This window comes from Cetorhinus maximus, chromosome 23 (assembly GCF_964194155.1).
Source record: "Cetorhinus maximus chromosome 23, sCetMax3.hap1.1, whole genome shotgun sequence".
Lineage (NCBI taxonomy): Eukaryota > Metazoa > Chordata > Chondrichthyes > Lamniformes > Cetorhinidae > Cetorhinus > Cetorhinus maximus.
In genome coordinates this window covers 31638546-31782724 of record NC_135901.1, presented here as the reverse complement: position 1 = coordinate 31782724, position 144179 = coordinate 31638546, and the positions used below count along the sequence as shown (strand labels likewise).

General features: G+C 48.1%; 4 protein-coding genes across 4 annotated transcripts; 3 read left to right on the top strand and 1 right to left on the bottom strand.

The window, feature by feature from the left end:
* The first annotated feature begins 54458 nt into the window (after positions 1-54458).
* On the top strand, positions 54459-119466 carry LOC144697969 (uncharacterized). Its single transcript, XM_078569921.1, has 4 exons — positions 54459-55460; positions 107371-107659; positions 108124-108447; positions 118122-119466. Exons 1-4 carry the CDS (start codon positions 54535-54537, stop codon positions 119235-119237), a joined length of 2655 nt encoding a protein of 884 aa, XP_078426047.1. The 5' UTR covers positions 54459-54534; the 3' UTR covers positions 119238-119466.
* LOC144698242 (uncharacterized) lies at positions 67589-69844 on the bottom strand. The gene has a single exon (XM_078570226.1). The coding sequence runs from the start codon at positions 69487-69489 to the stop codon at positions 68509-68511; it is 981 nt and encodes a 326-aa protein (XP_078426352.1). The 5' UTR covers positions 69490-69844; the 3' UTR covers positions 67589-68508.
* A 13509-nt stretch (positions 119467-132975) lies between the features above and the next one.
* LOC144697631 (uncharacterized) lies at positions 132976-135224 on the top strand. The gene has a single exon (XM_078569665.1). The coding sequence runs from the start codon at positions 133175-133177 to the stop codon at positions 133781-133783; it is 609 nt and encodes a 202-aa protein (XP_078425791.1). The 5' UTR covers positions 132976-133174; the 3' UTR covers positions 133784-135224.
* A 5472-nt stretch (positions 135225-140696) lies between these two features.
* Positions 140697-141835, top strand: LOC144697968 (uncharacterized). Its single transcript, XM_078569920.1, has one exon. It carries the CDS (start codon positions 140697-140699, stop codon positions 141180-141182), a length of 486 nt encoding a protein of 161 aa, XP_078426046.1. The 3' UTR covers positions 141183-141835.
* Positions 141836-144179: the final 2344 nt, after the last annotated feature.

Sequence of the window (144179 nt, the reverse complement as noted above, 5' to 3'; positions counted from 1 at the left end):
GCGAGAATAAGAACTGTGTAGATCTCAGCCTTAGCCATAATCAGCGACGAATCATTCACAACACTCTGCTTTAGGGAATTGCAAATATTCAAAACCCATTGAATGAAGCCATTTCTCATCCCAGTTCTAAATGGCCATCTCCTTATCCACCTTATTCTAGATTCTGCAACTAGTGCAAACAACCTCACAGTTTCTGCCCTGTCGAGCCCATTTGGAATCACCTACGTTTCAATGAAAGCACCTCTCATCCTTCTGAGCTCAGGGAAATATTGGGCTAATTTATTCAGTCTGTCATTACAGGGCAACCCTCTCATACCAGAGACTATCCAAGTGAACATTTGCTGTCCTGTGCCCAATGTAAATATATCTTTCTGCAACGATGGAGACTGAAACGTCACAAAGTATTCCAGGCGTGTTCTGCAATTCGTTTCTACTCCCCACTCTTCCATGACACCCTACCAAGACCAGCTCGTCATCAACAATGCCAACTTATCTAGTTCAGTTGCAATTTCAGACTGGCGAAGACCTTTGTTTCACCTTTCATTTTCATCTCCTGAAGGTGCTGCTGACTCTGGCTGAGTTCAGTTTAGCAAGCATTTGTACACTTCCTTCTCTCCTTTCGAAATGTGCTGCTGACGCTAAACATGACTGGAGAGCTTTGCTTGAAAGTAAGCTAAAAAAAACTGCTTTCTGGACTCGCGTACAAGCAATGAGCTGCCACATGATATATATGACATGGTTCATCCTTACGTCTCGCAGCATCTGCATATACGTGGGCTGCCCAAGACACACAAAAGCGGTTCCCCATTACGAGCTATCTTATCTATGACTGATTCTGCACAGCAAGGGTTAGCTAAATGGTTGGGCGAATGCTTACAACGAGTTTTAATCACGTTTTCCACGTGCAAGATGAAGGACCCCTACTTCTTTGCCAAGGCTATACAGGGCTTGCATATCTATAGCAATGCTGTGTTCATGCGCTCGTTTCACACCTTGCTTGCCTACTCACCAATGTACCACTTAAGGAAGCCATAGATATTTGCACTGAAGCAATAAACCATGGAGACCTGGACCCCACACCATTGGGTGAATCAGTATTCACTGAACTTATGAAGTCGGTAACTCACGCAGATGAGTTCAGTTTTAACGGCAGCATGTGCACCTAAGTAGATGGTAATGCCATGGGATCCCCTCTAGCTCCTGCTCTTGCAAACATTTTTCTTGGGTTCCATGAGAAACGTGTCTTCGATAGAATGGCACCTAACCTCCTACTCCTGTCATGTTTCCGACAGGTGGATGATATGTTTGCCACATTTAAATCACCAGCTGCATCTAATAATTTCCTTACATGTCTTAATGGGCTCCGTCCTGCGCTCAAATTCACCTTTCAAATGGAGCAGTCAAATGAACTCCCCTTCCTTGATGTGCTAGTTGAGAGATCTGCCAAGGGATCCTCTCCCATGGTCCACTGCAAGCCTACCTTCACTGGTCAATATATCTTCACCGATCCACGCGCTATTAGATTGGTCTTATCGGTAACATTGTAAATAAGGCCTGAGCCATCTGCTCACGATGCAAACTTAATGCTGAAATAGGGCACTTCAAAGGCATCCTGTGGGATAATGGGTATGCTGATCACGCAAATTCATGAACGAGCGTAAGTCCTTCGCTTTCGACCCTGCAAAGTGTCCAGTCTACCTCAGGTTACCCTGGAATGGTAACATATCTCAAAAAATTTGGGAAACAGGTGAAGCTAGTCGTTTTACACTCCTATCATGCAGTCGCAACACAAATGGTATTCACCACTGACAGGATGCTGCAGCTCAGTCAAAACAGATGTTCTGTCTGTCACCCAAATGAGTAATGTGCTATATGAATTTTAGCACAAGTATGATGATATGTATGTAGGCCACAAGTCCCAAAGATTTGATGTCAAGAGCAGTCATTCTCACTTCACCTCTTTAAGTCAGCTCCTTGTCGATGTTTAGACCATTGATAGCACTGTTGATGAGACCTTCCATCACTTTGCTGATGATCGAGAATTGATTGATTGGATAGGAATTGCCCATGTTCGATTTTTCCTTCATTTCGAGGACAGAACATACCCAGACATCTTTCCACCTTGTGTTGTACAGTTCACTATTGTGAACGCACTTTTTAGGAATTAGGGGTAGTTTTAAGTAATACATATTTGCATTTTGTAGGTGTTTTGGAAGAAGATACAGCTTTAAATTTAAAGTATTCTTTTTTACTTGTGTGTTAAAATGATAAAACGTGGGTCTAGATGCATTTAGAGTGTTTCAATGTGAGATGGAAGCAACAAGCCTCATGACTGTTTGTTTGCCTGCATTTTAATGAGGTTTTACGTCTCTTCAAGTGATGAACTGTGTTACCAAGGGGGTTGTTAGTTCAGGGAAGTTAAAAAACATACACATACACAAACGAGAACAACTGTGCTGTTGCCTAGCAACGGGAGACCTATCACAGTGAAAACCGGAAAGCAGTTTTAGTTCAATTGGTATGTAGCTAGTGCAGCGAGAAGACATAAAATTCTCAGAACAAAGAAGAATGGTCCATACACCAGTTAGTAAGACAGAAAGGGGTCCGAAAAAGGGCTTCTAGCCAAAGGAAAAAGACAGGAATCTGGACGGAAGTATTGTTCAGTGACGTTAAGAGTGAGAAGCAGAGGGGAAGCCTCCAAGTTAAAGACACAGCGCTGCATGGAGCAGATGTGGAGCAAAGTGGGCTTGTCAGAAGCAAGAAGACCTGAAGAGACAGACAATGGTTGGTGTCTCCATACCACAGGCCTATGAAGCAATGGTGTTTGCCCTGGAAGACTGTCTGAGAGACTGCGTGGGAGGGGAATTTTAAAGGCATGTGGCGATCAGGGGAGAGGAACCTCGGGTGAGGGATCAAAACCCTGGAGGTGGATCCTTATTGACGCCATCCTACAGGAAGTACCGTTTGGGAGAAGATTCCAAGGCGAGTTCTTCAGGAGTGGAGATTGGAAACCGTCGTTTGTGAAAGACAGAATTTCCGTGAGACCAGTTGGCTCAGAGTGTGACGAGCATCTGGGGGAGTTGCTGTGGGATCCATAACATCTGTTTCGGGTGGCATCTGTCACTTGACCTTGGAGTCTGCTGTTTCCCACCACAGTTCACCTATTGGTTTACAGGGATTGTATACTTACTGTGAATGCTGGAACATGAAATATATTTTGCAACTTATGTTACGAATCCTTATATATCTGTAAAGGTATGGTTGTGGGTAAAGTTTAATAAAGTTACTTTTTTTTCATAAATGCTCTCTGTTCAGTTTCTAAACAAAGAAAGAATGGGATTTATCAAGCCAGTTTTCACCCCTTGTTCTGACTTGTCCAGTAATAAGATGGGGCTGAACAATATGGTCCTCGCCAATGGCGGGTCCTGCACCCAGGAGTCGGTGGCATCTTGACTTCTGGGCCCACCATCACTGTGCACCCGACAATTCGCTAATTACCCCGAATTAGTGGCAAAGACGGTTTACAGACCGTCATCTCGACCAAAGGGTGGAAATTTACATCCGCAAGACATTACAGTCCTGCCAAAGTCAAGGGAGTTTGAAATGACGAGACAAATTTCATTCCCAAAGTGTGCCGGTGGGCGGGATGTCCAGCTTTGGAAGGGGCAGGCACCTGGAACAAGGCAATGGCCAGCATTCTATAGGGCCAGATGGCACTTGACAGTGTCAGTTGACAGATCAGATGATCAATTGAATTCATCTATCAAACATCGTGAAGATTTGTGCATCTTCCAATCTGGTCAAGTAAGTCAATTTAAATTTTAGCAAAAATAAAATGGAAATAACAAACTGGGGGAAGAGCACCTCGTCTTCCAATTAGGCACTTTACACTTTACAGCCTTCTGCATTTAACAACGAATGCAGCACATTCAGACCATGGACTCTGTCCTTAATGGTTGAATTTGTTTACCAACACACTCCCCCCACAAAGCCAATCTCTCAGTTGTTCTTATGTTTAGCTTTCAGAGAGCGCTGACCCTTGTTCTGCTGTCAACATGTTGTGCTATCTGATCTTTAAAAAACTTGCCTTAATCTTTAACACTATCATTACCACACCCTTTGCCTTTTGCCCGTGACGTTTTGTCAAATCTTTCCCACCTATCACTGACCTGCTACTTTGCCCCAATTGCTCCATTCTCTCTCTTCAACAGTGTAAAACCCATTGTATTTTTCCCTCTCCTCAGCTCTGGAGAAGAGGCATGTGGAATCAAAACGTTAACTCTGTTTCTCTCTTCACAGATGTTACCAGGCCTGCTGGGTATCTTCCAGCATGTTCGGTTTTTGATTTAAAACTTTAACTAATCTCCACTAACCATGTCAAACTGAATTGATGGCAGAAATTTTAAAACTCTGCAAGTCTCCCATCTTTTGGCATTGAGGAAATGTATAGTTATTACATGTTGCCCCCATGAAGAGATGTCTGCAACATCAGAGCGAGGGGTGAGGTGCTGTATACGATGCTGTCTCCAGATGCAGTGAGGCCGCCCTTGGTGCCCTTTTCTGCATGAACTACATGATAGGCATCATCAACCCATGCCGAGCACTGGGAAGAGAAGGAAGTCCAGGCAGACTCATGCTACCTTCGACGAGGTGACCGACGAGGTCATCAGTGTTGATGTGGTGAGAGGAACTAGGCCCTAATGTTACCAAAGGCTCAATGGCCTCATGGGTTCAGGCTCAGGCGGTTGGATCTCTGCCTGTGTGCACTTGGGAGGGTATAAATTCACCTTCGCCACCGCTGAAGGTCGCTGGGATCCTCCTGACCCTATGCTGCCCCTTTCCTGTGGAACCTCAGCATTCTGGGCCTCCCTGTCTCAGCTTCTTCCTCTCACCCTCCTCCTCGTCCTAATCTTTCCCTCCTCCTCGTTGGAGGTTGTGTCTCCATCTAAGGCAACAAACACCATCTGTCTCAGTCATTTTCCATCCTGTCCCCTGAGTAATGGACAGGAAAAGAGTCCAACAATTTGGCCCTCTGAACCAGAGCAGCGCTCTGCTCGTTAGAAATGTCCAGAGTGTGACTGTGCACACTCAAGTGAGCAGACCATGCGGCCAATGGAGTTTGAACTGCAAAGCTGAATCTCTGGTCTCAGCGGCAGTTTTAAAACACGTGGACTTAAAGGAGAAGTGAACCAATTTAAGAGCAAGTTCAAATAGGTGAAGGATGCCGGGATGGATAGAGACAGATTGGAACTGTTTTTTCAAAAAAGGGTGACCGAGATCTCTGGTGGGGTTTGGGGCGGGTGTTGGGGGGGTGGTGGGGGGCGGGGAGCGGGTGGAGGGGTGGTGAACGGGTATAGAAATTAGATGTCTGCGCTCATAAGAAGACAGCTATGGCCAGGAAACCAGAGACTGTCAAGAAAACTTGGAAGGAATCAGTAGGGTCACGTGTGGAGGTGGGAAAAGATGGAGTGCGGTGATTCTGAAATAGATGAAAGGAGGCCGAACAAGACGTGTGCACACAGAAAGGATTAAAGGAAAATGTTTGTGTGAACTCAATAGAATCGTGCTCATATCGTCATGTATCCATTGCCTGTGGACCCACTGAACTTGGCTCGCTTCATTTCAAATCATAAAGCAGAAAATAAGGAGTGTGTTAACTTTGAAGAAATAAAAACACAGGGAATCCTCGAATTACTCAGCAGATGCAGCAGCACTCGAGTAACAGATAATGCCAGGCCTGCTGTGATTTTGCAGCAGTTTATGTTGAAATTCCAGCCCAGTATAAGCTCCGAGAAAGTGACCAGCCCACTCTGGCAGTATCTGCGCAGAGCTGGGCATATTCACGCTGAAAGCAAGAATGCCCAATATATCCACGTAAACTCAGAATTTAATTGTGCAGAAACGGGACCTGTTCAAGATGAACGTAAGCATTTTTTGATGGACCTGTCAGCATTAAATATGACAGTGCCATATTGGAGTTAACTGCACTGCATTTAACCTTGCTGAAGTTGACCTGTCTCGGACATGTTGGAAGTTGCTAAGGTGGATTACATCCATACTGAACGGCAGCATGCAACTCTGAACCGGCGCGTGCGGAGTTGTAGCTCTGCTTCAGCAGAATGTTTACACTGAATTTGCAGATGCTGAACAGGACATGTCGACGCCGAATGTGCCTGTGTCAAACCGGACTTGGCCACACTCAGCGGAACTGTGCTTCACAGGACCTGTTCACGGTGAGCTCGAACTATGCATCAGTAACATGAGAACTATCACCTGAACAAGTCCACACTGAATGTTGTTGTAGAGTATTTTAAACCAACACTCAACACAGGGTCTTTCGTTCAAACGTCAATCAGCCTTCATTTTTACACCGGTGGAGAGACAATCTCTACTGGTAACTCCGGAGGCTTCTCTAACAATGCAGAGTTTCAAGCACATTGTATACTATTCTAATTGCGTTACAATCACAGTATTTTTTGCAACAGAACTGAGACCATTAAGAAAGAATGGAATTTCGGACATCACAACAATGAGACAGGATAACTACCATCATTTAACCCAATTAAGAAATTGAGGAGTCCATTGCCACAGCCAAATGGCCCCAGGCAACGTCCATTCACGCCTGTCACCGGAAGGAGAGAAATCTTTCACTTAAAGATCAACTTTGGAGCCAGGGACAGCTCATCTTGGTAGGATACATTGTTTTCGGTTGGTGAAATAACATCAGCACTGACCAGGTCTGCTCAGGGCAGACTTGCTGGATCAAAATGGGTGCTAAGCACCAATCATCCAGCAAGATGTTCTCAGGGGATGTGTTTGTGATACTCTATAGCTTTGCATCCGGGAACCATTTTAACTCCATAATTGATGTAGAGCTTGAAAGCCCCACTTCAGTGTAACCATGAGGAAATGGGGCTGTGAACTCCCGCTGTAACCGTGCTGAACCCGACCTGTCCAGGTTAAATGCACAGACAGTTGTGCTAAAGCGGGTGTCCAGTCTCAGGGAGATCTGCCACCACGTGGCGCCTGACTAGCGATCGCACTGACTGCATAATGATCAGGGGTGAGCAGTTGGTTGCGTTTGCCGAGGGCATTTTTCATTTCTCAGTGTGGTGAACAGTGACCAGCGCACTGCAAAGCACTTTTGGACTAACACCAATATCCAGGCATTAATGGGTGGTCATTGGGCTAATCCTGCAGTCTCTGGGTATTTCAATTCAGCGGGGTGTCAGATCAAAAAGTTGTATTCCATCAAAACACAAGAATTAGGCGGGCAGCAGCTGCGCTAACCTGTTTGTTCCAATTAAAGTAAATAATGTAAAAAAAGTGAAGCCATCTAATTGATTCCCTCGAGCCCCTCACATCACCTATAAATGTTACAATATTCAGTGCGATGCAGATCTGCGCAGAGCTTCTGATAGAAATGCATGTACCACCAAAAGGCCTGTTGTTTGCCATCTACTACCCCGTTATTGCAGCTATCGGGGTCCCAGGTAAAGTCTCGTAGTTTCTTATTATCTCATGACTAGTTTATCTAGCTGCATTGCTTCTCCCATTTTACTAATAGCGCATCTCCACCATGCGGGAATCCATTCGACGATTTTAAGTGATATATTTTCACCTTAAACCGCATCCGTTCTTCCATTGCAGGTTCATTTTCCCCCTTAGCAATATTGCTTCTGAATTGTAAAGGTATAATTTCTTCCATCTGTTAACACAATTTATCGGAATTAATGGCGAACTTTCTCTCCATTACCAATGTAATTTCTCCCCTGTACCAGCGGGGTTTATTCAATTTCTAATGTCTCCGCTTTAAATGCACACTGCCTCTCTGTGACCCGTAACTTTAGGTCAGTTTGATTATGTTTTTTCTCCAATTTGCCTCCTGCATTTTACGCGCTGCTGGTGTGGGTCAATTCCCAGGAAGTTATTCCGGTGTAGAAGCCGTTCTCTGACGGCATCCCCACAGCAATGATGGATGAATTCGCACTCGGATACCAGAGCAAAGATGCAATTCCGTTAAGTTACTGGAGCTGTTATTGCGGGTGAAGAATTCTCGACTGAATTTAATGAAATAATGTATTGTAGAGATACCAAAAGGCACCGTTTTTTCTGCAGATATGCAAGAAATGCAACCGTGGCACCGCAAGTGAATGTTTGGCGTTTACCCCCAGCTCACAACGCACAGCTTTTTTGCCCCCAGTCTCGGACCCTCACTACAAAAGTCGGTTCTCCACATTTTATGATTAACTGCTGCTGATGATTCTGCATCGGCGGCACATGAATCCAGGACTTCATTCCACTCCTGTCACCCGTCAACATCGCGCACCGAACCAATATTGACATTTCTCTCCATATTGCCGGAGGCCGGTAGCTGGTGACATCTCTCGGATCTAAGACGCAAAGGCTTGAGTTCAAATATCAAACACAGGGCAAAATTGGTAATTTCTGCTGGCAATGCAGTGCAGCGCTGAGCAAGTGCTGCCTTGTCGGAGGACCTTTCTCCGATTGAGAACTCATCAGCTACCATTTCCCATTCTTCTGTTAGACACCGAATGTCACAGGACATTATCAGCTAAAGAGATTGGATTTACCACAGTGTCCGAATCAACATTCCTTCTGCAAATTCAGGAAAAAAAATCATGATTATTTCTGTCCTCTCTTCTCTGTTTGTAGGTGCTTTTCATCCACTTAACTGCAGGTGTTTCCAATAGTGAATAATTTAACAGTAATTTATTACATGTGGCCACGTTTTAACCTCCGCAAAAATATAAGTAGCTTCCTTGTCATATTTCACACTTACCGTTGTTTTGCTTTCATGTGTCCCATAGCTGTTTATTAACGTGTTTTTTTCCAGGCTATTCCAGTAATTATTTTGAAATCTCTTGGATGTCTCCTTCTACGGTGTTATGTTTCCTTATATTATCGAACAATCATATTTCACTGAAATAATTTTAAATCGGGTGATTAGTTCTCAAAAACGAGAGAAACGTGCACCCAAAGCATAAGGGATAGTTTCCGACGCAGGATCTAGTGTCAAATGTTTACATTTCATGCATCATTCTGCAAAAATAATGATTTTACTGGGAGGACAAGTAACCATCTCGCACAAATATTCTCTGTCTTTCTCTTTATTTTTGCCTCTATTACAGCAAACTTGGCAGTGATCGTGATCCTATCTCGAAGAAGCTGTGGCCTCTCCAGATCTATCATCTACTACGTGGTTTCCATGGCATTGATGGATCTCCTGGTCATTATCACCAGCGTGATGTTAAGCCGGATTGCTGGTATTTATTTCCCAAACAGCTTCCTGTCAATCACACCGATATGCAGTCTCCATGTTGTCATAATCTATACAACCATTGACAGTTCTGCCTGGTTAACGGTCGCTTTCACCTTTGACCGATTTGTGGCCATTTGTTGCCAGAAGCTAAAAATAAAATACTGTACAGAGAAGACAGCGTCTTGGATCATCGGGATTGTCTGCGCACTGAGCTGTCTAAAAACGTCTTTTTTGTATTTTATTTTTGAACCAATGTACGTAATTAATAACATACCGTGGTTCTGCGTCATAAAATTATCATTTTATACATCTTCCGCATGGGACGGCTATGATTTGTTTCGTTCCATTTCAATGCCCTGTATCCCATTCATCCTGATTGTCTTGCTAAATGCTGTGACCGTCAGACACATTCTGGCTGCGATTGCAGCGCGCAGGAGACTCAGGGCCCACAGCAACGGAGAGAATCAGAGTGACCCGGAGATGGAGAAGCGGAGAAAGTCCATTGTTTTACTCTTTGCCATCTCGGGCAGCTTTATCCTGCTCTATTCGTTATTTTTTGTAACCATCCTCTATGTCCGAGTTGCAAAAGTTCCTTATTTCTCAGTTCCTGACATCAGTGACTCGTCGTTTATCCTGGAGGAAAGCGGATACATGCTCCAGTTTTTGAGTTCCTGCATCAACCCATTTATTTATGCTGGGGTCCAGAGTAAATTCAGAGCCGAGTTAAAGAGTGGCATTAAATATCCACTGGCCTTATTTGTTAAATTGTTTCAATTTTGAGAAAACGCCAGAGTGCACACTCAGCCAGCATTTATTGCCTATCCCTAACTGCTCTCTTTCAGGGGGCATTTAAGTGTCAACCACATTGCTGGTGGCCTTGAGCCACATGTAGGCCAGACCAGGTAAAAACTACAGATTTCCTAAAGGGCATAAATGAACCAGAGTGGCTTGACGACAATCAGCAATGCTTTCTTGGACTCTTAATTCCAGATTTTTCCATGGTAGGATTCGAACCCGGGTGCCCCGAGGATTGCCCTGGGTCTCTGGAATAATAGCCCAGTGACAATGGCATATTATGCCACCGCCTCCCCTTGAATTCGAATGTTATAACCTTTAGAGGGAAACTGCATCACCGAACAACTCCGTCTTGCAAACTGGATCAGAAGGTTTCCATGTCGACTCAGGTCTGCGGAGTTCCCATGAGCCTCGAGGCTGTTTGGGGTTAGGGTCAGCATGTGCTGAGTCCCGGAGGAACCATTGCGCATCGTTGGCTCGTCACACTCGAGCAGCGACAGCGTCACAAGCTGGTGAGCACAGGACAGATGGCAACCCAACAACTGATAGTGAGACGTGACGGTTGTGGCCATTTAAAGTCGGATGGCCGTGTGAGGTTCCAGCTGTGCTAGCCTTCGGGTTGATGACATGGCCCTGTTATCATCAGTAAGGTGTCAAATGCTGCAACTGCAGCGGGGCGTTTGTGAACACCTCAAGAAGCTATGCAACCTCAAGCATGGCAGCATGCTTTACTCTCCTTATCAGCGTAGCTATCACATTTTTTCCATCCACAGTTGTCGTCCGGAAGACAGGGCCCTGGGTGAATTACTAGGCTAGCAATTCCTCGATCCTCAATTCTCCCTTAGCCTAAATTCAAATTAAGTTACATAACTTCATTTTTAGAGTTTTCAAATAGTTTTATATCTCTATTATTTGACAATTGGAACAATCTATTTGATGCTGAAATGTACTTGTGTTGACCAATAGGCTCCCACCACAATAAAATCAAGCAGCAACCCCTGGGGGGAAGAAAACGTTCTGCGTTTAGCATTGATTTTACTTTGGGAAATCTCGACAGGACACCATTGTTTTCACCAGTTGCTCAAACTGTTTGAGACACTTTACTCTTCCAGGTGAATTTAAGGTGGACTGGGCACTTTTCCTCACTGAAAGTGGTGGCCTTAGGCCCAGGTATGAGTTCACGACATTTACAACTAGGGCAGCCATTATCCAGCAGGATGGCTTCGGTGCACCGGATATCAGCATGAATGTTGCACGGTGAGCAAATGACTCGGCCCCGTTATTCGGCGGTGCTGATAAGGCCAATCTTATATGCGCAGTGGTACAAAAGGGTATTGTCGCTGGACTAGTATGCCAGGGACCCACAGTAATGCTCTGGCAACCCGGGTTCAAATGCAACTATGGCGGATGGTGGAATTTGAATACAATAAAAACCTGGATATAAAAGTCTGATGATGACCATGAAACCATTGTCACAGAATCACAGAGTGCAGAAGAGGCCCTTCGGCCCATCCACTGTGCACCAACACGTGAGAAAGAGCTGACCTACATACCTAATCCCATTTACCAGCACTTGACCCATAGCCTTGAATGTTATGACAAGCCAAGTGTTCATCCATGTACTTTTTAAAGAATGTGAGGCAACACGCCTCCACCACCCTCCCAGGCAGTGCATTCCAGACCATCACCACCCTCTGGGTAAAAAGGTTTTTCCTCACATACCCCCTAAACCTCCTGCCCTAACCTTGAAATTGTATCCCCTCGTGACTGACCCTTCAACTAAGGGGAACAGCTGCTCCCTATCCACCCTGCCCATGCACCTCATAATCTTGTACACCTCGATCAGGTCCTCAGTCTTCTCTGCTCCAGCGAAAACAACCCAAGTCTATCCAACCTCTCTTCATAACTTAAATGTTTCATCCCAGGCAATATCGTGGTGAATCTACTCTGCACCCTCTCCAGTGCAATCACATCTTTCCTATATTGTGGTGACCAGAACTGCACACAGTACTCCAACTGTGACCTCACCATGATTCTAAACAACTCCAACATGACCTTCCTACTTTTGTAATCTATGCCTCGAATGATATAGGAAAGTGTCCCATATGCCTTTTTCACCACCCCACTAACATGCCCCTCCATCCTCAGACATCTATGGACACACAAGCCGAGGTCCCTTTGTTCCTCAGAACCTCCTAGTGTCATGCTGTTCATTGAATACGTCCATGTCAAATTACTCCTTCCAAAGTGTATCACCTCACACTTTTCACGGTTAAATTTCATCTGTCACTTATCTGCCCATTTGACCATCCCGACTATATCTTTCTGTAGGCCAAGGCACTCAACCTCACTATTAACCACCCGGCCAATCTATGCGTCATCCGCAAACTTACTAATCCTACCCCCCACATAGTCATCTATATTGTTTACATAAGTGACGAAAAATAGGGGACCCAGCACAGATCCCTGTGGTAGGCCACTGGGCACTGGCTTCCAGTCACGAAAGCAACCTTCTGCCATTACCCTCTGTCTCCTACAACTCAGTCAATTTTGAATCCAACTTATCAAATTACCCTGTATCCCATGTGCATTTGCCTCCTTTATAAGTCTCCCAGGTGGCAACTTAACAAACGCTTTGCTGAAATCCATATGAACTACATCAACTGCAGTGCCCTCATCTACACACCTGGTCACCCCATCAAATATATTCCATCAAATTTGTTAGGCATGACCTCCCTCTGCCAAAGCCATGCTGACTAACCCTGATCAAACCTTGCCTCCCAAATTGGTGATAGATTATCTGTTTCATAATTTTCTCCAATATTTCCCCTACCACTGACGTGAGAGTCACTGGACTGCTGTTCCCTGGCTTATCCTTACAGCCCTTCCTAAATAGCGGAACCACGTTAGCTGTTCTCCAGTCCTCCCCCGTGGCCAGAGAGGGATTAAAAATTTGGTTCAGAGACCTTGTGTTCTCCTCCCTTGCCTCCTCCAGCAGTCCGGGACACAAATAGTGAAAGGGAGATACAAGAACAAATATGTAGGCAAATTTCTGTTTGTAAGAACAAGAGCGCAATAATTGAAGGTGACTTCGACTATCCTAATATGAACTGGGAATCAAACAATATAAGGGGCACTGAGGGAGAAATATTCATGCAATGTGTCCAGGAAATTTTTTTCAACAAATTAGTGACAAACACAACGAGAGGAGATGCAATTCTAGACCTAGTCTTGGGGAACGAAGACGGGCAAGTGGGCGAAGTGACAGTTGATGAACATATCGGGGATAGTGATCACAATTCAGTTAGATTTAGCATTATCATGGAAAGGACAGATATAAGGCAGGAGTTAAAAGCATTTGACAAGGTCCCGCATGACAGATTGGTAAGGAAAGTAAAAGCCCATGGGATTTACGGTAATGTGGCAAACTGGATAAAAGGTTTGCTTTGTAACAGGAAACAAAGGGTAATGGTCGATGGATGCCCTTGCGAATGGAAAGTTGTCTTAAGTGGTGTTCCACAGGGCTGGGTGTTGGGACCCTTGCTGTTTGTGTTATATATTAATGATTTGGACGTGAACGTGGGGGGCACGATTGGGGAATTTGCAGATGACACAAAGATTGGCTGAGTAGTGGATAGTGTAGAGGGTAGCCATAATCTCCAAAATGGAGCAGCTGTTCCCCTTAGTTGAAGGGCCAGACACGAGGGGAGACAAGTTTAAGGTGAGGGGCAGGAGGTTTAGGGGGGATGTGAGGAAAAACATTTTTACCCAGAGGGTGGTAACGATCTGGAATGCGCTTTCCGTGAGGATGGTGGAGGCGGGTTGCCTCACATCCTTTAGGAAGTACCTGGACGAGCACTTGGCACGTCATAACATTCAAAGCTATGGACCAAGTGCTGGTAAATTGGGTTAGGTAGGTAGGTCAGGTGTTGCTCACGTGTCGGTGCAGATTCGATGGGCCGAAGGGCCTCTTCTGTACAGCGATTCTGTGATTATGTGATTCTGTGATCTAGGCAATGATTTGTTTTAATAACCCTGGAATCAGGCCATCTGGTTCAGGACACATGTCATTTTTTCAGCCCTATGATTTTTCCCCATATTTTTCTCCAGTAATTATGATTGTTTTACGTTGTTCTTTCCTTTTGAGCAAATTTTTTCATTTTCAATTACTTTTATATTTCTTACCACTTTCTTCTCACGTTCTACCTGCACTCTCTTTATTACTTAAGTCACCTTCGCTGGTTTCCAATTTTTTTACAATATTCTGCCTTACCGCTCATCTTTGAGATGTTCAAATATTTATTTTAATATCATTATGGTTTCGTGACAGCAAACCATAGACTTCTCTGCTCATTATGTCTCAAAGCAGTGGAGAAGTTTGCCTCTGATTCCTACTGATGTCAGTTTTGCCAGGGCTCCTTCATTCCACACTCGGTCAAATCCTGCCTTGATTCAAGGGCAGTCAGTTCCACCCTTGAATTCAGCTCTTTGTCCATGCCTGGGCCACGGCTGTTGTGCGGCCACGAGCTGAGTGGCCATGACAAAATCAAGGCTGAGCCTCAGTGAGCACGTTATTGCTGAGTCAGTTCTGCTTGATTCTCACCGTCAATGAGAACTCACATCACTTTGCTGATTATCGAGAGGACACTGCTTTGCCGGGAACTGCCCGTGTTTCATTTTCTTTTATTCTTTCGTGGGCAAGACTTATCTGGATAATTTTCCACATTTTCTGGTTGATACCAGTATTGTAACTCTTTTGAGTCAAAACAAATAAACTAAATTAACAAATCAAGGCACAAATGAAAAGGCAGCCCCTTAAAGGGAAACTGCAAACACAAAAGACAAAAATTGAAAAGAAACTTACAAACATTCGACAAAAAATGTTATTAAGAAGGTCAATAAAAAACCCCAGTCTCGGAGGTGCCCACCGAGAATGTAAGGGATACCAGTATTGTAGATGTACTGGGAAGTAACTCGTTCAGGAAACAGCTCTGCTGAGATATCGTCAGGGCGAATAGACTTTGCTGCATCAAGCGCCCTTAATTGTTTCTCAATATCATGTGGGCTGAATCAATTGGCTGAATATTGGCATTTGATATAAGAGGGGCCTGCAATAGGAGGCCAAGCTGAATCATTTAGGAGGAAAGGCATCCAGAGCAGCAGCAGCGAATACATTGCAATGAATTGAAAGAAGTGCGAATAAATCACCATTTCTCCTGGAATAGGTGCAGGGAGTCTAGGCACATGAGAAGTGAGGAGGCAAAATGGCTTGTGTCACATTTCCTCCCCATGCATAAAATCATGTTCATAAGAGCATAAGAACATAAGAACTAGGAACAGGAGTAGGCAATTCAGCCCCTCGAGCCTGCCCCGCCATTCAATACGATCATGGCTGATCTCATTTCGGCCTCAACTACAATTTCCCGCCCTCTCCCCATAATCTTTCAACCCATTACTAATTAAAAATCTGTCAGCCTATCTCCTCCTTAAATGCATTCAGCGCCCCGGCATCCACTGCACTCTGAGGTAATGAATTCCACAGATTTATGATCCTTTGAGAAAAGTAATTCCTCCTCATCTCTTCTTTAAATCTACCACCCCTTAGCCTAAAACTACGGCCTCTCATTCTAGAATGCCCCAGAAGGTGAAACATGCACTCCACGTCTACTTTGTCCATCCTCTTTAGCATCTTATATACCTCAATTAGATCTCCTCTCATCCTTCTAAACTCTAGCGAGTATAGGCCTAAACTGCTCAATCTCTCCTCATAAGACAAGCCCAGCATCTCTGGAATCAATCTGGTGAACCTCCTCTGAACTATGTCCAGTGCAACGACATCCTTCCTCAAGTAAGGATGTTCTCAGGAGGTTAGTTTGTTTGGGGTGATTCATCACTAGGCCAGGGTTGAGGACTAAATCTTCGCTTCTGAAACCTGAAACGGGAGGGAGGGGAAGAAATGTTTGGTGGTTGTATCACTCTGGAAAAGGTATAAATGACAGTATATGATCCGTTGATTGTGGAGGCTTGTGGTATGATCAGTGATGGAGGTAGAGCATGTGATGACACAGAAAGGGTGAAGATTTGAAACAAAATCTAACTACCTTTCCCAGTTCTACGTGAGAGCAGGAAAGGGCATTGTTTGAGTCATCAACACACGTAGAAGAGAGGTGAGGCAAAGGACGTGAGTGGAATAAGGTACATAACACATATACCGGAAAAGCGCAGACATTTCACGACCCAATGCACGTAAACATGGTTTTATTTTTAAAAATTTATTTGAAGGGACTGAGTGGAATTAAAGAAGCAGTCATCCAATTTGACAGCAAGTTCAAATCGGTGGAGGATCCTCGATGCATTGAGGCCGGCCAGAAAATCATTCAGAAAAGGAAATGGAGGTGTCTCCTCAGGACATTCTTGTGAGGGATGGTGGGAGAACGGAACTTCGATGCTGCACTGATAAGTGAGGTTCATGGCCAGGGAACCGGATGCAGCCAATAGCGCTGGACAGAATTAGAAGATCAAGGACGGAGATGGGAAGAGAATGAATGAGACGTCTGAAAAATTCATGTTAGCACGCTGAACAAGACCTGTACGCAGAAGATGAAGGATTACGGAAAGCTCCTGTGCAAACTCAATAAAAGCGTTTGCATATGCTCTTGGACTGGAAAATCACTAATGTAACCCCCGTGTTTAAGAAGGGAGTGAGGCAAAAGACGGGAAATTACAGGCTGATTAGCCTGACCTCGGTCGTTGGTAAGACTTTAGAGTCCATTATTAAGGATGAGATTTCAGAATACTTGGAAGTACATGGTAAATTAGGGCAAAGTCAGCATTGTTTCATCAAGGGGAGGTCATGCCTGACAAATCTGTTAGAATTCTTGAGGAGGTAATGAGTAGTTTAGACAAAGGAGAGCCAATGGATGTTATCTACTTGGACTTCCAGAAGGCCTTTGACAAGGTGCCGCACAGGAGGCTGCTCAGTAAGATAAGAGCCCATGGTGTTAGAGGCAAGGTGCTAGCATGGATAGAAGATTGGCTGTCTGGCAAGAGGCAGAAAGTGGGGATAAGGGGGTCCTTCTCAGGATGGCGGCCAGTGACTAGTGCAGTTCCGCAGGGGTCAGTGTTGGGACCACAACTTTTCACTTTATACATTATTGATCTAGATGAAGGAACTGAGGGCATCATGGCTGAGTTTGCAGATGATACAAAGGTAGGTGGAGGGACAGGTAGTATCGAGGAGGCAGGGAGGCTACAGAAGGATTTGGACAGACTAGGAGAATGGGCAAAGAAGTGGCAGATGGAATACAACGTTGGGAAGTGTGAGGTCATGCACTTTGGTAGGAAGAATAGAGGCATAGACTATTTTCTAAATGGGGAAAGAATTCAGAAATCTGGAGTGCAAAGGGACTTGGGAGTCCTAGTCCAGGATTCTCTTAAGGTTAACTTGCAGGTTGAGTCGGTAGTTAGGTAGGCAAATGCAATGTTGGCATTTATTTCGAGAGGGCTAGAATATAAAAGTAGGGATGTGCTGCTGAGGCTTTATAAGGCTCTGGTTAGACCACATTTCGAATATTGTGAGCAATTTTGGGCCCCGTATCTCAGGAAGGATGTTCTGGCCCTGGAGAGGGTCCAGAGGAGGTTCACGAGAATGATCCCAGGAATGAAAGGCTTAACATATGAGGAACGTTTGAGGACTCTGTGGTCTATACTCAATGGAGTTTAGAAGGATGAGGGGGGATCTGATTGAAACTTACAGAATACTGAAAGGCCTGGATAGAGTGGAAGTGGGGAAGATGTTTCCATTAGTAGGAGAGACTAGGACCCGAGGGCACAGCCTCAGAGTAAAGGGAAGACCTTTTAGAACAGAGATGAGGAGAAACTTCTTTAGCCAGAGAGTGGTGAACCTATGGAATTCATTGCCACAGAAGGCTGTGGAGGCCAGGTCATTGAGTGTATTTAAGGCCGAGATAGATAGGTTCTTGATTGGTAAGGAGATCAAAAGTTACGGGAAGAAGGCAGGAGAATGGGGTTGAGAAACGTATCAGCCATGATTGAATGGCAGAGCAGGCTCGATGGGCCGAATGGCCTAATTTCTGCTCCTATGTGTTATGGTCTTATGGTCTTATATGGCTAGTTCCTGGAGACTACCAGACTTTGACACTTGCAGGCCAAATGAAAAAGCAGCGGATGTGGTAAACTTGAAGGAAGAACGGAACATTCTGGAAGTTCTCCGCCAATCCAGCAGCACCCGAGTAGCAGGCACTGCTAGACCTGTTGAAAATTTTCAGCATTTTATGTTTTATTTGAAACAATACATTAATTCGGCTCTGGAGAATTGTCAAATGGAGCTGAAACGTTAACTGTTCCTTTCTCCGCAGATGTTGTTGGACCTCCTAAGTTTTTCCAGCATTTTATGTTTTCGCTTCAGATTCCCAGCATCCGCAGTATTTTGCTTTTATCTTAATTCCGCAAAGTTACCCAGCCATTATGACAGTGGCTGTGATGCTGGGCCTTTTTACACTAGAAACAATCGTGCTGAATCGGATCGCAGCAACTCAAAATATAAGTGTGCTTGCTGAATGTAAGTGACTTGTGATGGTCTTGACAGCACTGAATATAACTGCACTAAATTGGAACACACTGAATTTAACCTTGCAAAAGTCGAAGTGCCTCGGGCAGAAGGGGATTTGCTGGGATGGATCTGATCCTCGCCAATTTAGACCTGCGCACACGGATTGTAGCTGAAGTGGACTAAATCAGTGTACGCTGAATTTGCAGATGCTGAACAGTACATGCTGACACCAAATGTACCTACATCAGCCCTGAAAGTAAATGCGATGGACTGGACCCGTTTATGGTCAACTGGACCGATGCATAATGAATATAATGGTAATGGCCTTGGCAAACCCACACTGAAGGTAATCATGAAGTAGTGGGCCTGAGCACTACCACTGGACCTGTCCACATTGAATACACAGACAGATGGGGTAAAGTGGGTGTCGAGTCTCAGAGACATTCGGAACCAGTTGCGCTTGATCAGTTAATGGGGGGTTAGAACTTCTTTGGCTTGTGTTTTCCCAGGAGTGTTTGCATTTCCCTGCGCGGTCAGAAGTGAAGAGCGGTGCATTGTCTTGACACCAATATCCAGGCAGCCACGTTTGATAACTCGGATAATTCTGCCGTCTCTCTGGGTATTTCACATTCGAAGGACGTGAGATCCCATCAAAATAACATGGTATTAAACCACAGCACAGACAGCACCCGGGCAGCAGCTGCGCTAATTTGATTGTCGCAATAAATGTGAATAATGAAAACGAAAAACAAGCCACCTAATTATTCCCCTGGTGCCTCACACCATGAATAAATGCTGCAAGTTTCAGCGTAATAGCGAACGCGCTCAGAGCTTCTGATAGAAATGCACGTACCGCTAAAAGGCCTGGCGTTCGCTATTTACTATCCTTTCCTTTCAGTAATCGGGGTTCCAGGTAAATTGGTATGGTTAGTTACAATCGCGTGACTTGTTTTCTCAGCTGCAGTATTTCTCTGTTTTACCAGCAGCGCATCTCCGCTTAACGGATTTCCTTCCTAGGATTTAAACTGATATTTTTTCCCTTTAAACTGTATAATTCCTTCCATTTATCTGATACAATGTCTCTTCTTTAAGGGATATTTTTCTCTCACTTTAACAATGTTGATTCTTCATTTAATCCGTATACTTTCTTCCAGCTGTTCATACAATTCTCGGAAATAATGGTGAATATTCTCCCCTACAGCAGAGTCATTTAGCCCATGTTCCAGAAGACAATTCAAAATGCCCCGCCTTTAACTGAGTTCCGTGTGCCTCTGATCTTTGCCATTATTTCGCATTAACTCCATATTTCCCCCTATTTACCGCACCATCCCACGATGCAAATGTGTTTTTTTTTTATTGGCAATGCTGTTGTGCCAGAATTACCGCAACCCTATTATGGTGTAAATATAGTCCCATTACAGCATTGCCACAGTAACTGTGGGTGAATTCTCACTCGGGATATCGCAGCAGACATACAATCCTGTTGGGTTATCGGCAATTTTATTGACGGTGAATTATCACACTGCTATTCCGGTGTAAATGTAGACGTTTTGAGTTATTGGCACGATTATTGTGCATGATTCATTACATTGTCATCTCAGTGTAAATGCAGATATATTGTTTTCTCCTCGCTGTTTCTGTGGGTGAATTATCGCATTGTTCCCGCGATGTGACTCGAGATATTTTGTGTTATCGACATTGGCAGTGACGGAGAGATTCGCGCGAATGATTCATTGTTTGAATGGATTGAATCGTTGATAAATCCCGACTCAACTCAAAGACAGGTGTTATTGAAGAGACATTATAAGGCACTGATTTTTGGAGAGACACGTGGGCAATGCAACAGTGGCCCTTTGGTGAATGATTGGCATTTGCCCCTAATTCACAAAGCACAGTGCTTTTGCACCCAGCCCCAAAGCCTCACTGAACCTCTGCTCTGTTCCCCACACTTTTTACCCGATTCTCCATATTGACTGAGGCCCCATAACAGGTGGCACTATTACAACTAAACCACAAAGTTTTGAGTTCAAATGTCCAATACAGGTCAAATTTGATCATTGACCCCGACAATGAGAGCAGCATTCTCTCCGACTGTGACGTCGGCGTCTGTCAGTTCCCGTGTTTCACACCAGCACTGATGGTTACTGAACTCAGATATCCTGCCTTATCCAAATCAACATTTCCCCTGAAATTTCAGAGAAACGCTAATTGTCCTTTCTCTCTCCCCTGCCTGAAGATGCTTTGCTGGTGAACCTTGCTGCAGGGGTTTCCAACAATGAATAATTTAACAATAATTCATTGGACGAGGCAACTTTTGAAACTCAGCAAGAGAAAAGATGCTTCCCTGTTGAATTTTACAATTAATGTCTTTTCATCCTACACTATTCAATATGTTCCATAATTATTTGCTGACGTGTTATGTTTCCAGTCTACTCCTAAAGTTGTTTTGATGTGTTTTCGATGCCTTCTTCTTCTCCGTTATGTTTCCTTATATTTCCTTACAATCCTGTTTCACTGACCTATCTTACTTTTAATTCATGTGATTATTTTAACGAAACAGAAATATTTATCCCAAGCTTAAGGGGTAGCTTGCGACGCAGGATCGCATCGGAAAACTTGAAATTTCACGCATAATCTTGTAAAAAGTATCACGGTGTTGGGAGTCAGAGAATTAACTTCTCTGCTCTCGTGCCCTCTCACGCAAACATTCTCCCTGCCTTTCTCTCTCTTCTTACCTCTATTACAGCTAACTTGGCAGTGATTGTGATTCTATATCGAAGAAGCTGTGGCCTCTCCAGATGTATCGCTTACTACGTGGTTTCCATGGCGGTGACGGATCTCCTGGTCATTATGACCAGTGTGGTATTAGGCCGGATTGCTGGTATTTATTTCCCACTCAGTTTCCTCTCAATTACACCAATATGCCGTGTCCATATTGCCATAATCTATGCAACCATTGACAGTTCTGCCTGGTTAACGGTCGCTTTCACCTTTGATCGATTTGTGGCCATTTGTTGCCAGAAGCTGAAAATAACATACTGTACGGAGAAGACAGCGTTATGGGTGATAGGGGCTGTCTGCATACTAAGCTCTCTAAAAGGTGTCTTCCAGTATTTCATATTTGAACCAATGTACGTAATTAATGACGTACCCTGGTTCTGCGTCACAAAAGCCGCCTTTTATACATCACCCGCATGGAACATCTATGATTTGCTTCGTTCTATTTCAATGCCCTGTGTCCCATTCATTCTGATTTTACTGTTCAACGCTCTGACCGTCAGACACATTCTAGCGGCAAATAGTTCCCGCCGGAGAGTCAGGGCCCAGAACAATGGAGACAATCAGAGCGACCCGGAGATAGAGAAGCGGAGGAGGTCCATTGTTTTACTCTTCGCCATCTGGGGCAGCTTCATCCTGCTCTACTCGTTATTCTTTGTAACCATCCTCTATGTCCGAATTGCAAAAGTTCCTTATTTCTCAGTTCCTGATATCAGTGACTCATCATTTATCCTGGAGGAAAGCGGATACATGCTCCAGCTTTTGAGTTCCTGCATCAACCCATTTATTTACGCTGGGACCCAGAGCAAATTCAGGGCTGAGTTAAAAAATGGGCTAAGCGACTTTGTTAAATTGTTTACGTTTTCAAAAGGGGAGAATAGAACATTAATTCTCCGTTAAACTCCGACATTTTCTCTGCTTGAGCATGACTCACACGGCCTCCATTTCCCAGGTGCGCTCACATACCAAGTGTATGGATATAAGAATGAAAATGGACCTGCTCGGAATTCTGTGCAAGGGACCGGAAATACCGAACTTCAGATTAATCAAATAGCTCTGCGGCCATCGCTAAGGTGGTAGACGCTGCAGATCATGGGGAAAGGTGGCAAAGCTTGAGGAGGCTATGCGGACTCGTGCGCGTAGTTTTACTTCCCCTTCATAAATTGTAAGCTTAGCTGGCAAGGCCAGCACTCTTTCACCATCCACAACTGTCCCCCTGAAGCCAGAGTCCTGAGTGCCCCATAGCTTGTTAATTCCTCCATCCCCCGCGCTTCCGTACCGAACGTTCAAACTTATGTCACATGATTTTCATTTTTAGAGTTATGATTGTGAGTTGTATTTGTCAAAATCGATTTGCTTCTGAAATGAACCTGCACTGACCTGAAGGCTGCACCCATACCCCGCCCCCACTTAATAAATTAAAGGAGCAAGTATCTGGAAGCACTGATATAGTCTGCTTTGTATTGTGATTACTCAGTAAATTTCAACTTGACACTATTCGTGACACGCTTTTAGTGACTTGAGTAGAGTGCTATAAAAATGCCTGGCCTGTATACCGACTCTCCTGTTGTGCAAGAATTTATGAACGGTGTCATCTGAGAATTGTCCTTGCCGTTTGCTGCCTGTGGCTCTGTAGCTTTGTCATCGTTTTAAGCAAGCAAACCAGCAGCCAGTGCAGCTAAATAGGAATCCAGAAATTGCTTCAACCCTGAACAGTCGATTAAACAAAAAGTAATAGGTGCAGTCACTGAGCATCTGATGTTCATATTCACAATTATTTGACGCACAAACACCTGATGTTGATATTCAAAATCACGAGGGGTATGCAGGCTGCACTTTTGTGTGCTTGATGTACAAAATATTAAACCGAAAATCAGGATATGAATGTCTTTTTTTTTAGTCATGCTGGATGGTTTACTGTCTTGGTCATTATTTGGCGCCACATGTTTGTTCTTTTAATATGAGCCAGAATTTCTTTAGTAAATGGCTAGGGAGACATCACTAAACTCTCCTGTGAGTTATTCCATCCCCATCCTCCCGAGTCCCTGACAATGGTAGAAGGTTACCAAGTTTGGTAGCCTCCTCTTCTCCAAAAGCAGCCAAATAAGCTGCAGTATTTCTCTCAGCGTGTCCACCTCTCTTCATAGCTAAATTATATTGAAATAAAGATAGATACAAACCTGCATATTTCTATATATGTATGCAGAAATAATGTTAAATGTATGTATATATATATATATATGTTTGTATGTTCATGTGTGTCTGCGTCTTTGTCTGTGCAGCTCATCTGTTCGACAGTTTTCTGACTTGACCTCTGCTTCTCACTTGCTTACCACCCCTCTCAGTAACTGAAAGCAATTAAGTATCCTTATATAATTGTTCGCATCTCTGTCAATCACATTCGATCTTAAGGTACAACGCTTCCTCCAGCGGCAAAGGTTTTTGATCGTTAAAATGTTTTTGTTTAATTTGTACAGATTGTTAAAGTTCACATTGGATTCGTAAAAATAAAATCAATTAACTTTGTGGCTTTTATTAGTCAGAGACGGTTACAGGCCTGATTCTAGTTGCCGGTCTATCGGAGAGTGCAGGCTGAGTAATTATATTTTGCCTTCTCTCCTGGGGCGTGCGCATTGCTGGCAAGACCAGCATTTGTTGCCCATCCCTTATTGCCCGTGTAATGAGTGTGCTTATCTGTGTGTATAGATATTCTACAATTTGATGACTGGACCTGACTTTCTTTCTTACAATTGCTGCCTGTGAGAAAGTGAGAGCTATTAAGTATCGTTATTCATCGAATCGTGAGAATCTCTGTCTATAATTTTGGAAGTTAGGATCCAATCCCACTTACCGCCCCCACCTCAGCACCACCCCCCCCCCCACCCCTCCCCCCCCCACCCTCCCCCCCCACCCCCCACCCCCCCCCACCACCTCCCCCGACCCACACACCACCAACGCCCCGTCTCTCCCGCCCCCTGATGCCTGGAAGAGGATAGTTAAAAACAATGCTTTTTATTTACATTTGTACAACTTGTTAAAACCCTCCCTGGATATGTAAAATGACCAAGAGATAACAAAAAAAAACAACTTTTAGATTGCTTGTGATCAGACACGGCTCAGTGGCATGATTCTTTGCCAGTCTAATGCAGAGGGCTAGAACAGTGAAATTTTAATTGATGAACATCTTAAAATTCAATCATTACTTGCACCGGATGTGCATCAGGCAAAGGGAAAACATGGAAAGAAAGACTCCATCTCTCGTTATATTTACCATGCCATTTAGGCATCTTCTGAATCTGCACTTTCCTCTAACTCTATCATTACCTTGCAACTGTGACTACACTTCAGCAAGCACTTACCTGGCTGTATGGCATCCTGAGGCGGGGAACGGCTCGACACAAGTACAAGTCTTGTTTTCTGTCTGCCACAATTGCATCAAATTGGATTTTTAAGAAATGATACCTTTCAGAATAAGTATAGAACCCTTGTGCAATTGGCAAGCGTAGCCTGAGGTAACCATTGGCAGAGAAACTGGCTTCTCCCTCTGAGGGAATCGCATAACCAGTCCTCAGAAATGTCGAGGTCTCCTTATTCAAGCTTAACTGTTGACATTCCTAAGCTAATAGGTCTTGCGTACATTGATTTTTTTTTAATCTGAATACCTGGTATAGGCAAGTTAATGAATTTGAGCATGAACTAAACTAAAAGCTGACCTTGGTGCAACCAAGGGACACCCTGGTCGTGATGTCCTTACAGTGCAGTGTGACGTCATTCTACCCATAGTGTCGTACCTTCCAGTCAGCCTCTTTCTCCCTCTCGGGCCTCTTGCCCTGCAAAGCATATTTCCCCTATTTGCATTTTGTTCGCTGCCCCCACAATGCAGGTTGATCTCCACCTCCTCTTGTCAGTCACCTCTTCTTTCCTCCACAATGTTACTTTCATGTTTCTTACCTCAGATCCCTCCCATCTTTCCATGTGGTGCCAAGATCGCCCAATTCTCCTTCTTCTTAGCAGGCCAGTCTCCATCAGCCTGCTCACTACATGTCCACTCTCATTCCGGAACGGATGCCTGCGGGATTCCAATTACTTCTGAGCTCCGTTCCTTGATGCCTCCACAATCTTCATTTACCAATTTATATGCTGTCTCCTGAGTTTATCCTTTCCTGCCACACCACATGTCCATTTCGGCAGCCACGTCACGTTAGTATTAAGTCATTGGTCCTCTTTTCTTGATCTTGCCCCGATTTCTGCATTAGAGAACACGGCTGGTACCCCAAATGTCTTAAAATGTATCCTTTCTTCCCTCATGTGCACACCCAATTCCTTTTGATAACATTAATTGCCTCCACCTCCATCATCGTCGTAGGTAACGAAGCTGACTGGATTGATCACGAGAATGAAAGGTTTGTCCTGTTATGAACCACCCACCCGCCGGGATTCTGAACAATTCCTGAAGGCAACTTTAGGAGAGTGACATTTTTTAAGCCACATGTTGCTGATGAGTGCTTAAGGAGATGTACTCAACCAATCACTGGCGTTTACCCACCCAAGTCTGAATCTTGCTCTTTATGGCCTTCGTCATTTCCAAATCGAAAGAGCTCGATACAGACCTTATTATCACGAGAACTTCTGAAAAAAGATACATGTGGGAACTTTTAGCCTTGGACCCATCAGATGTAAAGGGAACAACAATGTATAGTTTATGAGGAGAGAGTGCCCATTGGTTGGCAAGTGGACTGATGGAGACTGGCCTGCTAAGAGGGCTGGTTAAGGCTTTGCTATGGAAAATGCAAAAGCTAACTGATGACTGATAGTTAACTGCCAAGCTTTGTTTAAAATCAAGCCAGCCAGGCTGACTCCGATTTATCAAGGCGTCGCCCTGGGGAATGAACCAGTGAATGTTTGTCACCCATTTTGATCGGCTGAAGAAGAGCAATGTTTGCATATGTTCTTTCTGCCTGAAAAGAACAGGGCCCTGTGTATTAATGAATGCAGCTTCTAACCCGAGCCTGTGCCCCACTCTGCGACCCTGAGTGATAATCGTAAATTGGTTGTCAGTATAATTTTTGGCACACTCTGCTTCTTCTGCAAACATCGTCCAATTGAAGAATCGCATCTGATATTGGATACTATGTTTTCAGGCCTGCAAGCACAGGTTGGCATTGCACATTCTTCAACATGTGTCTGTTTTCAGCAATACTCAAGTTCTGTCCCACCAAACAACTATTCGTACACCTTCTTATTAGTTACCGAAAAATTAATCCCGTTGCTTTCAACCTTTTCTCTAATTTTCATTCGTCTGCAATCGTTCAGGAAATTTAGGATGGCAAATGGAGCAAACATCAGCCGGTTTCGTGACACTCTTCCTTTCTATCTGCCTGTCTCTCTTTAGGCCTCTGTCACTCTTGCTGTAAAAGATTGCATATTTCAAACAGTGCATGTCAAAGTAGCTCTATTCCCCGAGGGCCTAAGCACATTTTTTAAACATCTGAAATATTATTCATGTTGGAATTGTAGCTTCATCTCAAATATTACAAAAAAAGAAAAAAATAGCAGTGGCATAAAAAGGTGAAAGCCGAGATTTTCTCTTGTATTTCTTACGTGGAGACTGTTTACTGAATAAGTGCCCGTATGCTACAAACAGACGGAAGCTGAAATGTTTAATGGGCAACTTTTAAACAGTCAAAACCAAAGTAGTCACTACAAGTGGTTAACGTGATAACCATTATTGAGGAAATAACTTTGTAAATAAAATAGAACCATTTTTTCCACCTTGAACCGTTTGTGCTGCTGTCAGGTCTTGAACGGAAGAGAAAAATAAAAATAAAACATTACTCTCAAAATTTACCAGACCTTATAACAAGAAGGAACGGTTGAATAGGGCGATTCCTTTCCAGTCCGTCTATCTCTTGACTCCAAAAGGCTAAACATCTGCTTATCGTGGACTGAAGCGTAATCACTAATGTAACAATTTCAGCAAAGCCTTTGACAAGGTCCCAAATGGGAATCTTATAAAGAAGGCAAAGGCACATGGGATACAGGGTAATTTGATAAGGTGGATTCAAAATTGGCTTAGGTGTAGGAGGCAGAGTGTGATGACAGAAGGATGCTTTAGTGACTGGAAGCCAGTGTCCAGTGGCGTACCACAGGGATCTCTGCTCGGTCCCCTATTATTTGTCAATTAAATAAACAGGGAGGGGGGGGGGGGGTAGGATTTGTAAGTTTGCGGATGACTCAAAGGTTGGCCGGTTGGTTAACAGTGAGGTTGAGTGTCTTGGGCTACAGGAAAATATAGACGGGATGGTCAAATGGGCAGATAAGTGCCAGATGGAAATTAACCCTGAAAAGTGTGAGGTGATGCATTTTGGAAGGAGTAATTTGGCAAGGAAGTATTCAATGAATGGCATGGCACTAGGAAGTTCTAAGGAACAAAGGGACCTTGGCGTGTATGTCCATAGATCTCTGAAGGCAGAAGGGCATGCTAGTGGGGGTGGTGAAAAAGGCATATGGGACTGTTGCCTTTAACAATCGAGGCATAGATTACAAAAGTAGGGAGGTCACGTTGGAGTTGTACAGAACCTTGGTGAGGCCACAGCTGGAGTACTGTGTGCAGTTCTGGTCGCCACATTATAGGAAGGATGTGATTGCACTGGAGGGGGTGCAGAGGAGATTCACCAGGGTGTTGCCTGGGATGAAACATTTAAGTTATGAAGAGAGGTTGCATAGACTTGGGTTGTTTTCCTTGGAGCAGAGAAGACTGAGCGGCGACCTGATCGAGGTGTACAAGATTATGAGGGGCATGGACAGGGTGTATAGGGAGCAGCTGTTCCCCTTAGTTGAAGGGTCAGTCACAAGGGGGCATAAGTTCAAGGTGAGGGGCAGGAGGTTTAGGGGGGATGTGAGGAAAAACGTCTTTGCCCAGAGGGTGATAACGGTCTGGAATGCACTGCCTGGGAGGGTGGTGGATGCGGGTTGCCTCACATCCTTTAAAAAGTGTCTGAATGAGCACTTGGCATGTCATAACATTCAAGGCTATGGGCCAAGTGCTGGTAAATGGGATGAGGTAGATAAGTCGAGTGTTTCTCACGTGTCAGTGAGACTCGATGGGCCGAATGGCCTCTTCTGCACTGCGATTCTGTGATTCTGTGAACATCCACAACTCTCTGTTTGAGAAAATTGCAGAGATTCATAACCCCTTGAGTGAAGAAATATTCCCTCATCTCATTCCCAAATGGTCATCCCTTTAGCGTGAGACGGTGCCCCTGTGTGCTGGGTTCCTTTACCAGCGGGAACAAACCCTTAATCCATAAACTGTCAATCCCATTAGAAATCGTCCGTGTTTCATTCGGATTGCCTTTCATTTATCTTCTACCAGGAAAATGGAGGCCCAGCTGCCTGAGCCTGTTATCACAGGGCTAACCTCTCATGCCAGAGACTATACCAATGAAGTTCGGCTATATCCCCTTCAAAGCAAGTATACCCTTCAATAAACATGGAGACCAACACGTCACACAGCATTCGATAAGAGTTCCAAAGCCCTGGAAAACTGGAATGATAATTATATATCCCCATACCCCAGTTCAATTGCAATAAAGACCCACATGCCATTCGGCTTCCGAATTGCTTGTTATACTTTGTTTAGGGGGTGGGGGGCTGCGTGTCCTTCTGTCTCCTAAGATGATGGTTGTGTCGCTCTGACCAACTCTGTGCTAAAAATCACCCTTTGAGGCTCAGAAGTCCCAATCTGGCATGACAGGATCTGTCGCATTTGCTGAAGAGGAAGACAGTTGGCTGAGAACACGGAAGAATTGCAGGGTCCTGGCTTTTCTGGGCCACCTTTTCAAAAGTGGGCATTGAACTGAATGAAATCTGAGTCAACACCTTCAGAGAGGAGAGGATGAGGAACCAGTGAGGGAAGAACTGAACACAATCAGAGTCTGCATCTTCAGCAGAGAGAGAGAGGGAGAGAGAGCGAGAGAGAGGAACCAGTGGGTATAGAGATGAACCCAACAGAGTCAGCGCCTTAAGGGGTGAGAGACAGAGAGAGAGAGAGGGAGAGAGAGAGAGAGAAAGAGAGAGAGAGAGAGAGAGAGAAAAGACAGTGAGTGTAGAACTGAACGCAGTCAGAGTCAGCACCTTCATAGGAGAGAAGGAGAGAGAGGAACCAATGAGTATAGAACTGCACCCAGTCGGAGTCAGCACCTACAGGGCAGAGTGAGTGAGAGTGAGAGGGAGAGAGCGAGAGAGGGAGAGACAGAGAGAGAGAGAGAGAGAGAGATAGAGAGGAACCAGTGAGTGCAGAAATGAACCCAGGCAGAGTCTGCACCTGCGGGGGACAGAGATGCAGAGAGAGAGAAAGAGAAAGAGAGAGAGGGGGGAGAGAGAGAGAGAGGGAGATAAATCAGTGAGGGTAGAACTGAACCCAGTCAGAGTCAGCACCTTTGATGCAGATTGGAGCGATTGGAAACAGTGAGGGTAGAACTGAACCCATCCGGAGCCTGCATCTTCAGGGGAATATAGAGCAACAGGAACCAGCAAGGAGAGAATCGAACGCAGTGAAAATCAACACCATCTGGAAGCAGAGGGAGGGGATCTCGTGATTGTAGAACTCAGCCAATTTAGAGTCAGGACCTTGGAGAAAGCAGAGAGGGAGAGAGAGAGAAATAAGTGAGAGTGGAACATAACCTATCCAGAACCAACCCCTTCTAATGAAACAACGGTCTGGTCTACTACAGCCTGAAATTGTAAGTGAAGTAAATTAATTTTCATCGATGACATTGGGCCATTGTCAGTACTGACTTTGTTGGGAAATGGGAAATGGGACTTGGAATGAAGAAAACGATGTTCAAGGGAACGTGATGGGTTCGGATTTCAGTTTAAAAAATGATGAACAATGTAAGAGTGGGGGTTTAAAGATTTTGGGAAAGCAGAGAAGAAATGAAATGCAATATAAACTACAGTTGTCCATTTGGAAATGCTGGTCTACCCTGACAGTGATGGCTTCTGTAAAAACCCGTTATAGGGTATGAGAAGGGGAGGAATTTGCGAACGGAATCTCAACCATACCGCCACATCAATATCTGACAGAGCAACTCGGTTCATCAAGGATTGCATGTCATCAGCCATTAAATGTGAAAGTAGAAAGTGCAGCAGGAAACACATGCATGCGCTTGGTGTGTCAACGAAGCTCCAGTCAATGAACAAAAAAAAAACATCCTGGAAGTACAATAAATAATTACAATGGGAAATAAAATGTTGGCCTTTATAGAAAGGGGGCTGAAATAGTAAGGGGGTGATTCTCGAATTGGCCAGAGTATTGTTCAGACCACGGCAATGAACAGTTTTGGTGTCCTTATTGAAGAAGGGATATGCTAGCACTGGTAAGAGCTCAGAGAAGGTGAACTAGGCAGATTCCTGGGATGAATATGTTGCCTTAAGAGGAAAAAGAGATAAGCACGTTGTTTTTACACTCAATGTGTTCTTAAAGAATGAAAGTATATGTTATCGAAAAATAAAATAATTCTGAGGAGCGTTGATAAAGTAAGTGTTAGCTGGATGTCATTAATCATGGAGGGATCTATAGCTGGGGGACACAGTTTAAAAATAAGGGGCCTCCTAATTAAGCCGGAGGTGAGGAGGAATTTCTTCTCTCAGAGGATTGTTAGTCGTTGGAATTCCCTTCCTCACAGAGCAGTGGATATTGGCCATTGAATATAGCCAAGGCTTATTTAGACAGATTGTTGATCACAAAGGAGACAGGAGAATTGGGAGTCGAGCAGGGCAATGGAGTTAGGTCCATAACCAGAGCACCCATCATCTTATTTAATTGTGTAGCTTGTTTGATGGGCCAAATTGCCGACTGCTTCACCTATTTCTTTGTGATTGCGACTTTAATTTAAATAAACTGATTAGAGAAGACGATCACGAGACTTGTTCTGAATCATGCATTGCAACAGGCCTGGGTGGCTTAAATTCTGGTAAGCTGGTGCACTTTTTCTCACCTGTGGGCCCTGTCCAGAACATTTGTGTGACTTGTTAGTAGATGCTTGGTCGCCAAGTCGCAGGAACGCCTTAGGAATGTTAAGCCTTTCAAATTGTTATGCTTTAAACTTCCTTTTTAATCCCCAGATACAATGGAGTTCAAAGTTTGAAATATGTCACTTGTTGCTAAACTAATTAAGCGTTGATGAAAAAAGTGACATGCTGCCAAAACTTTTCAGTTTTGCACTCATCAGGGCAGATGCAAAAAAATTCAAAGAGATTAGCAATTTGTACTGCTTGAGAAATGGGTGTTCATTGGCTGGCAAGTGCACTCTCATTTGTTGAGGCGTTGCCGTGGAGAATGCACCAGGGAAGAATTATCCCCCAATATTTAAGGATTAATCCCCAATTTTTGCTTAAGTTAAAAGGAAAACAATTCGACTTGGATTGGTCGACGTGTTGCCATGAGCAACGCACGAGGGAACAACTGTCACTCATGGGCAATGCTTAATTGAAATTGGTGTAATGCCTAAACATATTCTTTCTGTTTGAAAAGTGAAGAGTCGTGCGAATAAATTCATGTAGCTCCTAGTAAATGTAAGTGAGTCACCTTGCGATTTTGAATTATGATCTCAAATCGGCTGTTAGTCTAATTCTTAGCAACAATCGAGATAGTTCAGTAAGTGCTGTCTAATCGCGGAGCTCTGAGTTTAGGAAGCACAGTTTGCTTGAGTACAGTCGGTACTCCACCTGTTGTGAACAGCCAAAGTGTTGTAGTTCTTGCTACAGTCCACCAGTTGTTCAGATGTATGGCTTCCATACTTGGCGCTAGACGGTTACTGAAATTCCAATGCCACGTTTCTCATTTGTGTAGTAGGCCGGACGCATTTATGTCATGCTGTCAGCATCCTGCTGGCGGAGGTTGACACCCGTGTTCATGTCGCATCGTAGCAGCGTGAAAGGGCTAGCTTCAGTTTTTTTCTGAAATTTTTGAGACAACTTGCACCCGTAGTATTACTTGATGCAGACTTAGTGTTTCTCACGACTGATAATGATGGCCTTGGGCATATTCCTGATTCTTGGTGGTCAGGGTAGCCATTGTCTCACACGATAGGTTTGGTACGCTCTGCAAGCTGGAACATTGACCAAATGGCTGGGCCCATAATTACAAGGTTGGTAATAAGGCCAATCTAGCAGTGCACGGTGCTGTAGGAATCCAACTGCACATATTGCCCAGTGAAGGTCGGTTTGTTGTACACATTCGTGGAGAACCCATGATTGGATTGTTCCACTTTGCTCCGTCAAGGAAAGGGAGCTCGTTAGACTCTTCCATTCCAAACCTACGTAGCATTATGATGAGGAAATACAACCTAATTAGCATTTCAACCTATGTACGTGTTGCCATGGAGATGCGTCATGAGCAGCAAACAGACCAGAGAGAGACGTAGTAGTCTCGCTTTGCAGGTTACCTAAGATGTCACTAACTTTCACAGACCAAATAGATTTTATGCATAAATATGTTATTGGGGGGCGGGGGGGCGCTGTGTGCGGGGAGCGGCGGAGAGACAGAGAGAGAGAGAGAGAGAGAGGGAGAGACAGAGAGGGGTCAGAGAGAGAGAGTTAGGGGCCGCCAGTCTCTAGTGTTCATCAAGCAGAATATGGGCGGCAGATAACGCTGGAAGATTTGCCTGGCTCTGGCAAGATGTAATCATTTCCAACGAAGCCTTCACAGGGAATCAATCTCGGAATCTAAGAATACATTTGGACTGCTCATTTGAGAATAAACTACCCCCTTTGGGACTGTGTAAAGTAAAAACGTGACGTGGGATTTTCGTTTGTGTTAAAAGATAAAGATAGTACGCTATTTGTCTGTAAATTAATTTATACATTGTATATAGTGAGCGTCACTTTAATCTTGTTTGTTACAGCAAACGACTTAAAATTGAAATCTTGTGTGTTTCTTCCAAAGAGTTATCGAAAATTAAAATGTAATTTTAAATGTCATTGGTCTCTGCGTCGTTTCTTTTAATTGATACCTTCCTTAACTTTCCTAGCTAGATACGGATGATGCATCTTTTTCAGAGGCTCTTTCTTTCTCAATGGGCTGTGTGGTTGTTTAGACTTATATGGTATCTCCGTAAATGTCTCCCAATTCTTCTCGAACTTTTAACTTTTGTTTACAGATTTTTCTGTCCACTGCGGCCAATTCTATTGTCACAGTCTTGGAGTTGTCTTTGTTTCATTTTAAGAGCTTAGTTCCATACTCAGGCTTGTCACGCTAAATCTGAATATGATATTCCATCCTGTTATGATCACTCTTGCCGATAGCACCCTTTGTTTAGCTATGAGGTCATAGTATCATTTCATAGCATTAACCAAACACATTCTGTAAGTCAGAACACTCAACGTGTGTTACTATTGGATGCAAATCTTCGAATTATAATGATTGAAGACGCACTATAAAGAAACATATAAAAGATATTTCCATCTAGATTGAACCTTAAACGCAATAAAACGTCCTAGAGGAGCGTTATCAAGTGCCCGTGACTGGACTTCTTTTCTGAAAAAATAGAAACAGAACTTAGAAATTAAGGCGGTCGAAACTTCGCTAACAATGTGAAAATCCAATTTACAGACTTAATTTATCTATTGCAGAGTTGCTTTCAATTCAAATTAAATCAGAGATGTTGCAATCAAACTAAATCTGAGCCTGTGAGCAGAAATCGGATACCGAGCTTTCCACTGACTTGATTTAAACGTCAGGAGTTGAGCAATATTCACGTGCAAAGCAAACAATTTTTCGTGAAAGACAACATTGGTGAATGATATCTGGGGAGGCGAAGGTGTAGTGGTATTTTCGCTGGACTAGTCATCCAGAGACCCAGAGCAATGCTCTGGGCACCCGGGTTCGAATCAGATGGTTGAATTTGAATTCAATAAAAATCTGGAATTGAAAATATAATGACGACCATGAAACCACTGTCGATTGTTGTAAAAACCCATCTGGTTCACTCATCTGTTCTCCTTATCTTACCTGGCCTGGACTACATATGACTCCAGACCTACAGCAATATGCTTAAATCTTAAATGCCCTCTGAAATGGCCGAACAAGCCGCTCAGTTGTAACAAACCGCTATAAAATCACAAAATAAGTAATGAAACCGCACCATCCGGCATGGATCTAGGCACCGGAACCCACAATTGTAGACCCAGCCCTGTCGACCCTGACAAGTCCTCATAGCTAACATTTGGGGGGAAGTGTCACGATTAGGAGAGCTGTCTCACAGATCAGTCAAGCAACAGCCTGACATAGTCATACTCACGGAATCATACTTTATAGATAATGTCCCAGACTCTACCATCACAATCCCTGGGTATGTCCTGTCCCACTGGCAGAGCAGAGGCAGCATGGGTGGCTGCACAGTTGTATGCAGTCGGGGGGGAGTTGCCCTTGGAGTCCTCAACATCGACTCCAGACCCCATGAAGTCTCAAAGCATCATGTCCAATATGGGCAAGGAAACCTCCTGCTGATTACCACGTATCGCCCTCCCTCAGCTGATGAATCAGTGCTCCTCCATGTTGAACATCACTTGGAGGAAGCACAGGATATACTCTGGGTGGGGGACTTCGAGGTAGCACCAGCACTGACCGAACTGGCTGAGTCCTAAATGACACAGCTTCTAGTCTGGGTCTGCAGCAGGTTGTGAGGGAACCAACAAGAGGGAAAACATGCTTGACCTCATCCTCACCAACCTGCCTTGCGCAGATGCATCTGTCCATGACAGTGTAGATAGGAGTGACCACCGCACACTCCTTGTGGAGACGAAGTCCCATCTTCACATTGACATACCCTCCATCATGTTGTGTGGCATTACCACGGCGCGAAATGCAATAGATTTCAAACAGATCTAGCAACTCAAGACTGGGCACCCATGAGGCGCTGTGGGCCATCAGCAGTAGAATTGTACTCGAAAAAAATCTGTAACCACATGACCCAGCAGATCCCCCACTCTACCATTGCCATCAAGCCAGGGGGTCAATCTTGGTTCAATGAAGAGTGCAGGAGGGCAAGCCAGGAGCAGCACCAGGCATACCTAAAAATGACGTGTCAACCTGGTGAAGCTAAAACACAGGACTAGTTACACGCCAAACAGTATAAGCAGCAAGCAATAGCCAGAGCTCAGAAATTCCACAACCAACGGATCAGATCTAATTCTGCAGTTCCGCCACATCCAGCCTTGAATGGAGGTGGATAATTGAACAACTCACTGGAGGAGAAGGCTCCACAAATATAACAACATCAATGCATTCCTGTTGCTTCATTGGCGCTTTTATTGAGGGTGAAATGTCACACTGTTATGAATAAACAACTATTTTGTTATTAGCATTTTTAGCGTGCGTGAATGATTGCATTGTTGCCTGGAGCAAATGTCGATATATTACTTTATTCCCATTGTTGCTGTGGGTGAATTAACGCATTTCTATCACCGTGGAAATCTAGATATTGTGCGTCATTGACAGTGAAGGGGTAGATTACACAAATGATTCATTGTTTGAATGGATTGGACTATTGAACGATGCCCGACGCAATTTAATGAAAGAGTTAATTGAAGGGGCATTATAAGGCACCGAGTTGTGAACAGATGGGTAAGGAATGTAACAGTGGCCCTTTGGTCTTACGAAGCAAAGTGTTTTTGCCCCCAGGCCCAAAGGCTCACTGCATAAGCCCGGCTGGCCTCTTTCCGATTGAGTACTGCTGTTTAATTCGGGATTTCTTTCCGCTCCTATCACCTATTAATATCGCGCAATGTTCCCATCGTCACTATTTTTTTTTCCGATATTGACAGAGGCCAAGCAACTGGTGACGTCTACCGCATCTGAAGCACCACGTTTTGAATTCCAATGCCCACTGCTGGTCAAAGTTGATCATTTACCCCGACAGTGCAGTTCAGCACCGAGGAAGTGCCGCGTGATATGACGTCATTCTCCGAGGGAAACGTCATCGTCTCGCGCTTCAAATCGACCCGGAAGAGCCCAGACAACTATCAGGTGAAAAGATTGGACTTCTCGCCGTGTCCTCGTCAAAGAATCCTCTGAAAGTTCAGAGACACGCTCCTTGTACATTCGCCCTTCTCGCCTTGAAGCTCTGTCTGATCAAGTTGACTTCACGTACTTTCAACAATAATTTTCCGGCGATTCATTAGATTAGGCCAGGTTAGGGCGTTAGCGAGGTAGCTGAGTTTCCTCATTAGATTTCACACTTCCTGATGCTTGTTCGGCTTTTTTCTTCTACCCCATTCGATGCTTTCTATAATTATTTGCCGACGTGTTATTTTTGCAGCCTATCCCCGTGCGTGCTCTTACATGTTTCCAAAGCCTCATTTTATTTGTTGTATTGCATTGTATTGTTGTACAATCCTATGCGAATGATCTAACCTACTTCCCAATCTTTTTTTTTTACGTCTATCACAGCTAACCTGGGAGTGATTGCGATCTTGTCTCAAGGAAGATGTGGCCTCCCCCGATGTATCACTTACTACGTGGTACCGATGGCGGTTACGGACTTGCTGGTCATCATCACTACTGTGATATTAAACCGGATTGCTGGCATTTATTTCCCAATCAGTTTCCCGTCCATCACACCAATATGCAGTCTCCGTATTGTTGTAATCTACGCCGCAATAGACAGTTCTGCCTGGTTAACGGTCCCTTTCACCTTCGATCGATTTGTGGCCATTTTTTGCCAGAAGCTTAAAATAAAATACTGTGCGGAGAAGACAGCGTCATGGGTTATAGGGGTTATCTCCGCACTGAGCTGCCTAAAAAATGCCTTCTTGTATTTTGCATTTGAACCATTGCACGTAATTAATTATATACACTGGTTCTGTGTCGTAAAATCAATATATTATACATCAGCCGCATGGGCCGCATATGAATGGATTCGCTCCATTTTAATACCCTGTATTCCATTCTTTCTGATTTTACTGCTCAATGCTCTGACTGTCAGACACACTCTAGAGGCCAATAGAGCCCGCAGGAGACTCAGGGCCCAGAGCAATGGGGAAAATCAGAGTGACCCAGAGGTGGAGAAGCGGAGAAAGTCCATGATTTTACTCTTTGCCATCTCGGGAAGTTTTATCCTGTTATATTCGCTATTTTTTGTAGCGATCGTCTACGTCCAAATTGCAAAAGTTCCTTATTCCTCAGTCCCTGATATCAGTGATTCATCATTTATCCTGGAGGAAAGCGGATATATGCTCCAGTTTTTGAGTTCCTGTACCAACCCATTTATTTATGCTGGGGTCCAGAGTAAATTCCGAGACGAGTTAAAGAAAGGGGTGAAATATCCATTGGCCTTATTTGTTAAATTGTTTAAGTTTTGCAAAGGTGAAAATGGGACATGAATTCTATATAAATCGCCAACATTTTGTCTCCTTGTCCATGTCACACATGGCCCTCCCTCCCAAGGTGCAGTCGCTTTTAAAACGTCAGCAAATATGTGAATGCAATGATATACAAGGAACGCTACATCAACGAACAAATATACATTGCAAACTCGAACAGCAGTTTCCCAATCTCTTGTCTGTGCAGACTCAGGCGTGCTGACCTCCGGTTAGCTACAAGGGCATTTGGAGTTGGAATCAGCACGTGATGAGTCCTGGAGGTTGCATCCCATTTGTTGGGTAGTCGCATTTGTGTAGTGATAGGGGGCACAACCTGCTGAGCACGGCAGAAGTGCCGCCAAGCAGGTGACAGAGACGTTGTCTGTTGCAGTCACTGATACTCTGAGGGCTGTGGGAGGGAGCAGCGATACTCAGCTTCAGAGTGATGATATAACTCTGGTATCATCTTTAGGGTGGCAGGTGGTGCAGCTGCAGATGGACGTGTGTGAACATCTGGCAAAGATGCAAGAGATTATGCAACTCTCATGTGTGGAGCTTCAGTTACCCTTCATGGGATGCTAGTGCAATTGGCAAGGTCCATCGACAATTGTACTCCTTAATCAAGAGCCCTTGGTCCACTCGTCCACCATACTTCCATGCTGCGAATTCAAAGAAATGTCACATAATTTCGTGGACTTCATCTATATGATTTGAATGTTGGTAAAATTCCATGTCATGACCCAACCGTTGGTAGGGTTGAGGTAATTAAAGATCTCAGGGGGAAACTTGAAACAACTGTCTCATAACCTATATTTTTAAGCGGTATATTTGAGATGCAACTCTAAATTCAAGAATCAGACGACCAGTTCTCAAGAGGTTTTATATTCAACTAAATGAAACATTTTATTAAGTTACAACACATTAAAAACATACACATGGCTACAAATTACTACTGTCATAACTTATAACAAATTCCCAAACTAATCTCCATTAAGGCAACAGAAACCCATAGACTTTCCACCTTACAAATTCAAAATGAGGTTCCTTTCACTTTGGTTCCTGTGGTGACAGTTGGAGGCTTACAGCTGCTTTGATCTTACATTGCCTCTGCCCTGCACACACAAAACTGCTTTCTGTTATATCCAACACAGCTCATTGAATGCACATTCTCGTTGTATCAACGGACCCTTTGAACTCCACCTCTTCTAACGATAAAATCCCTTTCATAGTATCAACTTTATTAATAATATAAACATATTGCTTGGTCTCTGTTGTGGTGTCTTTAATGAACGGACCATGGGAGACTCTGGTACAGGTTACGATCGTTTATTCGAGCAATTGCAAGGAGGGCACTATCTCAATGCATCTTAAGACAGTATTCTGCTAAACTACAAGCGTTTATCATATTTATACATTATTGGTACAAGAACAGTTTCCAGATTTCGATCTTGTCAACATATAGGTTTACGTTAAGCAGACAAATCTCTGGTCACAAAGGTTACACCATCTGTGCCTGCCTTCACCCCGGCAGAGAGACCCTCCCTCCTATCTTCACTAGGACCATCTGTTCTTTCCCTATCTACTATAAACAAGCCCAATCTTGGTTGTTTTTCAACCTAAGACTTCAGACTGACTCCCAAAATACTCCATCTCTCATATTTGCATCCAGTCTGGCCTTGCTGATACTCAAGCCCTGAGAATGTGCAAGGTTCAGCATTCTCTCGGTCCCAGCCTGACCGTTAACTGTTAACTACTTAGCAATTGTGGTTTTGCATGCTGGGATATTTTAAGTCAAGTCCCTTGATCATTACTGTATTCCTTTATTTCTCCCCTAACACCCCCTTTTTGGCCCTTGGCTTAGCCCAAGGTAGCCAACTACATTGGTGTTGTCCATTCCCCCCACTTCTTTACGTATCGCCGCCCATTGATACTGGCCAGGTATCCAGTTTTGGTGCGTAAAGCGGTATGGGTGATGCTGGTCAGACCATCTGTATCATCTGGTCCTTTAATCCGAACCTCTGGCTTACCAAATTCCTACTCTATCTACTAAAACTCCCCCAACGCCACCTTTTCTGTGACTTCCGGGTGTGATGAATCAAGTATGTTAGATACATAATCAATATTAGCTGAAGAATGACTAGGGCATGGGAGATAATCCGAATCCAGGGGTGTATCTGTACGTTCGAGCCCCAATTCCACAGATCCTCCCACCATGTGGAAGAATCTATTTGTTCAATATCCTCCTTTAAGGCTCTAACCTGTTGCTGCAATGTGTAGTAAGTTCTGTATAGCCTGTTGCTGCAATGTGTAGTAAGTTCTGTGTATCTGCTGAGCCTGTTCCCGAATCGCTGTGAGATGCTCTGGTAATAGGGGAATTTCATAGGCGAACTGGTTCAAATAATATGTCCGGTTATCCTTAAGGCTTTCCTTAACCTGAATAGTAGTCATTCCTCTCTTATATATTTCAACCAGTTCTACCTTCCCCACCCTTGCTGGCACCTGTGGGTGTAGGCACACCGAATGATTGTGGATGGGGCATATCTGGTTACCCCTATACTGGATTATTTCCTGCCACGTGGTGATACAATATCTCCCATTCCCGGTATATGCAACATGGGTCGGTTCTTTTGCAGCCCATATAGTTTCCATTGTACAATGTATTTTTTTTTTGCAAAAATATACTTTATTCATAAAATATCTTCAATCACATTCCAAACCATTTCAAAAACAACATTACAAGGGTACAATCCAGGTTAAACTTTTACAAAATGTATCACCAGGTGCATCAGTACAAACAATATTACAATCATTTACAGCCTTTCATTTTGAGCTGTACAGCCCGAGGGGCTCTAAACAGTTCCCAGTCTCTCGGTGCGCTGTGGTAGAAAGGTCTTAGACAGCGACCCTTCCCCATTGCGCCTTTGCGGCAGCTGCCCCAAGCTTTAGTGCGTCCCTCAGCACGTAGTCCTGGACTTTGGATTGTGCCAGTCCGCAACAATCGGTCGGGGACAACTCTTTGCGCTGGAAGACCAACAAGTTTCGGGCAGACCAAAGCGCGTCTTTCACCGAGTTGATGATCCTCCAGCTGCAGTTGATGTTTGTCTCGGTGTGTGTCCCTGGGAACAGCCCGTAGAGCACAGAGTCCTGTGTCACAGAACAGCTCGGGATGAACCTCGACAGCAACCACTGCATCTCTCTCCAGACTTTCTTTGCAAAGGCACAATCCACAAGGAGGTGAACAACGGTCTCTTCCCCACCACAGCCACCTCGAGGGCAACGTGCAGAGGGGGTGAGACTCCTGGCGTGTAGGAAGGATCTGACGGGGAGGGCCTTTCTCACCACCAGCCAAGCCACGTCTTGGTGCTTGTTGGAAAGTTCTGGCGATGAGGCATTCTGCCAAATGACTTTGACAGTCTGCTCGGGGAACCATCCCACAGGGTCCACCCTCTCCTTTTCCCTCAGGGCCTCTAGGACGTTACGTGCTGACCACTGCCTGATGGACTTGTGGTCAAAGGTGTTTTTCTGCATAAATTTTTCCACCAGGGACAGGTGGTACGGCACGGTCCAACTACTTGGAGCGTTCCGCGGCAGCGTGGCCAGACCCATCCTTCGCAACACCGGGGACAGGTAGAACGTCAGCACGTAGTAACACTTGGTGTTTGCATACTGAGGGTCTACGCACCGCTTGATGCAGCCACACACAAAGGTGGCCATCAGTATGAGGGCGATGTTGGGCACGTTTTTTCCCCCTTTATCTAGAGGCTTGTACATCGCGTCCCTGCGGACACGATCCATTTTCGACCTCCAGATAAAGCGGAAGATGGCTCGAGTGATCGCCATCGCGCAGGAGTCTGGAATGGGCCAGACCTGCGCCACGTACAGCAACAGCGAGAGTGCCTCACACCTGATGACCAGGTTCTTACCCGCAATGGAGAGGGAGCGTCGCTCCCACATGCCCAGTTTCCTTTTCACCATAGACACTCGCTCCTTCCAGTTTCTAACGCATGCCCCGGTCCCTCCGAACCATATCCCCAGCACCTTCAGGCCGTCAGCCCTGACAGTGAAAGGGACAAAGGATCGGTCAGCCCAGTTCCCAAAGAACATGGCCTCGCTCTTCCCACGATTTACCTTGGCTCCCGAGGCCAGTTCGAACTGGTCGCAGATGTGCATCAGTCTGCGCACCGACAGCGGATCCGAGCAGAAGACGGCGACGTCGTCCATGTACAGGGAGGCTTTTACCTGAGTGCCTCCACTGCCTGGGATCGTCACTCCTCTTATGCCCGGATCCTTCCTGATGGACTCGGCAAAGGGTTCTATGCAACACACGAAAAGAACAGGCGAGAGAGGACAGCCCTGCCTGACTCCAGATTTAATCGGAAAGCTATCTGTTTCCCACCCATTGATTGAGACTGCGCTACTGATGTTAGTGTAGAGCAGTTGGATCCAATTTCGAATTCCCTCCCCAAACCCCATTTTGGAGAGCACATCCCCCATGTAGGTGTGCGATATTCTGTCAAAGGCCTTCTCCTGATCCAAGCTGATGAGGCAGGTATCCACACCCCTGTCCTGTACATAGGCAATCATATCCCTGAGCAGCGCGAGGCTGTCAGAGATCTTCCTGCCTGGCACAGAGCAGGTCTGGTCAGGGTGAATCACCAATTCCAGAGCGGATTTGACCCGATTGGCGATGACCTTGGACAGAATCTTATAGTCCACATTCAACAGTGAAATGGGTCGCCAATTTCTAATTTCCTCCCTTTCCCCCTTGTGCTTGTAGATGAGGGTGATGATGCCTTTCCTCATGGATTCTGACATACTACCGGCCAGGAGCATACTCTCGTACACTCCTAGCAGGTCTGGGCCGATCAAGTCCCACAGAGCCGAATACAACTCCGCCGGCAAGCCGTCGCTTCCGGGAGTTTTACTCTTCTTGAAGGACTCAAGGGCCTTAGTCAGTTCGTCAGGAGTTAGCGGTTTGTCCAGGCTCTCCCGCGTACTGTGGTCTAAGACCTCCGTGATAGAGGACAGGAAGGACTGGGAGGCCGTGCTGTCCGTGGGCTTCACGTCATACAATCCGGCATAAAAGGATTTGCTGATCCTCAAAATGTCGGACCGTGATGACTTTACTGAGCCGTCTTCTTCCTTCAGGCTGCTGATCACAGAGCTCTCTCTGTGTACCTTTTGGAAGAAGAAACGTGAGCACGTCTCATCCTGCTCCACGGAGCGGACTCTGGAACGGAAGATGATCTTGGAGGCCTCCGAGGCAAAGTGCGAGGCTTGCTGGCTCTTCACCTCTTGGAGATCCTCCTTGACATCGACCCCCATCGACTGCAGCCGGAGCAGATTCTGCATCTTTTTCTGGAGTCGGGACATTTCCCTCTGTTCCTTTCTAGCTTTCTGGGTGCCTTTGAGGATGAAAAACCTCTTGATGCTTCCCTTGATGGCTTCCCACCAGTGTGTCAGGGACTCAAAGAGGGGTTTCACGGTTCTCCAACCTTTGTAATCCCTCTTGAGCTCCTCAATGTTCTCTGGGGTCAGCAGTTGCACATTTAGCTTCCATGCCCCCCTGCCCACCCTCAGGTCCTTCTCCAAGTGGCAGTCCGCCAGTAGGAGGCAGTGGTCAGAGAAGAACACCGGCTTGACCTCGGTGGATCTGACTGTGAATGCACGGGACACAAACAGGAAGTCTATCCTGGAACGAATAGACCCGTCTGGCCGCGACCAGGTGTACCTACGCTGCGCTCCGTCTGCAGGGTTACTGAAGACGTCGTGCAGCTTGGCATCCTTAACTGTTTCCATCAGGGATCTGGACGTAGCGTCCAATCTGCTGCCGGCCCTGCTGGATCGTCCAGCCGCATCGATGATGCAGTTGAAGTCACCGCCCAGAATGACCGGCCTGGAGGTCGCCAGCAGCAGTGGGAGCTGCTGAAAAACCTCCAGCCGCTCAGCCCCTTGTGCCGGGCCATACACGTTAATTAACCGGAGTGGAGCGTTCTTGTACATTACGTCTGCTACGAGGAGTCGCCCGCCCACCACCTCCTTAACCTCGGAGACGGTGAAGTTGCCTCCCCGCAGCAGAATACCCAGGCCGGAGGAACGAGAGTCATTTCCGCCCGACCAGATCGATGGCCCATGGGACCACCATCGTGACCATTGCCTGTAGGAGCTGAGGTGCAGTATCGCACACTCCTGCAGAAACAACAGGTCAGCTTTGACCTTGGCTAGGTAGTCCAAGGTCGCAACACATCGCGTAGTAGATTTAATGCTACGCACATTTATGGATACAATCTTTAAACCCATTTTAAAGCATTTATTCTCCTACCAAACCCACTGTCTCTGAGAGTCCCAGACCTTTAGTCTGCTCCTTCATACCCGTAGTGAGCTCAAATTCCTTCACTTTGGATGGGCTGAGGTAGATCTCCTTGGCAGTGTTCTGCTCAGGTGGCATCTGGAGGTTCACGTAGAGAGCGGGTTTTGAGATGACCTTTGCTGGAGAAGCTTCTCCAAAACTCACCCCCTCTGGGGTGTTGCTGTTCCCGGCTTCCTGGAGCTGGGGTGCGATGATTGCCTCACTGCTCCCAGATTCCAGGGGCTGTGGTGCACTGGCCTCCTCAGGTTGCAGGCAAAGTTGGGGTGCGCTGGTCTCCTTGTTGTCTCCAATTTTCTGGAGCTCGGGTGTCTCGTCCTCCAACGCCCTGGAGCTTTGCCGCCTCTTCTGTCGGTGCCGCCCTGGCACTTCATCGTCCGAAGAGCTGCTGCCCTTGTCATCCATGTCGGATGGGAGATGCCTCTTGCCGCTTCTCTGGGAAATGCCTTTGCTTCTTCTTCGCTCCTTCTTACTTTTGTTGTTCTTCACCGTCCGCCACTCCCCCTGCTGCTTTTCCACTGCTGCCTCCTCCTCCATTGATTCGCTGTCCTGAGGACTGGGAGGTTTAGGGGGTAGTGCTGCTGATTGGCTCTCTGTTGCCTCAATCTCTTTCTCCACCTTGTCTCTCTCTGTGTCCTCCTTTGTCCCGTTGAGCTCCCTGGGGGCCTTGGTGGTTGGAGTGACACGAAACATTTCTTCTGCTTCCCCCTCGTCGGCTTTGGCTGCCTGTGCGTAAGTACGGCAGCGTTTGGGGCAGGTCCTGTAGAGGTGACCTGCCTCGCCACACAGGTTGCAGCACTTGGCCTGTTTGCAGTCTTTTGTCTGGTGCCCTTCCTGTTTGCAGATCTTGCAGAGGGAGGCGCTGCAGTTGGCCGCCACATGACCAGCCTTGCCGCATGAGCGACAATGCTTGGGTTGCCCAGCGTAGACCAGGTAGCCACGGTTTCCCCCGATAGCGAAACTGGAAGGAGGGTGGAAAATGGCTCCCTTACCATCGGTCTTTAGCGTGACCTTAAACAGGCGTTTGCCTGTCCAGATCCCCAAATCGTCTCGAATCTCGGTGCCGCTCCCCACCTTATCGAAGTACCTGGTGAGGAAGGTGACCACGTCGGCGACAGGGACGAAGGGGTTGTACACATGCACCATCACCACACGTTCCCGTTGCAACGGCAGAGAAAAGTGCGGCTCCGCCGCCAGGATCTTCATCTCCGGCAGGTCTCTCTTCTCCTCGAACACCCTCAGGAGCTGGACGCAGTCTGCCACCCGCTTGAACGTCACGTCGAAATAACCACCTTTGCGGAAGTCCTGCAGGGTGTAGATCTCCGGAGCTTCGAAGCCGCACGCCTTCAACAGGATCCTCCTGGCGAAGAAATCCCGATGCATAGGTGATCCTCCTTCGCTGTCGTTCACCGTGACTCGGACGGTGATAGGTAACCCACGGTATGGATTTCGATTGGTTATAGCCTTTCCATCCCGACCTTGCCTTGGCAGGACCATGGTGTCGCCCCTGCAACACTTGATCTTAGCCAAAAGGCCGAGAAGCGATGTATGGCTTTTTTTTTTTGTAAAAATATACTTTATTCATAAAATATCTTCAATCACATTCCAAACCATTTCAAAAACAACATTACAAGGGTACAATCCAGGTTAAACTTTTACAAAATGTATCACCAGGTGCATCAGTACAAACAATATTACAATCATTTACAGCCTTTCATTTTGAGCTGTACAGCCCGAGGGGCTCTAAACAGTTCCCAGTCTCTCGGTGCGCTGTGGTAGAAAGGTCTTAGACAGCGACCCTTCCCCATTGCGCCTTTGCGGCAGCTGCCCCAAGCTTTAGTGCGTCCCTCAGCACGTAGTCCTGGACTTTGGATTGTGCCAGTCCGCAACAATCGGTCGGGGACAACTCTTTGCGCTGGAAGACCAACAAGTTTCGGGCAGACCAAAGCGCGTCTTTCACCGAGTTGATGATCCTCCAGCTGCAGTTGATGTTTGTCTCGGTGTGTGTCCCTGGGAACAGCCCGTAGAGCACAGAGTCCTGTGTCACAGAACAGCTCGGGATGAACCTCGACAGCAACCACTGCATCTCTCTCCAGACTTTCTTTGCAAAGGCACAATCCACAAGGAGGTGAACAACGGTCTCTTCCCCACCACAGCCACCTCGAGGGCAACGTGCAGAGGGGGTGAGACTCCTGGCGTGTAGGAAGGATCTGACGGGGAGGGCCTTTCTCACCACCAGCCAAGCCACGTCTTGGTGCTTGTTGGAAAGTTCTGGCGATGAGGCATTCTGCCAAATGACTTTGACAGTCTGCTCGGGGAACCATCCCACAGGGTCCACCCTCTCCTTTTCCCTCAGGGCCTCTAGGACGTTACGTGCTGACCACTGCCTGATGGACTTGTGGTCAAAGGTGTTTTTCTGCATAAATTTTTCCACCAGGGACAGGTGGTACGGCACGGTCCAACTACTTGGAGCGTTCCGCGGCAGCGTGGCCAGACCCATCCTTCGCAACACCGGGGACAGGTAGAACGTCAGCACGTAGTAACACTTGGTGTTTGCATACTGAGGGTCTACGCACCGCTTGATGCAGCCACACACAAAGGTGGCCATCAGTATGAGGGCGATGTTGGGCACGTTTTTTCCCCCTTTATCTAGAGGCTTGTACATCGCGTCCCTGCGGACACGATCCATTTTCGACCTCCAGATAAAGCGGAAGATGGCTCGAGTGATCGCCATCGCGCAGGAGTCTGGAATGGGCCAGACCTGCGCCACGTACAGCAACAGCGAGAGTGCCTCACACCTGATGACCAGGTTCTTACCCGCAATGGAGAGGGAGCGTCGCTCCCACATGCCCAGTTTCCTTTTCACCATAGACACTCGCTCCTTCCAGTTTCTAACGCATGCCCCGGTCCCTCCGAACCATATCCCCAGCACCTTCAGGCCGTCAGCCCTGACAGTGAAGTGGACAAAGGATCGGTCAGCCCAGTTCCCAAAGAACATGGCCTCGCTCTTCCCACGATTTACCTTGGCTCCCGAGGCCAGTTCGAACTGGTCGCAGATGTGCATCAGTCTGCGCACCGACAGCGGATCCGAGCAGAAGACGGCGACGTCGGCCGAGAAGCGATGTATGGCTGCTTTAAATCCACACTTCGCTTCCTCTGTCTCATATATTGGATGTGCACATACTACTGCAGTGGCTTCTATGCTACACCCTTCTAATGTGGTGCTAACTATATTTCTTGCTATGTTTACTGCGTATGGTGGAATATCGTGATACTTAATATAGTAATTCCCCCCTTTGCCCCAATATTTTCTACCCTATATAATGTCCTGCCGGGTGTTAACATAGGTATGACAGGTATTACTAATATAATGCCTATTAGCATATTACTATTCACTATGCATTCAACATTCATTCTATATACGCGTGTCAAACCTCTGAGCTGGCACCCGGTCAACTCATGATTCTTGTGCCGTGAGAGATTCAATAAATGCTCATTAGTTACCCGTAAAGGGACTACCCCTTCATTAATCTGTCTTAAATTTTCTCGGGCTTGTTCCAGTGCCCAAGATCCATAGGTGCTGCATACATCATTTCTGCTCACTTTGTCTAAAATATTTTTCCCTATTTCAATTAATTTATTGATAGTCCCCGCATGACTTTCGAGCACGGTAACCAGGCTTTGAATTAACCGTGTCACGTCCTGGTCTGTATTTAATCTGGGTATCCTGGATCCCCTGTCCCCGCCCTAAAATCTCCTTAAGCTTAAAGCTCAGGATACAGACCTTCTGGTCAACAGTTGCTAGGTTGATGGAATTAACTATTGATGTCCCTGTATTGAATAACGTGGCAGCGTCTTTTATCAGGCTGCGCTTAGCTCGGTCCCCCTCTGGGCCTGATCACATCCCGGCGTTAAACTGGATCGCTTCAACCATCAACTGGCTCATCAGAGCCGTGTACAGAGCGTGGGTGTGGGTTGGGCACCACTGGGGCAGGGCTACACTGGATATATTCAAGACTACGGGTACCAGCACATGGTGTACATTATCATATAAAACTTTATTTTGATTGATCCATACGAGACCATTTGTCAGCCCTGGGTACATGACCGGACAAGGTGGCGTGGTTTGAGAGGCTTTGGTTGCCTTGGCTTGAATTGTGGGGCTAGTCGCGGGAGATGGTTGGGTAGTCATACTAATTTCCTCTTTTGGGCGGACCTCCCATATCCACCTCTGGTCACTGTTTCCCGAAGTCGGTATATCATTATTACTTGGGCTACAAACGTCCCATTTAGAATCGCTATCGTGAGAATGAGTAACCATGGTTTCATACATTGTCAAACACGCTACATGGACGTGGCTCTCTAAGTCGCAGGCAAATTCGAACTGCCCAGCCCATTCCTTAAGCTTAAAACACACAGTAATTAAATTCGGGAATTTGACAGAAGCGCCAACTTTCGCAAACAGCCCTCACTAATCTCCCGCATGCGTCAGGTCTCGGATACTACCGCGCCCGATTTGAAGCAAACCCTTACTACAATTCAAGAGCTCCTGTTCTCCGACTGTTACATTTATCATTCCCCGTGGTGAATCACACTCGGCACTGTCCGTGCTGTGCCAAAGGTGGTGCGGTTGTTGCCATCATCGCCACGGTCACGAGGGTTGACACTATAATTAACATTCTGTGAACTCAAGCAGATAACCATCCCAGGCCGGTTGTTGAGGTTAGTTCTGTGGGTAAAGATCAGTTAGTAAAACGCTTCAATTGTGACCAGTGTTTCCAGCGCCCCTTTCCCCATAAGTCCACGCCTGCGCACATTTCACTGGTCATGATTACCTCGTATGGTCCATTGTTGCTCTTTGGATTTGCCTGTTTCCATATCCTTAATCACCTGTCGGTCTCTCAAAACTGTTTTAGTATGCTTTTCCTTTAATCTAACATGGGGCTTTCAACCCTAAAATGCTGAACTACACACACAAATGACAATTTACGGAAGAAGCACATTAAAGCTCACATACAAATGCTTCCTTGCACACAAACAAACATATATTTCCAGGTATGTATTTATATTCTTGTATCCTTAACTTAACGACTTAAAACTCTCATATTCTAAACGAAACTTGAAATAGCAGTGGGGGAAATAAAGGGATCTTGAAGGCTCCAGCTATAGGGACCATCAAACTGACAAAAGCTCACATTTCTGCCAGCTCCTGCCTGTCAGTGCTTATTAACTCCCCCCTGCCTCCTCTTTTCTCTCTTTCTCTCTCTCTCTCTCTCTCGCTCTATCTCTCTCTCTCTCTCCAACACAAGCAGCTCTTGTAATTTAGATCAAATCATTTTTTTAAGTTACAGAAAATTCAGTAGCGGACCTTTCGGGTCCCAATCATCCTTCCACATTTTCAGGAAAATCTCGTCATCCCACACGGGACTTTATACACCCCCAATTCATCTCTCCCTCCCCCAAGGCTTCCTTAACTGCCTCCTCAAAGTCCCTGTGCAGGGCTGTCGCCTTCTCCCGATCTGGGGCGTCCCCAGGTTTCGCCCAGTCATCACTTCTAATCTGTAGGGGCAATCTTCCCCAAATATCCCCTGGGCACTTCGCCTTCACCAGACTGTGGGTATCATGGGGGTGCATTGCATCGAAATCTTGCATTTCCCGCAGTTTAATCCAAAACTCTGGGTTATTAGGCCGAGGTTTGAGTCTCGGCAGTTCTTTAAGCAAAACCTGCTTCTCCCCCAGGTTGAATGGTACATGCTTAACGTTCTCTACAATTTTTTCAATTTCCTCCTCCTCTTCCCATCCCTTGGCCCCCCCTTTTCCCTTCGGGTTTTGATTCGCCTCTCCTGGCTTTACTTTTCCTAATGGTTACTGCCATAGCGGCCATGGGGTTCAGTGGGTACTGCGGGGTGGTCTCAACTCCCTCAAATGTTTCTCCTTCGGAGCTCTCCTCCTCTTGATCAGTATCACTACAAGCTGCCGTCACTGCTCTGATCTGTCCTGAATCTGACTTTGTCTCTTTCTCTCTACTTCTCAACTGGAATTTAGCATTAACCCGTCGGCACAACTGTAGGTACAGTGTGATAATAACCACCACTGTTTTTGTTCTCCGGGGGTTCGCTGTGGGTCCCACCCCTCCTTCTGCATTTTAGTGATTATTTTTGACTGTTGCTCCACTATGAACCTCATAATGGAGTCTGCGGTTCCCCAGTCGGGTTCCACAATGCTATTTTGTTTCCCTGACGGCATTCTGTTCCTATTTTTCGTCTATCTCTGCATGATACATTCGCACGGTCCTAACAACTTAGTTATCTGAGGTATGTATGTACGGTTTCACTGGGGTCTGGCCTCCCTGCGCGGCTTCGGTTATGGTTATATTTCAAACCGTAACCACGCCAGCACAGCTCTCCCTCCTCTTAACTGGGTAATGGCTCCTGCCTCCCTGCGCAGCTTTAGCACTGCTAGCCCGCCTGCACGGCTCCACCAATTACCCCTAACGCCTCCTATCTCCTGTCCTGAGTCCTCCTCATGATTCTTTGATACTTGACCAGACCGTTCTCGGGCAGGCTTGCTGCACTAACTACGGGTGGTAAATAAATATACTCACCCACTTTGCAGAGCCGACCTGAGGGTCCGATCCAAGTATCCAGCCGACTACGCCAAATTGTTGTGGTGTATTTGATGAATGGACCACAGGAGACTCAGGTACAGGTCACGATCGTTTATTCAAGCAATTGCAAGGAGGGCACCATCTCAATGCAGCTTGAGACAGTACTCTGCTAAACTACAAGCATTTATCATATTTATACATTATTGGTCACGTACAAGAACAGTTTCCAGATTTCGATCTTGTCAACATATAGGTTTACATTAAACTGACAAGTCTGATGTCCCTATTTTGTTCTCACCCAGGCAGGCAGAAACCCTCCCTCATACCTAAACTAAGACAAGACCATCTGTACTTTCCCTATCTGCTGTAAACGGGCTCAATCTTAGTTGTTTTCCAACCTAAGGCTCCAGTCTGACTCCCAAAACTCCCAATCTATCATATTTACATTCTTCTTCATCCAATACGGCCTTGCTGATGCTCACAAGTCCTGAGAATGTGCAAGGTTTAGATTTCTCTCTGTCCAGCCTGACCTTAAACTGTTAACTGCTTATGCAGACAGGTTTTTGCCTGTCTTTGCCTGCTTGGCTTTTTAAGTATTGATTCCCTTCAATAAGTCCTAGTGTATCCCTGTACTGTATGCCTTTATTTCCCCCTAACACCCTGTTCACTCTGAATATTGAGACCTGTGGTTTCAGACACCGGTTATTCAAACTCACAATAACAGATTGTCTCACACTGACTGTATTAACAGCACCGCAATAATATAGGCAGAGTATAGTTCCCCGATCCGGAGAACATGGATAATACAGTGGATTCAGAGCTCTCTTCTGAAAGTGGATTCACCTTTAACTCTTGATCAGATAGTACTAAATCCAATTAATGCAAAGGGATGTTTGTATAGCAATTCCAGAAAGTGTATTAGAAAGTAAGATTATACTTAATGAACATCAGGAATTAACTTGCCAGTATTTTTTCCCCGGTGGCTTATGTGTTAATGTCACTAGACTAGTAATGTGACTACGTGACTCCAGACCCACAGCGATGTGGTTGATTCTGGCCCTCTGAAATGGCCTAGCAAGCCACTCAGCTCAAAGGCAATTAGGGATAGCCAACAGATGCTGGCCTAGCCAGCGATGCCCACAACCCGCGAAAGAATAGACATTTAAAAGAAAAACTCTCCAATCGAGGTTTGGTTGCAGTCGATACAGCAGTCTCCTCTCTCTCTCTCTCTCTCAGGTCTTGACCTTTCATGCCAGGTGGAGAACTGCTAGACTCCTCGACACGTAGTTTCACCTCTCGAGTCTTCTCCTGTTTCTGTGCTGTGAGGCTTTTACAGAACTCCGCTTTGAACCCCTTTCTGGCTGTCTGTCACGCCGCTTTGCTGTCAGAGCCAAACGGGCCCGAGAATCGACTCTGACTCTCACAAGCCCAATTTGATTGGTTTTTAATGACGACCTCGAATTGATAAGACTCATGCTGTACAAGGACGCTGTTCACTTCCACTGATATAATGCCCATTTCGAACAAGGCTCTATATTTATACCTGGGTTACTGGAGGTCACAATGCCTTTTGATAAACACCGGCAGCCATGGTCCCTCATTATAGCACATTACAAACATTGAATGTTTAATCTTCTAAAGTAATGAAACTGATCAATCAATTCTCTAACTTAACCATTACGTGTATCACGTAATAAAATGTTCTGGATGAATTGTGACTGATTGATTTCTCTTAATACAGTGACATAGGCTTGGGCTGACAAGTGGAACATAACATTCGCACCACCCAAGTGCCAGGCAATGACCATCTCCAATAAGAGACAATCTAAACACCTTTCCTTGATGTTCAATGCTTTTACCATCGTTGAATACCCCCACTATCAACATCCTGGGGTTACCATTGGCCAGAAATTGAACTCAGCCAGCCATATGAATGCAGTGGCTACAAGGGCAGGTCAGAGGCTAGGAATAGTGCGACGACTAACTCCACCTCCTGACTCCCCAAAGCCTGTCCACTATCTATAAGGCACAAGTCAGGAGTGCGATGGGATACTCTCCAATTGCCTGGGTCAGTACAGCTCCAACAACACTCAAGAAGCTTGACACCATCCAGGACAAAGCAGACCGCTTAAATGGCGCCCTATCTACCACCATCAACATCCACTCCCTCCACCACCAACGCACAGTAGCAGCCAGTGTGTACCACCTACAAGATGCACTGCAGGAATTCACCAAGCCTCCTTCGACAACACCTTCCAAACCCATGACCTCTACCACCTAAAAGGTCGAGGGCAGCAGATGCAAGTTCCCCTCCAAGTCACTCACCATCCTGACTTGCAACAATGTCGCTGTTCCTTTACTGTCACTGGGTCAAAATCCTGGAACTCCCTTCCATGCGCCCCTACACCTACAGTTCGAGTCCTGAAGGAGAGTCATATTGGACCTGAAACGTTAATTATATTCCCTTCTCCACAGTTCCAGCCAGACCTGCTGAGTATGTTTTTCCCCCCAGCACTTTCTGTTTTTAATTTCAGATCTCCGGCATCTGCAGTATTTTTATTTGGTTTAAGGGTTTTCTATTGGCCATTTTACCCGGCCCCGATCTCAATTGGATGACAAAAAAAGGTACAGATTTCTGATTATCCATAGGGCGGATCAATGGCGGTTGGTTTACCCAGACTACCGAGCGCGCTGGAAGGTGCCCTATCAATGACCAGTGGCGCCCAGTGCGCCGGCGCCAGCCTCGGCCCCCCCTCTGAGCATGCGCAGGTCTCTGAGGCGGAGACGGGCGGAGCTGGAAGAAGTGGTTTGGTGGGCTGTCGGCGATTGGGAGCGCGGTGAGGGAAGGAGGGCGGCCTTGAGGCGGCCGGGAAGGCTTACAAAGGCCGTGTGCAGGCCTCAAGCCCCGATTTAAGAGCCACAGTCGTACCGGGCTATAGTCTCGGATCCGGTGAGCTGCCGCCCTGACCGCGAGGAAAGTGGGGGGGGACCGGCCGCCATCTTGGTGAGGGACGGGGCGTTGGCGATGGTGCACCTACGGCCATATTGGTAAGGTCACGGGGTGTGGGCGGGGCTTCAGTATTCCCCGTGACGAGGAGAGAAAAATGATCGCCTCATTGATTTCATCCTGAGTCTGCGCACAGGAGCTGAGCCCAGGAAAAGAGCAGAGGGACAGACACAGCTGGGGAGTGCAGGGAAGAAACTGTGCAGATGGTGCAATAGCTTTGGATTTCAGCCCAGGAAGGGGGGAGAGTGTGTGGGGAGGGGAATTACACCTTCGTGGGGGAGGGTTGTGGGGGGGAACAAGAGAGGAAAAAAATGGCCCATAGAAACTAGATGTGCCTGTTCTGAATTTCGACCCTGACCTGACAGTGGTGGCTGTTGTAAACTCCTTTCACAGGACACTTGAAGGAGAGGATTTGCAGGTGGGGAAACTCAAAACCAGGCACCGTGCCACGATTTGACGGAGTCGCTCGATTCGTCAGGACCTGAATATCATCGGCCTTTGAATGTGGACGGAGAGATGCTTGTCTGTTCTGCCTGAGAAATAGATTTCAGACATCAGGGTGACTGGAAAAGCACCGAGACACACACACACCCGAGTGAGAGTGTTTCCAGTGCACTGACTGTGGAAAGAGCTTTCACCAGTTACACAGACTGAAAAAACATCAACATTCACAGCTGGGAGGGACTGTATACGCGTTGTGTGTGTGGGCGGAGCTTCAACTTTTTCTTTGAGCCTGGAGAGACACAAGGACGCCGACACCATGGAGAAACCGTGCAAATGTGGGGACTGCGGGAAGGGATTCAGTTACCCGTCCCAGCTGGAAACTCATCGGCGCAGCCACACCGGGGAGAGGCCATTCACCTGCTCCCTGTGCGGGAAGGGATTTGCTTTATCGTCCAGCCTCCAGTTACACCAGCGGGTTCACAGCGACGAGAGGCCCTTTAAATGCACTTACTGTGGAGATTGCTTTAAAATCTCGGCAGACCTAATTAAGCACCAGCTTGTCCACACGGACGAGAGACCATTCTGCTGCTCTCAGTGCGAGAAGAGATTCAGGCAGTCATCTCACCTCATTCAACACCAGCGAATTCACACCGGGGAGAGGCCGTACACCTGCTCCGCCTGTGGGAAGGGATTCACCCACGCGTCCAACCTTCGGACCCACCAGCGAGTTCACACCGGGGAAAGACTGTTCACCTGCTCGGTGTGTGGGAAGGGATTCACCCAGTCGTCCAATCTCCGGACGCACCAGCGAGTTCACACTGGGGAGAGGCCTTACACCTGCTCCGTGTGTGGGAAGGGATTCACCAACTCATCCCACCTGCTGACGCACCAGCTCGTCCACTTTGACAAGAGAGCTTTCAAATGTCCCGACTGCGAGAAGAGCTTCAAATGCACAAAGGACCTGCTCATACACCAGCGAATTCACACCGGGGAGAGGCCGTTCACCTGCCCCGTGTGCGGGAAGGGGTTCACTCTGTCGTCCAACCTGCTGACCCACCAGCGCATACACAGCGGGGAGAGGCCGTTCACCTGCTCCGTGTGCGGGAAGGGCTTCAACCGGTCGTCCAACCTGCTGAGGCACCAGCGGGTTCACACCAGCGAGAGGCCGTTCACCTGCTCGGTGTGCGGGAAAGGGTTCACTCGATCGTCTCACCTGCTCAGGCACCAGCGCGTTCACGAGTGACGGCAGCCGTTGGATCCTGTTGTTCATTGTTTATTGCTGCAGAATTTAACTGGGCCAGCGTTTAGAGTTCAGGGCAGGGCTGGCGGAGTTTGTGGAGAAAATTGAGGTCCCGCACAACCCTATCTGCAGCTCGAGGAACCTCAGCTCAGCGTTGTTGAGCTGGAGTCCATAAGACCATAAGACGTAGGAGCGGAAGTAGGCCTATCGGCCCATTGAGTCTGCTGCGCCATTCAGTGAGATCACGGCTGATCTGATAATCCTCAACGCCACTTTCCTGCCTTTTCCCCATAACCCTTGATCCCCTTACTGATTAAAAATCTGTCTATCTCAGCCTTAACGACCCAGCCTCTACAGCCCTCTGCGGTAAAGAATTCCACAGATCGACTACCCTCTGAGAGAAGAAATTCCTCTTCATCTCTGTTTTAAGTGGGCGCCCCCTTCCTCTGAGATTAACCTCTGGTCCTAGACTCTCCCACAAGGGGAAACAACCTCTCAGCATCTTGACATCTACCCTGTCAAGCCCCCTAAGAATCTTTTATGTTTCAATAAGGTCGCCTCTCATTCTTCTAAACTCCAAAGAGTACAGGCCCAACCTACTCAACCTCTCCTCATAAGAAAATCCCTCCAACCCCAGGATCAACATAGTGAACGTTCTCTGGACTGAATCCAATGCCAGCAGATCTTTCCTTAGATAAGGGGACCAAAACTGTTCACAGTATTCTAGGTCCAAGCTGCAGACATTACAGGGCAGCAGGAATGGGGAGAGCTACCTGGAGGCAGTCACATTGGCGGTATTATTATTATCCATTTTAGTAGCAAAAACAGAATGTCAGAATATTTCTTAAATGGGGAGAGGTCGAGAAGTGGGGGTGTCCAAGGGGTTTTGGGTGCCCTTGTTCAGAAGTCACTGAAAGCGAGCAGGCAGATGCAACGATCAGTGAGGAAGGCAAATGGTATGTTGGCCTTCCTCACAAAGGGATTTGAGTACAGGAGTAAAGATGCCTTGCTGCAGTTGTATAGAGTCTTGGTGAGACCGCAACTGGAGTACTGTGTACAGTTTTGGCCTCCTTACCTAAGGAGGGATACACTTGCCATGGAGGGAGTGCGACGGAGGTTCACCTGACTCATCCCGGGGATGGCGGGATCATCTTGTAAGGAGAGATTGAGGAAACGGGGCCTGTACTCTCTTAGAGTTTCCAAGAATGAGAGGTGATCTCATTGAAACTTGGGAAATTCTTACAGGGTGTGACGGGATGGGTGTGGATAGGACGTTTACCCTGGCTGGTCAGTCTCCAACCAGGGGACATAATCTCAGGATAAGGGGAAGGCCGTTTAAGACCGAGATGAGGAGGAATTTCTTCAGTCAAGAGGACGGTGGAACCTTTGGGAATTCTCTACCCCAGAGGGGCTGTGGGAGCTCAATCATTGAGCGTGTCCAAGACAGAAACAGATTTCTGGAGACTGATGACGTCAAGGGATATGGAGATAAAGGTGGAAAAGCGGCTGGAGGTAGAGGACCAACCAGCCATGATCAAATTGAAGGGCGGAGTAGGCTCGATGGGCTGAGTGGCCTCCTGCTCCCATGTTCCTGCATCCTTAGGTTAGGCAGAACTTTAGAGGGGGCTCATGGCCAGGGACATGGCAGAATATCTCAAAAGAAATCGACTTTAGCGTAAACACATTCTTCACAGGGGAATGGTGGCATAGTGGTAATGCCACTGGGCGAGTAACCCAGACGCCCAGGCTAATGCTCTGGGGGACACGGGTTCAAATCCCACTCAAGGGCAGCTGGTGGAATTTAAGTTCAGTCAATAAACCTGGAATGAGGAAGCTAGTCTCCTTAATGGAGACCGTCATACTCATCGACAGTCGTTTTAAAAAAAAACCCCATCTGGTTCACTCATGTCATTTAAGGAAGGAAATCTGCGGTCCTTACCCAGTCTGGCCGACGTGTGACTCCGTGACCCACAGTAATGCGGTTGATGCTTAACTGCCCTCAGCAATAGCCTAGCAAGCCACCCAGGTCAAGGGCTCGGTTACGGGCGGCCAGCAAATGCTGCCCTTGCCAGCGACGCCCACATCCCATGGAGAAATCATTTTTAAAAATTTCTGCATGGTGCGAGACTAATTGCCGTCCTGTTACCGACTGCTCCGTTTCTGGGCCTTTTCCCCCTTTCTGACTCTAGATTATTTCAGTTCTCATACCTTCAGTTGCTCCCATAGAACCATAGAAAAGTTACAGCACAGAAGGAGGCCATTCGGCCCATCTTGTCCATGCCAGCCCGAGGACACCCAGGTGCCCTTTCTAATCCCGCCTCCCTGCACCCGGCCCGTAACCCTGCAGCTCACAGCACTTAAGGTGCAGATCCAGGTTCTTTTTAAAAGAGTTTAAAGTTTCTGCCCCTACCACCAACTTGGGCAGCGAATTCCAGACGCCCACTACCCTCTGCGTAAAAAAAGTTCTTCCTCATGTCCGCCCTACACCTTCTGCCACTTATCTTAAATCCATGTCCCCTGGTTCTAGAATTCTCCACCAAGGGAAACAATTTTATCCTGTCCACTCTATCTATTCCCCTCGTAATTTTGTACACCTCAATCAGGTCACCTCTCAGCCTTCTTTGTCCTAAGGAAAATAACCCCAACCTATCCAATCTCTCCTCGTAGCTACACTTTTATAACCCTGGCAACATTCTTGTAAGCCTGATCATGGACAAGTCCCAGCTCCCCGTACCTCCCAGAGCGCCTCTCCTCACCTTGGGATCCAGGGAAGGTATCGGTAACTCACTCGGGATCACTTAAAGCACAAAACCCAGTCTGTTTATCACTTTCAGCCACTGGACTTGGCGTGTGCCCCACAGCTCCGAGCTGTGGATAGAACATCACGCCTGTAAACCTGGTTTCAATTCAACTCCACTCCGCAAATATATTTCATGAGACACATCGTAGCCAATGAGACAGTGTTAAGGTCCTGGTGTGCTGCCGCACTGGCTCGGCGTGTGTATTACTGTCGTCTCCCAGTCACAGGGCTTCGGGGTTCAAACCCCACCCCAGAGGCTGGAGCACAAGAATCAAGACTGATGTTCCAGCGCAGAGCTGTTCCACCGCCGGAGGTGGCGTCTCCCCATCGGGGCCCGGTGCAGGGTGGGGGGGGAACGATGGCAGAGTAGTATAGTCACTGGACTAGCTCGAGAGAGAGAGCCAAGGTTATGCTCTGGGGTTCAAATCCCACCATGACAGCTGGTGGAATTTAAATACAATGGATAAAACCCGGAATTGTAAAGCTAGTCTCAGTAACGGTGACCATGAAGCTACCACCGACTGTCGTAAAAACCCCATCTGGTTCACCCATGCCCCTTTAGGGGAGGAAATCTGCTGTCCTTATCCGGTCTGGCCTACATGTGACTCCAGACCCACAGCAATGTGGGTTGACTCTTAACTGCCCCCTCTGAAACGGCCCGAGCAAGCCACTCAGTTCAAGGGGCAATTAGGGATGGGCAACAAATGCTGGCCAAGCCAGCGACGCCCACAACCGGTGAAAGAATAAATAAATCAGAAACCAGGCACTGTCTGCCTGTTCCGGCGGATGCAGAAGACCCCAAGGCACTATTTTGAAGAAGAGCAGGGGAGTTATCCTCGCTGCCCTGGTTAAAAATTTACCCTCCCCATCACAAAAGAGGTAATCTGGCCATTATTGCATTACTGTTTGTGGGATCTGTCTGTGCGCAAATTGGCGGATTAGATTCCCTGCATTACAACAGTGACTACGCTTCAGAAGTAGGTCATTGGCGTAAAATGCTTTGGGGTCGTTCCAAGGTCGTGGAAGGCACTATACAAGCGTAACTCTCTCTTTTCTCTGTGTTTTGCCTGTAATGGAAGATGACTGAACCTCTGTCCCCAGTGGAGCCTTTGCTGTTATGAAATGCGGGTGTGTATTGATGAGCCCCACATCCTTGCTCCCGTCTGCTGCAATTGTGTAGAAAGGGGATTTGTAAAGTGATGGCCTTTGCATGGAGACGTGAACCAAGGAAACAGTATCTGTGTGCGATAGTGACACAGCCTTGTGCTCACAGTCAGAACAATGCACAGATACCCTTGTGGTTATGGTCTGAACAAGGTCAGCTCACCCATATAGTGAACAAGTTAAATATAAGTGTCCCCAATGCAGTGAAGGCTTGTTAGATCAGACCTGGGGAGAGGAGAGCTCTAAATCCACTGTATTATCCCTGTTCTGCGGATCGGAGAACTATACTCTGTATTATTACGGTGCTGTTAATAAAGTCAGTGCGAGACAGTCGGTTGTTGTGAGCTTGATTAACCGGTGTCTGAAACCACAAGATTCAATATTTAGAGTCAAGTTGATACATCACGGCCCAGCACTCCAGCTCAATATTCACAGGAGAAAGTCTTACCAAACATTTTGAGCAGACAGAATGGAGAAAGATCCCTATTCCGTCCCCCAAGTTACTGTAGCAATTCGCCACGGTTCCTTCGACAGAACCTTCCAAACCTGCGACCTCTACCACCTAGAAGAACAAGGGCAGCAGGTGCATGGGAACACCACCACCTGCAAGATCCCCTCCAAGCCACACAGCACCCTCAATTGGAACTGTATCGCCGTTCCTTCACTGTTGCTGGGTCAAAATCCTGGGACTCCCCTAACACTGTCCGTGCACATACACCCACATGGACTGCAGCAGTTCAAGAAGGTGGCTCACCACCACCACCTTCTCGAGGGGCAATGAGGGATGGGCAACACTGCTGGCCTAGCCAGCAACGCTCACATCCCCTGAATGAATGAAATGGGAGCCTGCCATCGATCTGTTACACACAGCGTAGGCATGTACTGCCCTGCCTTTACAAAACCCTGGGAAAGGCTTTTTCCAGAAAATGCAATTGATTTTAGTTTAATTTAGTATTGGTCAACGCATGAATATACGACATAGGAGCAGAAGCAGGCCATTCAGCCCCTTGAGCCTGCTCCGCCACTCAATAAGATCACAGCTGATCTCTTTGCATTTCAAATTCCACATTCCCAGCTACCCCCGAAAACCTTTGATTCCCTGACAAGAATCGCTCTACCTGCAACTTAAAAATATTCAGTGACCCCCCCCCACCTCCACCGTCTTCTGAGGCAGAGTTCCAAAGTCGCACAGCCCTCTGAGAGAAAAAAATTCACCTTATCTCTGATGTAAAAGGGTGACCCCTAATTTTAAAACAGTGGCCTCTAGTTCTGGACTCACCCACAAGAGGAAACATCCTTTCCACGTCCACCTTGTGGAGGCCGTTCAGGATCTTGTTCACTTCAATCAAATCACCCCTCGCTCTTCTAAACTCCAGTGGAAACCAGCCCAGCCTGTCCAACCTATCATAAGATAACCCGCTCATTCCAGGTATCAATCTAGTAAACCTCCTCTGAACCGCCTCCAACACATTTACATCCTTAAATAAGGAGGCCAAAACTGCACACAGTATTCGAGATGCGGTCTCACCAATGCCCTGAATAACTGAAGCATAACATCCTTCCTTTTATGTCCAATTCGTTTCGTCAAGGAGAGCATGCTGACTCTTTGTGACTCATGCATGAGAACACCTAGATTCCTCTGCACCTCAGAATTATGCAGTTGTTCTCCACTTAAGTAATAATCTTTTTTTATTCTTCCTGCCAAAGTGAACAACTTCACATTTTGCCACATTATACTCCGTCTGCCATATTTTCGCCTGCTCACTTAACCTTTCTATATCCGTCGGCAAACTCCTTATGTCTTCTTCACAACATATTTTCCTACCTAACTTTGTGTCACCTGCAAATTTAGTTACCATGCCTTCACTCCCCTCATCTAAGTCATTGGTGTAAATTGTAAAAAGTTGAGGCCCCAGCACAGACCCCTGCGGGACTCCGCTCGTCACATCCTGCCACTCAGAAAAAAACCCATTTATGCACACTCTCTGTCTTCTGCCAGCCAGCCAATCTTCTATCCACGCTAATATGTTACCCCCTACACCATGAGCTTTTATTTTCAGCAATAAGCTTTGATGTAGCACCTTATCAAGCGCCTTCTGGAAATCTTAAGTACAGTACATCCACCAGTTCCCCTTTATCCACAGTGCACGTTACTCCTTCAAAGAACTCTAATTAATTGGCTAAACAAGAGTTCCCTTTCACAAAACCTTCCTGATCTCCTTGAGTTTTTTGAAGTGCCCAGCTATAACCTTCTTAATGATCGATTCTGACACCTTCCCCACGACAGACATCAGGCTCACGGGCCTACAGTTTCCTGTTTTCTGCCTCCCCTCCCTTCTTGAATAAGAGGGGTTATTTTTGCTACTTTCCAGCCTCATGGAAAGTGTGTGGGCAATGATGGAGCAGATGGACGATAAGTGTGAAATTATCCAGTCTGTGATGGTGTTGTGGAGTGTCTAAAGACACTCGACATGCGTCAGCTGTAAGATGAAACAAGCAGCAGTTTATTGATCAGTACAAGTGTGCATACAGGGGAGATCCAAGGGTTATTCCAAGAGGGATCTCAGTGATACAATGCACTCCTGTTGCACTACAACATTAATCATAATTATCTCATAGATCATATGCACTTGTTTATACTTTTGCTGCTGCACATACATGGCTGTGTAAAAATAATCCACATCTGGACCATCATTCCCCTCCTCACGTCAAGAACATCCTGCCCCCCTATTTACTCTGAACTTTCTCCAGCTTTCCATTTCCCTCTTTTTTGGCTCCCCTCTTATCAAGAATCAGAAACTTATCAAAAAGTAGCAATGCCCTAATCCATCTCACCTTTTTACCTTCGCTTTCAGCAAAATTATCTCCCCTTACACCACCACCGGACAGCTGTGTCTGGTTACTCATACCCGAATTACTCTGTTCGTCCGAAACGATCTCTGCAAGTTCAGCAAGGCTAAGCAAAATCTGTAATCTCATACATATACGTGCTCGTGTGCCTTATCTAAGGAAAGATGTCCTGGCGTTGGAGGCAGTCTGGAGAAGGTTCACTAGGTTGATCCCGGGGATGGAGGGATTTTCTTGAGGAGAGGTTGAGTAGGTTGGGCCTGTACTCATTGGAATTTAGAAGAATGAAAGGCGGTCTTATTGAAACATATAAGATTCTTAGGGGGCTTGACAGGGTAGGTGCTGAGAGGTTGTTTCCCATTGTGGAAGGGTGTAGGACCAGAGGGCATAATCTCAGAGTAAGGGGTCGCCCATTTAAAACAGAGATGAAAAGGAATTTCTTCTCTCAGAGGGTAGTCGATCTGTGGAATTCTTTACCACAGAGGGCTGGGTTGTTAAGTATATTCAAGGATGAGGCAGACAGGTTTTTAATCAGTAAGGGAATCAAGGGTTATGGGGAAAAGGCAGGAAAGTGGAGTTGAGGATTATCAGATCAGCCCATGATCTCATTGAATGGCGGAGCAGATGTGATGGGCCGAATGGCACACTTCTGCTCCTACGCTTTGTGGTCTTATGCTGACCCCCCCTTCAATGGAGGTAGACACTTTGTTATTTGAGCTCCAAGTGATTCCATCGTCTTTTGTGGGTCCTCTCATGATTGACGTGTCCAATGGTGAATCAGAATAGACTTCCGCAGAACTGGCAGTTCATGTTGCCCTTCTTGCTGCACGGGGCAAGTTTCTGCCGCAGCGTCACCCCTGCTCTTCCTCCGCACACATTTAAAGGTCCCAGTTGGTACAGACAGTCCTTGAAACGTGCTGAGCAATATTTCGACACTTGTTTCCACACGGGTCCAGTCGGCCGCAGTGTTCTCCCGAGAGAGGTGGTCCGCGTTGAGTTTGCAATGCCATTTTCTGGGGGCATCCTCCGAACCACAGAAACGTTATGGCACAGAAAGAGGCCATTCAGCCCATCATGACTGCGCCGGCTGGAGCCATCTATTCTAATCTCAACTTCCAGCGCCCAGTCCGTAGCCTTGCAGGTTACAGCACCTCAGGTGGTCATCCAGGTGCCCTTTAACTGAATTTCAGGTTTCTGCCTCAGCCACCAATCCGGACAGCGAAGTCCAGGCACTGACCACCCTCTGGGTGAAGAAGGTTTTCCTATTATACCCTCCAATCCTTCTGCCAATCACCTTAAATCTATGCCCCCTGGTAACTGACCTCTCCACTAGGGGAAACAAGTCTTCCCTGTCTACTCTATCTAGGCCCCTCATAATTTTATACACTTCAATCAAGTCACCCCTCAGCCTCCCCTGTTCTCAGGTTAACAACCCCTGCCTACCTAATCTTTCCTCGCATTATTGCCCTTGTATCACTTATACTGACCACCTTGATGTCCTTTGCCATGAGACTATCCCACATTGGCAATCTTGGAGATTCTGTAATCGTCCATGTGCCCATCAACGTTTTTAAAAAGTAGAATATCTTTTAGAAGTTCATTCATCGTTGTACCTGATGGGCTGAATTATTGTTCATTTTCTAACTGCACTTAGGACCTTCAAATCTGGCCTTTGGTGCAGTGCAGTTGAATGACATGTGCTCTGGGCTTGGGGGGAGAGAGGTAGTGGTGTGTGTGGTGGAGGAACTGGAGGACCGAGGGGGAGCAGCTGGTCCTCCAACCAATCGGAGTGAATGGGGAGAGGGGGTGGTGGGGTGCAGGGCTGAGCACAGATCTCCCTCATTGGCTGAAACTCTGCATCAATCCGAAAGCTGATTTGTCTCAAGCTCCAGGGGAAAACTGGACCTTTCTGTTCATGGCTTCAAACAGATGAGGCCCTGAGGGCATGGAGCAGACATTTCGAAACGTACTACTGAGAAATGACTCGATGAAGGAATGGAGAGCCGTATATCTGAGCTTGCGGACGACACCTGGCTCGTTGTGCAGTGTAGATGGGAGCAGAAAGTTGCCAAGGGACACTTATAGATTGAGCGAGTGGGCAAAACTGGCAGGTGGAGTTCAGTGTGAGGAATTGTGAGTTAATCCACTTCCGGACTGAAGATAGACAGATCAGAGTATTTATTTTTAAAAAGGTTGCGAAGCTAGGAAAGAAGGTTGGGCAGGTGGATGTGGGTGTCCAAGCACAGAAATCAGTCAAAATTTGGTGGACAGGAATGAAAAAATAATTAGAGCAGCAAATGGAATGTTAACTTTTATCTAAGGAAGGCTGGAAAACAACAGGATGGAAGATAATCCTATATTGTCCTTGGGACGGGTATGGATTCACCAGAAGGATATTGTTGGTAAAAGGGTTAAATTAGAAGGACTAGTCTTGTATCCTCCTGAATATAGGGGATCGAGGGGTGATCTAGGCAAGAAGGTTAAGATGATCAAAGCAGGTTGGAGGATAGACAGAGAGAAACCTTCCTTTGGGGATCCAGAACAAGGGGACACAACCAAGTGGTTGAAGGGTCGTGGCAGGAGGCACATCATCATGCAAAGTCTGAAACTCTCTTCCACCACAAAAGCTGTTGAAGCAAAGGGTCAATTGAAATTTTCAAAAGTGAGATTGATAAGACTATTCTGCGGCAAAGATTTTTGAGGGTTGCAGAACCAAATTAATTTACAGATCAGCTCCAACTGAATGGCAAAATAGGTCCGAGGTCGAATAGCCTCACGTTCCTGTGTTCCTAACGTGATCATGGGTGAGGCAGTGGGATTGCTACTGGATTGGTAATCCTGAGACCCAGGGCGATGCTCTGGGGACCTGGGTTCGAATCCTGCCACGGCAGATGGTGGAATTTGAATTCAATTTTAAAAAAAACTGGAATTAAAAGCCTAATGATGACCATGAAACCATTGTCACTTGTAAAAACCCATCTGGTTCACTAATGCCCATTGGGAGAAATGTGCTTTAGGAAATCTGCTGTCCTTACCTGGTCTGGCCTACATGTGACTCCAGACCCTATTAAATGCCCTCTAAACAAGGGCAATTAGGGATGGGCAATAAATGTTGGCCTAGCCAGTGACACCCACATCCCATGAATGAATTTTAAAAAAAGACTGGGCCTGTATTGTCTAGAGTTTAGCCTCCACAGCCCCCTGGGATAGAGAATTCCAAAGATTCACAAGCCTCTGAGTTAAAAAAATGTCTCCTCACCTTGGTCCAAAGTGGCTTCCCCTTTTTTTTAAATTGTGTCCCCTGGTTCTAGACTCCCCAGGGGAACCATCTTACCTGTCTATTCCTTTAAGTATTTTGTAGGTTTCAATGAGATCTCCTCTCATCCTTCGAAAATCTTAGAGAACGCAGGTCCCATTTCCCCAATCTCTCTCCATAAGACAGTCCCGCCATCCCCGGAACAAGTCTGGTGAACCTTCGCTGCACTCCCTCTATGGCAATAACATCCTTTCTGAGTTAAGGGGACCAAAACTGCACACAGCACTCCAGGTGCAGTCTAGCCAAGCTACGATACAAATCAAGCAAGACTTCACTACTCCTGTACTCAACTCCTCTTGCGATAAAGACTAACGTTCCATTAGCCTTCCTAACTGGGATGACATAAAGATTGGCCGGGTGGTTAACAGTGAGGTTGAGTGTCTTGGGCTACAGGAAGATATAGACAGGATGGTCAAATGGGCAGATAAGTGGCAAATGGAATTTAACCCTGAAATGTGAGAGCTGATACACTTTGGAAGGAGTAATTTGACAAGGAAGTATTCAATGAACAGCATGACACTAGGAAGTTCTGAGGAACAAAGGGACCTTGGTGTGTGTGTCTATAGATCTCTGAAGGCAAAGGGGCATGTTAGTGGGGTGGTGTAAAAGGCATATGGGACACTTGCCTTTATCAATCGAGGCATAGGTTACAAAAGTAGGGAGGTCATGTTGGAGTTGTATAGAACCTTGGTGAGGCCACAGTTGGAGTACTGTGTGCAGTTCTGGTCGCCACGTTATAGGAAGGATGTGATTGCACTGAAGGGGGTGCAGAGGAGATTCACCAGGATGTTGCCTGGGATGAAACATTTAAGTTATGAAGAGAGGTTGGATAGACTTGGGTTGTTTTCGTTGGAGCAGAGAAGACTGAGGGGCGACCTGATTGAGGTGTACAAGATTATGAGGGGCATGGACAGGGTGGATAGGAAGCAGCTGTTCCCCTTAGTTGAAGGATCAGTCACAAGGGGGCATAAGTTCAAGGTGAGGGGCAGGAGGTTTAGGGGGGGATGTGAGGAAAAATGTTTTTACCCAGAGGGTGGCAACGGTCTGGAATGCACTGCCTGGGAGGGTGGTGGAGGCGGGTTGCCTCACATCCTTTAAAAAGTACCTGGATGAGCACTTGGCACATCATAACATTCAAGGCTATGGGCCGAGTGCTGGTAAATGGGATTAGGGAGGTAGGTCAGGTGTTTCTCACGTGTCGGTGCAGACTCGATAGGCCGAAGGGCCTCTTCTGCACTGTGATTCTGTGATTCTAATTGCCTGCTGCACCTGCATGTTAGCTTTCAGTGACTTATTGACGAGGACACCCAGGTCCCATTGTACATCTAAGCTTTCTAATCACTTACCATTTAAAAACTGCTCTGGGCACTTGTTCCCCCTACCAAAGTGGATAACCTCACATTTTTCCACATTATGTTCCAAATGCCATGGTCCTGCCCACTCACTAAGTCTGTCCAAATCACTGCAGGATTCCTAGCTTCTGACCTGCTCTTGTAGCCACAGTATGTATATGGCTAAGTCCAGTTCCGTTTCTGGTCAATGGTAACCCCCAGGATGTTGATAGTGGGGGATTCAGCAATGGTAATGCCATTGAACGTCAAGGGGCGACAGTTAGATTCTGCCCCATTGGAGATGGTCACTGCCTGACACTTGTATAACACGCATGTTACTTGCCACTTATCTGCCCAACTCTGAATGTTGTCCAGGTCTCCAGGCATATGGGAAAAGACAGTTTCAGTACCTGAGTCGTCGTGAATGGATCTGAACATCGTACAATCATCAGTGAACATCTCCACTTCTGACCTTACGATGGAAGGAAGGTCATTGATGAAGTAGCTGAAGATGGCTGGGCTGAGGACACTACCCTGAGGAACTCCTGGCCAAAATTTATCCCTCAGTCAACATCACTCGGTCGCTCTCACATTGCTGGGTGTGGGAGTTTGCACCGTGCCGAGCTGGCTGCTGTGCTACCTAATTACAACAAGGATGTACAACAGTTCAAGAAAAAAACGCTCCTTTATTGGCTGTGAAGCATTTTGAGACATGGGGTAGTAGTGAAAAGTGCGATATAAATGCAAGCCTCTTTTTGTTTAGTCGGCTTTGACTGGTTGAAGGGAGCCCTGATCCAGGTATTTGAAATGACGAGGGTTTTCTTTCGAGAGAAAGAATGAGAAACCAATGCCTCCAGCTGGGCTGGGGGCAGAATAGGCATCACCTTAAAATTAGAGCTTAGGCCACCCAGGACTCCCACTTCACAAGAGGGCAGTGGAAGTCTGCTGAGGACGTTTTGGAGTTGGGGTTTTTCCAATCGTGGACACCTTGTTGATTCATCTTTTAAAAGAATGGTCAAGAGTTCCAAGATGGAGTCCCCTCAGTCGTCGATCTGCTCGTCTGACATGCAAAATGTCCAAGGGTTGGGCGAGCGTTCCCTTTCGCTGGACGTGGGCGTCAGTGGCAAGGCCAGCATTTCTTGCCCGTCCTGTATTGCCCCTGGAACTGAACATTTCAGAGGTGAGGGGGCAGCGAAGAGACGACCGCATCGCAGTGCGGGTCTGGAGCCACATGTAGGTCAGACCGGGTGAGGACGGCAGACGTCCTTCCCTAAGGCGGGTATTAGTGCACCAGATGGGTTTTTCACGACGGTCACCATCGCCGATATTATCTTTACAACTCCAGATTTATTAAGTGGATTTAAATTCCACCAGCGGCTGAAGTGGGATTTGAACCCTTGTCCCCGCCAGAGCAATAGCCTGGGCCTCTGGATTACTCGTCCATTAACATTACCACTACACCACCGTCTGCTGATTTTTGGGAGGTGGGGGAGCGGCAGAGACACAGGATATTAAACTCCACCCGGTTACAGGGTAATTAACAGCAACAGGATGATCAAGCCCCCCCCCCAGCAGTCAGAACGAACAATGGTTCAGTCCGGGATGTGACTGACAGCAGCAATAACAGCAGGATCCAAGCCCTGCAGTCGCACGTGTACCCGCTGGTGGGTCAGCAGGTGGGACGACTGGGTGAAGCCCTTCCCGCACGCGGAGCAGGTGAAGGGCCTCTCCCCGGTGTGGACCCGCTGGTGGGTCAGCAGGTGAGACGACTGGGTGAAGCCCTTCCCGCACTCGGAGCAGGCGAATGGCCTCTCCAGGGTGTGGACCCGCTGGTGGGTCAGCAGGCTGGACGACTGGGTGAAGCCCTTCCCGCACACGGAGCAGGTGAAGGGCCTCTCCCCCGTGTGGACCCGCTGGTGCATTAGGAGGTTGGATGAGCAAGTGAAGCCCTTGCCGCACACGAAGCAGGTGAAGGGCCTCTTCCCGGAGTGCACTCGCCGGTGTGTCAGGAGGTGCGTTGACTGGGTGAAGCCCTTCCCGCACACGGGGCAGGTGAACGGCCTCTCCCCCGTGTGAGTGCGCCGGTGTCTCTGCAGGTCCTTTGAGCTTTTGAAGTCCTTCTCACACACGGAACATTTGAACGGCCTCTTCTCGGTGTGAAACAGCTGGTGCTCCAGGAGGCTGGATGAACAGGTGAAGCCCTTCCCACAGGCCGAACAGGTGAAGAGTCTGTCCCCGGTGTGAAACTGCTGGTGGGTCAGCAGGTGGGAGGACTGGGCGAAGCCCTTCCCGCACGCGGAGCAGGTGAACGGCCTCTCCCCCGTGTGAACCCGCCGGTGCTTCAACAGCTCGTTGGTGCTTTTAAACCTCTTCCCACAGTCAGAGCATCGAAAAGGTCTCTCGTCAGTGTGAACGAGCTGGTGCTTCTGGAGGCTGGACGACTGAGTGAACCTCTTCCCGCACACGGAGCAGATGAACGGCCTCTCCCCGGTGTGAGTGCGGCGATGAATCTCCAGCAGGGACGGGTAACTGAATCCCTTCCCGCAGTCCCCGCATTTCCACGGTTTCTCCATGGCGCGCTTGTGTCTCTGCGGGTTGGGCGATCAGCTGAAGCCTCGTCCACACACAGGACATCTATAATGTCTTTCCCGGCTGTGAATGGTGATGTATTTTCAGGCTGTGTAACTGGTTAAAGCTCGTTCCACAGTCAGTTCACTGGAAACACTCTCACTCGGGTGTGTGCGTGTGTCTTGGTGCTTTCCCAGTCACACTGATGTTTGAAATTTTTTCCCACAGACAGAACAGACAAATATTTCTCCATCCACATTCAAAGACCGATGATATTCAGGTCCTGATGAAGTGAGTGACTGTGTCAGTTTTTGATGTGATGTTTGGTTTGAGTTCCCCGTCTGCAAATCCTCCCCTTCTGATTTCCTGTAAAAGGAGTTTACAAAAGTCATCACTGTCAGGACAGGCTAGAAATGCAGAACAGACAATTCTAGTTTCTATGGAACATTCTTTCCTCTCTCGTTCCCCTGAAGCTGTAAACCCTGTCCCACACACACCCTACTTGCTGTGCTGAAATTCAAGCTGATTACACCATTTTCAACTTTATTTGTTCGGTTTACATTTTCTCTCTCCCCTGAAGGTGCTGACTGACTGGGGTCAGTTCTACACTCACTGGTTCCTCCCTCTCTCTCTCTCCCTGAAGGTATTGACTCTGGCTGGGTTCAGTTCCACACTCACTGGTTCCAGTTCCACACTCACTGGTTCCTCTCTCTCTCTCTCCCCTGAAGGTGCTGACTCTGACTGGTTTCAGTTCTACACTCCCTGGTTCCACTCTCTCTCTCTCACACACCGGCAGCAGATATTTGGAAGCCATCTTGAATTCATCTTGAAAGATGCAGTATAATGATCCAAAAGATGCCTCGTTGTACTGCTGCAAGTTTATTCTCTAGACTTTGCTTAAGGAGGAAGTATGATTCTGGAATTCTAATGCAACAACAACTTGCAGTTACATCGCACCGTGTGTGTAGTAAAACAGGCCACGGTGCTTTACCAGAGAATTACCAAAGAAAGTATTCACGTCCAACCATATAAGGCAATATTAGGACAGGTAACCAAATGCTTGGTGAAAGAGAGAGGTTTTACAATAGGCTCTGAAAGAATGAGGGGCTGGAAAAAGGGCTGGCAGGTCTAGCGAGGGAATTCCAGAGCTTCAGCTTTACACAGCTGAACTCACGGCCCCCGATGCAGTGGCGATGTAACAGGGCAATCACCAAGTGCACACAACGGATAAATCACAGAGAGCGCAGAGGGCTGTAGGGGCTTGAGTCGGTTACAGGGAAAGGAGGGCTGTCAGGGCTGGAGGAGGTTACAGAGATAGGGAGGGTTGTAGAGGCTGGAGGAGGTTACAGGGATGGGGAGGCTGGAGGAGGTTACAGAGATGGGGAGGCTGGAGGAGGTTACAGAGATGGGGAGGGTTGTAGGGGCTGGAGGAGGTTACAGAGATAGGGAGGGTTGTAGGGGCTGGAGGGGGTAACAGAGATAGGGAGGGGCGTAGGGACTGGAGGCAGTTACAGAGATAAGGAGGGGTGTAGGGACTGGAGGAGGTTACAGAGATCGAGAGGCTTGTCGGGGCAGGAGGCGATTATAGAGATAGGGAGAGGTGTTGGGGCTGGAGGCAGTTACAGAGATAGGGAGAGGTGTAGGGACTGGAGGCAGTTATAGAGATAGGGAGGGGTGTAGGGGCTGGAGGAGGTTACAGAGATAGGGAGGGTAGCAGGGGCTGGAGGAGGTTAAAGAGATAGGGAGGGGGCAGGAGCTGGAGGCGGTTACAGAGATAGGGAGAGTTGTAGGAGGTCACAGAGATAAGGAGGCGTGTAGGGGCTGGAGGAGGTTACAGAGATAGGGAGGGTTGTAGGGTCTGGAGGAGGTTACAGAGATGGGGAGGGTTGTAGGGGATGGAAGGGGTTACAGAGATATGGAGGGTTGTAGGGGCTGGAGTCGGTGACAGGGAAAGGAGAGATGTCGGGGATGGAGGAGATTACAGAAACAGGGAGGGTTGCAGGGCATGGAGGAGGTTACAGAGGTAGGGAGGGTTGTTGGAGCTGGAGGAGGTTACAGAGGTAGGGAGGGTTGTTGGAGCTGGAGGTGGTTACAGAGGTAGGGAGGGCTGTAGGGGCTGGGGGAGGTTACAGAGATAGGGAGCGTTGTGGGGGTTCGATGAGGCTACAGAAATAGGAAGGGTTGTAGGAGCTGGAGGGGGTTACAGAGACAGGGAGGGTTGTAGGGGCTAGAGTCGGTTACAAAGACAGGGAGGGCTGTCGGGGCTGGAGGAGGTTACCGAGATAGGAAGGGTTGTAGGAGCTGGAGGGGGTTACAAAGACAGGGAGGGCTGTAGGGGCTGGAGGAGGTTACCGAGATAGGGAGGGTTGAGGAGCTGGAGGAGGTTACAGAGATAGGGAGGGCTGTAGGACCTGGAGGAGGTTACAGAGATGGGGAGGGTTGTAGGGGCTGGAGTCGGTTACAGGGAAAGGAGAATTGTCAGGGCTGGAAGAGGTTACAGAGATATGGAGGGTTGTAGGGGCTGGAGCCGGAGACAGGGAAAGGAGAGTTGTCAGGGCTGGAGGAGGTTACAGAGATATGGAGGGTTGTAGGGGCTGGAGCCGGAGACAGGGAAAGGAGAGTTGTCAGGGCTGGAGGTTACAGAGATAGTGAGGGTTGTAGGGCATGGAGGAGGTTACAGAGGTAGGGAGGATTGACGGGGCTGGAGGGGGTTAGAGATAGGGAGGGCTGTAGGGACTAGAGGAGGTTAACGGGATCGAGAGGCTTGTCGGGGCAGGTGGAGGTTACAGAGATAGGGAGGGTTGTAGGGCCTGGAGGAGGTTACAGAGATAGGGAGGATTGTAGGGGCTGGAGGAATTTATAGAGATAGGGAGGGTTGTTGGGGCGGGAGTGGGGACACAGAGATAGGGAGGGTTGTAGGAGCTGGAATAGGTTACAGAGATAGGGAGGGTTGTAGGGGCTGGAGGAGGTTACAGAGATAGGGAGGGTTGTAGGGCTGGAGGAGGTTACAGAAATAGTGAGGGTTTAAGGGGCTGGAGGAGGTTACAGAGATAGGGACGGCGGTAGGAGCTGGAGAGTTATGGAGATAGATTGGAGAGGTTGGGACTGTTCTCCTTGGAGAGGAGAAGGCTAAGGTGAGATTCAATAGAGATGTTCAAAATCATGACGGATTTGGTCTGGATAGAGTAGATAGGGAGAAATTGTTCCCACTCGTAACAGGATTGAAATGAGAGGGCACAGATTTAAAGTGATTTGTTAAAGGTGCAAATGTGACGTGAGAAACAATGTGCAGGGGTACGAGGAAAAGAGAGGAGAATGGCACTGAGTCATGATGTTCATTTGGAGAGCCAGTGCAGACACGATGGACTGAACGGCCTCCTTCTGTATCATAACAATTCTGTGATTCTGGAGCAGGTTACAGAGATAGGGAGGGCTTTAGGGGCTCTAGGAGATTACAGAGATAGGGAGCGGTATAGGAGCTAGAGGAGATTGCAGGGATAGGGAATGCGGTAGAAGCTGGAGGAGGTTACAGAGATAGGGAGAGTTGTTGGAGCTGGAGGGGGCTACAGAGATAGGGAGAATTGTACGGGCTGGAGGGGCTGGAGCAGGTTACAGAGATAGGGAGAATTGTACGGGCTGAAGGAGCTTACAGAGATGGGGAGGGTTATAATGGCTGGAGGAGGTTACAGAAATAGGGAGGGGTGTTGGGGCTGGGGGAGGTTACAGAGAAAGGGAGGTTTGTAGGGGCAGGAGGCGGTTATAGAGATAGGGAGGGGTGTAGGAGCTGGAGGAGGTTACAGACAGAAGGTTTTGGTGGCTGGAGGAGGTTACAAAGATAGGGAGGGGTGTCGGGTCTGGAGGAGGTTACAGAGAGGGGGAGGGGTGTAGGGGCTGGAGGGGGTTACAAAGATAAGGAGTGTTGTTGGGGCTGGAGGCGGTTACAGAGATAGGGAGCGTTGTAGGGGCAGGAGGCGGTTATAGAGATAGGGAGGGTTGTTGGGGCTGGAGGAGGTTACAGACATACGGAGAGTTGTAGGGGCTGGAGGAGGTTACAGAGATAGGGAGGGGTGTAGGAGCTGGAGGAAGTTACAGAGATAGGGAGGGTGCAGGAGCTGGAGGCGTTTATAGAGATAGGGAGAGTTGTAGGAGGTCGCAGAGATAAGGAGGCGTGCAGGGACTGGAGGAGGTTACCGAGATAGGGAGGGCTGTAGGGGGTTATAGAGAGAGGGCGGGTTGTAGGGACTGCAGAAGGTTACAGAGCTAGGGAGGGCTGTAGGGGCTGGAGGGGGTTATAGAGATAGGGAGGGTTGTAGGAGCTGGAGGAGGTTACAGAGATAGGGAGGATTGGAGGAGCTGGAGGAATTTATAGAGATAGGGAGGGTTGTTGGGGCTGGAGGATGTTACAGATATAGGGAGGGTTCTAGGGGCTGGAGGAGGTTACAGAGATAGGGAGGGCTGTTGGAGCTGGAGTAGGTTACAGACATAGGGAGGGTTGTAGGGGCTGGAGAAGGTTACAGAGATAGGGAGGTTTGTAGGGGCTGGAGGAGGTTACAGAGATAGGGAGGTTTGTAGGGGCTGGAGGAGGTTACAGAGATAGGGAGGATTGTAGGAGCTGGAGAGTTATGAGGATAGATTGGAGAGGTTGGGACTGTTCTCCTTGGAGAGGGGAAGGATAAGAGGAGATTTCATCGAGGTGTTTAAAATCATGAGGAGTGGAAAGAGTACATTGGGAGAATCTGTTCCACTCGTAAAAGGATGGAGAACGAGAGGGCACAGATTTAAAGTGATTTATTTGGAAAAGAAGCAAATGTGATGTGAGAAAAAACTTTTTCACACAACGAGTGGTTCGGGTTTGGAATGCACTGACTGGGAGTGTGGCGGAGGCATGTTCAATTGAGGCATTCAAGAGGGCATTGGATGGTTATTTCAACAGAAGCAATATGCAGGGTTACAGGGAAAGGGCAGGAGAATGGGACTGAGTCATAACGATCATTCGGAGAACCAGTGCAGACAAGATGGACCAAAAGGTCTCCTTCTGTGCCCTAACAATGTTGTGATTCTGGAGGAGGTTACAGGGATAGGGAGGGTTGTATGGGCTGGAGGAGGTTACAGAGATAGGGAGGGTCGTAGGACCTGGAAGAGGTCACAGATATAGGGAGGGTTGTAGGGGCTGGAGGAGGTTACAGAGATAGGGAGGGTTGTAGGCTCTGGAGGAGGATACAGAGATAGGGAGGGTTGTAGGGGCTGGAGGATGTTACAGAGATAGGGAGGCTTGTACGGGCTGGAGGAAGTTACAGAGATAGGGAGGGTTGTAGGGGCTGGAGGAGGTTACAGAGATAGGGAGGGTTGTAGGGGCTCTAGGAGATTACAAAGATAGGGAGCGGTATAGGAGCTAGAGAAGATTGCAGGGATAGGGAATGCGGTAGAAGATGGAGGAGGTTACAGAGATAGGGAGAGTTGTCGGAGCTGGAGGGGGCTACAGAGATAGGGAGAGATGCAGGGGCTGGAGGAGGTTACAGAGATAGGGATGGTTGTAGGAGGTCGCAGAGATAAGGAGGCGTGCAGGGACTGGAGGAGGTTACCGAGATAGGGAGGGCTGTAGGGGGTTATAGAGATAGGGCGGGTTGTAGGGACTGCAGAAGGTTACAGAGCTAGGGAGGGCTGTAGGGGCTGGAGGGGGTTATAGAGATAGGGAGGGTTGTAGGAGCTGGAGGAGGTTACAGAGATAGGGAGGATTGGAGGAGCTGGAGGAATTTATAGAGATAGGGAGGGTTGTTGGGGCTGGAGGATGTTACAGATATAGGGAGGGTTCTAGGGGCTGGAGGAGGTTACAGAGATAGGGAGGGCTGTTGGAGCTGGAGTAGGTTACAGACATAGGGAGGGTTGTAGGGGCTGGAGAAGGTTACAGAGATAGGGAGGTTTGTAGGGGCTGGAGGAGGTTACAGAGATAGGGAGGTTTGTAGGGGCTGGAGGAGGTTACAGAGATAGGGAGGATTGTAGGAGCTGGAGAGTTATGAGGATAGATTGGAGAGGTTGGGACTGTTCTCCTTGGAGAGGGGAAGGATAAGAGGAGATTTCATCGAGGTGTTTAAAATCATGAGGAGTGGAAAGAGTACATTGGGAGAATCTGTTCCACTCGTAAAAGGATGGAGAACGAGAGGGCACAGATTTAAAGTGATTTATTTGGAAAAGAAGCAAATGTGATGTGAGAAAAAACTTTTTCACGCAGCGAGTGGTTCGGGTTTGGAATGCACTGACTGGGAGTGTGGCGGAGGCATGTTCAATTGAGGCAATCAAGAGGGCATTGGATGGTTATTTCAACAGAAGCAATATGCAGGGTTACAGGGAAAGGGCAGGAGAATGGGACTGAGTCATAACGATCATTCGGAGAACCAGTGCAGACAAGATGGACCAAAAGGTCTCCTTCTGTGCCCTAACAATGTTGTGATTCTGGAGGAGGTTACAGGGATAGGGAGGGTTGTATGGGCTGGAGGAGGTTACAGAGATAGGGAGGGTCGTAGGACCTGGAAGAGGTCACAGATATAGGGAGGGTTGTAGGGGCTGGAGGAGGTTACAGAGATAGGGAGGGTTGTAGGCTCTGGAGGAGGATACAGAGATAGGGAGGGTTGTAGGGGCTGGAGGATGTTACAGAGATAGGGAGGCTTGTACGGGCTGGAGGAGGTTACAGAGATAGGGAGGGTTGTAGGGGCTGGAGGAGGTTACAGAGATAGGGAGGGTTGTAGGGGCTCTAGGAGATTACAAAGATAGGGAGCGGTATAGGAGCTAGAGAAGATTGCAGGGATAGGGAATGCGGTAGAAGATGGAGGAGGTTACAGAGATAGGGAGAGTTGTCGGAGCTGGAGGGGGCTACAGAGATAGGGAGAGATGCAGGGGCTGGAGGAGGTTACAGAGATAGGGAGAGTTGTCGATGCTGGAGGAGGTTACAGAGATAGGGAGGGGTTGGAGGAGGTTACAGAGATAGGGAGGGCTGTCGGACCTGGAGGAGGTTACAGAGATAGAGAGGGTTGTAGGGGCTGGAGCAGGTTACAGAGATAGGGAGAATTGTACGGGCTGGAGGAGGTTACAGAGATGAGGAGGGTTATAGTGGCTGGAGGAGGTTACAGAAATAGGGAGGGTTGTTGGGGCTGGAGGAGGTTACAGAAATAGTGAGGGTTTAAGGGGCTGGAGGAGGTTACAGAGATAGGGAAGGTTGTAGGGGCTGGAGGAGGTTACAGTGATAGGGAGGGTTGTAGGGGATGGAGGAGGTTACAGAGATAGGGTAGGCGGTAGGAGCTGGAGAGTTATGGAGATAAATTGGAGAGGTTGGGACTGTTCTCCTTGGAGAGTAGAAGGCTAAGGTGAGATTCAATAGAGATGTTAAAAATCATGACGGGGCTGGATAGAGTAGATAGGGAGAAATTGTTCCCACTCGTAACAGGATTGAGAATGAGAGGGCACAGATTTAAAGTGATTTGTTAAAGGGGCAAATGTGACATGAGAAACAATGTGCAGGGTTACGGGGAAAAGAGAGGAGAATGACACTGAGTCATGATGTTCATTTGGAAAGCCAGTGCCGACACGATGGACTGAACGGCCTCCTTCTGTATCATAACAATTCTGTGATTCTGGAACAGGTTACAGAGATAGGGAGGATTTTAGGGACTGGAGGAGGTTACAGAGATAGGGAGGATTGTAATGGCTGGAGGTTACAGAGATAGGGAGGGTTGTAGGGGCTGGAGTAGATTACAAAGATAGGGAGCGGTATAGGAGCTAGACGAGATTGCAGGGATAGGGAATGCGGTAGAAGCTGGAGGAGGTTACAGAGATAGGGAGAGTTGTCGGAGCTGGAGGGGGCTACAGAGATAGGGAGAATTGTACGGGCTGGAGGGGGCTACAGAGATAGGGAGAATTGTACGGGCTGGAGGAGGTTACAGAGATGGGGAGGGTTATAGTGGCTAGAGGTGGTTACAGAGATCGAGAGGCTTGTCGGGGCTGGTGGAGGTTACAGAGATAGGGAGGGTTGTAGGGGCTGGAGGAGGTTACAGAGATAGGGAGGATTGTAGGGGCTGGAGGAATTTATAGAGATAGGGAGGGTTGTTGGGGCGGGAGTGGGGACACAGAGATAGGGAGGGTTGTAGGAGCTGGAATAGGTTACAGAGATAGGGAGGGTTGTAGGGGCTGGAGGAGGTTACAGAGATAGGGAGGGTTGTAGGGCTGGAGGAGGTTACAGAAATAGTGAGGGTTTAAGGGGCTGGAGGAGGTTACAGAGATAGGGACGGCGGTAGGAGCTGGAGAGTTATGGAGATAGATTGGAGAGGTTGGGACTGTTCTCCTTGGAGAGGAGAAGGCTAAGGTGAGATTCAATAGAGATGTTCAAAATCATGACGGATTTGGTCTGGATAGAGTAGATAGGGAGAAATTGTTCCCACTCGTAACAGGATTGAAATGAGAGGGCACAGATTTAAAGTGATTTGTTAAAGGTGCAAATGTGACGTGAGAAACAATGTGCAGGGGTACGAGGAAAAGAGAGGAGAATGGCACTGAGTCATGATGTTCATTTGGAGAGCCAGTGCAGACACGATGGACTGAACGGCCTCCTTCTGTATCATAACAATTCTGTGATTCTGGAGCAGGTTACAGAGATAGGGAGGGCTTTAGGGGCTCTAGGAGATTACAGAGATAGGGAGCGGTATAGGAGCTAGAGGAGATTGCAGGGATAGGGAATGCGGTAGAAGCTGGAGGAGGTTACAGAGATAGGGAGAGTTGTTGGAGCTGGAGGGGGCTACAGAGATAGGGAGAATTGTACGGGCTGGAGGGGCTGGAGCAGGTTACAGAGATAGGGAGAATTGTACGGGCTGAAGGAGCTTACAGAGATGGGGAGGGTTATAGTGGCTGGAGGAGGTTACAGAAATAGGGAGGGGTGTTGGGGCTGGGGGAGGTTACAGAGAAAGGGAGGTTTGTAGGGGCAGGAGGCGGTTATAGAGATAGGGAGGGGTGTAGGAGCTGGAGGAGGTTACAGACAGAAGGTTTTGGTGGCTGGAGGAGGTTACAAAGATAGGGAGGGGTGTCGGGTCTGGAGGAGGTTACAGAGAGGGGGAGGGGTTTAGGGGCTGGAGGGGGTTACAAAGATAAGGAGTGTTGTTGGGGCTGGAGGCGGTTACAGAGATAGGGAGCGTTGTAGGGGCAGGAGGCGGTTATAGAGATAGGGAGGGTTGTTGGGGCTGGAGGAGGTTACAGACATACGGAGAGTTGTAGGGGCTGGAGGAGGTTACAGAGATAGGGAGGGGTGTAGGAGCTGGAGGAAGTTACAGAGATAGGGAGGGTGCAGGAGCTGGAGGCGTTTATAGAGATAGGGAGAGTTGTAGGAGGTCGCAGAGATAAGGAGGCGTGCAGGGACTGGAGGAGGTTACCGAGATAGGGAGGGCTGTAGGGGGTTATAGAGATAGGGCGGGTTGTAGGGACTGCAGAAGGTTACAGAGCTAGGGAGGGCTGTAGGGGCTGGAGGGGGTTATAGAGATAGGGAGGGTTGTAGGAGCTGGAGGAGGTTACAGAGATAGGGAGGATTGGAGGAGCTGGAGGAATTTATAGAGATAGGGAGGGTTGTTGGGGCTGGAGGATGTTACAGATATAGGGAGGGTTCTAGGGGCTGGAGGAGGTTACAGAGATAGGGAGGGCTGTTGGAGCTGGAGTAGGTTACAGACATAGGGAGGGTTGTAGGGGCTGGAGAAGGTTACAGAGATAGGGAGGTTTGTAGGGGCTGGAGGAGGTTACAGAGATAGGGAGGTTTGTAGGGGCTGGAGGAGGTTACAGAGATAGGGAGGATTGTAGGAGCTGGAGAGTTATGAGGATAGATTGGAGAGGTTGGGACTGTTCTCCTTGGAGAGGGGAAGGATAAGAGGAGATTTCATCGAGGTGTTTAAAATCATGAGGAGTGGAAAGAGTACATTGGGAGAATCTGTTCCACTCGTAAAAGGATGGAGAACGAGAGGGCACAGATTTAAAGTGATTTATTTGGAAAAGAAGCAAATGTGATGTGAGAAAAAACTTTTTCACACAGCGAGTGGTTCGGGTTTGGAATGCACTGACTGGGAGTGTGGCGGAGGCATGTTCAATTGAGGCAATCAAGAGGGCATTGGATGGTTATTTCAACAGAAGCAATATGCAGGGTTACAGGGAAAGGGCAGGAGAATGGGACTGAGTCATAACGATCATTCGGAGAACCAGTGCAGACAAGATGGACCAAAAGGTCTCCTTCTGTGCCCTAACAATGTTGTGATTCTGGAGGAGGTTACAGGGATAGGGAGGGTTGTATGGGCTGGAGGAGGTTACAGAGATAGGGAGGGTCGTAGGACCTGGAAGAGGTCACAGATATAGGGAGGGTTGTAGGGGCTGGAGGAGGTTACAGAGATAGGGAGGGTTGTAGGCTCTGGAGGAGGATACAGAGATAGGGAGGGTTGTAGGGGCTGGAGGATGTTACAGAGATAGGGAGGCTTGTACGGGCTGGAGGAGGTTACAGAGATAGGGAGGGTTGTAGGGGCTGGAGGAGGTTACAGAGATAGGGAGGGTTGTAGGGGCTCTAGGAGATTACAAAGATAGGGAGCGGTATAGGAGCTAGAGAAGATTGCAGGGATAGGGAATGCGGTAGAAGATGGAGGAGGTTACAGAGATAGGGAGAGTTGTCGGAGCTGGAGGGGGCTACAGAGATAGGGAGAGATGCAGGGGCTGGAGGAGGTTACAGAGATAGGGAGAGTTGTCGATGCTGGAGGAGGTTACAGAGATAGGGATGGGTTGGAGGAGGTTACAGAGATAGGGAGGGCTGTCGGACCTGGAGGAGGTTACAGAGATAGAGAGGGTTGTAGGGGCTGGAGCAGGTTACAGAGATAGGGAGAATTGTACGGGCTGGAGGAGGTTACAGAGATGAGGAGGGTTATAGTGGCTGGAGGAGGTTACAGAAATAGGGAGGGTTGTTGGGGCTGGAGGAGGTTACAGAAATAGTGAGGGTTTAAGGGGCTGGAGGAGGTTACAGAGATAGGGAAGGTTGTAGGGGCTGGAGGAGGTTACAGTGATAGGGAGGGTTGTAGGGGATGGAGGAGGTTACAGAGATAGGGTAGGCGGTAGGAGCTGGAGAGTTATGGAGATAAATTGGAGAGGTTGGGACTATTCTCCTTGGAGAGGAGAAGGCTAAGGTGAGATTCAATAGAGATGTTAAAAATCATGACGGGGCTGGATAGAGTAGATAGGGAGAAATTGTTCCCACTCGTAACAGGATTGAGAATGAGAGGGCACAGATTTAAAGTGATTTGTTAAAGGGGCAAATGTGACATGAGAAACAATGTGCAGGGTTACGGGGAAAAGAGAGGAGAATGACACTGAGTCATGATGTTCATTTGGAGAGCCAGTGCAGACACGATGGACTGAACGGCCTCCTTCTGTATCATAACAATTCTGTGATTCTGGAACAGGTTACAGAGATAGGGAGGATTTTAGGGACTGGAGGAGGTTACAGAGATAGGGAGGATTGTAATGGCTGGAGGTTACAGAGATAGGGAGGGTTGTAGGGGCTGGAGTAGATTACAAAGATAGGGAGCGGTATAGGAGCTAGACGAGATTGCAGGGATAGGGAATGCGGTAGAAGCTGGAGGAGGTTACAGAGATAGGGAGAGTTGTCGGAGCTGGAGGGGGCTACAGAGATAGGGAGAATTGTACGGGCTGGAGGGGGCTACAGAGATAGGGAGAATTGTACGGGCTGGAGGAGGTTACAGAGATGGGGAGGGTTATAGTGGCTAGAGGTGGTTACAGAGATCGAGAGGCTTGTCGGGGCTGGTGGAGGTTACAGAGATAGGGAGGGTTGTAGGGGCTGGAGGAGGTTACAGAGATAGAGAGGGGTGTCGGGGCTGGAGGAGGTTACAGAGATAGAGAGGGTTGTAGGGGCGAAGGAGGTTAGAGATGGGGAGGGTTGTATAGACTGGAGGGGGTTACAGAGATAGGGAGGGTTGTCTGGACTGGAGGAGGTTACAGAGATAGGGAGGATTGTTGGGGCTGGAGAACGTTACAGAGATAGGGAGGGTTGCTGGTGCTGGAGGAATTTATAGAGATAGGGAGGGTTGCAGGGGCTGGAGGAGGTTACAGAGATATGGAGGCTTGTTGGGGCTGGAGGGGTTACAGAGATAGGGAGGGTTGTAGGCTCTGGACGAGGATACAGAGATAGGGAGGGTTGTAGGGGATGGAGGATGTTACTGAGATAGGGAGGCTTGTACGGGCTGGAGGAGGTTACAGAGATAGGGAGGGTTGTAAGGGCTTGAGGAGGTTACAGAGATAGGGAGGGTTGTAGGGGCTGGAGAGTTATGAGAATAGTTTGGAGAGGTTGGGACTGTTCTCCTTGGAGAGGGGAAGGATAAGGGGAGATTTGATAGAGGTGTTTAAAATCATGAGGAGTGGATAGAGAACATCGGGAGAAACTGTTCCACTCGTAAAAGGATTGAGAACGATAGGGCACAGATTTAAAGTGATTTGCAAAAGAAGCAAGTGTGATATGAGGAAAAACTTATTCACACAGCGAGTGGTGCGGGTCTGGAATGCACTGTCTGGGAGTGTAGCGGAGGCAGGTTCAATCGAGGCATTCAAGAGGGCATTGGATGATTATTTCAAAAGAAGCAATGTGCAGGGTTACGGGGAAAAGGTAGGAGGATGGGACTGAATCAAAATGATCATTCGGAGAGCCAGTGCAGACAAGATGAACCAAATGGCCTCCTTCTGTGCCCGAACAATGCTGTGATTCTGGAGGAGGTTACAGGGATAGGGAGAGTTGTGGGGCTGGTGGGAGTTACAGAGATAGGGAACATCATAGGACCTGGAAGAGGTTACAGAGATAGGGTAGGCGGTAGGAGCTGGAGAGTTATGAAGATAGATTGGAGAGGTTGGGACTGTCCTCCTTGGAGAGGAGAAGGCTAAGTGAGATTCGATTGTAGGGGCAGGAGGCGGTTATAGAGACAGGGAGGGTTGTTGTGGCTGGAGGAGGTTACAGAGATAGGGAGGATTGTAGGGGCAGGAGCCGGTTATAGAGATAGGGAGGGGTGTAGGGGCTGGAGGAGATTACAGAGATAGAGAGGGTTGTAGGGACTGGATGCGGTTACAGAGATAAGGAGGGGTGTAGGAGCTGGAGGGGGTTACAGAGATAGGGAGGGTTGTATGGACTGGAGGAGGTTACAGAGTTATGGAGGGTTATTGGGGCTGGAGGAGGTTACAGAGATAGGGAGGGTTGTTGGTGCTGTAGGAGGTTACCGAGATAGGGAGGATTGTATGGACTGGAGGGGGTTACAGAGATAGGGAGGGTTGTATGGACTGGAGGAGGTTACAGAGATAGGGAGGGTTGTATGGACTGGAGGGGGTTACAGAGAAAGGGAGGGTTGTCTGGACTGGAGGAGGTTACAGAGTTATGGAGGGTTGTTGGGGTTGTAGGAGGTTACCGAGATAGGGAAGGTTGTTGGGGCTGGAGGAGGTTGCAGATGTAGGGAGGGTTCTAAGGGCTGGAGGAGGTTACAGATGTAGGGAGGGTTCTAAGGGCTGGAGGAGGTTACAGAGATAGGGAGGGCTGTTGGAGCTGGAGTAGGTAACAGAGATAGGGAGGGCTGTTGGAGCTAGAGTAGGTTAGAGAGATAGGGAGGTTTGTAGGGGCTGGAGGAGGTTACAGTGATAGGGAGGATTTTAGGAGCTGGAGAGTTATGAGGATAGATTGGAGAGGTTGGGACTGTTCTCCTCGGAGAGGGGAAGGATAAGAGGAGATTTGATAGAGGTGTTTAAAATCATGAGGAGTGGATAGAGAACATCGGGAGAAACTGTTCCACTCGTAAAAGGATTGAGAACGAGAGGGCACAGATTTAAAGTGATTTGCAAAAGAAGCAAGTGTGATATGAGGAAAAACTTTTTCACACAGCGAGTGGTTCGGGTCTGGAATGCACTGTCCGGGAGTGTGGCGGAGGCAGGTTCAATCGAGGCATTCAAGAGGGCATTGGATGGTTATTTCAAAAGAAGCAATGTGCAGGGTTACGGGGAAAAGGTAGGAGGATGGGACTGAGTCATAATGATCATTCGGAGAGCCAGTGCAGACAAGATGGACCAAATGGCCTCCTTCTGTGCCCTAACAATGCTGTGATTCTGGAGGAGGTTACAGGGATAGGGGGGGGGGGTCAAAGGGCCTGGAAGAGGTCACAGAGATAGGGAGGGTTGTAGGGGCTGGAGGAGGTTATCGAGATAGGGAGAGTTGAAGGGGCTGGAGGAGGTTACAGGGATAGAGGGGGGGTCAAAGGGCCTGGAAGAGGTCACAGAGATAGGGAGGGTTGTAGGGGCTGGAGGAGGTTATCGAGATAGGGAGAGTTGAAGGGGCTGGAGGAGGTTACAGGGATAGGGGGGGAGTCGAAGGGCTTGGAAGAGGTTACAGAGATAGGGAGGGTCGTAACACCTGGAAGAGGATACAGAGATAGGGAGGGTTGTAGGGGCTGGAGGAGGTTATCGAGATAGGGAGAGTTGAAGGGGCTGGGGAAATTTACAGAGATAGGGAGGAGTGTAGGGGCTGGAGGTGGTTACAGACATAGGGAGGGTTATAGGGGCGAAGGAGGTTAGAGATGGAGGGTTGTCTGGACTGGAGGAGGTTACAGAGATAGGGAGGGTTGTAGGGGCTGGAGGAGGTTACAGAGATAGGGAGGGTTGTAGCGGCTGGAGGAGGTTACAGAGATAGGGAAGGCGGTAGGAGCTGGAGAGTTATGAAGATAGATTGGAGAGGTTGGGACTGTCCTCCTTGGAGAGGAGAAGTCTAAGCGATTTGATAGAAGTGTTCAAAATCGTGAGGGGTCTTGACAGAGTAGATAGGGAGAAAATTGTTCCCACTCCTCAATCCTCTTATAACAAGGGGCCACAGATTTAAATTGATTTTCAAAAGAAGCAAGTGTGACATGAGAAAAAAGAATTTCAGACATCGAGTGGTTCGGATATGGAACGCGCTCTCTGGGAGTGTGGCGGAGGCTGGTTCAATCAAGGCATTCAAGAGGGCATCGGATGATTATTTCAACAGAAACAAGGTGCAAGGTTACGGGGAAAAGGCAGGAGAATGGGACTGAGTCATAATGATCATTCGGAGACCCAGTGCAGACAAGATGGGCCGAATGGGAATCAGTATGAAACAGCATAAGGGCGGCAGAGCTGTGGATGAGCTGACGGTTACACAGGGCATACATAAAGTGTGAAGCTGAGCAGGGACATTTAGAAAAGTCGTGCCTGGAGAGAGAAGTGTATTAACGTGGACTTCAGCAACAGATATAATAATAACTTGAAGTCATTTCAATTCTAGAGCTACACACATGAGCACAAGAAAGAGGAGCAGGGTTAGACCACACGGCCTGTTGAACCTGCTCCGCCATTCAATACAGTCATGGCGATTTTCAGCTTCAGCTCCAGCTCCATTTTCCCACCCGCTCCCCATTTCGCTTAATTCCCCAAAGGACCAAAGGCCTGTCCATCCCACCCTTAAATGTGTTCAACGATGGGGCATCCACAACCTCCTGGGGTAGAGAATTCCAAAGATTCACATCCCTTTGGGCGAAGTAATTTCCCCTCATCTCAGCCCTAAATGATCAACCCCTTGTCCTGAGATTGTGCCCGTGTGTTCGATTCCCCGACCAGGGGAAATAATCTCTCACCGTCCCACCCTATCCAGCCCCTTCCAGAATTCTGCAGGTTTCAATGAGATCCCCTCTCGTTCTTCTAAACCCCAGAGAATAGAAGACCAATTTACTCAGCCTCTCATCAGCGGACAACCCCCTCCTCATCCCAGGGAGCAATTGTGTGAAACTTCACTGTGTCGCCTCCAATGCAAGTATTACCTTTCTTAACTCAACAGAACAGAATCATAGAATCATTATGGCGCAGAAGGAGGCCATTCAGCCAACATGTCTGCACTGGCTCTCCGAATGAGCATTATGACTTACTGACATCTCAGTAACCTTCTCCAGCCCCTACAACCCTCCCTACCCTGTTACCTCCTCCAGGTCCTACAACCCTCCCGATCCCAGTTACCTCCTCCAGGTCCTATGATCCTCTCTATCCCTGTTACCTTCACCAGCCCCTACAACCCTCCCGATCCCTGTTACGTCCTCCAGCCCCTACAACCCTCCCAATCCCTGTTACCTCCTCCATGTCCTATGATCCTCACTATCCCTGTTACCTTCTCCAGCCCCTACAACCCTCCCGATCCCTGTTACGTCCTCCAGCCCCTACAACCCTCCCGATCCCTGTTACCTCCTCCATGTCCTATGATCCTCACTATCCCTGTTACCTTCTCCAGCCCCTACAACCGTCCCGATCCCTGTTACCTCCTCCAGGTCCTACGACCCTCCCTATCCCTGCTCCCTTCTCCAGCCCCTACAACCCACCCTATCCCTGGTACCTTGTCCAATCCCTACAACCCTCCTGACCCCTGTTACCTTCTCCAGCCCCTACAACCCTTCCCTCCTCTGTAACGTCTTCCAGAATCACAGCATTGTTAAGGCATAGGAGGCCACTTGGCCCATCTGCACCAGCTCTCCAAATGATCATTATGACTCAGTCCCATTCTCCTGCCTTTTCCCTGTAATCCTGCACGTTATTTCTATTCAAATAATCATCTAATGCCCTCTTGAATGCCTCGATTGAACCTGCCTCCGCCACACTCCCAGACAGTGCATTCCAGACCCGAACCACTTGCTGCATGATAAATTTCCTCACATCACATTTGCTTCTTTTACAAATCACTTTAAATCTGTGCCCTCTCGTTCTCGATCCTTTTACGAGCAGCAGCAGTTTCTCCCTATCTACTTTATCCAGCCCCCTCATGATTTTGAGCATCTCTGTCAAATCTCCTCAGCTTTCTCCTCTCCAAGGAGAACAGTCCCAAACTTTCCAATCCATCCTCATAAATGAAGTTTCTCATCCCGGGAACCATTCTTCCGCACTCTCCCCAGTGTGATCACATCCTTTATAAAGTGCGGAGTCCAAAACTGCACACAGTGCTCCAGGAGTAGCCTCACCAAAATCCTGTACAACTCTAGCGAGACTTCCTTTACTCCAATCCCCTGTGCAATAAAGGCCAACCATTCTAGGTGGTGGCCAGTGAACATCCGAACTCAGACAGGCCCATGCAGCATCAGCAGCTTCTAACATGACCCACAATCTGCTCAAATGACAGAGTCATAGAGTCAAACAGTTCAGAAAAAGGCCCTTCGGCCCATCAAGTCTGCGCCGGTCAAACAAGTACCTAACTATTCTAATCCCATTTTCCAGCACTAGGTCCATACCCTTGCATGCCATGGCATCGCAAGTGCACATCCAAATACTTCTTAAACGTTATGAGGGTTTCTGCCTCTACCGCCCTTTCAGGCAGTGAGTTCCAGATTCCCACCAACCTCTGGGTGAAAAAATTCTTCCTCACATCCCCTCTGAACCTCCTGCCCCTTACCTTAAATCTCTGCTCCCTAGTTATTGATCCCTCCACCAAGGGGAAAACATTTCAGTGAGAGAGACTGAGATAACCAGAAGGACAGAGCTACTGTGACAAACATTAGCTTTCTGCTTAGAGTTTGCAAGGGCCGTGGGGCCAGAATGGTACAGAACCAAAGACAGGCTCAGATTTAAATGTTTCACTCGCGGAACAACAATGAAATGACGAGAGAGAGAGAGATGTGCAGTAAGATAATAAAATAGGGAGTTACGCTGATCTCATTAGCCCAATTGATCTTTTTTTATTTATTCTTTCATGGGATGTGGCATTGCTGGGTGGGCCAGCATCTGTCGCCCATCAATAAATCCCCTTGAACTGAGTGCCTTGCCACACCATTGCAGAGGGGCAGTGAAGAGTCAACCACATCGCTGTGGGTCTGGTGTCACATGTAGGCCAGACCAGGTAAGGACGGCAGATTTCCTTCACTAAAGGGCATTAGTGAACCAGATGGGTCTTCACAACAATCGATGATAGTTTCATGATCACCATGACTGAGATTAGCTTTTATATTTCACTAATAATATAAAAACAGAAAATGCTGGAAAAACTCAGCAGATCTGGCAGCATCTGTGGAGAGAGAAACGGAGTTAACGTTTTGAGTCCATGTGACTCTTCAGAGCTGAAGAGAGGTGGAAATTTGTTGGGTTTTATATTGTTGGAGAGAGGGAGTGGAACAAAAGGTCAGGGTTAGGTGAAAACTCAGGAGAGATTTGACAAAGGTGTGATGGACACAAGACAAAGGGAGTGGCGATGGTGTTAAAGACTAAGGCAGGTGTTAATGGCAACATAAAGGTCAGTTAGCAGACTACGTGAATACAGAACAAGGGTCAGCACTCTCTGAAAGCAAAACATGAGAACAAATTATAGACCGGACCTTGTTGGGGCGGGGGTGGGGAATTGGAAAAAATATATTAAAAAATCAAAACGGAGGACAGAGTTCATGGTCTGAAGTTGTTGAACTCAATGTTAAATCCAGCAGGCTGTAAATTGCCTAGTCTGAAGATGAGGTGCTGTTCCTACAGTTTGCATTGGGCTTCACTGGAACAATGCAGCAAGCCAAGGACGGACATGTGGGCAAGAGAGCAGGGTGGAGTGTTAAAATGGCAAGCGACAGGAAAGTCGGGGTCATGCTTGTGGACTGAGCAAAGGAGTTCCGCAAAGCAGTCGCCCAGTCTGCGTTTGGTCTCTCCAATGTAGAGGAGACCGCATTGGGAGCAGCGAATGCAGTGGACCAAATTGAAGGAGGTGCAAGTGAATCACTGCTTGACCTGAAAGGAGTGTTTGGGACCTTGGACAGTGAGGAGGGAGGCGGTAAAGGGGCAGGTGTTACACCTCCTGCGATTGCCTGGGAAGGTGCTGTGGGAAGGGGATGAGGTGTTGGGGGTGATAAAGGAGTGGACCAGGGTGTCACAGAGGGTGTTGTCCCTACGGAATGCTTTATATTTCATTAACTGAGTTTAAATCCCACCGGCTGCCGTAGTGGAATTTGAACCCTTGCCCGCAGAGCTACGCCATTGTCTCTCCCAAAAAAAATCGGGTCAGTGAGGAATGAACAAATTAACTGAGATATTATAAAGTTATAGGGCATCTTCTATGATTCTACAGTTCAGTAGTTTCTCATCTCTGGAGCTGCCTTTAACTTTGGGTATCATGATGTAATGTGAAAATATACCATTAATCGACATCATGGCTTGGAGAAAGGTACATGAGCAGCAACGAGAATTCGAATTCCAAGGGTCAGACTGTACTAAACACTGAGCTGAAAACTGTATTGTATTGGGCACAGTGGTAACGTCACCAGACTAGTGATCCAATGACCCAGGCTAATGTCCCGGGGACAAGGGGTTCAAATCCCACCACTGAGGGAGCCTGGTGCAATTTAAACTCAATTCGCAAATCTGGAGTCTCAGTAATGGTGACCCTGAAACCATCATCGACGGCCGTAAAAACCCATCTGGTTCACTAATGTCCTTTAGGGAAGGAAATCTGCCGTCCTTACCTGGTCTGGCCCTTACGTGACTTCAGACCCACAGCGATGCGGTTGACTCTTCACTGCCCCTCTGAAGTGGCTGGGCAATCCACACAGTTCAAGGGGCAATTAGGGATAGGCCACAAATGTTGGTCAAGCCAGTGGCGTCCATACCCCTATTCATTTAATAAATCTGTGAACATTAACATTCCAAGTAATTCCTGATTCTGAGGGAAAGAACATCTAATCATAAACAAATAAATGCGTGCTCCAACATCGTTTTTCCGTCTCACTTCTGTCAGCTGCCCATCTCCTGCTTCCCACGTAACTTGACGCACGACAGGACGGTAGCATCATGGTGACGTTACTGGGCTGGTCTGGACTCCAGGGGTCCAGGTTAATGATCCGGAGGATCACTCGTTTGGGATGTGATGGAGGCCTTCAAAATCACGGGAGGCTCTGGGCAGAGCAGACCATTGGCAGACGGTCCGAGAGCCGGGGAACGCCGCTCTTGGGCAACTGGCGGAAGAACACGAGGGGACGTGGTCAGGGCGTGGAAGGCGCTGCCCGAGAGCATGGTGGAGGCAGGTTCTATCGAGACTTCCAACTGGAACTGGATCGCTACCCAGAGAGAGAAAATAAACTTGCAGGACTGCGAGGAAAGTGGGGGGGGGTGGGAGAGTGGGACTCGCCAAGTTGCTCTTGGGAAGAGCTGGCATGAACATGAAGGGCTGAGTGGCCTCCTCCAATGTTGTAACCATTCTACAGCTCTATTCTAGGACCCATCGGTACTTATCCTTCCTTTATAGGCGGTCACGGAGTGTCACCACTGTCCTTTTTATTTTTACAGATGCCCCCTAAGCCATGTGCATACTTTCTTCCTTTTCAGGCATTTCCTGATCAGTTGCCATTTCTCTAAGCTTTTTGGAATTACTTTTTTTAATACTTAAATCTTTGAAGGTGGCAGGACAGGTTAAAGAGCAGTTCATTTAGCACATGGGATCCCAGGCTTTGTAAATGGAGGTATGGAGCACAAAAACCAGGAGGTTATGCTCAGCCTCTGTAAAACACCCTCACTATCGTAACTGGTGTAGTCTGTCCCACTTTGAGCATCACACTTTATGAAGGACATGAAGGCTTTGGGGAGGGGACAGAAGAGATGCGCTGAAATGGTTCCAGGGATGAGGCTATCATAGTTACATGGAGAGACTCGAGTATCGGGGCTGGTTCTCCTCAGAGCAGAGAGGGCTAAGAGGTGAACTGACATGCGACCCATACAAATTATGGACAGGAGTCGGCCACTCGGCCCCTCGAGCCTGCTCCCCCCCATTCAATAACTGATCTGATTATAACCTCAACCCCACATTCCTGCCCACCCCCCGATAACCTTTCACTCCCCTTGTTAATCAAGAATCTATCTCGCTCTGTCTTAAAAATATTCAAAGACTCTGCTTCTCCGCCTTTTGAGGAAGAGAGTTCCAAAGACTCACCGCCCTCTGAGAGGAAAAATTTCTCCTCATCTCTGTATTAAATGGGTGACCCCTTATTTTTAACAGTGACCCCCAGTTCTAGATTCTCCCACAAGAGGAAACATCCTCTCCACATACACGCTGTCAAGACACCCCAGGATCTTAAAGGTTTCAATTAAGTTGCCTCTCACTCTTCTAAATTCTAATGGATACAAGCCTTACCTGTCCAGCCTTTCATCATAAGACAACCTGCCCATTCCTGGTATTGGCTAATAAACCTTCTCTGAACTGATTCTAACGCATTTACATCCTTCCTTAAGTAAGGTGACCAATACTGCACACACTGTTCCAGATGTGGTCTCACCAATGCCCTGTACAACTGAAGCATAACCTCCCTACTTTTGTAATCTATTCCTCTCACAATAAATAGCATTCTATTAGCATTCCTAATGACCTGCTGTACCTGCATACTAACACTAGTGCATAGTGATTCATGCACTACCGACACCCAGATCCCTCTGAATCTCAGACCTCTGCAATCTCTCACCATTTGGATAGAAAGCTTCTTTTTTATTCTTCCTGCCAAAATGAACAATTTTAATTTGCCCACATTATACTCCATTTGCCAGATCTTTGCTCACTCCTTTAACCTATCTGTGTCACTTTGTAGCCTCCTTAAATCCTCTTCACAATTTACTTTCCTACCTATCTTTGTGTCATCAGCAAATTTAGCAATCATTCCTTCGGCCCCTTCATCTAAGTCATTTATATAAATTGTAAAAGGTTGAGGCCCCGGCACTAATCCCTCTGGCATACCACTCGTCACATCCTGCCAACCAGAAAAAAACCCATTTATGCCAACTCTGTATCCTGTTAGCCAGCCAATCTTCTATCCATGCCAATATGTTACCCCATACACCATGAGCTTTCATTTCATTTGATGTGGCATTTTATCAAATGCCTTCTGGGAATCTAAGTACAGTACATCCACTGGTTCTCCTTTATCCACAGCACATGTGACTCCTTCAAAGAACTTCCATAATTTGGTTAAACATTATTTCCCTTTTACAAAACCATGTTGACTCTGCCTTGAATTTTTGGGAAGGAGATGGGTTTTGAAACCAAATGCATTGCTTTTCAAAAGAGGAGGCGCAGACTTGATGGGCAGAATGGCCCCTTTTTGTGCTGTACTATTCCATGACTCAATTACATTTTACAGATCGTCCCTGTCATTGACATTACAACCTTTTCAAACATTCCATGCTCAGTCACCATTCAACTTTCATTTACAGATGCTCCCTGACCCGTCACCATCTCTCCTCTAATTACAGATGCGCCCTGACCCATCACCGTCTCTACTTCATTTACACACACTCCATGACCTATCCCGATTCTTCTTCATTTACAGATGCTCCCTGACCCATCATTTCTCCGCCATTTACATACATTCCCTGACCCATCATCATTTCTCCTCCATTTACACACACTCCTTGACCTATCCCCATTCTCTTTCATTTACAGACGCTGCCTGATCCATCACCATTTTCCTAAATTTACAAATGGTCCCTGGCCCATCGCCATTTCTCCTTCATTTACAGACGCTCCCTGAACCATAGAAACATAGAAAATAGGAGCAGTAGGCCATTCGGCCCTTCGAGCCTGCTCCTCCATTCATTATGATCATGGCTGATCATCCAACTCAATAGCCTGCTCCCACTTTCTCCCCATATCCTTTGATCCCTTTCGCCCCAAGAGCTATATCTAACTCCTTCTTGAAAACATAAAACGTTTTGGTCTCAACTACTTTCTGTGGTAGCGAATTCCACAGGCTCACCACACTCTGGGTGAAGAAATTTCTCCTCATCTCAGTCCTAAATGGTCCACCCCATATCCTCAGACTGTGACCCCTGGTTCTGGGCTCCCCCACCATCGGGAACATCCTCCCTGCATCTACCCTGTCTAGTTCTGTTAGAATTTTATAGGTTTCTATGATATCCCCCCTCATTCTTCTGAACTCCAGCGAATATAATCCTAATCGACTCAATCTCTCTTCATCTGTCAGTCCCGCCATCCCAGGAATCAGTCGGGTAAACCTTCGCTGCATTCCCTCTATAGCAAGAACATCGTTCCTCAGATAAGGAGACAAAAACTGCACACAATATTCCAGGTGTGGTCTCACCAAGGCCATGTATAATTGCAGCAATACATCCCTGCTCCTGTACTTGAATGCTTTTGCTATGAAGGCCAACATACCATTTGCCTTATTTACCGCCTGCTGCACCTGCATGCTTACGCATCATCATTTCTCCTCCATTTACAAATGCTCCCTGACTCATCACCATTTTCCTCCAATAACAAGCGCTCCTAACCCCATTCATCCTACAATTACAGACACTCCCTGACTCATCACCATTTTCCTCCAATAACAAACGCTCCTGACCCATCACCATTCCTCCTCCATTTACAAACACTCCCTGACTCATCACCATTTCTCCTCCATTTACAGACGCTCCCAGACTCATCTCCATTTACAGACGCTCCCTGACTCATCACATTGCCCATGCGCTCGAGCGTCACCACCCCGCCCGCCCCCTGAATCGGACTAGAGCGAAACCGGAAACCGGCGGCTCTGGGGGAAGCGGAGAATAATGCTCACACTTTTACATTCGTATCTCTGGAAGGTGGCTGATGATCTCGGTCTCCAACAGGCGTCCGGCTCCGCTCTTGGTGCTTGTAAAAATCTGCCTTGCGCCCCCAGTGAGATTTTAAAACCGCTGGCTCGAGCGCTCCAACCGTCTGCCGCCATGGACTGCGCATGCTCCAGCTCCGCAATACCCGCCTAGTGATTGACGGGCGACTCCGGACCAATAGGAAAGGGGGGCCTGGTGGGCGGGCCTGGAGGGCGGAGCCGGAGCGGCTGGCCCTCCAACCAATCGGAGTGAAGGTGGGGGGCGGGATTGGAGGAGCGAGCCGGAGCGGTTGGTCCTCCAACCAATCGGAGTGAACGGGAGGCGGTGCTGGAGGCGGGGACGGCTGGTCCACCAACCAATCGGAGTGAACGGGAGGCGGTGCTGGAGGTGGGGGCGGGGGCGGCTGGTCCTGCAACCAATCGGAGTGAAAGTGGGGGCGGGATTGGTGGAGTGAGCCGGAGCGGCTGGTCCTCCAACCAATCGCAGTGAATGAGGGGCGGGGCTGTGTCCGGAACTCTCTCATTGGTTGAAATTCTGCATCAATCTGGAAGTTGATTTGTCTCAGACTCCAGGAGAAAACTGGACCTTTCTGTTTATGGCTTTGAACAGATGAGACCCTGTGGGTGTGGAGCAGACATTTCAACGTTTGGTACTGAAATGGATTCACTCAGGACAAGACAGCCGGGATTATTTGAGGGATTGACACAGCGTAATGGTTGCCTCTCTCACAGAGTCGCAGAATGCTCACAGCACAGAAGGAGGCTATTCGGCCCATCGTGCCTGTGCTGGACCTCTGAAAGAACAGTTCCCCTCGTCCCACTCGCCCGCCTTCTCCCCCTGCACCTTCCTCCGTTCAGTTAATCCAATTCCCTCTTGAATGCCTCAATTGAGCCTGCCTCCACCACACTGTCTGGCAGCGCATTCCAGTTCCTAACCACTCGCTGCGTGAGAAGGCTTTACCTCATGTTGCCACTGCTTATTTTGCCAATGATCTTAAACCTGTGTCCTCTCATTCTCGATCCTTCCCTCAATGGGAATAGTTTTTCCCTATCTACTCTGTCTGTAGGAACATAGGAAATAGGAGCAGGAGTAGATCATTCAACACTTTGAGCCTGCTCCTCCATTCAACTAGATCATGGCTGATCTTCTAGTTCAATGCCATTTTCCCACACTATCTCCATAACCCTTGACATCGTTAATATCTGGAACTCCACCAATTTGCCCTGAACATACTCAATGACTGAGCCTCCACGGCCCTCTGGGGTAGAGAATTCCAAAGATTCACCACCCTCTAACTGAAGAAATTGCTCCTCATCTCAGTCCTAAATTGCCGACCTCTTATTCAGAGACTGTGTCCCCTGATTCTAGACTCCCCAGCCAGGGGAAACATCATTCCTGCATCTACCCTATTGAGACCCAAAAGGATTTTGTACACTTCAATGAGATCACCTCGCATTCTTCTAAACCCCAGAGAATATAGGCCCGGTTTCTTCAATCTCTCTTCACAATTACAATCCCGCCATCCCAGGGATTAGTCTGGTGAACCTCTGTTGCACTCCCTCTCTGGCAAGTATATTCTTCCTTCGGTAAGGAGATCATAAATGTGCACCGTACCTTAGGTGCGGCCTCACCAAGGCTCCATACAATTGCAGCAAGACAGCTTTACTCCTGTACTCAAACCCATTTGCAATAAAGGCCAACACACCACTTGGCCTACATGTGGCTCCAGACCCCCAGCAACGTGGTTGACTCTTAAATGCCCTCTGAACAAGGGCAATTAGGGATGGGCAATAAATGCTGGCCTAGCCAGTGATGCTCACGGATGAACGGATAAAAAATAAAATTTGCCTTCCTAATTGCTAGCTGCATCTGTATGTTAGCTTTCAGTCCAGACCTCTCAGGATCTTAAATACCTCTATCTAATTTTCTATCAACCTTTTCTTCTCTAAGGAAAACAGCCTCAACTTCTCCAAACTATCTACGTAACTGAAGTGTCTCATCCCTGGAACTGTGCTTGTGAATCTCGTCTGCATCCTCTCTAATGCCTTCACATCCTTCCTAAAGTGTGGCACCCAGAACTGGACACAACACTCTAATAGAGGCGGAACCAGTGTTCCATACAGGTTTAACATAACTTTCTTGCTTTTGCATTCTCTGCCTCCATAAAGCAAAGGACGCCGTATGCTTTAATAACCATGCTCGGAACCTGTCCTGCCACCTTTAATGAATTTTTTTTTTATTCGTTCATGGGATGTGGGCATCGCCAGCATTTATTGCCCGTTCCTAATTGAACTGAGTGACTTGCTCGGCCATTTCAAAGGACATTTAATAGTCAGCCAAATTGCTGTGGGTCTGGAGCGCACGTAGGCGTTCAGGCCCCTCTGGTCCTGCACCATCTTTGGAATCGTACCCTTTATAGTGACATTCCGCATTCTTCCTATCAAAATTAATCAATTCACGTTTCCCTTGGAGAAAAGCACGAATTAGTGGGAGATTTCGCAAGCTCTTTACCACTCCTTCCATTTCTGAGACAATTTGACCCCAGCCCATCTGTAATTCTGGCCTATTTCGATCCCTTCCCCCCACCCCACCCTCACTAGGGCTATCTGTACCTTGCTCGTCCTGCTTTCTACCCTTAATGTCACCTATTAACACATTCCTTAGATAATATCACCACCTTCAACACCTCTTTGTCCTTTTGTCTGTGACATCTTTTGGTTATCTCCACCTATCACTGACCCTCTATCCAGCTCTACCTGTACCCCCCTTAAACCAGCTTATATTTCACCTCTTTTCTATTTTTCCTTAGTTCTGTTGAAGAATCATACGGACTCAAAACGTTTACTGTGCTCCTCTCTGCAGATGCTGTCAGACCTGCTGAGTTTTTCCAGGTATTTTTATTTTTGTTTTGTAATTCTGGCCTCTTTTAGCATCCCGGATGTTAATCACTCCACCATTGGTGGCTGCACCTTCAGCTGCCTGGGCCCCAGGTTCTGGAATTCCCTCCCCAAACCTCTCTGCCTCTGTCCCTCACTTTCCTCCTCCAAGACCTCTTTGACCAAGCTTTTGGTCATCTGACCGAACATCTCCTTATGTGGTTTGGCACCATACGTTGCTTTACAATGTTCCCGTGAAGCGCCTTGGAACATTTTATTATGTTAAAGGCGCTATATAAGTGAGTTGTTGGGAGAGTCTCTGAAAGAGAGACGGTGGCATAGTGGTAAAGTCACTGGCCTAGTAATCCTGTAGGCCTAGGCTAATGCCCTGGGACATGGGTTCAAATCCCAACATGCCAGCAAAAATTCAATTCAGAACGACTGGAATTATAAAGCCAGCCTCAGTAATCCACGAAGCTATCATTGATTATCAAAAGACCTATCTGGTTTACTATTGGCCCTTTAAGGAAGGAAATCTGGTCTTACATGTGATTCCAGACCCACAACAAGTTGGTTCTGAAATAGCCTATTAAGGCATGGGCAACAAATGCTGGCCTTGCCAGTGATGTCCACACCTCATAAAAGAATGAACAAAATAGTTTGGTCTTCTCCTAGATATTGAGGGTGGACAGGTGCACCTATCCTACCTGATGTCAACCAGAATGAGCTGGAGAGCGGTCTCCACTCACCACGACTCTTTCCGGAGTGGGACTTCTGAAACTGAGGCTGAAATGCCAAATGGTTGTTTCTTTTTTATTATGAATAGCCCGAAAACCTATGTCACTTAACCGCCTCTTCCTTTGTAAATTCACTTCATTGTCTAAATAACGTGGCCTAGTGGAATGTCACTGGACTAGTATTCCAGAGACCTTGGGGGGACCGAGGTTCGAATCCCAACCACCGCAGATGGTGAAATTTGAATTCAATCAAAATTGAAAATTAAAAGTCTGATGATAACCACTGTCGTGAAAACCCACCTGATTCACTAACGTCCTTTAGGGAAGGAAATCCGCTGTCCTTACATGGTCTGGCCTACATGTGACTCCAGACCCACACCAGCAATGTGGTTGACCCTTAAATGCCTTTTAACAAGGGAGATTGGGGATGGGCAATAAATCCTGGCCTAGTCAGCGACACTCACATGAATGCGCAAGAAAGAAAATCTTTCTCAGCTTTATAGCGGCACTTACATCACCTCACCACCTACTTCTTTGTGAGAGTGTGGAACTACAGTAGCAGGAAGCACATCCTTATCTATCCTCTCCCAAACCTCTCCTCTTCCTCTCAGAATCAAGCCCTTCCCCTCTTTGCCCGGTATTGTCATTACCCTTAAATGAATTGCGTCAGTTTATAATTGATTATGCATTGTGAATCCCATCAAGCCGCTCCAATGCTCACTTTAAATTCAGTTTACACTGTGGTTAATCACAAGCGACCACATCCACCCCGCCCAACCGTTTCCGCTTTATCTTCCTGATCAGTCTGGTTTTGATCGAGTGAGCTTTCTGTGGTTGGATTTCAGTTAAACGACCTCTGCAGCTGCCTGTATTCCCCCAGGGTAACTTGGGTGGTGCCCCCTGGGAGCCTGTGTTAGTCACTCGGTCATAGTTGAATGCTCAGCCGATGGAGAAGCGCATTTATTTTCCAAAAGGTAGTGGTTCTCGGTTTTCCACAACACATTTCAGGGAGGATGTATCGGCCTTGGAGATGGTCCGGCTCTGACTCACCAGGGCTTGATGGGTTAAATAACCAAGTGAGGTCGCACACATTTTTACCTTTATTCTTTCATGGGATGTGGGCATCACTGGGCAAGGCCAGCATTTGGTGCCCATCGCTATTTACCCTTCAACCGAGTGGCTTGTTAGGCCATTTTAGAAGCGCAGCTGGAGCCATTTGTAGGCCAGACCAGGTAGGGTAAGGATGGCAGATTTCCTTCCCTAAAGGGGAAATAGTGAACCAGATGGGTTTTTACGACAATGATAGTTTCACAGTCACCATCAGTGAGACTAGCTTTCAATTCCAGATTTTATTCATTGAACTTAAACTCCGCCAGCTGCTATGGTGGGATTTGAACCCGTGCCCCCAGAACCTTAACTGCATCTCTGGGTTACTAGTCCAGTGACATTACCACTACGCAATTATTTTATAGGAGTTTACAGTGGGACAAGGGAAACTTCGTTCATATTGTAATTGATGAAGACATGGGATATGCTGATTAAAAAGAGGTAGAAGGGGTGGACTTGCAGGTGGCAAGCTCAATCTGGACACCACATCAGGTTCTGACTGAGTCACTCGATTCATCAGGTCCTGAATATCATCGGCCTCTGAATGTGGGAGGAGAAATGTGTGTCTGGTCTGTCTGTGGGAAAACATCTTAGACATCAGTGTGACTGGAAAAGCACCGAGACACCCACCCACACACACACACGAGTGAGAGTGTTCCAGTGTGGTGGAGGGAGTGAATGTTTGTGGATGGGGTGCCAATCAAGCGTGTTGATTTGTCCTGGACGGTGTCGAGCTTCTTGAGTGTTGTGGGAGCTGCACTTATCCAGGCAAGTGGGGAGTATTCCACCACACTCCTGACTCGTGCCTTGTAGATGGTGGACAGTCAGACTTTGGGGAGTCAGAAGGTGAGTTACTTGCTGCAGGATTCCCAGCCTCTGACCTGCTCTTGTAGCCACAGTAATTATATGGCTAGTCCAGTTCAGTTTCTGGTCAATGGTAACCTCCCCCCCCTCCGCCCCAGGATGTTGATAATGCGGGGATTCAGTGATGGTAATGCCATCGAACGTCAATGCTGTTTCGATTGTTAGATGGTTAGACTGTGCCCTCCTTTCATCAAAACTGCCGAAACACTGGCGACTTCACAATCGAGGAGAAACATTCTCAGTGCGTGGAACGGGATTTACACAATCGTCCAGCCTCCTGAGACACAAGCTAGTTCACATTGGGGAAAGTTGTTCATGTGCCGTGTGTGCGTGTGTGTTCGTGTGTGTGTGTATGTGTGCATGTATGTGCCCGCTCATGTGTGTGCGCGCGTGTGTGTGCATGTGCATGTGTGTGTTGGGGGTGGGGGGACAAGGTATTCATTGAGTACTCCAGCCTGGTGAGACACCCAGCAATTTCACAAGCAATTACAGGGATCAAATTCCACTGTTGCTGGAGTGCACGCACATTGTGATTCCACGTTGGCGGCAATCAGAGTGGAACTGTGATGGGTCAACATGAAAATAATGAATACCCTTTCCTCCTGAGCTTAGGAACACCGAGGCATTGTCCAGAGCACTGTAATCGCTAATGCAGGAGTTCCCCAAATGGTTAGGAGAGAGCAGGGGCACCATATAGATCCATTCTGAATGTGAAAGGATAATGTGAAACTGTATCTTTGTACTTTCCCAAGCCACAGTTCTGGTATTCAACAGATGTATTACTGCCACTGAGCAGGACATGCCATCTGTACGTCTGACACCAGGCGCCCAAAGCAAATGCGCTACTCAGAACTTGGTCACAGCAGTAGGCTCTCAGGAGAGCAGCGGAAACGCTTTAGGGATGTTCTCAGAGCACCCCTGATGAGGTCAAACATGCCCGTTGACTCATGGGAAATCCTGGCTTGTGACCGACCAAAATGGGGGAGTTTTATTCAGGAAGGCGCGACATGCATCGAGAGACTTTTTTGGGAACACACAGAAGTGAAGCCGAGGCATCGGAGAGGGCGTTCAGACCACTGAGCAGCTCATCCATCCAACCCTTCAAGCACCACCTGTCCAGCATGTGGGAGAGTCTGCAGTTATCAGTGATCTCAAAACCCATCAGAACAGAGCGGAAGCAAGTCATCCACCATCCTGAAGGACTAACTAAGAAGAATATATTGTATATGAAAGTACAGTAACAGATTATACTTTCTTTACCATAAATACTGGATGAATTATGAAAAATGCTGTAGTTCATATTTGCATTTGAACAAGTGAAGCATTTTGGCTCCTCAATGTGCCTGAGCAAAGACAAAGATAATGGGGGCTGGTAAAAGAGGTACTGCAATGATTGTGGGCAACCTTAATCTTCGTATAGATCTGATCAATCAAATTTTCAAAGATAGCCTGAGGATAAGTTCATAAATGGTATGCAGGCCAGTTTCATAGAAAACACATTCTGGAGCCAATCAGGAAACATGCCATTTTACACCTCATAATGTGTAATGAGGCAGGATTAATGACCTCATGGTGAAGGATCGTCCAGGTAGGAGTGATCATAAAGTAGATAGCCTTACACATTCTTTTAAGGGTGAGAAATGTGGGCCCGAAACCAGAGTCTTAAACTTAAATAAAGATAATTAAAAGAGTATGAAGACTGAGTTAGCTAATATGGACTTGGAAAACAGCTTAAAAGGTAAAACGGTACAGGAGCACAGTGGCAGACATTTCAGCAGATACTTCATAACTCTCAACAAAGATATATTCCATTGAGAAAGAAAGACTTTACGAGAACAATGCACCATCTGTGGCTGAGGAAGTTAAGAATAGTATCAAATTGAAAGAAAAAGAGGTAGACAGAAGATTGAGAAAAAAAGGAACAAGGGAAAAGGATAGCTGTTAATAAAGAATGAGATCATGTAAGAGTGAGAAATTATCCTGGTTCAGTAGTTCAAGGCGTAGAATCTGTTTGGGTAAAGATAAGAAATAGCAAAGGAAAGAAGTCACTTTGGTGTAAGTCGTTTATAGGCCCCCTAACAGTTACTACACAGTAGGAAAGAGTATACATCAAGAAATGATGGGGGCTTACAAGAAGGGTGCTGCAATATCATGGGTTTCACATTGATTGGACAAATCAAATTGACAAAGTAGCCTGGAGGATGAGTTCATGGAGTGTATTTGGGACCATTTCTTAGACCAATATGTTCTAGAGCTTTCCAAGTGCCTGGCTATTTTGGACCTGGTAATGTGTAATGAGAAATGATGAATGAGTAAAGGATCCTCTGTGCAAGAGTGGTCATAACATGATAGAATTTCGCATTAAGATTGAGAACCATGTGTCCATAACTAATGTCTTAAACTTAGACAAAGGCAATCACAAGAGTATGAAGACAATGTTTGCTGAAGTGAAATAATGTTAAGGTGGCAAAGAAGCAATGGCAGACATTTCAGGAGCTACTTCAACTCTTGACAAAGATATATTCCATTGAGAAAGAAAGGCTCTACAAGGAGGATGCACCATCCCTGCCGAAGGAAGTTAAGGGTGGTATCAAACTGAAAGAAAAAGAATACAATATTAGTGGTTTGCCAGGAGATTGAGAACATTTTAGAAACCAGAAAAGAATGATAAAGGAGAAATTGGAGTTTGAGAGAGACTTAGCAAGAAATATATAAACAGGCAGCAAAAGCTTCTACAGGTATATAAAAAAGGGAAAAGAGTAGCTGAAGTGAGTGTTAGTCCCTTAAAGGGTGAGATTGGGGAATTAATAATGGGAAAAGGAAATGGCAAAGACTTTGAACAACTATTTTGCATCCATCTTCACAGTAGAAGACAGAAAAGCATCACACAAATAGCAGAAAATGAGAGGCAAAAGGGAGGGAGGAACTTAAAACAATCATAATCACAAGAGGAAAAACACAAAAAACTAATGGAACAAAAGGCTGACAAGTCCCCAGGACCAGGTGGCCTGCACCCTGGGGTTTTAAAAGAAGTGGCTGCAGATATAGCGGATGGATTGGTCCCTAGGTTCTAGGAAGGTCCCAGCAGATTGGAAAACTACAAATGCAGCACTTCTATTCAAGAAAGGAGGGAGACAGAAAGCAGGAAACTACAGGCCAGTTAGCCTACTGTCTGTCATTTGAAAATGCTTGAATCCATCATTACGGAGGTGGTAGCATTTAGAAAATCATAATACAATCAGGCAGAGTCAACATGGTTTTGTGAGAGGGAAATTGTGTTTGACGTCTTTTTGTGTTCTTTAAGGATGTAACAAGCAGAGTGGATAAAGGGATACCAGCAGATGTAGCACGTTTGGATTTCCAAGAGGCAATCAATAAGGTTCCACATTAAAAGGTTACTACACAAGTATTGGCTGACTAAAAATAGACTCAGGAAAAATGGATCATATTCAGGTTGACAAACCATAACTAGTGTCACGGTGGATCAGTGCTAGGGCCTCAACTGTTCACGATCTATATTAATGACATGATGGAAGGGATAAACAATATCATAGCCAAATTTGCTGATGATACAAAGATCGGTCGGAAAGCAAGTTGTGAAGAGGATACAAAGTGTCTGCGAAGGGATATCGATAGGTTAAGTGAGTGGACAAAAACTTGGCAGATGGAGTATAATGTGGGAAAATGTGCGGTTGTCCACTTTGGCAGTGTTGTGGTGCCTTCTAAGAATTGACCACAGGAGATTCAGGTACAGGTTAACGATCGTTTAATTCAAGCAAATGCAGGGAGAGTCTGTCTTTGGCTGACTAAAACAGAACTTTACCGATTACAGGAAAAACCATATTTTTATACACTAGCAGTCACGTAGAAATTGCAATATTCGAATTTAGATCTTGTCAGTATGGTAACCAGATGTCTCCAGTCCAGGTGGTACTTTTACTCGCCCAAGCAAGGCCTCTTTATCTTGTCCCTGACACTGTTTGTCTCTTATCCCTACCTGTTCATCATCATCCCCCTTCTCTGTCTCCTAACCAATTAGTCCCTTATGATTCCCAAAGTCTTTTTGGACAGTTCTGCTGATATGGCTCTTATAGTGCACTAGGTTTGCCCAGAGAATTCTGCTGACCTCTGCTTTTTCTGGAAACATAGAAACCCCTGTTAAACTTTTATTTACCTCTTACAGACAGGAATAGAAAAGCAGTATGTTATTTAAATGGAGACAGACAGCAAAAATGCTGCAGTACAGAGGGATCTGGGTGTCCTTGTACATGAGTCAGCATGCAGGCCCAGCAAGTAATTCAGAAGGCAAGCGGAATGTTGGCATTTATGGAAAGGGATATGGAATATAAAAGTAGAGAAGTCTTGCTACAACTGTAGAGGGTTTTTGTGAGACCGCACCTAGAGTTCTGTTGCAGTCTCCTCACTTAAGGAGGGATATACATGCATTTGAAGCAGTTCAGAGAAGGTTCACTAGGCTGAACCTAGGGGTTCAGAGGATTGCCTCATGGGGAAAGGTTTGGGCCTGTACTCATTGGAGTTCAGAAGAATAAAAGGGGATCTTACTGAAACATATAAGTTTCTCAGGGATGAAAGCAAAATACTGTGGATGCTGGAAATCTGAAATAAAAACAGTAAATGCTGGAAAAGCTCAGCCGATCTGGCAGCATCTGTGGAGAGAGAGAGACAGAATAAGGGTCATATGGACATGAAACGTTAATTCCGTTTCTCTCTCCACAGATGCTGCCAGACCTGCTGAGTCTTTCCAGCATTATCTGCCTTCATTTCAAGTTTCTCAGGGAATTTGACAGGGTAGATGCTGAGTTTTCCCCTCATGGGGGGAAATCTAGGATTAGGGTACACTGTTTAAAAATAAGGGGTCTCCCATTTAAGATGGAGATGAGGAGAAATTTCTTCTCTCAGAAAGTTCCTAGTCTTTAGACTTCTTTTCTTAAGCGAGCAGTGGAGGCTGAGTCATTCAAGGCTCATGAGACAGATTTTGGTCTTTAAGGGATTCAAGGGTCATGTGAGGGGTTGGGGGCGGAGAGAGGGGCAGGCAGGAAAATTGAGTTAAGGTCACACTCAGATCAGCCATGATCTTATTGAAAGGTGGAGCAGGCATGAGCCCGCTCATGCACCAATTTCTCATGGGTCTTAAGCCACCTGGGATGGAGGATTTTAGCTATGAGGAAAGATTCCAGAGGCCGGGGTCGTTTTCTTCGTAGCAGAGGAGGCTTTGTGGCTGCCTTATTGAAGTGCATAAAATTATGAGGGGCTTAGAGGGAAAGCCCTCCATTCCCTTTGGCTGAAGGGCTCAGGGGTCAGTGACGTTGGGTGAGATTTAGGCGGTTTGCAGGGAGTGCGAAGGGAAGCTTTCTTCACTCAGAGGGAGGTGGAGGTCTGCAACACACTACCCGAAAAGGGTGTTAGAGGCAGAAACCCTCGATGCAATGGGAAAGTACGCAGATATGCAACTGAGGTGCCGTAACCTACAGAGCTACGAACCAAGAGCTGCAACTCTGGGACTAGGCTGGGTGGCTCCTTCTCCACCAAAGGGGCCGATGGCCTCCTTCCCGTCCTGTACACTTCTATGATTGCAATGAGCCCGAGTTGTATAGAACCTTGGTGAGGCCACAGCTGGAGTACCGTGTGCAGTTCTGGTCGCCACATTATAGGAAGGATGTGATTGCACTGGAGGGGGTGCAGATGAGATTCACCAGGATGTTGCCTGGGATGAAACACTTGAGTTATGGAGAGAGGTTGGATAGACTTGGATTGTTTTCGTTGGAGCAGAGAAGACTGAGGGGTGACCTGATCAAGGTGTACAAGATTATGAGGGGCATGGACAGGGTGGATAGGGAGCAGCTGTTCCCCTTAGTTGAAGGGTCAGTCACGAAGGGACACAAGTTCAAGGTGAGGGGCAGGAGGTTTAGGGGGGATGTGAGGAAAACCTTTTTTTAGCCAGAGGGTGGTGACGGTCTGGAATGCACTGCCTAGGAGGGTGGTGGAGGCGGGTTGCCTCACATCCTTTAAAAAGTACCTGGATGAGCACTTGGCATGTCATAACATTCAAGGCTATGGGCCAAGTGCTGGTAAATGGGATTAGGTAGGTAGGTCAGGTGTTTCTCACGTGTCGGTGCAGACTTGATGGGCCGAAGGGCCTCTTCTGCACTGTGTGAATCTGTGACAGGGGGACAGATAGCAGGTAATCAAGCTCACAAACATACAAACTGACTCTCTCAGGATTTATTAAGAGCAAGTAGAAGTACACTGGGTTCACGAGCCCTTGTCTCGAGTTTGTTCCAACAGATAAATGCTTAGGTGGACTCTTCCTGCACACGAGTTTGGTTCCCGTTCAGGCAATGGGATTGTCTGGGCCCATCTGTTGGCTGCCTCCTGAGGTCCCACTAATTCAATTCGAGGGAATTAGCTCAACTGGGGCCAGATTGCAAGCACGAGCCCATCTCTTTATCACGGCTACAGAGTCTGCGAGCTCATTGTGAGTTTCACACCCGGACTTTGTCCCTTCAATTGTCTGGCACATTTAACACAAGGGCTCAGTAATGCTTCGGTGATCAGAACAAGACAGAGCACAACAACATATTGATCAGCTTAGCAGAATCTCATTAAACAGCCATACATATAAGGTAAAAGCAAAATACTGCGGATGCTGGAAATCTGAAACAAAAACAAAAATTGCGGGAAAAACTCAGCAGGTCGGACAGGTATATATAAGGTAATATAAAGTAGTCACAAGTAATTCCACTAAGGAATTCAGAAGGAACTCCTTTCCCCAGAGAGTAGTGAGAATGTGGAACTTGCTGCCACAGCGAGTGGTTGAGATGATTAATTTAGGTGTGTTTAAGTGGAAGCTAGATAAAAACTTAAAAGAGTGAAAGGAATAGAAGGACATGTTCTTGTGTTCAAGTGAAGCCAGGTAGAAGCTAGCTCATGAGAAGCACAAACAGGGGAGATGGTGGTGTAGTGCTCATGTCACTGGACTGTTTATTTTATTCATTCATGCCTTGTGGGCATTTTTCCCATCCCTAATTGCCCCTTGAGAAGGTGGTGGTGAGCTGCCTTCCTGAGCCGCTGCAGTCCATGTGGTGTAGGTACACCTACAGAGCTGTTAGAGAGGGAGTTCCAGGATTTAGACCCAGCGACAGTGAAGGAACGGTAATATATTTCCAAGTCAGGATGATGAGTGGCTTGGAGGGGAACTTCCAGGTGGTGGTGTTCCCATCTATCTGCTGCCCTTGTCCTTCCAGATGGTAGTGGTCGAGGGTTTGGGGGATGCTGTCTAAGGAGCCTTGGTGAATTCCTGCAGTGCATCTTGTGGATGGTACACACTGGCTGCTACTGTGTGTCGGTGCTGGAGGGAGTGGATGCTTGTGGATGGGGTGCCAATCTAACAGGCTGCTTTGTCCTGCACGGTGTTGAGCTTCTTGAGTGTTGTGGGCGCTGCACTCATCCAGGCAAGTGGGGAGTATTTCATCACACTCCTGACTTGTGCCTTGTAGATGGTGGACAGGCTTTGGGGAGTCAGGAGGTGAGTTACTGGGAATCCAGGCTTATGCTTTGGGGACATGGGTTCAAATTCCACCACAGCAGCTGGTGAGTTTTGAATTTAATTCGTAAATCTGGAATCATAAAGCTGGACTCCCTGATGGTGTCCATGAAACTATCATCGACTGTTGCAAAAATCCATCTGGTTCACTCGTGTCCTTTAGGGAAGGAAATCTTTATATGTTCTGGCCGACATGTGGCTCCACATCCACAGTAACATGGTTGACTCTTAATTGCCCTCTGAAATGGCCCTCGCAAGGAGTTCAGTTCAAGGGTGATTAGGGATGGGCAACAAATGCTAGAACTGCCAGAGACACGCACGTCCCATGAAAGAATAAAGAAAAAAAAACAGGGCATGATTCAGTTGGGCCAAACAGTCTGTTTCTGTGCTGCATATTTGAATTACCTCATGAAATAACATGCAAAGATCAAACGAAAGGAATCATCAGAACATCAGTCTTTTTATAACTTGCCCGTAGGGAGTGCAATGAAGGTTCACTAAATTAATTCCTGGGATGGAGGAATTTTATGACGAGGAAAGATTAAATAGACTGGGCCTTTAGTCTCTGGAGCTCAGGGGAATGAGAAGTGATCTCATTGAAGTTGACAAAATTCTTACAGGGGCTCGACAGGGTAGATGCAGGATGTTTCCCCTGGCTCGGTGGGGAGCTGGGTGGGGGGCCAGTCTCAGAATAAGGGGTAGGCCATATTGGACTGAGGTGAGGAAGAATACATTCACTCAGAGGGCGGTGAATCTTCGAAATTCTCTACCCCAGAGGGGCCGTGGAAGTTCAGCCATTGAGTATGTTCAAGACCGAGGTTGAGACATTTCGACGCCCTAAAAACATCAAGTGTTACGGGGATAGTGCAGGCAAGTGGTATTGAAGTAGGAGATCAGCCATGATCTCATTGAATGGTGGAGTAGGCTCAAAGGGCTGAATGGCCTCCTCCTGCTCCTTTTTCTTATGTTTTAGTGTTTGAAAGATTGCACGGCAGCACAGGATTTATAAAACCTGCACTTTGCCCCAGCTATCAGCTGGACTCTGCACTACTGAACAGTGTGAAGTGACTGGTGCTTGAGCAGGTTACAGGCCCTCTTAAAGCTCTTCCCGCAGTTGGGGCACGTGAACAGTGTTGCCGTGTGCACTCGCCGGTGGCTCTGCAGGGTGGAGGACTGGGTGAACCCCTTCCCGCACACGGGGCAGGTGAACGGCCTCTCCCCGGTGTGGACCCGCTGGTGCGTGGCTAAAACCCACTGCCTCTTAAAGCCCTTCCCGCAGTCCAGGCATTTGAACGGCCTCTCGTCGGTGTGGACCCGCTGGTGGGTCAGCAGGTTGGACGAGCGGGAGAAGCCCTTCCCACACTCGGGGCAGGTGAAGGGCCTCTCCCCGGTGTGAACCCGCCGGTGGGTGTGCAGGTTGGACGACTGGGCGAAGCCCTTCCCACACTCGGGGCAGGTGAACGGTCTCTCCCCGGTGTGAACCCGCCGGTGTATCATCAGAGGGGTTGACTGAGCGAATCCCTTCCCACACACGGGGCACGTGAACGGGCTCTCCCCCGTGTGGCTGTGCTGGTGCCTCCTCAAGCACCTGAAGGTTTTGAAGGTCTTCCCACACTCGGCGCAATTGAAAGGTCTCTCGTCCATGTGAGCTCGCTGGTGCGCCAGCAGGGCGGATGACAGAGGGAATCCCTTCCCGCACACGGAGCAGGTAAACGTGTGCTCCAAGCAGTGGTCACGTTGGTGTCCCTCCAGCCTCTGGGAGCTGTTAAAGCTCAGCCCACAATCAGAACATTCAAAAAGTCTCCCATCACCGTGAACCTGCTTGTGTTTCACCAGGTGGGTGAGCCGGCTGTATCCCTTCCCACAGGCAGCACAGATGAATGGCCTCTCCCCGGTGTGGACTCGCTGGTGCGCCAGCAGGTTGAAGGATCGAGCAAATCCCTTCCCGCACACGGAGCAGGTGAACGGCCTCGCCCCGGTGTGCAGGCGCTGGTGCCGCTGCAGCTCCTGGAAGCTTTTAAAGCTCTTCCCGCAGTCAGAACACTGAAAGGGCCGCTCGTCCGTGTGAGCCAGCCGGTGCCTCATCAGATCCCGGAGGCACTTGAAGGTCTTCCCGCAGTCGGAACAATGGAACGGCCTCTCCTCGGTGTGAACAAGCTGGTGGGCCCGCAGATGGGAGAGATAAATAAATCCCTTCCCGCACACGGAGCAGGCAAGTGGACTGTTCCCCATCCCACTGTGCCGCTGAACCTGCAACACAGACACAGGGGCACCACATCCCTTTCTGTCGTCTCCAGCGCTACCCGGTATCTCGCCGGCGTGCCACTGCACGTGTCTTGCCGCGACAGGCGGGCGGCTGAAGGCAAGCGTGCCCGGGGGACGTGCCTGTGACCGGCCCGTGCTGCCGTCGCTGCTTTCCCCTTCCATGCGCGCAGAAGCCGATGACATGCAAGGCCGCGGCGAACTGAGCCGCTCCATAAATGGTGGAACAGGCTTGAGGGGGCACCCACCCACCCGCCCACCCCGAGCGGCCTCCTCCTGTACCTGCCCGGTCGAGTCTTCCCACCAAACGCGGGAAGCAGCTGGGGCAGGGCTCGCAGGTCCAGGCAAAAGCAGAAGGCTGAGGATGTCGGCAATCTGGAATTTTTTTTGAAAAAAAGAGGGGGGGTGGGGGAAAAATGCTGGACACGGGTCAGCGGGGTCAGGCAAGGGAGGTCTGCTGAGGTAGGAACAGAGAGAAACAGAGTTGACATTTTAGCTCGGTGGCCTCTTCATGAGAACTACAAACCCATACATAGCAGGCTGGTTAATACAGCGGCAGAGGATGATGGGGGGGGGGGGGGGGGGGGGGGAGGTTAATGGCGTCCATCCCTACCCATAATCGCCAGCGCCTCAGAAATCGCCCTATCTCGGCAGCCGCTCAGCCATCACGACACCGCCGTAAAGTAGGTTTTACGAGGGTCTGATCGCGGGCCGGAGGGAAATAAATAAAATAATTCCATCCAAACCGGGGCATCAAAGTGCTTTTCCACCCTCCCCTCCCCTCCCCACAAGCTTTCTGCAGCAGCCCAGCATCCCATTCCCCCTCCTCGGCAGCCGAGCCGGAGCTGGTAATGGCCGCCGCCGCCGCCGCTGCCGCCGCGTTGATTGACGGCCGCTCCGACCAATAGGGAGACTCGGAGGACCGACGGAGGCGGTGGGTCCTCCAACCAATGGCAACGGCTGACAGCCAGCGCTTCCGCCAATCACCGCGGGAAGAAGGGGCGGAGCCTCTTCCCAAACCTGGTTTGGGAAGGTGAGGGAGGGGGCCAGGAGGAGTGACCATCAGAACATGTGGAATTGAAATGGGAGGAGGCCATTCGGCCCCCCGAACCTGCTCCACCACTCACAAGATCATGGCTGATCTCCTTGTGTTTGGGTTTGCACATTCCCACCTGACCTTGCCGAACAAGAATCTCTCCACGATATTTTTTTAAAAATCAAAAAACTGCGGATACTGGAAACCTGAAACAAAAAAACAGAAAATGCTGGAAAAGCTCAGCAGGTCTGGCAGCCCCTGTGGAGAGAGAAACAGAGTTAACGTTTCAAGTCCGTTTGACCCTTCTATCCACCTCCCCCTTAAAAATATTCAGTGACCCCGCCTTCTGAGGCAGAGAATTCCGAAGTCGCACAGCCCTCTGAGAGGAAATATTTCTCCTCATCTCTGTCCTAAAAGGGTGAGCTCCTAATTTTAAAACAGTGCCTCCTACTTCTGGACTCACCCACAAGAGGAAACATCCTTTCGGCATCTACCTTGTCAAGACCATTCAGGATCTTGTCCGCTTCAATCAAATCACCCCTTACTCTTCTAAACTCTAGAGGAAACAAGCCCAGCCTGTCCAACCTTTCCTCATAAGACAACCCACTCATTCCAGGTATCAATCTAGTAAACCTCTGAACCACCTCCAACATATTTACATCCTTCCTTAAATAAGGAGACCAAAACTGCACACGGTATTCGAGATGCAGTCTCACCAATGCCCTGTATAACTGAAGCAAAACATCTTTATTTTTATGTTGAATCCCTCTTGTAATAACGGATAGCATTCCATTAGTCTTCTTAATTACTTGCTATACCTGCATACTGACTTTTTGTGACTCATGTACTAGAACACCTAGATCCCTCTGCACCTCAGAATTATGAATCTGTTCTCCATTTAAGTAATACTCTGCTATTTTGTGGATCTATCGTGCAGGGTGTTCTGCACTGGACTGGACTGTGCCCTTTATATATAGTGTCATCCTTGGCTCAGTGGATAGCACACTGGCCTCCAAAGGTTGAGGGATCACATCCAGCTACATGGACCTGAGCACAAAAGAATCAAATTCAACATTCCGGTGCCAATGGCAAGGACAAGCTTTCTGGGAGGGGCGCTATGTTGGTAGAGTAGTAATGTCACTGGGCTGGTAATGCAGAAACCCAGGCTAATGGGTTTGAATCCCATCACAGCAAGCTGCTGGAATTTAAATTCAAATTCAAAAAGTTGTTGCTAGTAATGCCCTTTGGGGAAAGGAATCTGGCAGGTGATCCCTGAGGCCCACAGCAATGTGGCTGACCCTGACATGTCCAGCAAGCTACTCAGTTCAAGGGGCAGTTAGGGATGGGCAACATATTATTTCACAGGATCTGGGTGTGAAAGAATAAAGAGGGGGAAAAGTTACTGCAATGGGATTTTTGGAGACTTGAGCACAGCATTAGTTATTCTGGTTATCACTTTCTCTTATTAATCCATTAATAGATTGAGAGCCTCATGTCAGCCATTTCAATATTTTATTAATAAATATAAGAATCACACATCTGTTCTATTCTATTACTCACTCTTCTATTGATCATCTAGAAGGATAAGGGCAGCAGGTGCAAAAGAAGATCACCTCTAAGTTCCCCTCCAAGCCACACACTGTCCTGACTGTTATGACACAGCTGATGGTAAATGCTGAGCAGTTCAATCCCAGAGGGAAACTTGAAACAACTGTCAATTTGTATTTTTCGAGATGTGGGCTTTGAATTCAGTGATAAGACCGCCGAGTCTAAAAAGTTTTTTATAAAGCTAAATTAAACCTTTATTAACAAGAGAAATGATTTTAAATACATACACAGATCTACAAATTTCTACTATGATAACTTCTAAATCCCTTAATCAATTTAACTCCCAGTTACACTTTCGTTAAGGAAACAGTAAAATGCATAGATTTTAAAAGACCCAGGCAAAGTAAACAATACCCTGAACAGTCAGATTCAAAATGAGTTCTCTTAACTTCACTGGAGGTAGCAGTTTGGTACATACAGGCTGCAGGCTTTTCACACTTGTTGGATCTTAAACTGCCTCCCTTATAAACAGTCTTCTCTCCTTTATACATAGTTTCCTCTTTGAATGCAAATTCCCATTGTTTCACAATGTCTTTTGAACTTTACCTCTCTACTAATAAAAAAAAACCTACCATAGTACCAATCCCACCAGTAATTTTTGGGAAAAAATTAAATAAACACACTATTTCTTACTACTTCTGCTGGTTATGTATACATTACACCCCCTCCTTTGAATTCAAGCCACCATAATCTGTTTAAAAATGCAAATGTTCCCTTTATGCTTCACATGCTCAAACTTCCCATGTTTATCCAATGAACATTTCAAACCTAACCTCTCTTCTTACACCAAAGCACCCAGACTAGCTGCTTCTAATACAAGTCACACACACACATACAAATCCCATTATTGCTCTATTTTACAATAAATTCCAATAACATTATGGAAATTATTATATTATCTTCCTGAGACTGACTTGGAATTATATTGCCATCTCTTCACTGTCGCTGCGTCAAGTAAGGGTGTAAGGATAAGACGAGCAACCACACACCAGTTTGATTAACTGCAGTGGTGATAAAGCTTTTAGAAATGATATAACGTGAGACAACATTAACAGTCGCTTGGACAAATGTGGACTTATTATGTAAAGACAGCACAAATTTGTTAAAGGCCAAATCTTGCTGAACTAATTTGATTGAGTTTTTTTTTGATGGGCTAACAAAGAGCATTCTAGGGCTGATGAGGATAATGAGATTCATGTGAGCTTCCTAAAGGTGTTTGATAATATGTCACAAAGCTGAAGCCCGTGGAATCAAAGAGGCAGCAGCCACGTGGATACCAAATATGGCTGGCTGACAGGAAGCAGAGAGTAGTGGTAAAAAGTTGCTTTTCAGACTGAATAAGACAATAAGGCAGAAGTTGGCCATTCGGCCCATCGAGACTGCTCCGCCATTCAATGAGATCATGGCTGATTGGCTAATCCTCAGCTCCAATTTCCTGCCTTTTCCCCATACCCCTCGATTCCCTTACTGATTAAAAATCTATCTCAGCCTTGAATATACTTACTGGCGCTGCCTCTACAGCCCTCTGTGGTAAAAAATTCCACAGAGGCGCTGTGGGCCATCAGCAGCAGCAGCATTGTTCCTGAAACACAACCTGTAACCTCATGGCCCGGCATATTCCCCATTCTACCACAACCATCAAGCCAGAGGATCAACCCTGGTTCAATGAAGTGTGCAGTAGGGCATGCCAGGAGCAGCTCCAGGTATACCTAAAAATGAGGTGTCAACCTGGTGAAGCTATAAAGCAGGACAGCTTGCGTGCCCAACAGCATAAGCAGCAAGTGATAAACAGCTAAGCAATCCCACAACCAACGGATCAGATCTAAGCTCTACAGTCCTGCCACATCCAGTCGTGAATGGTGGTGGACAATTAAACAACTCACTGGAGGAGGAGGCTCCACAAATATCCCCAACCGCAATGATGGGGGAGCCCAGCACATCAGTGCAAAAGATAAAGCTGAAGCATTCTCAACAATCTTCAGCCTGAAGTGCCGAGTGGATGATCCATCTCAGCCTTCTCCAGAGGTCCTCAGCATCACAGATGCCAGTCTTCAGCCAATTCGATTCACTCCATGTGATATCAAGAAATGGCTGAAGGCACTGGATACTGCAAAGGCTATGGGCCCTGACAACATTCCAGCAATAGTGCTGAAGACTTCCACTCCAGAACTTGCCATGTCCCTAACCAATCTCTTCTAGAACATCGACAACACTGGCATCTACCCAGCAATGTAGAAAATTGCCCAGGTATGTCCTGTGCACAAAAAGCAGGACAAATCCAACCCGGCCTATTATTGCCTGATCAGTCTACTCTCGATCATCAGTAAAGTAATGGAAGGGGTCATCAACAGTGCTATCAAGCGGCACTTACTTAGCAATAAACTGCTTACTGATGCCCAGTTTGGGTTCTGCCAGGGCCACTCAGCTCCTGCCCTCTTTACAGCCTTGGTTCAAACATGGACAAAAGAGCTGAATTCCCGAGGTGAGGTGAGAGTGACTGTCCTTGATATCAAGGCCGCATTTGATCGAGTGTGGCATCAAGGAGCCCCAGGAAAACTGGAGTCAATGAGAATCAGGGGGAAAACTTTCCACTGGTTGGAGTCATACCTAGCAAAAAGGAAGATGGTTGTGGTTATTGAAGGTCAAATATCTCAGCTCCAGGACATCACTGCAGGAGTTCCTCAGGGTAGTGTCCAAGGCACAACCATCTTCAGCTGCTTCATCAATGACCTTCCTTCGAACATAAGTCACAAGTGGGGATGTTCGCTGATGATTGCACAATGTTGAGCACCATTCGTGACTCTTCAGATACTAAAGCAGTCCATGTCCAAATTCAGCAAGACCTGGACAATATCCAGGCTTGGGCTGACAAGAGGCAAGTAACATTTGCGGCACACAAGTGTCAGGCAATGGCTGTCTCCAACAAGAGAGAATACAACCATCACCCTTTGACATTCAATGGCATTACCATCATTGAATCCTCCACTATCAACATCCTGGGGGTTACCATTGGCCAGAAACTGAACTGGACTAGCCATATAAATGCTGTGACTACAAGAGCATGTCAGAGGCTAGGAATTGTGCGATAGGTAACTCGCCTCCTGACTCCCCAAAGCCTGTCCACCATCTACAAGGCACAAGTCAGGAATGTGATGGAACACTCTCCACTTGCCTGGATGAGTACAGCTCCCACAACACTCAAGAAGTTGGGCACCATCCAGGACAAAGCAGCTGCTTGATTGGCACCACATCCACAAACATTCACTCCCTCCACCACTGACGCACAGTAGCAGCCAGCGTGTACCATCTACAAGATGCCCTGCAGGGATTCACCAAGGCTCCTTCAACAGCATCTTCCAAATCCACAACCACTACCACCTAGAAGGACAAGGGTAGCAGATAGGTGGGAACACCACCACCTGGAAGTTCCCCTCCAAGCCACTCACCATCCTGACTTGGTAATATATCGGCCGTTCCTTCACTGTCGCTGGGTCAAAATCATGGAACACCCTCTTAAGAAAGCTATGGGTGTAGCTACACCACATGGATTGCAGCGGTTCAAGAAGGCAGCTCACCACCACCTTCTCAGGGGCAACTAGGGATGGGCAATAAATGTTGGCCCAGCCAGTGAAGCCCATATCCCATGAGTGAATTTTTTTTTAAATTCTCTTCCGCAGTGAGCAGTGGTGGCTGGGTCATTCAGGAGCCGAATTAGACAGAGTGCCCTGTATTGGTTGACTGACAAGGGAGTTCAGGTTAAGGGGACAGGCTGGAATGTGGAGGTAAAGCCACAATCAGGCCAGCCATTGAATGGCAGAGCAAGCTCGATGGGCCAAAGGGTCAAAATTTGTTCCCCTTGCTTATATTTTTCTGTGTCCAAACTTGGGCATCACAATTTGAGAATGTGCAGGACAGAATGACCAGAATGGTTCCAGGGATGAGAAAAACTTCGGTTTCAAGGATAGTTTGGAGAATCTGGGGCCGGCCTGTTCAGGGGAGAGGTGATTAGGAGATTTGGCAGTGGTGTTCAAAATCATGAGGGGTCTGGACCGAGTAGATAGAAACTGCCCCTTTACTTCCTCCCTCCTCACTGTCCAAGGGCCCAAACACTCTTTTCAAGTGAAGCAGCATTTCACTTGCACTTCCCTCAATTTAGTCTACTGCATTCGCTGCTCCCAATGCGGTTTCCTCTACATTGGAGAGACCAAACGCAGACTGGGTGACCGCTTTGGGGGACACCTTCAGTCTGTCCGCAAGCATGACCCAGACCTGTCGCTTGTCATTTCAACACAGCACCCTGCTCTCAAGCCCGCATGTCCGTCCTTGGCCTGCTGCATTGTTCCAGTGACGCTCAATGCAAACTGGAGTAACAGCACCTCATCTTCCAAGTAGGTACTTAACAGCCTTCCGGGCTGAATTTTGAGTTCAGCAATTTTAGATCATGAACTTTCTCCTCCATCCCCACCCCCTTTCCCATCCCCCTTTTTCCAATATTTATAATTTTTTAAAAAATTTTTTAATATATATATTTTTCTTTTCCCACCTATTTCCATTATCTTAAAATGTATTTCTACCATTGTTTTATCTCTACCTTTTGGCCTATTTTGATCCCTTCCCCCCCAGGGCTATCTGTACCTTGCTCGTCCTGCTTTCTACCCTTAATTAGCACATTCCTTTAGATAATATCACCACCTTCAACACCTCTTTGTCCTTTTGTCTGTGACATCTTTTGGTTATCTCCACCTATCACTGACCCTCTATCCAGCTCTACCTGTCCCACCCCCCTTCAACAAGCTTATATTCCACCTCATTTCTATATTTCTTAGTTCTGATGAAGAGTCATACGGACTCGAAATGTTAACTGTATCCCTGTCCGCAGATGCTGTCAGACCTGCTGAGTTTTTCCAGGTATTTTTGTTTTAGATCGAAACGGCTCCATTTGGTGGAAGGATCAAAGTCCAGAGGACACAGATTTTAGGGGATTGAATGCAATGTTTGCTCTACACCCACAGGGACGTTGAAATGTCTGCTCCACACCCACAGGGACGTTGAAATGTCTGCTCCACACCCACAGGGTCTCATCTGTTTGAAGCCACAAACGGAAAGGTCCAGTTTCCCCCTGGAGTCTGAGACAAATCAGCTTCCAGAATGACACGGAGTTTCAGCCAATGGGGGAGATCAGGTCTCCTCCCCGCCCCCTCGTTCACTACGATTGGTTGGAGGACCAGCGCCGCACCGCACGTTCACTCCGATTGGTTGGAGGGCCAGCCGTTTCGCGGCACGCAGCTCTAGCCCCGCCCCCTCTTTCACTCCGATTGGTTGGAGGGCCAGCCGTTTCGCCGCATGCTGCTCCAGCCTCGCCCCCCTCATTCACTCCGATTGGTTGGAGGACCAGCCTCACGAGGCTCTGTCCTCCAGACCCGCCCCCGTCGTTCGGTCCGATTGGTTGGAGAGCCAGCCGCTGCACGGCTCGGTCCTTCAGTCCCGCCCTTTGTTCACTCCGATTGGTTGGGGAACCAGGCGCTCGCGCGCTTGTCCTCAGCAGGCTCATCCTATTGGTCCGGAGCTACCGTCAATCACCCAGAATGTCGTGTGCACTGAGCATGCGCGAGCGGCCCAGGCAGATGGAGCAGGAGGGGAAGGTAAAAGATCCGAAACAAACCGGATTTAGGTCAACCTGGGACCCAGATACATCAAACAGGGAATATTATGCTGGAAGGGAAATGGGGACTGGGTCAGGGAGCGTCTGTAAATGGAGGGGAAATGGGGACTGGGTCAGGGAGCGTCTGTAAATGGAGGAGAAATGGGGACTGGGTCAGGGAGCATCATTAAATGGAGAGGAAATGGGGTTGGGTCAGGGAGCATCCTTAAATAGAGTGGAAATGGGGACTGGGTCAGGGTGCGTCTGAAAATGGAGGAGAAATGGGGACTGAGTCAGGGAGCGTCTGTAAATGGAGAGGAAATTAGCACTGGGTCAGGAAGCATCTCTAAATGGAGGGGAAAAGGGGACAAGTTCAGGGCGCATCTGTAAATGGAAGGGAAATGGGGGCTAAGTCAGGGAGCATCTGTAAATGGAGAGGAAATGGGGATTGGGCCAGGGAGCATCTGTAATTGGAGGAGAAATGGGGACTGGATCAGGGAGCGTCTGTAAATAGGTTAGATATGTATACTGTCCAAGGGAGCATCTATAAATTGAGAAGTAAGAGCATTCGTGGGAGTTTGTTTTCTGTGACTAAATACCAGTAATTTTAATGAGATTCTTTTCCATGTCCCAGCTTGTCTAAACAGTGACTAAAGGGATCAGACTCTCAGCAAGTTCCATAACACTGGCTGTTCATGCGTAGGTGAATTTGCTTCTGCTGCGTGTTTAGTAAAAAGCCCAAAGCCATCGCTGTAACACTGACATATCCCACCTGCAGTGTAGTGTCTGTGCTGTGTGATTAATATCGTGCCCACAGCAATTCACAACAGCTAAGGGACCCAGTGAGTATAGAAGCGAAACCATTCAGAAACAGCACACACAACTGTTTGCTCTGAATTTCTACCCTGTCCTGACAGTGATGGCTTTTGTAAATTCCTTTTACAGGGTGTGAGAAGGAAAAGGATTTGTAGCCATGAAACTCAAACCAAACATCACATCAAGACCTGAAAGAGTCACTCGATTCATCAGGACCTGAGTATCATCGGACTTTGACTGTGGAAGGAGAAATGTTCATCTGTTCTGTCTGTGGGAAAGGATTTTGAATATCAGTGTGACTGGGAAAGCACCGAGACACACACACACCTGAGTGAGAGTGTTTCCAGTGAACTGACTGTGGAAAGAGCTTTAACCAGTTACACAGCCCTGAGAAAACATCGCACCGTTCGCAGTGGGGAGAAACCGTACACGTGTTGTGTCTGTGGATGAGGCTTCAGCTGATCATCCAAGCTGGAGGAACACAAGGCCGTCATGGAGAAACCCTGCAAGTGCTCTGACTGCGGGAAGGGATACAGGTACCCGTCCCAGCTGGAGATCCACCGGCGCAGCCACACCGGGGAGAGGCCATTCACCTGCTCCGTGTGTGGGAAGGGCTTCGCCGGCACGTCGGGCCTCCGGCTGCACCAGCGCGTCCACACCGACGAGAGGCCGTTTGGCTGCTCCCAGTGCGGCAAGCGGTTCAGGCAGTCACCGACCCTCGCCGAGCACCAGCGGGTCCACACCGGTGAGAGGCCTTACGCCTGCGGCGCGTGCGGGAAGAAGTTCACGTCGTCGTCCCACCTCACCACGCACAAGAGGGCGCACACCGGGGAGCGGCCCTTCGTCTGCTCGGTGTGCGGGAAAGGGTTCGCCTCGTCCTCCAGCCTCCTACGGCACCAGGCCATCCACACAGAGGAGCGGCCCTTCACCTGCCCGGCGTGCGGCAAGGGCTTCACCCGCTCCTCCCACCTGCTGACCCACCGGCGCGTCCACACCGGGGAGCGGCCGTTCGTCTGCTCAGTGTGCGGGAAGGGGTACATCTGCTCCTCCCACCTCACGGCCCACCAGGTGGCGCACTCGGACCAGCGGCCCTTCCAATGCGCCGACTGCCAGAAGAGCTTCAAGAGCACCAAGGATCTGCTGGCGCACCAGCGCACCCACTCCGGGGAGAGGCCATTCGCCTGCTCCGTGTGCGGCAAAGGGTACATCTGGCTGTCCCAGCTCGCCGTGCACCAGCTGGTCCACACCGACGAGCGGCCCTTCCAGTGCGCCGAGTGCGGCAAAAGCTTCAAGAGCACCAGGGACCTGATGGCACACCAGCGCACCCACACCGGGGAGAGGCCGTTCGCCTGCTCCCTGTGCGGCAAGGCCTACGTGTGCTCCTCCCAGCTGACCGTGCACCAGCTGGTCCACACCGACGAGCGGCCCTTCCAGTGCGCCGAGTGCGGCAAGAGCTTCAAGAGCACCTGGGACCTGCTGACGCACCAGCGCACCCACACCGGGGAGAGGCCCTATGCCTGCGCCGCCTGCGGGAGACGATTCACCTGCTCCTCGCATCTGATCGCGCACCAGCGAGTTCACAAGTGACCGCGCGGGGCACTCCCTCCCGCCGCCGACGGCTGCGTTTGCGAGTCGCCCCCTTCGGCCCGGTTGCACCGGGGCCGCTTCCAGGCCACCGCTTGACGGGTGCTCACGGGAGAGGCGGCCGGAAGCTTTATCGGAAAGATAGGTTTGAGGGGATGCGCGTGAGGGTGGATAATTACTGGGAGATGGTGGCGCGGTGGTAATGTCACTGGGCTAGTAATCCAGAGGCTAATGCACTGGGCGAGGGGGCTGAGACACGGGTTCAAATCCCAACACGGCAGCTGGTGAAATTTAAATTGAATTAATAAAATCTGGAATTATAAAGCTAGACGCTAACAGTGACCGTGAAACTATCATCGATTGTAGTGAAGACCCATCTGCTTCATGAATGTCCTTTAGTGGGGGAGGAAAGAATCTGTTGACCCCCTCTGATATTAGATGAGTAGGAGAGGCGGTAGCATAGTGGTATTGTCCCTGGACTAGTAACCAGAGACCCAGGGTAATCTCTGGGGGCCCAGGATCGAAACCCAAAATGGTGGAATTTGAATTCAATAAATACCTGGAATTAAAAGTCTAATGATGAATGTGAAACCATTGTCGTAAAAACCCATCTGGTTCTCTAATGCCCCTTTAGGGAAGGAAATCTGCCCTCCTTGGCATGGTCTGGTAAATGGTATGTTGGCCTTCATAGCCAGAGGATTCGAGTACAGGAACAGGGATGTCTTGCTGCAATTATAGTATGGTGAGACCACACCTGCAATATTGTGTGCAGCTTTGGTCTCCTTATCTGAGGAAGGATGTTCTTGCTATAGAGGGAATGCAGCGAAGGTTTACCCGACTGATTCCTGGGATGGCGGGACTGACAGATGAGGAGAGATTGAGTCGATAAGGATTATATTCGCTGGAGTTCAGAAGAATGAGGGGGGATCTCGTAGAAACCTATAAAATTCTAACAGGACTAGACAGGGTAGATGCAGGAAGGATGTTCCCGATGGTGGGGGAGACCAGAACCAAGGGTCACAGTCTGAGGATATGGGGTAGACCATTTAGGACTGAGATGAGGAGAAATTTCTTCACCCAGAGAGTGGTGAGCCTGTGGAATTCGTTACCACAGAAAGTAGTTGAGACCAAAACATTGTATGTTTTCAAGAAGGAGTTAGATGTAGCTCTTGGGGCGAAAGGGATCAAAGGATATGGGGAGAAAGCGGCAGTGGGCTATTGAGTTGGATGATCAGCCGTGATCACAATGAATGGTGGAGCAGGCTCGAAGGGCTGAATAGCCTACTCCTGCTCCTAGTTTCTATGTTTCTACATGTGGCTGGCCCTTAAGTGCCCTCGGAGTCACGCAGTTCAAGGGCAAGCAGGGACGGGAGCAAATGGTGGCTTTCGCCAGTGATGCCCACATCCTACTAAAAAAAACTGTTTGGAAAAGCACGTGGGCTGAGGCAGGGGTGGAGTGGGGCTGTCTTCATGGACAGAGCGGTCCGAAGCTCATCTCGAGGTCAAAACGTAACATCACCGAGGTTGCGAGGGGTGGCAAGGCTTGCCGGGGTTGGAAGCGGGTGCTCAGGGAATGGAGTTTGGGGCAGCGACCGAAGGCAATGGCTTTAATATCTACATAATAAAAGCAAAATAGCACAGATGCTGGAAATCTGAAACGGAAACAGAAAATGCTGAAAAGACTCAGCATGTCTGGCAGTGTCTGTGGAGAGAGAAACAAAACAGAGTTAACGTTTCGAGCCCACTGAAGGGACATTCGTGAACCAGATGGGTTTTTACAACAATCACTGATGGTCACCTTTAAAGGTGAGCTTTATATTCCAGATTTTGGGAAATGAATTTAATTTGAACCCATGTCCCCAGCATTATTCTGGGCCTCCGGATCACTAGCTCAGTGAAGTTACCACAAAACCACCGTCTCCCCTTGAAACGTGTGGGTTTTTCTTTCTGTTCATTGATGGGATGTGGGCATTGCTGGCTAGGCCAGCATTTTATTGCCCATCCCTAATTGCCCTTGTTCAGAGGGCATTTTAGGCGTCAACCACATTGTTGGAGTGGGCCAGACTAGGTAAGGAGCGCAGATTCCCTTCCCTAAAGGGGCATTAAACCAAACGACAGATCATCTACTTTCAGATTTCTCTTTCATTCCAGGTTTTCACCGCCTGCTGTGGCAGGATTCGAACCCAGGTCGTCAGAGCATTATCCCGGGTCACTAGTCCAGGGACACGACCACTACACCATCGCCTCCCCGTGCAGCTTCCAGACTTGATTATTCCACTGCACTCCTGGCTGGCCTCCAGCCTCTCACCACTCCACATAAACTCGCGCTCATCCAAAACTCTGCTGCCCGTGCCCTAACCCACATCAAGTCCCAATCGCACCACACACACCACCACCCCACGCTACCCTCCCCCCCACCCCAACCCATTGTGCTCGCCTACCTACACCGGCTCGCCATCTGGCTGTGCTCCGGTCTTAAAGTTCTCATCTTTGCATTCGTATCCCTCCGTGGCCTGCCCCCCTCCTCCCTCCCCCTCCCCATCTCAGGAACCTCCTCCAGTCTCGCCCTCCGAAGGTATCCGCGCTGTCCTGCAATTCCAGCCTCTTGCCCATCGCCACCACCGGCAGCTGCGCCTTCAGCTGCCCGGGACCCTCTTTGACTGAGTTTATGGCCACGTTAAGTGGTTGGTGGTCTAGTGGTCAGGAATCGACACGCCCAGGGCTGTGGCCCGGGTTTGATCCCTGGTCAGGGAAGGATGATTTATAAGGTGGTGTAGCGGTATTGTCGCTGGACCCGAGACCCGCGGCAATTCCCTGGGGACCCAGGTTCAAATCTCACCGCAGCTGATGGTGGAATTTGAATTCAATAAAAATCTGGAATTAAAAGTCTGATTATGACTATGGTTGATTGTTGTAAAAAACCCCATCTGTTTCACTAGTGAAAAACCCCATCTGGTTCACTAATGCCCCTTTAGGGAAGGAAATCACAGAGTGCAGAAGAGGCCCATCAAGTCTGCACCGACACGTGAGAAACACCTGACCTACCTACCTAATCCCATTTACCAGCACTTGGCCTTGAATGTTATGACGTGCCAAGTGCTCATCCAGATACTTTTTAAAGGATGTGAGGCAACCCGCCTCCACCACCCTCCCAGGCAGCGCATTCCAGACCGTCACCACCCTCTGGGTAAAAAAGTTTTTCCTCACACCCCCCCCCCCAAACCTCCTGCCCCTCACCTTGAACTTGTGTCTCCTCGTGACTGATCTTTCAACTAAGGGGAACAGCTGCTCCCTATCCACCCTGTCCATGCCCCTCACAATCTTGTTCACCTCGATCAGGTCGCCTCTCAGTCTTCTCTGCTCCAAATCTGCTGTCCTCACCTGGCTTGGCCTCCATGTGTACTCCAGCCTCACAGCAATGTGGTTGACTCTTAAAATGCCCTCTGAATGAGGGCAATTAGGGATGGGCAATAAATGCTGGCCTGGCCAGCGATGCCCACATCCCATCTGTGAATAAAGAAAAACTTGTCATGGGATGCCCTCTTGTGGCTTGGAGTCAAAAAATGTTTTTGTTGATGGGACATTCTGTTAAGGGCGCTACACATATATATATACATATATTTTTAAATGCAAGTTATTGCTGTTCCTGAATATCAATTGCCCCTACAGAACTGAGCGTGTGTCCCACAGCTTCTCAGCAACCTCTGCACGAATGCAGCATAAATCTGCAAACCCGTGTGTAAATATAAATCCATCCAGCAAATGTGTTAAGCGGAAGATGAGCAAGTGATCGCGGCACAATCCTCCAGCTCCAAACAGCGAGAGAAGAGAGTTATAGAGTCATTACGGCACAGTTGGTTCTACAACTTGAGGCAAGGCCACGTGAGCTCCGAGCTTTGGATGGGCAATAAATGCTGGCCCAGCCAGCGACGCCCACATCCCATGAAAGAATATAAAAATACATTGTTGGTCATCACAAGTAGATTTGACAGATGGTTCAAAACTGTTAACACATCTGCTATCGAAATATCACTCATAAAGCAATCACACTGATTAATAAGCTATAATTCACGTCCCTGCTGCAATTAATACTCATCATAAGGTTTAAAATAGTGGCTGAGAAGTACATATGTAAGACAAAGGCCAAAGTAATTAATTTGGGGATGGAGGGGGGGTGGTGAGGGGAGAGTGGCGATGACTAATTTTGAAACGATGAGAATTTATTTAGAGAAAAGAAATTGGGGAAAAGAAAATGACAAGATCAGCTTTACAAAGCTTTTTAAATTTTTTAAGAAAGCAACAGAGTGGAAATGGGTAATGTAGTAGATGTAATATATCTAGATTTTTTTTTCCCCCAAAGGCATTTCATAAGGACTACTGCATGATAGACTCCTGATTACAGTCAAAGCACATGTAGTCAGATGACAAGTAGAAGAATGGGTAGCAAGCTGGCTACAAACCAGAGAATAGAGAGAGAGTTGGGGTGAAGGATGTGTACTCTGGATGGAAGAAGGTGGCGAGTAGGGATCATGAGGGATCGGTGGTGGGATCGCTGTTGTTTACCATTTACAGCGATGACTTGATAAATCAGAAGTTCAACTACAAAATTTGCGGATGAATGAAATTGGAGGAGTGCGCGTGTAATACAAGGAGGTGTTGACAAATTTGTAGAATAGGCATGTTAATTGTGAATGAATTTCAATATGTTTGAGTGTGTGGTGGTGCACTTTTGTGGGAAGAACAAGGAGGTCGGATATCCCTGAAGGATCTTTGGGACTGCACCCTGTTGCTTAATAACCTGCTAAGGGAGTGCCGTTCGGTTGACTGAGCTGTTAAACTGATTGTTTGAGAGCGCAATATGGGAATGATGATCAAACTGGAAGGCCATCAGGGAGGATGTGGATCTGGAGACTTTGACGCTGAAAATCCAAGGTCAATGTGTGGCGCTGTCGGGCAACATCTGTCAGTGTGACCAAGGGAAAGAGGGGATGGAAAATAACTGAGAGGGGTCATCATACTCAGTGTAAATGATGCAAGAGACAATCCGCAGACTTGAGCAGGACTCGCTGCAGGAATCTAACCATGAAGAATGTTTCGAGATGTACTCTTTAGAAGAGTAAGAGACGACTTGATTGGAAACTTTAAGATCCTGAGGGGTCTTGACAGGTTGGATGCAGAGAGGATGTTTCCTCTTGTGGGAGAATCTAGAACTAAGGGGTCACTGTTTAAAAATAAGGGGTCGCTCATTCAAGGTTGAGATGAGGAGAAATTTTTTCTCTCAGAGGGCGGTGAGTCTTTGTAACTCTCTCCCTCAAAAGGCGGCGGAAGCAGAGTCTTTGAATATTTTTAAGGCAGAGCGAGATAGATTCAAGTTAGGCAAGGAAATGAAAGGTTATCGGGGGTTGGGTGGGAATGTGGAACTCGAAACACAACCAGATCAGCCGTGACCTTGTTGAATGGTGGAGCAGGCTCGAGGGGCCGAATGGCCTCCCCCCTGTTCCTGTTTCTTTTGGTCGTCAGAATGTGACGCAGGGATTCGGCGGATTATTAATCTCTCCTGCCCTGCGGGTTTTCAGCAGAGAGCTGGCTGAACTTGCAGTGCTCGCAGCGCTGAGGAATGGGCCATTCTGAGTTGCGGATCACAATACCGATTTAAAGATTGTGTGTGCACCGTTGTCTGTAAGCCTGTGCTATTTTAACTTGAATAAAACCATTAGGTGGCAAAGTTTGGTCTCATTTGGCCTCACCTTAAGGAGTTGAAAGCAAACACGTCCCAGAGGAGAGGCTGTGATCGGAAGCGGGAGAGGTGAAGACGTCCTTCAGGGCCTGGAGGGGGTGGGGGGGTGGGGAGGGAGGAAGGGGTCCTGCTCCTCCTGGCCCACAAGGAGTGCAATAAAAAGTTCTAACCTGCTGGAGCCAGCACCCCACACCCCACCATCCCTGGCCTCCAGACCACCACTGAGCGTCCCGAACCCTGGGAAACCAAGGCTGATAAAACCATCACATTTAAATCAATTGTACGATGGCTTAAATATGGTAATTGAAGGGCGCCGCTGTTCCAAGACAGAACACTCGCATTGCCCCAAAATGCACTGAATTGAGATTATGGCGGGCATGTACAGGCCTCCTTGGGGACGTATCCCCTCCCTCCTCCACCCCCACTCCCCTCCCCACCCACCTCCTGGAGATTTGTAACCCAGACGGACAGTCAGCTGGAAGCCGGGTCGCTCCACACCAACCTGCCCCGCAGCCATAATACGTTGTAGGTGGGCTAAGTCGGTGGAGAGTGGAAATTCTGCACAGCCACAACCCCCACCCCTCTTTACTGGGGAGGAAGTCCTGCCTTCGGGCGCGGCTGGCCAATCCGATTGGCCGGCAGCTCCAGCAGCCCTGGCAACGCCACCTGCGCATTGCTGGGCACTGCCAGGACTGTCATCAGGCCCGAGAGGAAGGCCCAATGGATCCTGGAGTCAGGTCAGCCCAGGGTATTGGGCGGGGAGGGTTTGGCCAGCTTAGGGAGGGGGCGTCGGGGGGGTTTGGGTCAGTTGGTTTCAGGTTGGGTGAAGAATCCTTCATTGGCCTCCATGAAGTAGGCTTCGTGGTCGAGAGTATGTTAACGGGGAGTCTTTATTCACAACACATACGTATATTTTCTAATTCATTCACTGGGTGTAGGCGTTGCCGGCTGGGCCCAGCATTTATTGCCCATCCCTAATTGCCCCTTGAGAAGGTGGTGGTGAGCTACCTTCTTGAGCCACTGCAGTCCATATGGTGTAGCTACACCCACCATGCTGTTAGGGAGGGAGTTCCAGGATTTTGACCCAGTGACAGTGAAGGAACAGCCGATATATTTCCAAGTCAGGATGGTGAGTGGCTTGGAGGGGAACTTCCAGGTGGTGGTGTTCCCATCTAGCTGCTGCTCTTGTCCTTCTAGACGGTAGTGGTCGTGGGTTTGGAAGGTGCTGTCGAAGAAGCCTTGGTGAATTCCTGCAGTGCATCTTGTAGATGGTACACACTGGCTGCTACTGTGTGTTGGTGGTGGAGGGAGTGAATGTTTGTGGATGTGGTGCCAATCAAGCGGCTGCTTTGTCCTGGATGGTGTCGAGCTTCTTGAGTGTTGTGGGAGCTGCACTCATCCAAGCAAGTGGAGAGTATTCCATCACATTCCTGACTTATGCCTTGCAGATGGTGGACAGGCTTTGGGGAGTCAGGAGGTGAATTACTTGCTGCTTGCTGTTGTAGCCACAGTATTTAGTTGGCTAGTCCAGTTCAGTTTCTGGTCAATGGAAACCCCCAGTACATTTACAGTAGAGAGTACAGCGAAGGAGCTGACTCCATCCTAGGTCTTTTCCCAGCTCTGTCCATCTCCAGGCTGACCCTGGCTTCAGGTCATGTGCCTTCTCACATCACTGTGTGGGGCAGTACAGTACATTAACTCTCTATGTACCAGACCCTACTTCTACAGTGTTTAGGAAGGAAGGGGCTACCATCTTGGGCAGGTTGGTGGGGGAGGGGGGCATCAGGCATGGGAGTTCTTCCTGCCAGTGCACACAGGGCACCCTCCGAAGATAGTCCAATCTGTTCAGAAGAAGAGTTACACAGGGCTCGAAATGCCGTTACTCTCTCCACAGTTGCTGCCAGACCCGCTGAGGTTTTTCCAGCACTTTCTGGTTTTGTCTCGAACCTCCAGCGTCCGCAGCACTTTGCTTTCACATGAGCAGTTCATGGCGTGTTTATTATTGCGGGGCCTCAGCAGTGACCCACCTCATACGCCACGGCCTCGTGGGCCTGAACATTCACCCCACCCTGCCTCTCGGAATTATGGCACGGGACGAGTCTGTTCGGCCCATTCTCGACGTGCTGACAAAAAGTCATTTTCTGTTCACCAGTTGGGCTTTTCATGGCAGTGTTACAACCCATCATTCTCCGGGTAGCAGAATGTGCCCCATCAATGACCACAATGCACTTGTGCAAGAGTGGGTTGTGCTTTGTGGCTGTGCTGGGGACGGAGTGAGATGGAACATATTGATTGATAGGTGCCAGTGTAAGAACATAAGAAATAGGAGCAGGAGGAGGCCATTCAGCCCTTCAAGCCCACTCTGTCACCCAATGAGATCATGGCTGATCTACTTTGACACCCTCATTATCCCAGTATCCCTTGATGTTTTTAATATCCTGAAATCTATCGATCTCTGTCTTGAGCGTACTCAATGACTAAGCCTCTGCAGCCCCTCGGGAAGGGGGATAGAGAATTCCAAAGATTCGCCACCCTCTTACTGTATCTCAGTCCTAAATAACATGCCCTCTTTATTCTGACACTGTGTCCCCTGGCTTGAGACCCACCGACCAGGGGAAACATCCTTCTGCATCTACCCTGTCGAGTCCTGTAAGGATTTTGTACGTTTGAATGAGATCACCTCTCATTCTTTTAAACTCCAAAGAATAAAGGCCCAGTCTATATCATTGTTCCTCGCAGGACAATCCCTCCATCCCAGGAATTAATTTAGTGAACCTTTGCTGCACTCCCTCTAGGGAAAGTACATCTTTCCTTAGGTAAATGGGACCAAAACTGCACACACTACTCCAGGTGCGGTCTCGCCAGGGTTGCAGTAAGACATCTTTACTCCCATGCTCAAATCCTCTTGCAATAAAGGCCAACATACCATTCGCCTTCTTAATTGCTTGCTGTACCTGCATTTTATCTTTCAGTGACTGAGTAGAGGATGACATTGATTTACCAAGAATATAGAGTCCTGAACTGACCATTCGGCCGAACTAGTCAAGACTAGTGTATGTGCTCCACATGAATCTCCTCCCATTCCGTCCACCTCAACCTAGCCTTTCAGCATATCTTTCTGTTCCCTTTTTCCTTATGTACTTGCCTAGTTTCCTTTTGAAATGATCGAAACTATTCACCACAATCAGTTCCCCTGGTAGCGAGTTCCACATTCTAAACACTGTCTGAGTGGATTAGCAACCATCTCATATTTATGATCTCTAGGTTTTGATTATTCAGATTTTAAAAAAATATCATTCATTGTATGTAGGCGTCGCTGGCTGAGCCAGCACTTATTGCCCATCCCTAATTGCCCTTGAGAACAGAGGGCATTTAAGAGTCAACCACATTGCTGTGGGTCTGCAGGCCAAACCAGGTAAGGACGACAGATTTCCTTCCCTGAAGAATATTAGTGAACCAGATGGGTTTTTATGACAACCAACAACAGATTCATGGCCATCATTAGACTTTTAATTCCTGATTTTTAAAAAAATTGTTGAATTCAAATTTCACCATCTGCTATGGTGAGATTCAAACCCTGGTCCCTAGAGAGTTACCCTGGTTCTCTGGAGTACTAGTCCCAGTGACAAGACCACTATGCCACCGCCTCCCCAACATCCTCTCTGTTTCTGCCCTCTCCAACCCACACATAAGTTTAAAGAACTCCATCAGGTTTCCTCTGAGTCTTCTGTTTTCGAAAGGAAAAAAGCCTCAACCTGGTCAATCTTTCCCAATAACTGCAATTTTTCAGTTCTGGTATGATACTTCCAATACAAACAAACATATGAATCAGGAGTAGAAGTCAGCCACTCAGCCCCTCGAGCCTGCTGTGCCATTCAATAAGATCATGACTGATCTGGTTGTAACCTTGACCCCACATCCCCACCGACCCCCGCTAACATTTCACCCCCCCCTTATCAAGAATCTATCCAGCTCTGCCTTAAAAATGTTCAAAGACTCTGCTTCCACCGCCTTTAGGGAAAGACAGTTCCAAAGACTCACATCTCTCTGAGAGAAGAAAATTCTCCTCCTTTCTGTTTTAAATGGACGACTCCTTATTTTTAAACAGTGATCCCCTAGTTCTAGATTCCCCCACAAGAGGAAACATCCTCTCCACATCCACCCTGTCAAGACCTCTCAGGATCTTAAAAGTTTCAATCAAGTTGCCTCTTACTCTTCTAAAGAGTACACCTCGAAACATTCTTCATGGTTAGATTCCTGCAGCGAGCCCTGCTCAAGTCATAGAAATATAGAAACTAGGAACAGGAGGAGGCCATTTGGCCCTTCGATCCTGCTCCGCCATTCATTATGATCATGGCTGATCATCCAACTCAATAGCCCACTGCCGCTTTCTCCCCATACCCTTTGATCCCCTTCGCCCCAAGAGCTATATCTAACTCCTTCTTGAAATCATGCAATGTTTTGGCCTCAACTACTTTCTGTGGTAACAAATTCCACAGGCTCACCACTCTCTGGGTGAAGAAATTTCTCCTCCTCTCAGTCCTAAATGGTCTACCCCGTATCCTCAGACTGTGACCCGTGGTTCTGGACTCCCCCACGATTGGGAACATCCATCCTGCATCTACCCTGTCTAGTCCTGTTAGAATTTTATAGGTTTCTATGAGATCCCCCCCCCCTCATACCTCTGAACTCCAGCGAATATAATCCTAATCGACTCTATCTCTCCTCATGTGTCAGTCCCGCCATCCCAGGAATCAGTCGGGTAAACCTTCGCTGCGCTCCCTCTATAGCAAGTACATCCTTCCTCAGATAAGGAGACCAAAACTGTGCACAATATTCCAGGTGTGGTCTCACCAAGAGACAGTACAAGAGTCTGCAGATTGTCTCTTGCATCATTTACGCTGAGTCATGTCGCCTCTTACTCTCCTAAACTTCAGTGGATCCTGGCCCAGCCTATCCAACTTTTAAAATCCTTTCTGCACTCGTTATCCTTTTCTTCACACAGAGACCCAAAGTGTTTGCAGGGCCCAGTACAGATTGAACCATAACTTCACTATTCCTGAATTCTATATCCCCAAGAGATCAGTCCCAGTGATTTGTTAACATTTTTAACTGCTTTGTGATGGTGTTTTGTAATGATTTGTTCACCTGTATCCCTAGATCCCTTGGCTCTTCTACCCCATTCAGTTTCTTATTTTCTAAAGTGCAGGTGACGTTTCTGCTTTTTCTACCAAATTTCATCACCTCATATTTACCTGTGTTAAGATTTATTTGCCTCCATTCAACATCGGAGCAATTCACAAAACATAAATGCCAATTAAATTACTCAGAAACCCAAATCCTGGACACTCCACCATGAAATGATGTCTGTGTAATTCCCACAGCCTTCCTGCAATTTCAAACTGAGGCGGGGGATGTGGGTGGGGGAGGGGATGCTGGTAGAGAGTGGTGATCCACAGGGATCAGTGCTGGGGCCACTGTTACTCATAATTAATGATTTGGACTTGGGAACAGCTAAATCAAATGTCGGAGTTTGCAGCTGATACCAAACTAGGGGTTATAGCAGAATGCAACATCTTGCAAGAGGACATCAGAAAACCCGCAGACTGGCCAATTTTAAATATATATATATTTATTCATTCATGGGATGTAGGCATCGCTGGCTAGACCAGCATTTATTGCCCATCTGTATTGGCCCTTGAGAAAGTGATGGTGAGCCACCTTCTTGAACCGCTGCAGTCCATGTGGTGTAGGTACACCCACAGTGCTGTTAAGGAGCGAGTTCCATGATTTTGAGCCAGCGAAGGTGAAGAAACAGCCATCTAGTTCCAAGCCAGGATGGTGTGTGGCTTGGAGGGGAACTTGCAGGCGATGATGTCCCCGTGCATCACACGGGACTGACACATGGACTGCAGCGGTTCAAGAAAGCAAACTCACTTCTTGAGGGCAATTAGGGATGAGCAATAAATGAGCGACACCCACATCCCCATGAATGAATATTTTTTTTAAAATCTGCTGTCCTTGACACAAAAACAGAAACTGCTGGAATACCTCAGCCGGTCTAACAGCATCTATGGAGAGAGAAACTAAGTGAACGTTTCGAGTCTCTTCTTTAGGCTTAAAGAGAAGTGGAAATGTGATTACATTTATACTGTTTAAGGGGGTAGGGTGGAGCAGGTGAAGCTGGATAGAAGGCCAGCGTTGGGTGGGGGGCAAAGGAGAGATTGACAAAGATGTCATGAACGAAAGGACAAAGCGGGGGGGGGGGGGGGGGGGAGGTGAGGTGAATGGTAGTGGTCAGGGTTAAAGGAGGTGCTGATAATGGCATTAAGGTAAGAAAGCAGAATGTGATAACAGCGGGTGTCCTTGCCCTTCTAGGTGGTAGAGGTCGGGGTAAGGTGCTGTCGAAAAGGAGCCTTGGTGAGGTTAAATAGGCCACAACGTTAATTTGCTGTCTCTCTCTCTCTCTCCCCCACCCCCCAAAAAAACCATGCCGTCTCAATGGCGGATGGTTTACCCAGACGTCCCCGCGGGACAGCAGGTCCCCCATCAATGAGGCCGGGCGCGCAGTGCGCCGGCGCAGGAGCGGGCAGTGCTCTAAGCATGCGCAGAATCACTGGGTGGCGAGAGACGGGAGAGCGAGCGGTCGCTTCGGGAAGCGGTAGGATTATGTGGGTGGGGGATGGGATGGGGTGGGTGGACTGGAAACTGCGGCCGAACAAGGACGGAGGGGAGCCTGGAAACCGCGCGGGTGGACTGGGAGCATTGAAAAACATTGAGGGTAGGCCTGAGGCTCCGAACGAGGTCCCGGGTGGGTGGGGGTGGAGCGGGCTGATCGGCCGCCATCTTGTGAGTGGGAGTCAGGGCGGACGAGGGGGGGCGGGGCTTCCTCCACGCTGACAGGCCCGGGTTGCCCGGGCAACCGGCCGACCCCCGGGAGGGGGAGGGGGCAGGGAAGCTGGGCGGCCATTTTGGTGAGGGAACAAGGAGTGGGAGCCGGGCGGCCATCTTGGTGAGGGAACAAGGAGTGGGCGGGGCTTCAGGGTGGGGCAAGGGTCCCCGTAACCAGGAGAGAAAATGTTTGACCCGTCGATTTAAAAGAAAAAAATTTTTTTTCTAATTTTTTTTGGTAATCCTCTAGGCTGCGCGCAGGGGCCGGAGAACTGAATCCAGCCCCAGTTAGAGGGAGAGAAAATACTGGGTGCAGAGGAAAAGAAATGGTGGTAATTCTTTCGAGTTATCAACAGATCTCATGTAACTCTTTCGAGTACAATCACAGTTCTTGGTTTCCGGGAGTGGAACATGAACCCACAACCCTCTGATTCAAAGGTGAGGGTGCTATGAACTGAGCCACAGCTGACACCTCGAAATGGTGGTAGAAGCAAAACGCTGAGGATGCTGGAAACCTGAGACAAAGACAGGAAATGGTGGAAAATCTCAGCAGGTCTGACAGCATCTGTGGAGAGAGAAACAGTTTCGTTGACGTTTCGAGTCCGTATGCCTCTCCTTCAGAGCTCTGTTTCTCTCTCCACGGATGCTGTTGGAAACAGCGGTGGTGGTCTGATGGGTTTGGATTCCAGTCCAGGGAGGAGGGAGAGTGTGCGGGACGGGGGTTTACCGCTTTGGGGGGAACGAGAGAGGAAATCTGTTCCGTAGAGGCTAGAATTAAGTGTGCTGAATTTCTATCCTGTACTTACAGTGATGACTTTTGTAAACTCATTTAACAGACTATTAGAAGGAGAGGATGTGCAGGGAAACCAAATGCAAACCAAACATCACCCCATGTTCTGACAGAGTCACTCAATCCATCAGGACCTGAATATCGTCGGCCTTTGAATGGTGGAAGGAGAAATGCTTGTCTGTTGTAAAAGGATTTCAAACACTAGCTTGACTGGAAAAGCACCGAGACACATACACACCCGCAAGTGAGAGCGTTTCCAGTGCACTGACTGTGGAAAGGGCTTTACCCAGTTACACACAGCCTGAATAAAAACGCCACACCGTTCACAGCGGGGAGAGACCGTACACGCGTTCTGGGTGTGAATGAGGCTTCAACCCACCGTCGAACCTGGAGAGACACGAGGACACCCGCGCCGTGGAGAAACCGTGGAAATGTGCGGACTGTGGGAAGGGATTCGGTTACCCGTCCCAGTTGCAAATTCACCAGCGAGTTCACACCGGGGAGAGGCCGTTCACCTGCTCCATGTGTGGGAAGGAATTTGCCCGCTCGTCCAGCCTGCAGAAGCACCGGCGGGTCCACACGGACGAGAGGCCGTTCAGCTGCCTGCACTGCGGGAAGCGATTCGGCCAGTCGTCCCACCTCAACGAGCACCAGCACGTGCACACCGGCGAGAAACCCTTCACCTGCCCCGTGTGCGGGAAAGGGTTCAGCTACTCGTCCAACCTGCTGACCCACCAGCGCACGCACTCCGGCGAGAAGCCGTTCACCTGCCCCGCGTGCGGGAAGAGCTTCACCCAGTCCTCCAACCTGCTCACGCACCAGCTCGTCCACACTGACGCGCGGCCCTTCAAGTGCCCCGCCTGCGGCAGCAGCTTCAAGAGCTCCAAGGAGCTGAGCAAGCACCAGCGGGTCCACACCGACGAGAGGCCATTCGGCTGCCCCGAGTGCGGGAAGAAGTTCAGGTGGTCCTTCAACCTCACCGCGCACCAACGCACTCACACCGGGCAGAGGCTGTTCACCTGCTCTGTGTGCGGGAAGACGTTCACTCGGTCGTCCAGCCTGCTGAAACACCAGCGCGTTCACACCGACAGCAGACCTCCAAAACGTCCTTGTAAGGATCGTGACGCGTAGCTGATCAATTAGATCGTCCTGCTTGGCACGTAGAATTACAGTAACATTAAGCTCAGATAAGTAGAGGTAAACACACCGACACCAGCACGGAGGCCAGAGAAACATTAGGGCACAGGAGGAGGCCATTCGGCCTATCGGGGCCGTGCCGGCCCTCTATAGAGCAATCGAAGCAGCCCCGTTCGCCCGCTGTATACCTGCAAGTTTACTTCCCTCAAGTGCCAATGCAATGTTCTTTTTGGGTATGAAGATGAAACTTCATGGCACCAGGGGGTGTGTGTGTGTGAGGGGGCTGGGGGGCAGCGGCAGTGCGGTGTGGCCACAGAATCAGTTCTTTTTGCAAAGGGCTTTGGAAGAGATGAGGGTCAGAAGGTTACAGAATTGGCAGGTGACGACTCCTGCCTGGGATTGTAAATAAAACACAACTTATGGAGGCACCCAGTGCATGATTATCGCTCCCTCCCCGCTCCCCCCCACCAAACAGAACCAGCAACCCCGCCCCTTCAGCCAGGAGTGAGCTTACTTATCAACAGCATTACACAGGACGTGCTGAGGTATTGGACCCTGTGGTTGATATCGTAAGCACGGGCCACACGGGAGTTTAGAAGAATGAGAGGCGATCTTATTGAAACATATAAGATCCCGAGGGGATCCCTGGGGTAGATACCAGGAGCATGTTTCCACATGTTTGTGTGGGTTGTGGGTGGGGGGGGGTGGTGGTGACTAGAACTAGGGGACACAGTTTAAGAAGAAGGGGCCTCCCTTTTAAGACGGAGATGAGAATTTTTTCCTCTCAAAGGGCCATTAGCCCGTGGAATTCTCTTCCCCAGAAAGCAGTGGAGGCTGGGTCATTGAATTTACTCCAGGCAGAATTAGACAGATTTTTGATAGACGAGGGGGGTAAAGGGTTATTCTGGGGAGCCGGGGGGAACAGGAAAGTGGCGTTGAGATCTCGACCAGATCAGCCATGATCTTATTGAACAGCAGACCAGGCTCGAGGGGCTGAACGGCCTGCTCCTGCTCCTAAGTCCTGCGTTCGTATGCATGTGACCTGCTCTGGGGCACCCGCGAGCAGGAGAGAGAAGTGCACGAGCATACGATTCGGGAGTAGGATGAGGCCATTCGGCGCCTCGAGCCTGCTCCATTGTTCAATAAGATTGCGGCTGACCTCCATTGCGGCCTCAACCTCTTATTCTCACCTCCTCCCCCCCCACCCAATAACCTTTGACTCGCTTGTTCGTCAAGAATCTATCTACCTCTGCCTTAAAAAGTATTCATTGACCCTGCCTCCACCGCTCCCTGGGGAAGAGAGTTCCAAAGACTCTCGCTGTCTGAGAGAAGAATTTTGTTTGTCTCTTGAGTCGATGTGGCATCGATGTTGCGGATCCCGCATGGAATGGGTTACATTCGTGTGTTTATGAATAAAAGTTATTAATTAGACGTCGCTATGTCTCGTGGTCCTTTGGGCTTTGAGCCAGCAGTGAAGTAAGGGATAGTGAGAATCCTTAAAAAACCCATCAAACCTTATAGTGGGTAGCTCTTCATTTGTTAAACGCATATTATCCCACTCTCTACCTGTTCCACTACTGCTGCTTGGAGTGAGCGACCATCATACCAAAGAATAAACTCTCGCCCGTGACTCCAGCCAGTTCCTCTGGTGTACATGCGGAAATGCCGTCACTAATGCACCGGTGTACATCTCCTGGCTGCACATTCCGGGTTTTCCGAAGGGTGAATACTGCAGATGGGGCAAAGCAGTGTATCCACCAGTCTGACAGGGTCTGTCAGTTCATAGAGATAAACTCAGATGGAGGAAGGAACCAACCAGCAGGGACCGGAGACACACAGACAGGCACAGATACAGAGATGCAGAGACACACAGACAGGGACAGATACAGAGATACACCGACAGGTGCAATTACAGAGATGCAGAGACACACAGACAGGGACAGATACAGAGATACACCAACAGGTACAATTACAGAGACGCAGAGACACACAGACAGGGACAGATACAGAGATACACCGACAGGTACAATTACAGAGATGCAGAGACACACAGACAGGGACAGATACAGAGGTACACATGCACACAGGCAGGGACAAATTCAGAGATATATATACACACACACACACACACATAGGCAAGGACAATTACAGAGATGCACACAGACGGACAAGTACAGAAAAACACAGACAAGGACAAATACCGAGACGCGCACACAGACGAATACAGAGACGCATAGAGAAGGACCATACAGAGACGCGCACACGCAGGGACAGATACAGAGATACACATACACACAGGCAGGGACAATTCAGAGATGCACGCGCAGGCAGGGACAATTCAGAGATGCACGCGCAGGCAGGGACAAATACAGCAATACATACACACACACACAAAGAGGCAAGGACAATTATGGAGATGCACACAGACGGACAAATACAGAAACGCGCGCACGGACAAATACAGAGACACATGCACGCCCGCACGCACAAACATGGGCAAATACAGAGAAACACAGACAGGGACAAATACAGAGATGCATAAACACACGGACAAATACCGAGTCACGCGCACAGACAAATACAGAGACACATAGACAGGGACAATACAGAGACGCACACAGACAGGGACAATACAGAGACACGGACAGATACAGAGATACACATACACACACACGGACAAATACAGAGATATACACACAGGCAGGGACAAATAGAGAAAGACACACACAGGAAAGGACAATAACGGAGATGCACACAGACAAATACAGAAAAGCACACACACACGGACAAATACAGAGATCCGCGCGCACACAAATACAGAGAAACACACAGGGACAAATACCGAGACACACACACAACAAATACAGAGACACATAGACAGGGACGCATACAGACAGGGACAATACAGAGACGCACACAGACAGGGACAATACAGAGACGCACACAGACAGGGACAATACAGAGACGCACACAGACAGGGACAATACAGAGACACACACAGACAGGCAACACAGATGCACATAGGAATAATACAGGCGCACACAGGGACAATACAGAGACGCACACAGATGGGCAACACAGAGACGCACACAGACAGAGATAATACATAGACGGATAAATACAGAGCTGCACACACGGACAGACAATTAAAGAGATACACACAAATACAGAGGTGCACACAGATAGGGACAAATACATAGACGCACACACAGACATGGACAAATACAAAGATGCACACATACACACGAACTAATACAGAGACATGGACAAATACAGAGACGCGTACAGGGACAAATACAGAAACACATGCAGATATGGACAAATACAAAGGCACACATGGACAAATACAGAGTCGCACACAGGTAGAGACAAATACAGCGACACACAGACGGACAAATACAGAAACTCACACAGAAGGACAAATACAGACACACACACACACAGACAAATACAGAGACGCACACAGACAGGGACAAATACAGAAACTCAGACAGGGACAAATACAGACACACAATACAGCCCAGTAGACGCTGCAAAGCCCTCCTTACTTACAACCTGGTACTCGTGCCAAAATTGGGAGAGCTGTCTCACAGACTAGTCAAGCAACAGCCTGACATAATCAGTCAGAGAATCAAACCTTACAGATAATGTCCCAGACGCCACCATCACCATCCCTAGTTATGTCCTGTCCCACCGGCAGGACAGACCCAGCAGAGGTGGCGGCACACTGGTATACAGTCGGGAGGGAGTTGCCCTGGGAGTCCTCAACCTTGACCCTGGACCCCATGAAGTCTCATGGCATCAGGTCAAACATGGGCAAGGAAACCTCCTGCTGGTTACCATCGTCCCCCCCTCAACCGCCTCAGCTGATGAATCAGTGCTCCTCCATGTCAAACATCATTTGGAGGAAGCACTGAGGGTGGCAAGGGCACAGAATGTACACTGGGTAGGAGACCTCAACACCCATCAGCTAGAATGCCTCGATAGCACAACTACTGGCCAAGTGCAGAAGGGTATTGCTGCCTGGCTGGGCCTGAGGCAGACAGTGAGGGAACTAACAAGAGGAAAAGACCTACTTGACCTCGTCCTCGTCATCTACCTGTTGCAGATGCACCCCAGCTGTAGCACTGAAGACCTGCACTTCAGAACCAGACGCGGCCTCTAACCAGTGCAGCCGTTCCAGTGCAGCTACAACACTGGCATCTGCCTGACTGGGTGGAAAGTCCTGTCCACGAAAAGCAGTACACATCCAATCTGGCCAATTACCATCAGCTTACTCTTGATCGTCAGCAAAGTGTTGGAAGGGGTTGTCACCGGTGCTTTCAAAAAGCCATTACTCAGCAACAAGCTGCTCGCTGGGGCTTAGTTTGAAGACTTCATTGTAGGCCTTGACCAAACATGGACAAGAGGTGCTGAACTCCAAAGGTGAGGCATCTCTCCTTGACATCAAGGCAGCTTTTGACCGACTGTGGCATCAAGGAGCCCTGGAAAAGCTGAAGTCAACGGGAACCGAGAGGAGTATTCCCCACTGGTTAGAGTCATACCTGGTGCAAAGGAAGATGGCGTGGTTCGTGGGAGCCAGTCAACTCTGGCAGTCCCTCAGGATGGTATTCTAGACCCAACCATCTTCGGCTGAATCCATCATGAGCTCAGAAGTGGGGATGTTCGCTGATGATTGCACAATGTTCAGCACCATTCGCGACTCCAAAGATACTGCAGCCGCCCCTGCCTGCACGCAGCTCCACCTGGACAACATTGAGGCTCGGGCTGATAAGTGGGAGAGTTCTTGCCACAGAAGTGCCAGGCTATGACCATCTCCAACTAGAGAGAATCTAACCATCTCCCCTTGATGTTCAACAGCATTACCGTCACTGAAATCCCCCACTATCAACATGCTGGGGGTTACCATTGACCAGAAACTGAAGTGGAACAGCCATGTAAATACAGTGGCTACAAGACCAAGGTCAGAGGCTGGAAATTCTGCAGTGAATAACTCACCTCCTGACTCCCCAAAGCCTGTCCACCATCTACAAGGCACAAATCAGGAGTGTGATGGAATGCTCCCCACTTGCCTGGATGAGCGCAGCTCCCACAACACTCAAGAAGCTCGACACCGTCCAGGACAAAGCAGCCTGCTTGATTGGCACCCCATCCACAAACATTCACTCCCTCCACCACCCATGCACAGTGGCAGCCAGTGTGTACCATCTACAAGATGCACTGCGGGAATTCACCAAGGCCCCTTAGACTGCACCTTCCAAACCCATGACCGCTACCATCTAGAAGGACAAGAGCAGCAATAGACACCACCACCTGGTAGTTGCCCTCCAAGTCACACACCATCCTGATATCGCCATTCCTTCAATGTCACTGGGTCAAAATCCTGGAGCTCTGTCCCTACCAGCACTATGGGTGTACACAGGCCACATGGACTGCAGTGGTTCAAGAAGGCTTCTCAAGGGCAGTTATGAATGGCTAATAATGCTGCCTTTCCCAGTCATGCTCACAGCACTTGACTGAATAAAAAAAGTTACTATTTGTCTCATAATTGAGGAGAAATTGCCTTCGTACCCATCTTGTGGCACGAAGCAACCCCCACAGGTCGTAGTTATAGGCAGCCCAGTTTTGAAAGGACGATGAAAAATTCAATTTCTGCTTGCCAATGGACCAAGGAATCCCTGTGCAACCAAAAGTCCTCTATCAACAACCACAGGAGCCCGGTGCACCAGCGCCAGTCTAGAACACGCTCGGTGTAGCTGCTGGAGATGGAGCAGGCAGCTCAAGAGGTGTGGGATATTGTGGGCGCAGGGGAGTAACTGGAGTCACGGCTGGGCTGAGAAGCTTCAGAAACGTCTGCGTATGCCTAGGGCCCGGTGTAAGTGCCTGCAGGCGCCATGTTTACCCAGCGGTGACAGGCGGGGGAGGGGGGTTGGTGGTAGCGGGCTCACTGGCCACCATCTTGCGGGTGGGAGTCAGGGCGGAGCGGGGAGGCGGGGCTTCCTCCCTGACGATAGGACTGGGTTGCCCAGGCAACTAGCCGCTGCCATCTCGGGAGAGGAAGGCGGGGCTTGTTCAGCAAGCAGGGCGCGTGCTGATGAGAGAACAGAGAGTGGGCCGAGATAGATAGGTTCTTGATTGGTAAGGGGATCAAAGGTTACGGGGAGAAAGTGGGAGAATGGAGTTGAGAAACTTACCAGCCATGATTGAATGGCGGAGCAGACTCGATGGGCCGAATGGCCTAATTTCTGCTCCTGTGTCTTATGGGCGGGGCTTCAGGGTCCCAGAGACCAGGAGAGAAAATGATCGACCCAAATGATTGTTATCGTCAGTCTGCACACAGGAGCTGGAGAACTGGAACCAGCCAGGGTAGAGGGAGGGAGAAAACCGGGAATGGCCGATGGAAATGACGGAACTGCTGCATTGGCTTTGAATTTCAGCCTAGGGAGGAGGGAGAGCATGGGGCCGGAGTGGGGGGGGTGGGTGGATTGCAGCTTTGGTGCGACACCTGAGGAAAAAAAATATTTCATCAAAACTAGAATGGTTGTTCTGAATTCCCAACCTGCACTGACGGTGATGAATTTTGTAAACTCCTTTTACAGATTATTAGAAGAAGAGGATTTGCAGACACAGATCTCAAACCAAACAGCACGTCAAGACCCGACAGAGTCAATTGATTCATCGGGACCCGAATATCATCGGAATTTGGGTCGGGAAGGAGAAACGTTTTGTCTGTCAGGAAAGGTTTCAAACATCAGGGTGACTGGAAAAGCACCGAGACACACACACACCTGAGTGAGAGTGTTTCCAGTGCATTGACTGTGGAAAGAGCTTTAACCAGTTGCACAGCCTGAATAAAACATCACCATTCACAGTGGGAAGAGACCGGACACGTGTTCTCTGCATGCGCATGCGCGCGGACGAGGCTTTGACTGATCGTCCGAGCCGGAGAGACTCAATGGACGCTAGCAGCGCTGAGAAGCCGTGCAAATGTTCTTACTGTGGGAAGGGCTTCAGCTCTCCGTCCCAGCTGGAAACCCATCGGCGCAGCCACACCGGCGAGCGGCCGTTCACCTGCTCTGTCTGCGAGAAGGGCTTCGCTCAGCTGTGCAACCTGCTGACCCACCAGCGCCTCCACACCGGGGAGAGGCCGTTCACCTGCTCCCACTGCGGGAAGGGCTTCGCCCAGTCGTCCAACCTGCTGAGGCACCAGCGGGTCCACGCCGACTACAGACCTTTCCAGTGCCCCGACTGTGACAAGAGCTTCAAGAGCACGAGGGACCTCCTGACACACCAAGGCACCCACACCGGGGAGCGGCCGTTCACCTGCCCCGTGTGTGCCAAGGGGTTTATTCGGCCGTTCCACCTGCTGAGACACCAGCAAGTTCATGCATGACCACGGGGATCGGATTCTGCTGCTGTTGCTGCTGTTAATCACATCCAGGACAGGACAGAACCGTATCCATTCTGACTGTTGAAGAGTTTGTTCCTGAAGCTGCCAGTGATCCCCCCCATATCAAGGGTGGAGTTTAATATCCTGCATATTTACGAAGTCAGATTGGTTTAAGACACATTGTTGGAGATTTCTGTCCTCCCCGCCTGAGTGTTTGACATCACCCGACTGGAGCTCGGAAAGGACGATCTGAGGGAGGATCGTACGGCAGGAACAGGACTTCAGCCTGGACACAGTCCTTCAGGGTCACACTGAGAGGGACAAACGGCACTTTGTTCTTCCTCATCTCTCTTCACTGACAGCAAAGTCCCCGTGTGGGTTAATCCTGAGGTGTGTAAGAAATGTGTCCCAGCCGCTCTCTTCAGAGCTCCTCGACACGGAACAGAAGGCTCCTTTACAACAGTGTTTAGAGTCAGGAAGAACAACAGTGAATGCTGGAAACTGTTCAGCATCCAGAGATTGCTGTAAAACTGACCTGCTCCTGACTGAAAGTGAAACGGCAGGTTTAAGTTTCCAGCCTAAGGATGGCGGTGGTAATTATCCTGTGAAGATCTAGTGTGTTTCTGTGACAGTCCCGATGCGAGTATTTTAAGACAGATGTTAAAAAAAAAGCATTTAATATAAAAACGGAAAATGCTGGAAAAGCTCGGCAAGCCTGACAGCATCTGTGGAGAGAGAAACAGAGTTGATGTTTCGAGTCCGTATGACTCTTCTTCAGAGCTCCATTTTCTGTTTATGTTTCAGATTTCCAGCATCCACAGTACTTTGCTTTCATTTTAGCGTTTAATATATAAACTCTACCTTAAAACAGATGGACGATTTCAGAGGTACCTGTTAACTGCTGGGAGAATTATACAACAGACATTTGATCTCCCCGTAAAGAAGGACATGCAGCGTGTTTCCTGGAATTCCCAGTTTTATTGATGTGTGTGTGTGTGTGTGTTAGACACCAGGATAACTAAAAATACACAACCCGGAACATCCATGTGGGTGTGAATCTTGCAGTTACTCTGGGATCACTCCCGCTGTGGAACTCCAGCGCTGACCTTGCTGGTTCAGGGAGTGGGCCCTCCAGGAGTGGACTGGATAGAAAGCTGGGTTTTGTTAAACGATTAGATTTAGGATGAGACACAAGTCATAAGAGTAGAGTCTTTTCTTGATTTACGTGCATGTATGTTTAATACCCAGTTGTATGGAAGACTCGTGTCTTGTGAACTATTGGCTTGTAATCAGATCAGACAGAAAAAGTACAAATTGCCCTCTCCCCTTTAAAGAACCATGTAGGCAATTTGTTTCTTTAAATGCCTCAGCACTGGACAGGAAGCAGCCATTCAGCCCCCACCCAAGCCTGTTTTTTTTTTATATAACTCATTCATGGGATGTGTTGCCCTTGTTCAGGGGGGCATTCAAGGGTCAACCACATTGCTGTGGGTCTGGAGTCACATGTAGGCCCAGACCAGGTAAGGACACCTTCCCTAAAGGGGGCATTAGTGAACCAGATGGGTTTTTACAACAATTGGTAACTTCTAATTCTAGATTTTTATTCAATTCAAATCCCCACCCTGTGCTATGGTGAGATTTGAACCTGGATCCCCAGAGCATTCCTGGGTCTCTGACTTACTAGTCCAGCAATAATACCACTATGCCACCACTTCCCCCTCTGCTGTGCCATTCCTTGGGGCCTGACTGATCTGTGACCTACACCCGCCTGTGCCCCACATCCCTCACACCTCGGTGTCGGATTTTAAAATGAACCACTGATCTGGTATCGATTACCATTTGTGGGAAAGGGTTCCCAAACTTCTATCCCCTTTTGTGTGTAGAAGTATTTCCGAACTTCACTCCTGAAAGGCCTGGCTCTAATTTTTCAAAAGCTTCTCTCTCTCCCTCTCTGTCCCTATCTCTCTCTCAACCCTATCGGTCCCCATTAATACCTTGAAAACTTTCATCAATCACTCCTTAACCGTCCAAATTCAAGGGACTCCGACCCTGCCTTATGTAACCCCCTCCTCGTAATCTCGTCCTTTTCGGATCCAGGCGTCATTCTAGTAAACCTGCCCCGTGCACCCTACAAGGCCAATATACCCTTCCTAAGGTGCATTGCCCTGAACTGCTCACTGCAACTGCAGGTGTGGTCCAACCAGGGCTTTGTGCAGCTGAAGTGTGACATCCATACGAGCGTACGAAATAGGAGTAGGAATAGGCCATTCGGCCCCTCGAGCCTGCTCTGCCATTCAATAAGATCACGGCTGATCTGTTTCTGTTTTGAGTTCCACATTCCCATCTACTACCTTTGATTCGCTTGCCTAACAAGAATCTATCTTAAAAATATTCAGTGACCCCTGCCTCCACCCCCTTCGGAGGCAGGGAGTTCCAAGTCACACAACCCTCTTGAAAGAAAAAAATTTCTCCTCATCTCTGTGCTAAAAGGGCGACCCCCCCTAATTTGAAAACAGTGCCCCCTAGTTCTGGACTCACCCACAAGAGGAAACATCCTCTCCACGTCCGCCTTGTCGAGACTGGTCAGGATTTTATAGACTATAATCAAGTCACCCCTCCCCTCTACCCACTTGTATTCTCGTCCCAAAGATAAAGAGGCCAGCACTCCACTTGCCTTCCTTTTTATTTTATGTCCCTGTTTGTGACGTTTTAATGATCTACGTACCTGGATGAGAACAAAGCTGAGAATCCCCGGGAATGCCATACCGCACCGATTCTGACCTACAGGAGCGAGGGTTGGACGATCGTTGGAGCAAGCGCAGAGAAGAATTGAAGCCGCAGGGTCGTGGTTTTCGAGGTGAATAATGAAGATACCGTGGGCCAAGTCACACGACCAACCTGGTAAAATCTGAGAGCAAAGGATCTCTGCTGACCGAGATCAGGAAGCGACCGTTGGGAATTTCTTGGGCAGGTAGTAAGGAATCATGTTTTGCAGAAAGT

Excerpts from the sequence above, each read along its gene's own strand:
- LOC144697631 (XM_078569665.1), top strand. The coding sequence starts at position 133,175 with ATGTGTGGGAAGGAATTTGCCCGCTCGTCCAGCCTGCAGAAGCACCGG.
- LOC144697969 (XM_078569921.1), top strand. The coding sequence starts at position 54,535 with ATGGAGAAACCGTGCAAATGTGGGGACTGCGGGAAGGGATTCAGTTAC. Across the intron at positions 107,660-108,123 it reads CCTTCCCACACTCGGGGCAG|GTGGGTGAGCCGGCTGTATC; the intron begins GTGAAGGGCCTC and ends GTGTTTCACCAG. Across the intron at positions 108,448-118,121 it reads TCCTCGGTGTGAACAAGCTG|CTGGAGGAACACAAGGCCGT; the intron begins GTGGGCCCGCAG and ends TGATCATCCAAG.
- LOC144697968 (XM_078569920.1), top strand. The coding sequence starts at position 140,697 with ATGCGCGCGGACGAGGCTTTGACTGATCGTCCGAGCCGGAGAGACTCA.
- LOC144698242 (XM_078570226.1), bottom strand. The coding sequence starts at position 69,489 with ATGGAGAAACCGTGGAAATGCGGGGACTGCGGGAAGGGATTCAGTTAC.